Raw genomic sequence first — 110,238 nt, 5'->3', positions numbered from 1 at the left:
CCGATTCTCGTTTTCAACAAATGTATAGCGACATTGTTGGTCCTTTACCTCCATCCAATGGTTGTATCTCTTTGTTAACAATGATCGATAGATTCTCAAGATGGCCTGAAGCTATTCCAATTGCAGACATGCAAACCAAAACCATTTGTCGAGCCATTTTTTATACTTGAATATCTCGATTCAGATGTCCGTCAATAATAACTACACATCAAGTCTCGAAGATGCGGTCATCTTTATATCGCGAGTTTTCAGAAATGGTAGGCACTAATCGAATCCACACGACAGCATACCATCCGATCGCAAATGGCATTGTGGAGAGTTTCCATCGTCATTTAAAATCATCAATAAAAGCCCATGAAAGCGCTCAATGGACTGAAATTCTACGTATAGTTCTTTTGGGAATCTGCACTGCTGTCAAAGAAGACATTAAAGCTTCTGTGCTGAACTGGTATACGGAACAACTCTACAACGTTCCAGTGATATGATAGAAACATCTATCATTCCACCTTGTGACGACATCTTTGTCGATCGCCTTCGAAATACGATGTGTGAATTGAATCCTGTAGCGAGATCTACACATGGTAAAACAAAGTTTTATGTAAATCCATATTTAAAAACTTGCACGCATGTATTTTTAAGAATTGACTGCTTGTGACTTTGTGCCAGCCCTACACAGGTCCTCACAAAGTATTAAAATGGACTCAGAAAAATTTTACCATCGAATTGAATGGTAGGACATCAACCGTCTCTATAGATCGTGTCAAGCCGGCACGTTTGATTCCTACTTGAGAAGAGAAAAACCCCAATTCTTCATGCAGAAAAGACTGTCTCTCGAGCAAATTTTCGGTCGGACAAACAACAGTCTGACGATCCAACTGCACCAGATAAAACTGTGACAACTAGATCGGGCAGACGCGTTCATTTCTCATCGAAAGCTATCAACATATATCACTTATTAGTATTATCAAACCTATAGTTCTTTTAGGAATCTGCACTGCTGTCAAAGAAGACATTAGTATTATCACCTATCAAATTAGTATCACCTATTAGTATTATCAAATACCTTGATTATATATGCATTTATAAAAAAAATATAGCAATTTATATCTTGTTTTCAATAACTGTGATTTTCATCATTTAATTATTTGCAATGTAAGTCATCAACTTTTATTTGTAATATTTTCTTATTTTTCATACATGCTCATGTAATTGTAATGTATATATTGTATCGTTCCATCGTATTATCCTCTGTCACTGGAGGGATATTCTGTAGCATCTGGCAACCCCAGTGTGAGAGAGCAATCATTTTTATGTGAGTTTCATCTGGCAACAGATGAAACGAAGGCGAACAAAGTGAGCGGTGAATAAAACGTTATGGGGTTTACCTTCTGATTATGGAATTACTTACTTAAATAATTACTCAAAACACTTCAAGATCATTAGCCAATTTAACTACAAACAAGAAATGACTTGAAATGAATTTTACAGTATTTTAAAAATTAGTCACTAAAAGAAGGAAGTCTACAGAAAATTAGTCACTAGAAGAAAGAACATGATATCTATATAGAATACTATGAATTATAGTACAAACTCTTAATTTGAGCTGATAAAAAAATTAATTTTATTAATATAGATAGATATAGGAAATAATAAAAGAAACAAAAGGAAAGCGCAAAGTTTACTTCTATTCTGATTTAATACTGGAAGCAGTATTCTACACAAATCATAACTATTGTGATATTATTTTCAAATATATATATATACATGTAGTAATTTCCTTTTATGGATAGTATGTGATTTCTTTTTTGATAATTGTTCAAATGATTATTTAGCAAGATAACTTATAAAAGCATTATTTTTAATACAACTGACATATTTCAGTAACTTTCATAATCTATACTTATATAAAGCTCAATGTGTGTGTGTGTGGGTTGGCGCTCTACAGGCCAGACCGTTTGATCTATAGCTACCAAATGTAGTATCTTAGAGGTAGGAAATGTGCACCTGGGGTCCTTTTTTTTTTTGAATTTATAATTAGAATTTCAATTATTAATTAAAAACTAACTTTCCCGGCAAAAAAATCTACATTTTCCCCACCGCCAAATGAGTAAGGCTTCAGTTTTCTTTTTTCCCCACTCTAATGAGGCTAGGGTTAACATTTTTCGGCCGATTATTTCAAACGATTCTGTTTATTTAATTAATATTTGATGCATTTAAAATTAAACATTGTTAATTAATCGATCTTTCAGATTCATTCATTTTGAATTAAAATAAAACAGAATAAAGGAAATTAAAAATTTCTAATCCTTATAGCGCTACCCCAACTGGCGTAGAAAAATGCGTGCATTTGTTTTACCGTAACTGGCTTTGAAAATTCACGCATGCGCATTGTGTTCTGATTGTTGACAACGGACGAGGACTTGATTTAAATTATTTTTAGGTTAATTGTATGCTTTTGTAATTGTATTTATGTTAGTTATATATTTTTTATATATGCTTATAGATTTAAGTACATCGTTTTTTAAGTAGCTTTTTTAAACCTGTTTTCAACCGATTATTTTAAACGATTCGTTTTATTTTCTTAGTGTTTGATGCATTTAAAATCAAACATTGTTAATGAATCGATCTGCTCAAGATGAATCTGAGAAAATTTTGTTGACAAATTCTTGAGATATTACATAAATTAATAAACATATTCTGTAGTGTCCATAAAGTTTGAACGCTCAGTGACTCTGTTTTCAGTAATCATATTATAAAAAAATGCTTTGTTTCAATAAAAAATATTATTATATTAATTGCAGATTAGTCCTTTCCACTTTAATTTAAAGCATAAATTCTACGGGAGTTAACAGAAAATTAGAGAGATACATATTACGTTAAGACTGAAGGCCTTTAAAATATTATGAGTGAATTATATGACAACCAAAATTTGAAGCTTTAAAATATTTTGATGGAGAAGCTATTAAAATAGGATTTGCATAAAATATTTAATTATTAAAATTTTACCGAACATTAAAATTGGCGAGCCGGCTGGTAGCCAAAGGTGGCTAGTAATAAAATATTATTATATAAAAATATTAAAAATAAATATAATATTCAGAAATAATTTCTTCTATCAGAAAATCATTGTTAAGAAAATTTTCAAAATACTGAGGAAAAAAATAAACACTCAATATATGAATGCACTGTCAACTGAATATTATGAAAAAAGGTCCTTTTAAAAAAAATTCAATTTAGTTATAATTATATCCTACAGTGCACACACTAACTTCATTATGAAGAATTGAAGAGTAATAAATCCGTTAAACAGTGCAGGATGTTTATGTAAATTTTAGTTAATTCTTTTAATGATTGGTATGAAACAGGAACTACTATTTCTATTTTCTACTGACCAATATTTATTTTAGTTAGAATAGTTAGAAGTTACAGCAATTATTTCCTCTTTTTGTTCACTGATTTTTTTTCTGTTTTAATAATTTTAAAATTAAAAATCCTTTAAAAATTATTAAAAACAAAAATTCAATATTTCTTTTTGTTAGCATTAATTAAAATTATTGATTGATTGTAAATTAAACTATTATTAATGAATATCTAAATTCAACACTAAAAGTAGATGAACATTAATTGAAATAAAATATTAAATTCATAAAAGCATGATTGTTGTTCAAAAGGAAGTTAAGATAATTAGTATGAATTATTCGTAAAAAAAAATCTATTAATTAAATAACTTTTTAAAACAGGCATAAATTTAATGGGAATTTTTTTAAATTACTGCACAGTATTAATTATTACTTAATAAATAATTGTAATTGTTTTCTTAAAACCTTTTTGAAAGCTAGGAATACTGTAACATTCATAACTTATTCTGAACTCTTTGTTGTTTATATTCACTAAAAGATTTCTAAAATTGTTATAGAGAATATGAAAATAATTTAAAAAAAAATGCCTGTTACGGCATTACAGGCTCGAAAGTATGAGGGAAAAAATATTTTCTTGTCCCATCTCAAACTTATATAGGTAAACAGTAATTTGATAATACAAATTCCCCTCTTTATTTTGCATCTCTAATATAAATAATGTAATGTAACACGCAATTCTCTAACCAATCACAATCCACAAAACAGACGGAGAAAAATAGCCTATGATTGGACTCAAAAAGGTAGACATACAAAGAGTCTATTTCTAGATTGTGTTTCGTTAAAATAAAGAGGGGAATTTGTATAATCAAATTACTGTTTACCTATATAAGTTTGAGATGAGAAATGAAAATGTTTTTTCCCTCATACTTTCGAACCTTTAATGCCATAACAGGCATTTTTTAAAATTATTTTCATATTCTCTATAACAATTTTAGAAATCTTTTAGTGAATATAAACAACAAAGAGTTCAGAATAAGTTATGAATGCTACAGTATTCCTAGCTTTCAAAAAGGTTTTAAGAAAACAATTACAATTATTTATTAAGTAATAATTAATTCCCCTTTTTATTTATTAAGTAGTAATTAAAAAAATTCCCTTTAAATTTATGCCTGTTTAAAAAAGTTACTTAATGTATGGACTTTTTTTACGAATAATTCACTCTAATTATCTTAACTTCCTTTTGACCAACACTCATGCTTTTATATATTTTATTGCAATTAATGTTCATCTAATTTTAGTTTGAATTTACAATCAATAAATAATTTTAATTAACTCTAACAAAAAGAAATATTAAAATTTTGTTTTTAATAATTTTTTTAAAATTATTAGAATAGAAAAAAATTTAGTGAACAAAAAGAGAAAACAATTGATGTAACTTCTAAATATTCAAAATGCTCATGAAATAAATATTGGCCTGTAGAAAATAGAAATAATAGTTCCTCTTTCTTACCAATCATTAAAAGAATTAACTAAAATTTACATAAACATCCTGCACTGTTTAACAGATTTATTACTCTTCAATTTTGCTTCATAATGAAGTTAGTGTGTGCACTACCGGAGATAATTATAATTAAACTGAATTTTTTTTTTAAAGATTTTTTTTATAAAATTCTGTTGACAGTGCATTCATATATTTAGTGTTTATTTTTTTCCTCGGTATATTGAGAATTTTCTTAGCAATGATTTTCTGATAGAAGAAATTATTTCTGAATATTATATTTATTTTTAATATTTTTATATAATAATTTTTTATTATTAGGAAAATTACTGAAATATGTCAGTTGTATTAAAAATAATGCTTTTATGAGTTATCTTGCTAAATAATTATTTGAACAATTATCAAAAAAGAAATTGCATATTATCCATAAAAGAAAATTACTACTTGTATATATATTTGAAAATAACATCACAATAATTATGATTTGTGTAGAATACTGCTTGTAGTTTTAAATCAGAATAGAAATAAACTTTGCACTTTCTTTTTGTTTCTTTTATTATTTCCTATATGTAGATTAATAAAATTAATTTTTTTATCAGCTCAAATGAAGAGTTTGTACTATAATAATTCATAGTATTCTATGTAGATAGCTTGTTCTTTCTTCCAGTGACTAATTTTCTGTAGAATTCTTTCTTTTAGTGACTAATTTTTAAAAAACTGTAAGTTTCCTTTCAAGTCATTTCTTGTTTGTAGTTAAATTGGCTGATGATCTAAGTTGTCTTGAAACAAATATTCTATATTGATATAAATTTTCTATATTTATGTTCAGTTTATAAATAATCAATATATATATATGTGCAAAAAGATTTGTATTATAAATTTCATTAATGAACTAACCTGGCCTTTTCAAATATCCAGATAATGCTCTGAGCAAATTTTAAACAAATAATATTTTGAAGTGAATTTCTTGTAGAAAGCCTTAACCATTCTATATTGGTATAGTTTTAAACAGAATCATTGGTCCTCTTAAATGAGATAAAGCTCTTCCTTGAGGTTACAGCTTATGCATTAAAATCCTTTTTAATAAAATTATAAATATATAATTTTTTCTTATATAAAAGATACTATCTGAGGGATATACTATTGTTCGTAGGTGATCAATCAGGGTGCTGGGTTATTGCAGTGGGATGACTTTACTTTTGGTGTAACTTAGCCGATCAGAGCGTTGAGGATTATCAACTTTTTCTCTTCTTTGTTATCTGTTTTCTTTGATAGCTTGGCTGCTTCTATTAATTTAGGGAATTCTTTAAATACTTCTCTTAGTTCTTTTAGGATTTCCAGGGTTTCTAGGATGGAGGAGAATTCTTCATTAGCAGTCAAGGTAGATTCCGTATTCTGTTTTCGAAGTGGGGGGACGGGTTGAGGATCTTGATTTCTTTGATGTTTTCTTGTTATCTCTGCATAGGAGGGTCTTCCATTTATTGTTGTTAGCTTGGGGAATTTAATGCAACCTTTCAATGCTGCTGTATAACCTGTTTCTTTGCAGTTTACACAAACTGGATCTTGAATTTTTTCTGCAGCTCCTGGTTGGAGCTGCAGAAAGCTTTTTGGGTGTGTACCACCGCATTTAATACACTTGGGTGCTAATCTACAGTTCCTGGCTGAATGATGAAATCTTGCGCAGTTGTAGCAGATTGTTGCAGTTGCTTTTCTTCTGTAGCTTTCTATTGGGATTTTTAGATGGAGGAGGGTTTTTTCTTTATATATGTTGAGTGCGCTTCTATACTTCTTGATCTCGAGTAGGAAAATTGGGTACAGGGTTTTCAGCTTGTAGTTTCTAAGTTGGGATATTCTTATTATTCTGTAGTTTCTTTCTTCTAGTTCTTTAGCGATTTCTTCCTTTTCTGTGTCTATGGGAAGTCCTTTCAATATTACTTTTATTGGCCCGTCTTCATAATTTTTGGATAGTACGAATTCTTCTTTTTTCTCTGTTAATAGTTCGATGATCTTAGTTCTCTCTTCTTCATTAGCTGGTTGGACTGCAATCATATTTCTAATCAGTTTATTTTCCGTCTGGGAGGGGGGGGGATTTCCTGTGGATTTCTTGAAGTCTGATGCTGTAGTTACTTGTTAATTTTAGGTTGATAGTAGCAGGTCTATTGTTGGTTATTTCTTGACTTTCTTGGTTTTGGCTCAGGATTTCATACCAATTTGAAGTGTCCATGATTTCAGGTTTTTCTTCAGTTTTCCTAATTTTAGCAGCTTTTTTCGGATTTACTGGTTGGAAGTTTTCAGTGTTGGTAGCATTTTTCTTGTGATTTACTTGAGATGGGTTGTCAATATCCATTTCTTTGATTTCAGGTTCAGCTAGGTCTATTTCAAAGTTGGGGGACTGTCGCTGGTATTATTACTAAAGCTGTGTTTTTTCATCCATGTTTCTACTTCCTTTGCATATTTGGTTGAAATGATTTTAGTGGAATTCTGTTGGGTGTTTTCTTTGTGGTTAGAATAGCTACTTGCCCTGGGAGATACAACATTCCTTGGCTTGCTGCTCGTTCCCGATGGCATTGTGTGGCTTGTAGTGATCGTAGCGCCATCTTTAATCATGTCATTCTAAAGCGCTACCTATCTACTTTCCCTAATACAATCTATGTATATACTTCTCCCGGGGAATCCCCGTTCTGTGTATACGTGCGCTAAGCAGCGATGTTCCGATAGTTGTTAGTGTAATAAAGAGTTTATTTTTCTAATAGCGATGAAATGCTTTACACTACACTCTACATGAACATCACCACAAATGGTGACCCGGATAAGAAATCACGCATCTCTTTTGATTTAATTGGATTAATATTATCTTACTAAGTTTCGTTTTGAAACGAAAGCGCACTTCATGATGGAGGAAATCTCAGCGGTGAAGATGCCTAACTTCATTCCGTCCGACCCTTCCCTCTGGTTTACGATGGTGGAGTCAACATTTGAATTGGCTATTCCAAAGCCAATTACAGCTTCTCGCACTAAATTCAACTACTGCGTGAGCACCTTGCCTCCAGAAATCGCGATAACTGTGCGCGATATCATTCTTTCGCCAGATGCAACTGACCCTTACAGCCAACTTAAATCTGAGATAATTTCCCGATGCGGAGAATCAAAATCTCAGGAAATTCGTAAGTTATTGGCTGGAGAGCAGTTGCATGATAGAAAGCCGTCCGAGCTGTTAAGAATTATGCAAAGACGTGCCGAAAGTCACAATATTGCTGATTCTCTTTTACTGGAATTATTTCTTCAGCAACTACCATCTAATGTGCAATCGATTCTTGCCTCAATACAACCTTTGACACCTCAAAAAGCCTCTGAAATAGCCGACAAAATACTGGATATAACACCAAACCAGGTAAGTGCTGTTTCAAATGCAACTGCTACAGCTGATTCTGAACTGTTATCAGAAATTAAAATGTTGCGTAAAGAAATTGCACAGATGCGTCGCCATTCCAGAAGTCATTCACGGAATCGCCAACCTCGTTTTCGACGGAAAAGCCCTGCCAGTAATGATGATATCTGTTGGTATCATCGGAAGTACGACTCCAAAGCACAAAAATGCATTCCGCCTTGCAATTATCAGCCAAATCACAACGGCAAGGAGTAGCGGCGACATACGCCTCGCCCAGTAGTTCTCGTCGCCTTTTTGTTCGCGATAGAAAATCAAATGTAAATTTTCTTGTTGACACTGGCAGTGATTGTAGTTTGATTCCTGCGACTAGAAATGATAAACTGTGTACTCCGATTCAAAAATTCTTTGCAGCAAATGGTTCCATCATAAATGTTTATAAACAAAAGTTATTATCTTTAGATTTAGGTTTAAGAAAACAATTTGTTTATCCTTTTTATGTTTGTGATATTAAAACTGCAATTATTGGTGCAGATTTTTTACATCATTTTAATTTGCAACCTAATTTAAGAAATCGTTGTTTAAATGATATGTATACACATATAAATGCTCATGCTATTCTTAATAATACTGATGTTCATTCTGTAAAATCTGTATTTTGTAATGATGATTTTTCAAAGTTATTGAATGATTTTCCTAATATTGTTAAAGCTCCATGTGCAAACCAAACTGTAAAACATTCTGTTATGCATCATATTGAAACTTTTGGTTCTCCTGTTTATGCAAAACCTCGTAGGCTAGCACCCGATCGCTTAAAAATCGCTAAAATGGAATTTCAGCATATGTTGGATTTAGGCCATATGCGGCCATCCAACAGCAATTATGCCTCTCCTCTACATATGGTTCCGAAAAAGGGAAGTGACGATTGGCGTCCTGTTGGTGATTTTAGAGCTCTTAATGCTCAGACCAAAAAGGACAAATATCCGATTCCCAGTGTTTTGGATTTTACTAGCGAACTACATGGAACCACAATTTTTTCTCATATTGATTTAGTAAAAGCTTTTCATCAAATTCCGATTGCTCCCGAGGACGTTCATAAAACAGCTATTTGTACTCCGTTCGGACTCTTCGAGAGCACTCGGATGCAATTTGGTTTGTGCAATGCATCAAGTACCTTTCAGAGATTTATTGATGAAGTTACTAGAGATTTAGATGGTGTGTATGCTTTTATTGACGATTTATTAATTGCTTCAAAATCAATCGAAGAGCATAGACAACATCTCAGAGCTCTCTTTTCAAAATTAGACCATTATGGACTTACAATTAAATCTTCTAAGTGTACATTTGGTGTTCCTACCCTAGATTTTTTAGGATTTAAAGTTTCCAAAGAAGGTATTTCTCCAATTCCTGATCGAGTTAGTGCAATTCAAGAATTCCCACGACCCACTACCCTTACTCAACTTCGTAGATTTTTGGGTATGTTTAATTTTTACCGCAGATTTCTTCCCAAGGCAGCTCACATATTATCACCTTTGATTAAGTTTCTTGAAGGCCATACTAACAAAAAGAAATCACCACGGCCAGCAAAAAAATCTGAAACTACTCTGCAATGGTCTGAGGAAGCTGATAAGGCATTTTCTAATGCTAAGAAAGCTCTTGCCGAAGCTACCCTACTCAAACATCCGATTCCTGGAGCTCCTTTAAGTCTGTGGACTGATGCATCTTTATTTGCTATCGGAAGCTCTTTAAATCAACTTTCAAATGGAATTTGGGAACCTATTGCATTCTTCTCAATGAAACTTTCTAAAAGTCAAACTAATTGGTCAACATACGACAGAGAACTTCTTGCTATTTATGCTTCCATAAAAAAATTTCGACACATGCTTGAAGGTAGGGAATTTTCAATCTATACTGATCAAAGACCCCTTACTGAAGCCTTTAAGCAAAAGCCGGATAAATGCTCACCTCGTCAACTGAGACATTTAGACTTCATATCCCAGTTTTCTACCGACATTCGTTATGTCAAGGGTACAGAAAACATTGTTGCAGATGCATTGTCTCGCATTGAAATCAATTCAATTTCAAAGAAAAATTTAAATTTTAATGACATTTCACTTGCACAGTTAAATGATTCTGAACTTAAAGAATATCTGAAGTCTTCAAATTGCAAAATAGAAAAGCAATATTTTCCCTTAGAGGATGTAACCTTGTATTGTGACTTATCTACTAATTCACCTCGTCCGTACATTCCAAATTCTTTTCGTTCAATAGTTTTTGAAAATATTCACAATCTTTCTCATCCTGGCATTCGAGTAACAAGAAAGCTGATTACTAAACGTTATTTTTGGCCAAACATGAATTCATTTATTAAAAATTCTGTTCAATCTTGTCATAATTGCCAACGTTCTAAAATTCAAAAACATACAAAATCTCCTATAGGCACTTTCGCTTTGCCAGATGCTCGATTTGCCCATATAAACATTGATTTCATAGGACCACTCCCACTATCTGATGGTTATAAATATTGTATGACAATAGTTGACCGATTTACCAGATGGCCGGAAGCTATTCCTACTTCAGATATAACTGCTGAAACAACATGTAAAGCCCTAATTCATAATTGGATATCTCGTTTCGGTTGTCCAGTAACTATAACTACAGATCAAGGTAAAAATTTTGATTCACATCTATTTAGACATTTGAATAATATTTTGGGCACAAATCGAATCCGCACAACGTCCTACCATCCCCAATCCAATGGACTTGTAGAACGTTTCCACAGGGATCTTAAGAGTTCTATTATAGCCCATTGTCAACCAAACTGGACTGAAACTATTCCCATAGTTTTACTCGGAATTCGATCTGCAATTAAACCGGACATTAATGCCACATGTGCTGAATTAGTCTTTGGTACAACCCTCAGATTGCCTTCTGACATTTTAACCTCAAAAGTAGATCTATCAGTACCAACAGATACTTATGTATCAAAATTCAAAGCACTAATGCAATCTATAAATCCTATCTCTACGTCTAGACACTCGGTTAAACCTATTTATATTCATCCATCCTTAAGTACTTGCTCTCATGTATTTTTGAGAGTGGACAGTGTTAAACCTCCTCTTTCACCTCCTTACACTGGTCCACACCTTGTAATCAGCAGGAAAGATAAAACTTTTGTATTAAAAGTTAATAATAAAAATGTCACAGTTTCCATAGACCGTGTCAAACCTGCATATGTGTTGACAGGATCTAATGACTCGTTACCTTCTATACCTGCAACTATTCATAAAACTCAAGGTGAACTTTCTTCTAAAAATGAGCAATTACCGACAAAACCAACTACCACTCGTAGTGGACGTCATGTCCATTTTCCAACGAGATTAATTACTGAGATATAAACTGTTATGCATATATATATATTGTAACTGTAATTTTATGTATTTCATATATTATTGCATCTATTTACTTCAATTTCTATTTACCATTGAAACCATTATCCTATATTATACTTATTGTATTATGTGATGTTTTATTTTTATGCGCGTATAATTATCTTGTATTATTACATTTGTCGTTCTCCTTGTTCACTAGGGGGATACTCATGTAGTGATCGTAGCGCCATCTTTAATCATGTCATTCTAAAGCGCTACCTATCTACTTTCCCTAATACAATCTATGTATATACTTCTCCCGGGGAATCCCCGTTCTGTGTATACGTGCGCTAAGCAGCGATGTTCCGATAGTTGTTAGTGTAATAAAGAGTTTATTTTTCTAATAGCGATGAAATGCTTTACACTACACTCTACATGAACATCACCACAGGCTGTATGAGAAGTTAGATCCCCTTGGGGAATAATCAACATCATCTTTAAATCCTACACATTTGATTGACGGTCGAGCACCTTTACTGCTCATAAAAAAATTACTTGAGCATTTGCTCTCGCTACGCCAGTCCCCTTCCATGACTGGAGACGGGAAAATCAAAATGCCCCAAAATGAAAATGAAAGTGTCAGTTTCTTTATTTTCCATCTCTAATGTAAATAACACGTAATTCTCTAACCAATCACAACCCACGAAACAGACGGAAAAAAATAGCCTATGATTGGACTCAAAAAGGTTGACATACAAAGAGTCGATTTCTAGTGTTTCATCCTCTTTTACAGGTGTGTGAATCTGAAAACTGGGCGTGGCAACATTGTTTACTCTCCTGTCATGCATAAAAAATTCTTCAGTAACTTAATGAAAAATAAATCTATAGCTCTAAAATTTTGCAGGCACATTTAGAAAGACTCAATTTATCATATGAGCCGATAAAAAAATTCGATAATGTGACGATTTTTCAAGTAGTATGTCGCCTTAAAGAGGGAAACTATTAATAACACTGGAAAACAATCGGTCGAACACCAAAGATTGAAGGCAAAAGGAACGGAAGTGTAGGAACAGGTTGTGAGTAACGCAACTCATCATCGCAAGTTATTGTGGTTCACACGTAACTAAATATTATAAATAATTATTAATGTTTTGTATTTGTTTAATTGCTATAATTGTTCATGTTTGTTTTTGAAGTAATTGCATCAAAAATATTTTATATATTATTTTTGTGTTAAATGAAACTATTTTTCTGCTGTTGCATCTGGCAACGAGATTTATATTGTAAAAATAAATAGAACGAGTGAGATGCTCGCCGTTACTTGGATTTGACGTAGTTTGTGTTTTTATTTTAATTTCTTTAAAATACTTTAAATCGTTGGTCGTAATATCCTAAAATAAGAAATGTTTATTTTATGTATCGAGCGTTTACAATCTGCACATTAAAACGCAGAGTCATACACCGATAAAGTGGTGACCCGGAAACAGAACTGCAATGGCGACCAGCGAAAAACACGAACCGAAACTAAGTGCAACGGAAACTGCAGCTAATGGTGAAGTAGCCAAGGTTAGTATAAAAATACCTCCATTTTGGACAGAAAAGCCAGAAATTTGGTTTTACCAAGTGGAGGCGCAATTTTCCATTAGTGGTATTAAATCGGAGGAAACAAAATTTCATTATTTAATTGCGCAGATGGAACCAAGATTTGTTGAAAATTTATGGGATATAGTCACTGATGCTAATGAAAATAAATATACCGCTGCGAAGGAGAGATTGCTGAATACCTTTAAAGAAAGCGAAAATAGACGTATTCAGCGTCTCGTGTCAGAAATGGAGTTAGGCGATTTACGGCCAACTCAACTACTTCAAAAAATGCGTAGTTTGGCGACAGATGGGATTTCGGATAATGTGTTGAAAACTCTATTTCTTCAAAAAATGCCGGATTCCATCCGAAATATCCTAATCGTCAGCAATGAAGATATCCAGAAACTTGCCGAAATGGCTGACCGTATTGTAGAAATGCATCCGAATCGGGAAATATATGCTACATCTAGAGGTGATATACAGCAGGATAGTGAAATAAATAGTTTACGTTCACAAATTGTTTCTTTAGAGCGTAAAATCAACCGCTTACAACTTGAACGCAGTCGTTCAAGGAGCAGAGCTGCTAATCAAAACAATCGGGGGCGCAGCGCGTCTCGTAAACGATTTAATCCTGCTGGTAAGTACTGTTTTTATCATTATAAATTTGGAGCAAAGTGTCATCCCGATAAATGCAAGAAACCTTGCGAGTGGAAAAATGCAAATTCGGAAAACTAGCATCAGCAGCAGACTTAACGGCGAGTTCTGCTGCGGAAGTAAATCAAGATTGCCGTAAATACCGTCTATTTGTCTTTGACAAAACAACGGGTTTGCGTTTTCTTGTGGACAGTGGAGCTGATGTTAGCATTTTTCCCAATACCGCAAAACAAATTTCAACTAGTGATTATAAATTATATGCTGCAAATGGAACTGAAATTGAAACATATGGAACGAAAGTTTTAACCCTTGATTTGGGATTACGTCGTGAATTCCAATGGCCTTTTGTCATAGCAAATATCAAACAGCCAATTTTAGGAGCAGATTTCCTAAATCGTTTCCATTTGTTAGTTGACGTTAAGAATAAAACATTAATTGATGGAATAACTAACCTCTCTACTGAAGGTAAAGTTGCACCTGCCTTAAACGTCAGTGTAAATACAATGTACAGTGCCTGTAAATATTCAGATTTATTGTATTTGTACCCATCTATTACAAAACCTAATTTTTTTATTTCTGATGTAAAGCATACTATAAAACACCACATAGAAACTAGGGGACCACCAGTGTACTCTAAGGCAAGACGATTAGATCCGAAGAAATTAGAAACTGCCAAACAGGAATTTAAGTTTATGCTGGACAATAATATTATTCGTCCATCTAAATCAGAGTGGGCCAGTCCACTGCATATGGTCTCGAAGAAAGATGGATCTTTCCGACCATGCGGGGATTACAGAAGGTTGAATGACCAAACACTCCCAGATAGATATCCAATTCCTAGACTCGAAGATTTTCAGCACATTTTGCCAAACAAAGTCATATTTTCTAAAATTGATCTTTTTAAGGCCTATTTTCATATTCCTGTTGCAGAGGAGGACAAGAAAAAAACAGCTATTATTACTCCGTTTGGACTTTACGAATTTAACAGAATGAGTTTTGGTTTGCGGAATGCTCCGGCAACATTCCAAAGATTTATTCACGAAGTATTTCGAAATTTAGACTTTGTGTTTCCTTATTTAGATGATGTATTGATTGCCTCTTCTAGTCCAGAAGAACATCTTTCACATCTCAAAATAGTTTTTCAACGCTTAAATGATTACGGGCTTCGCATAAATGTCAGCAAATCAGTTTTCGGAGTTGATTCACTAGAATTTTTGGGCTATAAAATTTCGGCTAAAGGATCAAGGCCTCTGCCTGAAAAAGTAAAGGCCATATTAGAGTATCCATTGCCAAACACCCTTCAAAAATTGCGTACATTTTTAGGTATGCTAAACTTCTATCGTCCATACATAAAAAATGCTGCGGCAACTCAAGCCCCTCTTCATGAATTTTTAAAAGGTGCCAAAAAGAAAGATCAGAGAAAAGTGCCTTGGAGTGAGGCAACTGTAAAATTATTTGAAAAATGCAAAATGGATATAGCAGAAGTTGCAATGTTGACATATCCAAATTCCGATTATCCTCTGTCTCTTCACACAGACGCATCGGATTTGGCTATAGGAGCAGTTTTGCAACAACACGAACCTGATGGGTTGAAACCTATCGCATTTTTTTCAAAAAAGTTAAATGAGGCACAAACCAATTATTCGACTTACGATCGTGAACTTTTGGCTATTTATTTGTCCGTAAAACATTTTAAGCATTATTTGGAAGGTAGAGATTTCCAAATCTTCACTGATCATAAACCTTTAGTTTTTGCTTTTAAGCAAAAGAACGACAAAGCGTCGCCAAGACAGTTGAGACATTTACAGTATATTTCTCAATTTACCACAAATATATGTCATGTAAAGGGTCAGGAAAATATTGTCGCAGATACATTATCGAGAATTGCTAATGTTAACCTGCCAACTATAGACTATGATCAAATTGCTGAAGCCCAAACTGATGATGACGAACTGAAACAACTGCGACTTTACAGTAAATCCTTGAAATTTAAGCAGTGTCAACTTCCATCCGGAAAATCTTTATGGTGCGACACATCTACATCAAAGGTTAGACCTTTTATTCCAAAGCCTTTCCGTATGCGGATGTTTCAACAAATCCATTGTTTATCTCACCCTGGAATTCGTACAACAGTTAAAGAAATGTCATCACGATTCATTTGGTCTTCACTGAAACAGGAAGTTCGTAACTGGACACGAGCATGTCTCCATTGCCAAAAAAATAAAATTTCGCGGCATACAAAATCCGAATTTGGAACTTTTAAACCGCCAGATGATCGTTTTAGTGTAATTCATATTGATTTGATTGGGCCGTATTCTCCATCGGATGGATACATCTATTGTTTGACATGCATCGATAGACACACATCTTGGATGGAAGTGGTTCCTTTACGACAGATCACTGCTGAAGTTGTTGCACAAGCTTTTTACGAATGCTGGATAACACGATTTGGAGTACCTTCTCTCGTGGTTACGGATCGAGGAACTCAGTTTACTTCAGAATTATTCAGAAAATTAGCAATCATTTGTGGTGTAAAATTACGGCATACGACGTCTTATCATCCCCAAAGCAATGGAAAGATAGAACGCCTACATCGCACGCTAAAAGCAGCCATTAGATGCCACAACTGTATTCGATGGACTGAGTCGTTGCCTACGGTTCTCATGGGTTTACGAGCTTCTCTTCGAGACGATTGTAGTTTTACAATAGCCGAAATGGTATTTGGTAAATCTATCAAATTACCTGGTGAGTTTTTTGAAGATTCGAAAACTGTGTCCATTACAGATTCTTTTGTTGATAATCTGCGAAAACAGATGCAGTTAGTAAAACCAAGAATACCCAAGCAAAAATGCAAACAACACATTTTTGTCCCACAAGATTTAAATACAGCTACTCACGTATTTCTTAGGATTGATCGCGTAAAAAAACCCTTAGAACCGCCATATGAAGGACCATTTTTAGTATTACAACGAACGCAAAAATTTTTCACGTTATTAATCAAAGGTGAACATGTAAATATTTCTATTGATCGAATTAAACCAGCCTATAAGTTAACACATTTTGACACTTCTGATGCTCCATTGCCATCAACTGTTAACAGTCCTGCATCTTGTGAACCCAAAAGAAGTGGCTCAACTGAAAGGATGCAACATAAGAATGCATTAAGTGATTCAATAAAGGACGAGAAACTGCCTGCTTTAACCACACAAACACGTTGTGGAAGAAAAATAAAACGACCTGTGCGTTTTACAGACGATGCATAAAATGTTGTTCTAGTGCATTCTATTCATATTAAATTGAAATGTCATTTTCAATTTTTTTTCTAATTAACGTAACTTAGTTACTGGCAAGGGAGTGATGTAGGAACAGGTTGTGAGTAACGCAACTCATCATCGCAAGTTATTGTGGTTCACACGTAACTAAATATTATAAATAATTATTAATGTTTTGTATTTGTTTAATTGCTATAATTGTTCATGTTTGTTTTTGAAGTAATTGCATCAAAAATATTTTATATATTATTTTTGTGTTAAATGAAACTATTTTTCTGCTGTTGCATCTGGCAACGAGATTTATATTGTAAAAATAAATAGAACGAGTGAGATGCTCGCCGTTACTTGGATTTGACGTAGTTTGTGTTTTTATTTTAATTTCTTTAAAATACTTTAAATCGTTGGTCGTAATATCCTAAAATAAGAAATGTTTATTTTATGTATCGAGCGTTTACAATCTGCACATTAAAACGCAGAGTCATACACCGATAGAAGAAACACAAATTCATTGAAACATTCGCAAATTCAAATTTTCCTTCCATTTAACAATTAACAATTGAAAAAAAAAATACTTGATATTAAGCAGCGGCATAGTGAATAAAGCCCCTCAACACAACTCTAGCTGATTTGGCGATAAAAAATAAAAACAAACTGGTAATATGTGGACATTCTTGTAGATCGCCTAAGGTGAATTTTTATGTTCTCAAAATCAGTTGTTTACATATTTTTTCAACGGAAAATCCGATGAATGTAGGAATTTTTTTAAATGCAGTCAGGAGTTATTTTTTATTTGTATGGAATATATACAATGCTATATTTCTCCCGAAAGTTTACACTGGCTCTTAAATGCCAATTGTACTAGATTTATATAAAGTTAAAAAAAATGGAAGTATCAAGCAGATGTTTCTAATCATTCCCTAAAAACATAGTTATGACTTTCATAGATTTGTAACATCTATATATTAGTGCTTTTTATTAACTATTCTCTATTTATAATTACTTGAAATCTAATTTACTAATCCTCTACACTTCGTCAAATCCAAAAATCAAAATTGTTGACAATGTAAACACTACCATGTTAAAGGTTTGTTGTTTCTTTGAATTTCGATATTGGTAACAAATGTAAGGAGCATATTAAAGCAGATATCAATCGAAGTTTTAATTGTAAGCAATTTTATCTTTTTCTAATTTGTAAAGCTGTTAGCATACTTGGCACATTACCAAATGCTATCACGGGGAAGCTCATGTTTTGCCGGGCCGAAATGGAAGTTTGCCACTGAAATAGATGCAGGGAAGGGCATTTTCAGGCACGTTAGAAAATGCTTGCCGAAATATTAACTCCAATTACATGAACCAGCAATTTTTGTCCTAGTTGACATGATTTCTGCTGCTAAAAATTAAAAAGTCACCCTCTTTTTAAATTCTGATCTGTAATGGATCCCAAATTATAAATATATTATATGGACTCACAAATACCCTATTTTATTTATATTTAAAAAAAAATCGAAACAAATCTTTAGGTAATAAAATTTACTTAAATTTTATTTGATATGTGCCTTTGTGATAAAATTTTTAATATTCATGTATGTTAATTCATATCGTCATTAACTTATTAAATTTTAATAATTTTTTGTACAAATAATTTTTTGTTTTTTTTGTGAAAATTTATTTGCTTGAATTCTTCAATTTTGCAACTGAAAACAATTTTAAATATGCAAAAAAAGAAAAAAACACACACACTAACAAAAAGAAAAACATAATATAAAATTATTCCAGGATTTTTTATATATTTTCTCAAACTACACAGAAGTATTTGAAGATAAAAATTATATATATTTCTAATGACAAATAAACATTTAAAATTCTCAAAATGTAATTCAATTATTCATCAAAGAAGGGGGAAGTATTCTTTTTGAACATTATTTGAGCAAAAACTGACAAATTAAATCTAAATGCTAAATCACTGCATGTTTGAAAATCATTTTTTTAAAAAACTGAAGTAAGAACAATATGGGAATCCCACAGTGAGAGCCAAATTAAACTTTCTATATACATTAAGGCAATGCAAGACTTGAGTACTTTTTTGCATAATTTAGAAAACTAAAGTTTTTCATAGGAAATTTTCACATACTAAAGTAACAAAACTTTTAATTATGAGCTATTTTCTAGGCATTTGATTTAAATATTTTGGGTATGAAACAATCAAAAATATAATTTTTTATACAAAATTTTGAGTGATAACATTTTAAATTCAGTCTAAATTATAAGGTAATATTTTAAGTGTAATAAAATATATAAAATAGCAATTGATTAAAAATATTGTTAGAATGCCCTTCTGAAATTTAAGCAATACTTTATTTTAATTTGAATAAATTTGAGTATTCTGCCCCTGTAATTTAAATTAAAGCGAATTACTTTGGAAATACTACAAAAAAAAAAAAAAAATAATAATAATAAAGAAACTATGAGACCTTTAGATGGTTGTCTACTTAATTTATTTAATAAAACAGCCCAGCACACAGTGGTTTAAAAACAAATGGTGACATAGCATGAAATGTAATTTTAAGAGATGGAATTAAAATATGTTGTAAAAAAAAAAAGTCTTTTCAGAAACAAAAATTTATTCTCTTGGTTGTTTTATAATAATCAGTTTTCTTTAAATCGTGCATTAACTGCAAATAAAACATCAGTATTTCTTTATGTAAGAATTTATCATATTCTTTTTCATCGTATAGTATGTAAAACTTATTGACAACATGAAATCTTCAAGTTTTCATAATATTTTTCATCTAAACAAGAAAATTTGCTGATTACATTATAGCTTTTTTTCTATAAAATGAAAATATAATTCAATTCAAAATTCTTAAGGTTATACAAATACCTACACTTTAAAAATTACTTATCAATAGAAGACCTTATTTGAAATGCAACAGAAAAATATGCAAACTCACTTCAAAACTGAAAATAAAAAAATCTGTGAAAGTGCACGTTGACGATTGGTATCTCTACCTCTTGCACTTAAGGTCCTATTGTATGAAAAATTGCTTACTCTGGATCTTCTTCAGTAAATTCCCTAGTGTGCTAATAGCTTAACTTTATTCAATATTTCTGACATACAGCAATCTTGCAGATTTTATCACTAAGCAACTGAGATATCTCAAGTTCAATGCATTAAGTATAATGGAATTTCACGTAATCTGAAAATCACCAAGTAAACTTTAGATTCACTATAAGATGCTAATACCCATTATTCATTACTGAATATTCTATGTGATGTTCAATCAATTAAGTACTTCAAAGGGTGGTGCTCATATTTAAATTCCAATAAATTTAGATGTGATGAAATTAGAAAGTTTAATCTTATATCATTATCTTAATAGGTACTGGGAAGTAGATAATCTTATGTGGTGTTACAATGATTTCATCGTTGTATTTTTTTTTTTTTGAAACTATACAATTTTTTTTTATCCATAATCTTTACAATGTTTTTTAATCAAGAAGAATAAATTAAGAATTATTGTCTTTGGGTTTTTAAATGTACAAATTTATGATTAGAAATTCTTAACCATGGTTTTTTAAAAAATAATTATCTTAAAATAGCCAAATGGGAAACTAAATGAAAGATTGTACCATTTGAATGCATAATGAATAAATAGTAATATAATGTGTGAATTTGATATCCAGAATATTCATTAATGCATATTGCATGCAAGTTCACAAAATTGTTTGTAAAATAGTAGTTGCAATTCCCTCTTTTATTTTGACAGACCCAATTTTTGCTGAATGGAATCTGTTGCACAGATTACCCTTGTGGATAAAGCTGCTATTGTTGTAGCTGCTTCAGTTTGGTATCATGAAGATGTTATAGAAAGAATCAGAAAGTCTAGTTCAGGTAGGGGTAGGTTTGATCAACATAAGCGGGTGAAAATGGAGATCAAAGTAAATAAAAATATACTTACTCTGCCTTTAACTGTCTCTACTCAACAAAGAGTTGAAAATTTCAGTGTGTTTGTTGGCAAGGGTATTGAACAATGGATTCAAGATCATTGTTTTCTGACTATCAATAGTTCAGTATTATCTAGTCTACTTTGTTGGAATCCAAAAGGTGTTATTGATTGCATTGCTACTGCTAAAAATATTATCTGTCATGAAAAAAATTTGATAAATTGTTTCAGAATAGCATGTATGTACTGTCTTGAAAATTATATATTTCAATTATGGGATTTGATAGAACGCCAAAATCTTCTATACGATATTCATGTCATGGAATGTTTTGAATTGAAATTTTGGATATCATATATAAAACATAACATGAATGTTTTAATGGATGAGATCCAGTACATTGGTAACAGAGATACTTTATGCTTTGCTTTCAATATATCTGTGACAAATAACAATGCAGTTTGGACTGAACATTTTTTGAAGAAAATGACTGAAGATCAAATATGTACAATTGCTTACCGAAAACTTAAATATATTCTTGAAATGCCCCTGGCATTCAATTATAAAATGATTCCTCTCCTTTCTCGCTATGTGAATAGTGAAATGTTCAATGAATTAATTCTTAACTATCCAGGAATTATTCTGCTGAATTTTTTGCAGTTTCCTATAATAGAAGATTTTCTAAAAATTGCCAATAAAACCAGGGATGTTCTTACAAATGAGGATTTCTACTTAATTATAGAAAGAATGGCTCATTTCTTACAAGAATATGGTAGAAATCAAACCTTCGAAAATATTTCTCAACAATTCTGGAAAAATAGCACTGATCATTGTAAAATTTATGTCATACAAAAATGTATAAATGGAAGCTTTTTAAATCGATTAGCTTTATTGAAACATAGTAGTCCAATTGTTCAATTAATTATTCAAAGTTCAACAACTCATCAAAAGAAAGAGATGATATTTTCTTATAATGGAATAATTTTTTTCGACTCTTTAATACGAAAGAATAGATGGGGCTGTTTTTCTATGTCAATTCAAGAATTTGTTGGTTCAGAAGATAGAGAGAATTGGATAAATGAACTGATACAGACATACCAGCATATTTTTAAAATCAGCCGCTTTCCTTCATTTACATCTGAAGATTATAAAAAACTTATTAATATTTTAAAACAAACAAAAGAATTAAAATACATATCTGAATAAAAACATTTTTATGCCAAAAGCTTTTTATATTGGGTCAATAAGCATCTAATTTCATTTGAACTGATTTAAAAAGATTAAATATCAAAGTTCTATTGGTAGAGTTGCAGTTTTTAAATCATTTAAAATGTTTTTTATTGCATGGTTTTTCGTTAATAGAAAACTTTATTGTATATCATTGTACAGAACTCTATATATTATTTCATTATAATGTTTTGAGTTTGGTGTCTAGAATTTTATTTATCTTACATCAGAATAGTTTTTACATATTTTAATATTAAAGAAAATATACTGCTTTGTTTTTTAATACCTTGAAGCTTTTATGTTGAAATTTTCATACAGTATAAAAGTATAATATTATATATGTAACATTGTTATATAAGTTTCCCTTCTAGTATTAATTGTATTATTTCAAACAATGTTATTCATTTGGCTTTATACTGAGTATTAGAAGAAATTTCCTGAAAAGATTTTTTTTCAATTGAGAAGCTCCTAACCTTTTCACTACTAACCCGGTCATGCAAGTTATTTATGAACGGGCCATTTGGGACTGCTTTCTTTTCTAAATGAGGAATTTAAGATTTAAAATGAGGGCTAAGATGTATGATTAGCTTTCAAGATTAAGTCAGTAGAAGGCTAAAGTTGTACTTTAAAAAATCCCCAACTGTTATTTAATTTATTGCTGAAATGTAGGAATGAATGTGAAGTTTAGAAAAATGACATTTCAGACAGATTTGGTAGAATGACATTAAATAAAAGGGACAACATAAAGCGGATGCGTTTGTGAAAAATACATTGCAGGTAGGGATTGCAATACTGGACCAAAATTTCAATACCGGTATTCGGTATTTTTTAAATCTTAATACCGGGATACCGGTTTTAATACCGGTATTAGAAATTTTAGAAAACACAGGTGTTTCTTTGTTTTATTTGCCAATTTTGTTAGAGAGTAAATATCACAAAAAATAATTTCTAACTTACAAATTATAACAGTATATAATCACAAAAAAAGTAAAGGAACATCTTATTTATTTAAATCACAAAAAACTGTAAATATCATTAATCAGTCTGTGGTACTATTACAAATTTTTGAAATGTGATCTTAAAAAACATAATGCATCCATTGTACTGTCATTAAGCCTGAAAAGTAATTTTGTGTAAAAATTGCCAGCTGTCGAAAACGCTCTTTCGGCATCTACGCTAGTTGGTGGTACTTTTAGCAATGCACGATGTACTTTTTCCAAGTATTTACCTCTAAATCCCTCATCTTTAAATAAATCGATTTCCCGTCGGATGGTTTTGGGTATAACTGATTTCTGTATTGTATTTTTGGTTCGTTGAAATTTTATTTATCGCTAATTCTACTTTTTGTTCAAGAGACAATTCCTTTTTCACTATCGACAGTAGTGACATCATAATCTTCGATCATTGAACCGAATTCTTCTGAATGTGGATAGGTTTGTGGGTAAAAATTTTTAGAAAATTTACTCTAAACTTAATCAGATTTGAATTGGTTATTTTCTTTTCTTCTTTTTCATTTTTAAAATAATTATAATTATGTAAATACCATAAGACATTTTCTATTTCGGAATGCCTTTCTTCTGTGCGATTTTTCAATATAATATATAATTCTTCAGATAGTGATGTGTGCTGTTCTTTCAGTGACTGCAACATGAAATTTATTGTTGCATTAGCTGTTAATAAATTAGAGTCTCTCAGACATAATGCCTCAATAGTCAGTTTTATTGGAAGGAGAGCTGATATAGTTCTGGATATTAAGTCGAATTCACTATCTGAAAAAATAATTTACACGTTTAAGTCGATTATTGCTTTTTGGATTGAATTTCTCAGTTTCAAAAATCGTTCCATCATTAGAAGTAAACTGTTCCAACGTGTTTTAGAATCTAATATTAACATATATTCTGTTTTATTTTCAGGTTAATATTTTATCCTCATTAGCAATATCTTCTTCAACAATTACATTGTCATTATCTTTATTGTCAATATCACTCTCAGACTTATTCTCTTCTAAGTTGGAATCCGAAGTTTCTATATCCACAGTATTTGGATTCTTCTGTTCTTTATTTTTTTGGTATAATACATCTATTGCTCCTAATTGAATTCCATGTGCATAGCACAACTGCCGATTTGCACCAATCAACTTTCCAACTTTTTTTCATAACTGTTGCTCCATCAGTCGTTATGGATACAATATTTTCTTTCAGGGATAATCCATGTTTCGCTAATTTAAATTTAAGCAATTAATTAAGCCATTCATTAGCTAATTAATTTCGCCCGTTAGGAAGACAGAAAAACAAAAACGTATACTATTTTGCTATGTTCGCGATCCCTGATCATACAGTGGAGACAATGTTTAGTAAATACCGAAAAACCGGTATTTAAACTTGTGAATACCGGTATTACAAAATTGTACAAATGGCTCAAAATACCGGTATTCGGTATTGCAATCCCTAATTGCAGGAATGGTTTGTCAAAATGTGAGAAAAGGACAGATGTGCAACTGTATCATTGCTCCATTGAGAAGCCAAAGCCTTTTAAGACCATTCCAATGGCAAGCAGAATCTTTTGATGAGTTTTATTAAATGAATGGTTTATCTAACAAATGCTTGATAAACCATACATATATATTAGTCTCAACATTTAAAGAAAAAAAAAAGTTAAATATGTATGATTTTTTTCCTTTCTGTTCATAGTGTCGATTTTTCAAATTAAAACAAATGAATAATACAAATTATGTTCTGTGTCCTACCCTCCCTCCCCTTCCCTGCATCCTTATATTCCTACAAAACTATGTTATTTTTAAGGCATTTTGATTGCACTCAGATGCAATGATCACAAATATTTAACAGTAATAATAGCCGATGACAAAAATATTAAAATTTAGCTTAATTTTTTAATTAAATAATTTTAAAATTTCAAAACAATATAGCCTACATTGCATTATTTCACTTTCAAAATTTGTTATTATAGGTCTAATGGCTGTTCTGTAGAGTATCAACATGCATATTTTATCTTTTTTATAAACATATATAAGAAAAAATACCCTCAAAAATTTTATCTATAAATTCTTTTACGGGAATAGATTTAAAATTTTTTTATACTTAATTTACACAATTGTAAATTCGTTTACGAAAATTATAACAGATTTCTATACTACCAAAATATCCAGTATTCATTAACTTTTGCTGTTTCTCAGTATTTTATTTAGTATTTGAACCAAAATTCATGTTTCATGGAAAAAAAACTACTCCAAATTTTAGTATCTTAACTAATTTAAATAAAATACTTTTTTAGAAGAAAATAGATTATTTATATTTTCAAGTAGATGATTTATAGGTTCAAACCTATTTTTATATAGGTTTAAAAAGATATTTACAGATATAAATGATGAATTTGAATTTTATGGAATGTTTAATTTTTGTTGTGATTTATATGCATTGTGAAATGCTGTTTAAGGAGCAATTATTTTTATAATTTCTACTTATGTATTTTATGCACTCAAAAATCCATACTTGAATTTTGTTACAATGTAGAGTAAAAAAATAAAGAAATTAATGCTCATACTTTTTCTTTTTGTCTCCTCTATCTGTCACTTTTCAGTACAAATTAATTTCTGAGATTTTAAAATATATTTCTAATAATAAGCTAAATGAAATACTTATCATTTTGCATATATCTTAAAAATGATAAATATTCACATCAACAGCTTTACCTGAATTTACTAAACATTCTATTTAATTGTATGGATCCATATTTGTAAGATTATAGGATTTTTAATATTGATTATTCCAAATTATTAACAACTCATTACAGGCAGTTTTTAAATGTGGCCAGTGATTTACAGATAATATACCTAAGACAGTAAATTTAAGCAAATAAATGACATTTAAAACAACAATTTATAAAATTTTGTAACAATGCATATTAGTTTCTTACAAAGAATATATACTCAGTCAGATTGAGCTCATTATTTATGAAATGTAACAAATAAGTATAGTAAAAAAACTTTTGATTCATCATTTTGAATGTTATATAATGAATTTGTTACTTTTTATTGATTAACTCTTCACTTGTTTAAATATATATTAAAGATTATATCTCTAAAGTAGAAGCTATATTCATCTAAATCAGATCCAATTACCACGAATTATCTACGGAAGTTGTAATTAAAAATCTCAAGCACATTAGCCAAGTGCTTAGAAAATAAAAACAAATATTTGAGAAAATAATGAATTAACATAAATATAAAATAATAAAAATTGCAGACCTTTGCTACAATCCAGCATAAAAAAATACTAATAAAATGTAAAATATACAATTCCATAGTTAATTTTTATTCATGATTAGCCTTATTTGATCATAAAGAAATCAGTCAAATTAAATATTAAAAAAAGAAACCGGACGCCTAAACAGAAGTTGAAATTTGCACATCTGATAATAATCAAAATTTGCTGTTAATTTCATCCTCAAATAATGAAAATAAACTTTTTTTTTTTTAATTTCATGGACGTTTTTCTTTTTTTTAGCAGATAGATGGTACAGCCAGTTACTAAATGAAATAATACAGTGATGCCTCTTCAGATGTTCACTTTTGCAAAGTGGCTGTCTTAACAGCTAAATTTTTTTGGTCCATAGACTTACTATTAAAATAACCCGTAACGATGACTACCCAACCCCTCTGGACAGCTGTAGCAGATTCATCCATTCTACTTTTCATGAAATCTGCTTATTTCTTGTTTCTATTATAGCAACTATCTTGCGGCCATATTTTATGAATACAGCAGCCAACCTTTTTTTGGAATAGAGGGTTGTTCACTCATAGAGATTTCAGTGTACTTCATTTTATAGCTATAGACTGCATGCAATGCACAGCTGTCAATTTAAATTAATAAAAATTGAGAAAATGTACAAAATTATATAAACATCTTTAATCAAAAATTACAATTTAACTGTACAAATAATGTTTCGAAAAAAAAAAAAAGTATTACAAGCACACTTTTTCAATTCATATAAAATCAAATATAAATGATTCAGTTAAACAGTTAGATTGTACTTTGGTTCATGGAGGTATGGATATGAAGCTGTAATATGTGCACGAATGTGGCCATGAATTGCCTGCAACAGAAAAAATATGCATTAATATTAATTATTGATAAGAATACATGGTTTTCATTTCACTGGTGTAAACAATAAAGTCAAAAAAATGATACAAGCGAGGCTCAATCGAATATCTCAGCTAGTAACATTTTTTTTATATATAAATTTTGTTCTATTGCCAATAAAATCTGCTAGGTAAGATTTATTCTAGTGGAATAGAAAAGTAAACATGATTTGAGCAAAAAGGGGCTAATCTAAAATTGGTTAAAATCAATAATGTTTGGCTTAGAGGAAATTGTAAAATATTGTGAAAACATGTAAACTATTCAGCCAAATTGGCTTATGTATTATTCTGCCATTTAAAATTAGTTTATGCATACACATACACGAAAAAAAAAACCAAAAAAAAAACACACTTTCTAACATGATGTTATTCTTGCAACTGGCTGAGCTAAAAGAATTTCAGAAATTACAATTTACATTGCAAATTTTATTTTGGCATTGTTGATACATTAATTCAAAGAGTTGACCTCTCAATTTTAAATAATGTATTTTTTAGATTGCATGCTATGGCAGAATATGCAATCTTAATGTTCATAAGACATTTAATGTTTACCAAATAGATACCATCTTGTAGAAAGCCGAAAAATGAAGTCTCACTTGAGAAATATCAAATTTTCATTTTGTACTGTTGCAACTGAAATTCTGTGGATTGGCACATTTGACCAGTTATCTCTTGAAAGAAAATTTTTTATCAACCATATTGTGTATTTTCATTAATTAACATGTGTTTTAAACTTAAAGTGGACATAATATGGACTTAAAATATTTTTAACTTGTTTCAAATTTTTGTTTCTATGTTGTGGTTTTTATATAAGAACCATAATGATTGGATTATAATTTATAAGTACTGAAATGATTTAATTTATACATACATGATTAAGATATCAGCTGTCTTTTTGAGAGAGCAATAAAAATTATTATATAAAATGCATAGTAAAAAACAATGCCTTTTACTTTATCCATTGGAATTTCTTTACAAACGAGAACTAACAATTAAAACATTCTTAAAATAGTTTTCAATATATGCAAAGGATAATTTTTAAATTCTTAAAAATAAATTTTATTAAACTATACTAACTTTTTGTGTTTGTTTAAAGCTTGTTTCATGCAAAATTGAAATATAACCTAATATTTTCATAATTTATATTACAATAACAAGAGACCAAAATTAAAATGAAAATGATTACTCCATTTGACTTTTGCTTAAAAAACAACGAAATTCAATTAGTTTCAAGCAACAAAGTACCTTAATAATTTAGTACATTATGCATGAAACAAAGGGTTAGCCAATAATATATTATTTACCAGGTTAAGCAAATAACTCATCAGATGGTTTTAAGGATAAATTGGGCATGGAAAAACAATTACAGAAAATTGTTTGTAGAATAAATTGTAGAATTTCTTTTAAAATTATATTAAAGTACCATGGAGAATGAGTTCAGCTCGGCAGTGATTATTTAATTTATTTTTTTATTTTGTAAAATCGCGTTTTTTTAAGGGAAAATAATTATATACAAATATTTTATTTTTCAATCTATCTACATATAAATTGGTCATTTAAATAATTAAAAAAAAAAAAAACCATGAACACAGTTTAACATCTATTCGATACAATCTACTATATTACAGTATTCATTTTACAGTTTATCTATCATTATTTATATTTCTGAACTTATACTCAGTTTTACCATTGTGAAATCGAATTCGAGATGACATTGACAGCAGAGGGAGAAAAGGGCTCTGATAGTTAGTTATGAAAAAATGTTAGAGCCGTTTCCAAGATATTTGAAATAAATAAATTTAATATATGTATACAAGAATTGTTTACTTAATTAATTGCTCCGGTGGTGCCATCTCTTGATCTCTAATAGTTAGTTATAAAAATATTTTGTGCGTGTGCGTGAAATCGCGTTTTTTCAGGAAAGACACCTATATAGATAAACTTAAAATGCAAAATCTTATTTAAATATAAAATTTTATCCTAATTGTTAGAGCCGTCTCTGAGATACAGGATATATATATATATATATATATATATATATACACACACACACACACACAAGAATTGCTTGCTTAAAGATGTAAGATTTCTTACTTCTTGATCCCAGCTTTTCTTTATAGTAGCCTTGCACTTCTGCCAAAGGCATGTCTTCATTGATATTAAATTATGATCTTTCCCTTGAAGTACATGGTACATCAGATCATCTATTCGAGCAAACACCATCTGGCATGTCCCAAACTAAAGAGGACAGACACAATTTTTATAACAATTATTTTATGCAACAATGAAATCATTATTATAGTCACATTAGAAAAGTAGACTTTTCTTTGCTCCTTGTCTGAGCAAATATAGTAAAAATCTGGTCTTTAAAATAATATACTTTTACATTATAAAACACAAAAGCAATTTAAGATAGAAATTCACAGAGTCTAACTATGGTATTGAAATTAAATTCATAATGATCAAAATAACTTGTGAAGAGAACTTATCATCAACTTTTCTTAAAAAAAGCAGATATTTTTTTGTGATTAAGACATTTTTAGTAATATTTTGAGCATCAGTAATGTAAAAATAAAATCTTTTATTTTTGCTTCAATTTTTATTTTATCTTAAGCTTATCATTAGTAGCAAATTTGCTCATCTCTTTTGGTATGATTAACCAATGGCTAGTCAAGCATAAATGTTAACTGGATCAAAAGGCTTTATCAACAAATTTTAAGGAGTTTCAAAATGAAATGAATTAATTAGTTTTCAATGAAAATCTAATGCAACAACAACTATGTTAAAAGAAAGGACATTAAAGTTAAATAATTTTCTAATATTCCTTCGATGTCCTGTGAAAGTTTTATCCATTTAAATAGATGATGCCATACCATTTTAAAGTATTTTGGTAATAATAATAAAATTTTAAAGTAAAATGTCCATAATTAAAAAATTAAATTCTTATGAAAATTTTGAAAAATTGAGCATTTTAATTAGTCTTTTGAATTGGTTTTAATGCAACATGTTTGAATTCAGAAGATTGACTATAGCATTTGAGATTTTTATCAATTTGACAACCACTGAAATTTACCCAATTTGTCATTGTTTTATTTTATTATTAAGGAGCTCTTTTGCTAAACACAATTCAATCTTGAAGTATTTTTATAATTACTTCTTTTGCATTTCTACTTGTATTGCACCCATGATATTCTAGTTACAATTTTGACTTATTCAGTAAATCATTCTCATGCATTCATCATTAGACTTTTCATAATCACCAGTCTCTATGCTAGTAAAGTTTATAAATAAACGTTTTAATGCAACTGTGCAAACAGTTCATTATAAAAAGTTCAATCTGGATAAAACTTAAATAATTTAGCTCAATATACACTGGTGTTCAAAATTAAAAGAATTTGCTTATTTTGTCCAATTTCATGAAAAGAATGGTGCAAAATGTAAAACGACTGCTTACAACATACCACTTGTACGTCAAATACGTTAGCGTACCCATGTATGGGAGCGGAGCTGCTTTATAAGCCTGCATGCAAAAGTCCTTAATTTGTTCGCTAGCAGATCTCTTTTAAATTCATTAAAATCTGTCCAGTAATTTTGAAGATAATTGACTAAATTAGAAAATTCTCTTAATTTTGAACACCAGAGTAAATATAAGAGAAGATTCCAATCATAATTTTTTAAGAGAAAAAACAGTGGAGGGCGGTATGGAGAAAACAGAAATCAAGATGTTTTATACTTTAAAAAAGATTTTAACTGCAATAGTGTAACATTGATTTTTAAAGGTTGAATACGAAAGTACAAATTTAAAACTAATTGGAAAATAAAAATAAATTAGTTTATTACCACAATATTTTCAATCAAAATTTAAAAAACATTTTTAATAACTTCTATTCCAGCCATTCAAATATCTATACTTAAATTTTAAAATACCAATTTTTTTTAAACATTTAGATCTTTTTAGTGGAGAAGGAAAAATACTATTAAATTGAAACCACAAAACATAGAAAGAAGTATGTTAATATGATTTAAATGATAAATACCTGACAAGGTAAAGAAGTCTCTGGATCAAATTTAAAAACAGATACCTCACCAGTCCTGTTTCCTGTAAATATCTTGGAAATATTTGCAATATTTTAGATTTGTAGAGAAAACATACTATAATTTATTTAGCAATTCCATGCAGCATTTATATGTAGCTAAGGTTGGACAAATGAAATGAATAAAAAAGTCCAAGGGAAAGAAAATATTTTGATATTTTAAAAAAGCATTTAATTTTAATACAAATACGCATATGTTAATCTGTGCCTGAGGTATAGTAATACTGTTCCAATACAGAAATAATATTCTAATCATTTCACATTTCATTTACTAATTGATAGTACAAGTTTTACAAATTTTTTTAATTATTATTTTAAATTAATTATTTATTTAATAATTCAGTTACTTATAAATATTTCAATTCAATTCTTGTTTAATAACATATGGTATTAATCTACTTATATAAAGCTGAATGTGTGTGTGTGTTGGTACACTACAAGCCAGGCCGTTTGACCTATAGCTACCAAATTTGGTACATATATACCTTGGAGGTCGGAAATGTGCACCTGGGTTCCCCTTTTTTTGAATTTTTAAATTAGAATTTTAATTATTAATTAAAAACTAACTTTCCCGCCAAAAAAATTCTTCGTTTTCCCCACCGCCAAATCAGTAAGGCTTCAGTTTTTTCCCCCCACGCTAATGAGGCTAGGCTTAACATTTTTTGGCCGATTATTTCAAACGACTCTGTTTATTTTCTTAGTCTTTGATGCGTTTAAAATTAAAAATTGTTAATTAATCGATCTCTTCATGATGAATCTGAGAAAATTTTGTTGACAAATTCTTGAGATATTACATAAATTAAGACAGATATTCTTTAGTGCCCATAAAGTTTAATTGCTCAGTGACTGTTTTCAGAAATCATATTATATAAAAAAAATGGTTTATTTCAGCAAAAAATATTATATTAATTGCAGATTAATCATTTCCACTTTAAAGCATAAATTCTAATGGAGCAAACAGAAAATTAGAGAGATACATATTATATTATGACTGAAGGTCTTAATAATATTATGAGTGAATTATACGACTATCAAAATTTGAAGTTTAAAAATATTTTGATGAAGAAGTTTATTTAATTATTAAAATTTAACGAATATTAAGATTGGCGAACTAGCTGGTCGCCAAAGGCGGCTAGTACAATATAAATAAAAAGGTTTATTGAGTATAAAAGATCATTATATATTTAGAGTGTAAAATGAATGTTTTTGAGTGTAAAATGAATGTTATAATGGATGATATTTTCATTAATAGTGTTACAATAAATGTGATTTAAAAAGCAGAATTCCTTCTGCACATTTTTGATGTTATACAAATTTCAACAAAAATATGAAGAAATTTAAAAATATAAAATAATTCCAAAACTGTCAAAAACAATACATCTGGGCTTATAATATAATAGTCCTGATAAGTGTTATATACATATAATTTTCACTTTCTTGGACATAAAATATATAATGGGAACATATTATAATCATAAAAAAAAAGGGGGGGGGGGAGTGTTGATTGAAACAAGATTTTGTTGAGTCTCCAAGTTTTAGAACTTCCTAAGATAGAAAGACATATTTTTGGAATTATATCTCTCTGTCATTCTGTCTATGAGCATAATAATTCAAAACTCTCAATTTCAAAAAGACAGGTAAAATTTGGAATGTGGTCTCTACATAAAATTTGCAGATTTCTATCAAATTTTGAGAGAAATCCATAAAAAGGAAATTTGTCAGCCTGTCCAAGTATAAGTAAAAGCGATAACCCAAAATTTAAATAAATAGAATGACGATATTGATCTACTGATTTAGTGTTCATGCCATGTCCCATTTGATAAGGGATTGATCATCCATTGATCTGTACTTTCGAATGCATATAAATGCGATAATTATAAAAAACAAAGATTTAGGAAAATTAAAATTGGTAAATTGTTTTAGCACATAAGTATAGGTTATTATTAAATTTTGAATCAAATCTGTCAAAAAGTTGATTGATTGTTGAACTGCATATTCTCATAAATGTAAGCAAAATGATCAAACATATGAGAAGATAGATAAATGAAATTTGGAATACAGTTTTAACATCTAAACAGTAGATTGTTGATGAATTTGAATTAAACCTATTGAAAGCTTGAACATTTGTCTATATATTCTCAGGAATGTTAACTTGATCGATTATATACCAGACTCTAATAATAAGAATTTTAATACTTGTGGTATTCCCAATTTTGTGGAAGGTTCAAAATTTTTATGTGGTAACGATGAAAGGGATATTTTTATCAGAGAGTGTGTGAGAAAGTTTCAGAGAGGCCACTCCCTCTGATTTAAAAATGTATTAAACTCTATCATGTTTTTATTTCCTCACTGTATACATACTTTCATCATATTGATTGATGTGAATGGTTAACAATTCACATGAATCAATTTGGAGAGAGTATTTATGTTAACTTTTTTACATTTGATATTACATCTAATGTAAAGTAACAACTAACTTTTTTTACTGCAAATTCAATGAATTCATTTAATTGCTACAAAATTTCTATAAAGGATGTCTTTCTGATTACAAACCTATCAAAATGTAGCAAACTAGAAGAATGTTCTTAAATCTGAGATTTTAGCAAAAATTGTCAATTAAAATCTTATATCTTCATTATAATCAGAAAAAAATTCTTAAAAAAAAGTGAAGAGAATGTAGACAAAGAAATACTCACCCAACCATCATGTGCATATATACAAGTCAAAGCCATTTTTCCAGCACCATAATAGGCTTTTACATCTTGAATCTATTTTTAAAAAATTATGAGAAATATTAACCAAAAAATTATTTAAATGGTTTAAAAATTGTGAAATTTTATAAATTCAGAAAAAGAAATATAAAATGAACATACTTGATATTACTTGATAATAATAATAATAATAATTAAAAAAAAACACCTGTCATTGATATTATCTGATTTCAGCATTTTACAGTTTTATAATAAAATATGAATTGATTTTTAAAAAAACACAACAAAATCATTAAAAAGATTCTCTGTCAAGTTAAATACATAGTGAATTCATTTAAAAAATAAAATATTCAAAACAAAGAATTCTTTCTTATTGTAGGATCTGCACAAACAACATTGTGAATTTGAGCAAAGAATATGCAGCATTTACTACAGATAAGATTAATTATTTTTAACACTAAATAAAAAATAACTGAATAATAAAACTAACTAACACTAAATAATAAAAAATCCTAATAATAACTAAGTTTCGTAATTCATTCCACTCAAACTCACTATTTCTTCAACATATTTATATTATCTTAATATAGCTACTCCTATATTTTATATTGTTTACATTTGAAAAGTAATAAGTTATATGAAAATGAATGTGGTTAGAATATAAAATCACAAAATTATTTATTTAAGACTTTCAGATGTAACTTTAAGACTTTCCACACAATTTAAAATCACTTCATATAATTTTATTTTTAAGTAAAAATAAATAAATAAATATTTCATTTTTATTTCAGCTGAAACCACAAATAAAATATAAAACTGTTCTGAAAGCCTGATTTTCACATAATTTTATCTCCAGATCAGAGAAGCTTTTCAATACAATCATTAATTAAAATTGCCTATTAGCAAGATTATCATCTGAATATTAATGAAGAAAAGTCATTGAGCTTTACATTCTAAAAATGAATTCAATCCAGACAACAACAACAAATAAATAAATAAAATCCTTGTTACTTTGGTACATTTACAATAATGTATCAAACAGTAATAAATACTGATTTGTTTAATGTAATTTTAGGATGAATGATTTGAGAAACCATCACATCCTCAGGTTAACTAAAAAAGAATGAATTTTCTTTCAAAAATGTATTCTTAAAACTTTTAAAACCTTGACCTGGAGCAGTACGAATTTGTCACTCGAGTAAAATGCACTTATATTGGTATGATACCAAATTTGGTGAGAGTTCCCATTTTAGTTTAGTTACCTAACATTTTGTTTCAAATTATTATAAGGGCTACTTTAGGACACAACCCAATATTTTAAACTCCTGTCAGATGAGGAGAACAGCCTGGCAGTATATCACTCATGAAACTTTCAAACTATACCAATGAGAAGAAGTTTGACTCCACATTTTGTATGCATTAGGTCTTCTTACATTTTTGCTGAAAATGGATCTTCCCTTAACCCTTATCAAGGCAAGATTTTTTTTTTTTTAATTTTTATAAAGTTGTATGTATGGTATACTATACAAAATGAACATAAGAATTAAGATAGCTATTCTGTAAATAAAGTTCCAAATTCACTATGGCCCCAGACTGAAGAGGAGTATGAAAGCTCTTCAAATGTTATGAATATCTGATCATAGTTCAGACTTACAAGATCCATTACCCTGTGGTGATTTGAGATGAGCGAGGATAGAACCTGGGACCTTGTGGTTTGCAGCTCAGTAACATGACCACAATACAAAAGCAATTGCTCAGGTAGCGTAGCTGTTAACTGGCTTATAAGCTTTCACCACAGACTCCCCCTCCAGTGAGTCGGAGGTGAGACGAATGATTTGGCGGTTGAGTGGTGATGTATTAGCTATTGGTTCTAATGCGCCTGTACCCATTTGAGTACAACCAAGCATTATGGCGAGCATGTGTGGGTAAGTGGTTGCTGTTGATGCATCAAGTGAGTCTGATGACTCTGGGTTGCTGCGGCCTTTTTGTGTTGCTGCGTCAAGTGAATCTGATGACTTTGGTTTGCTGGGGGTAGACGGCACCACAACAGCTGTACGAAGGTTGAAGGTTCATCACCCGAGGTCACCATTGTAGCGAATTGGGATGTACGAGGATAGAACCTGGGACCTTGTGGTTTGCAGCCCAGTAACATGACCACAATACAAAAGCAATTGCTTGGGTAGCATAGCTGGTTTATAAGCTTTCACCACAACTCTAACAAATCTCAAAGCTTCAGAATGACATATCCATATTCAAATATTACAGGCAAATGATTTTTTTTAAAACAGCGTATACTTCATAGTTGGATTAGTAATTTGAATATATGACAAATTGAAAAACTTAAGCATTTAGACAAAATTTATCATATATCATCATATTAACACTATTTATGAATTCTTTTATTGTACAATCCATCAAAAATGTACATGGGCACTGCTCTTTATTCTGAAAGTAATTATTGTACTGTAAAACTGTAAATGCTTGTCACAGTAGAAATATGTTCTCTATAAGTATATGAAAATTTTCTTCAGAAAAAAGATAGTTTACATATTTAGATATTGATAACTTCATTTTCTTTTAATGGCACAAACATGTAATATTTTGTAATTTTAAGTAAATGGTTATGAGTTATAAACAATTAAAAGTTTGATTTCTTAATATTAAGCGACGGTGCCCATTTTTTCCCACAATATATTCCAAGCTATATCAAATCTTTGATAACAATTCTTATTATGCATTAAAGTATTCAATAAACCAGAAAAAATATTTAATTTTGAAAATCTAAGAAGTCAGAAATTTTTGAATACAGAAGTCAAAAATTTTGAAGTCAATCGAAAAAGCAAGACCTAAAACATAATTATTTTAAATTTTATCCATTTCCACCATACAGTTTTTTTTAGATATATGGTAATCACCAAAAATTTTCATAATAGGAATTTTGCATTTTTTTATAGGGAGGAGGCATCACAATCTTGCAAAAACATTGTGAGGGATAAAAAAATCATTAAAATGGAAAGGAAAACATAGCATGTCTTTCAAAATTTCTCTATATTAAGATAACTTTTTTTTCTTTATAAAATGAACGCTAGAGTGGACAGGAAAATCTATATATCTTAGAGATTTTATTTCAATTATATTTCAAACAACATTTTATTTGAGATAAATGGCAGCCAATTATATCTGTAAAAGTGAGTTGTGGGATCTTTAATTAATTAAAAAGTACAGAAACAAAATTCTGTACTAAGTTCAAAATTCATAAATAAATAAAACATCTGAATAAAATACAAAAATAACTCTTTTAGCATGGACAATAATACAATGCCACTAGATTTTCAAAAATACCACTAGTTTTAATGAAATAAAAGTTTCTATACTTTTTAATAGTTATTATTTTATTTATTTCTGGTAAAAAGAAATTAAGTATAACAAAAATTCTTAAAAAAAAAGTTTATAAATATTATTTGATAAAAACTTGACAGCAAATCAGTTGGATAATGTTATTTATGTTTCTAGAAAATAAGCATCTGACTTATTCTTCAGCTGCTCCAAAACTTCTGATTTAAGCTTGTTTTATTGATATTAATTGCTAAACTTATTCAAAGTTTTTGATTATGTTAAACAACATATCTCAGAAATACAATTTTAGGTATCAATTATTTCTAATTAAATATATAAATAAATCATGGATTTTGAATTCTTACTGAGCCTTCATTGCTAATAATGGCTAACATAAAAGAGTATTAATTGTTCTTAGAACAAATTTACAATATAAATGATAAAATGAAAATTTGAATAATAAGAGTGATTTATTCGCTATGTTTATATACACTGAAACAAACTCTAGTTGTGTGTGTGTATATATATCTGTGGTTATTTTAAGGCAATAAAATCCAAAGTTTTATACATTAGGATTTCTCATTATATATATATGCAATTGAAAAATGTGAAAATCTGTAAATGGCTCCTTTAGCAAATGAAATTTACATATTTTTGAAGAGGATAGTCTTCTGAATTGAATGATATTTTTTCTTAGAAATTAATGTTCATCATAAGCAATAAAAAGCATCGAAATACTCTTTTGAAAGACAGTGCTTTTTGATAAACAATGTTATATATGCTAAAAAAGAATCCTAGTGAAGAGAAAAGATTATAAATATAATCTTTTGCAGTTTACAAGTATAAGCACAACATAAAAAAGATCCAAGAGCATGTTAAATTAAATTTATTTTAATGCTCGTTGTTACACATGTAAGACAATCTTTTAAAATAATTATCAATAATAAACTGCTTTAACAATTTTTTTAATACTCACATCATTCTTTGAGTAACATCTTACAAAGCCAGAAAAAGATGTAGTGAAAATGTGGTCTTTGTACACAGTTAAACTTGTATATGCAGCTGGAAGCTCATATTTTTTCACAAACGTACCAGACTAAAAGAAGAAAGAGGTAATAATTGTCTTAACACTAAAGGAAGAAACACAAATATACAAATATAAAAAAAAATAATTAAAATCTAGATATAGCAAATTTTTTAAGTGAGATATTTTGTATAGATAAATACTATTTTAAATTTAAAACATAATTATTGCAGTTGAAAATAATTTAACTTTTGCATATTCTTCAGTAAGTATATGGCTGACAATTTTTTATAAAGTTATCTACATCAACACACTTCAAATTATTAATCATGAAATAAAGGTTATTTTTTTCTACCCTACTTCAAAAGTTCTTGAAAATAATGCTTCATGACCAAAACTTAGCATCTCATCATATATATATATCTCAACAAATTCCTTTTGGGGTGAAAAAAAAAATTGGCATTTTTTTAAAATAAATTATTGGAAAATAAACAAGGAAAAAAAATTATTTATGATAAATAAAATGAAATATATTAAGGAAATATCAAGACATTTTTTTAAAAAATAAGATGATTTATGAAATTGTTTTTACTTTTAAATACTAAATAATCAGCAACAAGAGAGTCATAAATCAAGTTTCCCAGACCCCAGCATTTTTCAGTTCAATTCCACTCACAATCAATGTAAGAAATTATAAATTATAAGAGTTTTTCTTCTTTACTATTAGTTTTTTTAGAAGCATGTCACATAAATGAATAATTACATGAATATAGTAAATTTAAGAGAATTTTTTTAAAAACCATTAATGCTAAACTTAATTTAAGGCAAAGCCTTCATTAAATTTCTCCAACTTAAATTAAAAATTCCAAGAATAAGATAATTATAATTAAATTCTGAATTTATCAATTTTATAAACAGAAAAAATTGATAAATTCAGTTAAATTAAACATTAAAATGAACATGCGTTATTTCATTATATTTTTTATAAATAAGTCATACAATATTTCTCGGTAAAGAAGAACTCTAAATCACATTTTTATTCTTTTTCTGATGATTAAATTTTAGGATTGTTTCTATTCTTTTTTAGTTTGTCTTCTGTTCAGTCTGAATAGAAAGTAGAAAACAAGAAAGAGAGAAGGAAAAAAAAAAAAAAAAAAAAAGATTGTGCGAAAGAATTTTGAGCTAACACAATTTCAGAAAAGAAATCAGTTGAAACAGTATTTTGGGGTCAGCACATACTTATATTTCATTTAGCTTGAGAAAATAGTGTCCATACAATTCAGACATTAAAATGAAGTCTGAATTCGAAAGGTTATTAAATAATCATTGTTTGCATGTAAATAAATTAAAAATATTACATATATATATATAACGATTTTCTTTTAAATAAGTAAAAACTTCCAAGGGAGGAAAAATTCCAATTGACAACATTTTGGTTTAAAAATGTGTCTAATGTGTGATATATAACAGTTTAAAGTTGTTCAGGAATAAGAGTTGACTTTTTAAATAAGGAAAAAAGAAACAAATAAATGTATTTGGTTTAGATAAAGAAATGAAATATAATTGTCTTATAAATAGGATGCCAGGCATCAACAGATTAATATCATTAATTCTTTTAGACAAATTTCATTATTTTCTTTTACTTTTTCCTTGGCTGAATTATATTTTAGTGAATACTAAAGCAAATTACAGTAAAAATTTACTAAGTTACAGCCTATTACAACACTTTTAAAAGTGTAAATTAACTTAGATATAAATGCAAGGATAACTACAACAGTAAGAATGTAATTAGAAAGATTACAACAGGGTTGTACTTCATTAAATCAAATTCTTACATAAGAGAAACAAACTTGAAAAATTTAAGTCCTTCAACAATATAAATCAACCCATTAGTTGATTTGAACATACTTAAGTACATCCAAATTTTTTTATTTAAATCATGTAAAATAAAGTCTTTCACAGATGTTAAAATTTGATTTAAAAAATTATGTGAAATCTACATGCATCTCAAGTATCCCCAACTGAAACAAAATGACTTTTCATAAAAGGAAGAGTTTTTAGAAAATAAAATAAATATTTACAAAGAATATAAAATCTTGCATTTTAAAAACATTTTATTAGTGGAAATATATTACTAATAAGGCAAAGTCATAGGATGGAAAAGTGACTTTGAGACTAGATTTAGTATAATAAAAATATGCATTTAGGATGCTCATTCATTAAAATATTAAAGAACGTTAGCAAGCCAATTTCGAGAAAATGGCCTTCAAACTTTCATTATAGCTTACATACTAAGAATGTGTCGTTGACGAACGTCCGGATAGCACAGTTGGTAAGAGATTGGCTTAGCAATCATGGGACCAGAGTTAGGTCCTGCGCAAGTGTTTTTTAAATTTTCTATTTGTTTTCTTTTAAAACTTTTTCAAATTAATTTAAACATTTACAAATAATTTTAAGTAATATCTTTTTATTCTTCTAATTCTAAAATTATAATCAACTTCTTAGAAGAAAAATAGCTATAAATTGTCATGCATTTTTTTAAATATGCAAAATTACATAAATTAAATTAATAATTTAAAGATTGTTTCAATTAATATAATACTAATTTTTGTACGGAAAAATAAATGCATTTTCTCTTAAAATGTAAGTTATAACTTATTTTTTAAAAGGTAAATAATTATGTCCTTTCACACAATTCTTGAATTATAATTTAATTTTTAAGTGTAAAAATAATTATAACTATTGCGATAAAAAATAATTTCAATCATTTTTTATCCTTTTTTAAGAAAACATATTCATATCTTTAATTATTTTTCTTCTAAAAACTAAATTATAATTCAAAAATTAAAAAAGCAGATTTATTTTTGCATAAAAAATTAAACATATTGATTAATTAATAATTATTTTAAAATTGCTAAATTAATTTGAAATAATTTTGATTGAAAACAAATAATAACAATAAACAATAGCCCATGACTGAACTCAGGTCTCATGACCTGAGTGCTTGTTCGGACGCTAGGCAGCGGTGACACATGATTAGTATATAAGTGATATTGATAGTTTGAGTGCCATTTTCTTGAAAGTGGATGACTATTGCATTTCCATATTTTATTGAATGAGTATGCATTTTAATGGCATACTATCATTATACTAAATCACATTCTGAACTCAATTTTCCAACCCATGCCCTCTTTTTGTAATATTTGGGGACCAAAATTAGTATTTCCATTCTATTACCATTCTAAATTAGTAATAATTATACATGGCTTATAAGTTTTGGCAACTATATACATTGACGGAAAAAAAAATCCCAACACCAAGAAAAAATATTGCAGAGTAATGAAATTTGGACAATGTATTTGTCTAATTCACATGTTTAATTGATTAAATTTTCAATATCACAGGTTAATTTAAGCTCAAGAAAATGCATTTCATATGTAAAATGTTGTTACATTAATAACCGGCATATCCTCCAGAATTTTGAATGCAAGCCTGCAAAAGTTCATGCATTGTGTCATACAGGTGCCGAATGTCACTTTATGGTATGGAATTCTATGCCTATTATATTTGTTCTGTTAATACTGGGACATTCAGTGCTGGCTGTGGATGATGCTGAAGTTGTCGTCCCATACGTCCCATGATATCCCATACGTGCTCAATTGGAGACATATCTGGTGATCTTGCAGATCAAGGTAACATGTACACACTATGTAGAGCACGTTACATTACAACAGTAGTATGAGGGTGAGCGTTATCCTGTTGGAAAACTCCCTCTTAAATGCTGTTTATTAATGGCAGCTCAACAGGTTGAATTACCAGACTGACATATAAATTTGCAGTCAGTGTGTTTGGGATAACCATGTGAGTGCTCCTCTGTCATAGGAAATTGCTTCCCAGACCATGACTCCAGGTGTAGGTCCGATGTGTCTAGGCTGCAGATTGTTTGATTTCAGTGTTCAGTGTTTGATTTCAACAGCTATACTAAAAAATCTGGAAATACACACACACACACACACATGCATGCGCACACACACATACACACGCGCACACAGGTTGGCCAGAAGAATGGATAAAATATGAGGTTAAATAAATAAAAAAAATATGAAATAAAATAAAATAATAAAAATAAAATAAAATAAAATATGAGGTTAACAATCCCATAATTGCACATAATAAAACCCCGTCTGAATCAATAGAATGCCAAAATAAAATTTGGGTAGACACAAAACAATTTTATTACACATACCGAGTTATTATATATACAGATGAAACTAAGTCTTTTCCTTTAAAATTTGATATTTAGACAAACAAATCATATATATTAATTTGTATTAAGAAACTTATCAAATATATTTTTTTCTAACAACAAAGATACAATGACATTGTGAGGGAAAAAAAATGTTTAGAGTTAGTGCTTGTTATCAGAGATTTTAATGAAACAGATGAATTAATTCATATGCATTTCATAAAAGCCATTTTAGAGCATAAATTAAGAATTATCTGAAATTAGAAAAGTGCAAGACAGAAATTTGTATTTTATTAGAAGTCAAGTGAAAAACTATCCAGCAAAATGCATATTACATGTTATACAAATATTGATACCCTTTCACATTTCAATCAAAATATGTAAAGACACTTACTGATAAATCTAGAACTGACAAGTATCCAGCACTACTGAGATATACCCAATCATTATAGATAGACATAAACAACGGAACATGAGTAAGGGCTTTGATATATTTAATAAGCAGCCCATTTCTGTCGCCGTCACGAATAGAAACATGTCCTTTAGTAGACAGTGCAACTAAAATATTAACACCACCTTGATGAGTTGTGGCTATACTTCTTATAGGTTCTTCAATGTTCACCAGCTCCTTATAATCCTGTTAAAGAATTTAAAGTATAACAAGGACAGAATAAATAAATTTTTTATATTCCTAAATTCTTGCATTAGAAAAAAAATTTAAATACATTTTTAAGATTCTTATTAAAGAAATATGTGATTAATCAAATTGGAATTTAAATATTAAATAAATAGAATAACATAAATTTTAAGTAATGCAGCCACTTCAAGGAGAAATAACAAAAACTTTAAAAAAATGCTATAAAATTACAACACTCTCAGGTTTAGTATATAAATCTCAAACAATCTATAATTCAATTCAACAGGTTTCCACTCAAACATGGAAAAAAAATTATTCTTGTTTTCCCTGTATGTATACGCAATATAAGAGGAATAAGAGTTCTAGTTACAATGGAATAACAATACTCCACATGTTAATGATTTGAAAAACCAAGTAAAGCAAGCAACAATATAGCATTACTCGAAATAACAATATATTAAAATAACTTTTATATCTACATATAGAAAAAATTATTTAGAGCCTAGAATTTAGTATGACAAAATTTACATATTAAAGAGGGGGGGGGGAGATATTGATCAAGTCAAATAAAATTAAGAATGCGGATGAAATAACTATCTATCTAATTAAAAATTTTACTATCATGATACAACCCGATTAATAATTACTTAACAACAACAAAAACAAAAAGAAGATTACTGTTTTATTTTTATTTATTTATTTTTGCCAATTCATAAATTTGGGCATCAATTTTTGCAACTTCTGCAGATTTTCCAATCATCAGTTTAATTTTTTTTTTTATTTTGAAACAATTTTATTTGCAATGCTGCTTTGCATTTGATGAACTTTGATGAATTGATGGAAAAAATTTGATGAATGTTAGAATTTTAAACTTAGAAATCATGTCAGGTTTAAAAGGATTAAAGGCACTGTAACTCTATAGTTTCCATTTAACTTTTTTTTTTTAATACATGATATTTTTAAACTGACATAATATTTGTAAATTTCATGGTTAATTCATGTAAAAAGTATCAGAAAAATGATTTACAAGACAAATTGTTAAAAATAAAACTAGCAAATTTGGAACTATAGTGAGCCATTAGGTGTTCACAACAAAAGGAATTTTCAAAAATTTTAATTAAAAATTAAATGATATTTCCCTCAACAATTTTAAGAGTTTATTATTATAAAATATTCAGTTCTATTCTCTTGAAGAAAATAGCATTTAAAATATGACAACTTTATTTCTATATAACTTTATCCTTTAATTTTATAAATTATTTTATATTTTTCATTATTCTAGTAACTGCATTCATATATACATACATTACTATCGTATTAAATATTTTTGTGTGCATGTTATTTTGGATGCAATAAATTTTTGAAAATAACACAGAGACAAATGCACAATATCGTTATGTTACAGATTACATGTTCAAGTCTCCTTCAATTTAAAAAAAAAAAAAAAAAACTTTGGATAATTGAAAAATTAACTCTACATTATGCACAAATTTGTAGCATTTGCAATAATTTCGTTAGAAAAGTTGCCCTAAGAAGATACAAGTTTGCAACAAAAAGATAAAAAATAATTACAGTACACTCCCGATTATCCGAGGAATTGGGTGGCGCGGCCGCAGCGGATAACAAAAATCGCGGATAATCCGAAAAAAGCTAAAAACGGGTATAGCAAAAGAGAAAACAATCATTCCAACTTTGAAAAATCGTTTTATGTACAATAAAACGTAAAATAAACAGCAGGAAATGTTTAACTAACGTTTAATATTTTAGTATATCAATCGAAACTAACCTAAAATGCATTTTGTTAATGAAAACAGAAATGTGCTTTGTATTTACGAGAGGCGTCAAGGATACACAGAAAAATTAATACATATGTACTGTTTTAATACTGTAATGCATTATGTAATTACAAAAGCATAACTGTAAAACTACACCTTTTTGAAGAAATCAGTCATTTGTGTTTGCTTTAGAAGCATTTTCTCTTTAAATGGAAGCAAAAAAAAAAAAAAAAGTGCGGCAGGCGCGGATAACCCACCTGCGGATAATCGGGAGTCTACTATAATTACAATCCTGTTCAAAATTAAAGCTTGCTTTGAAATTAGTGAATATTGGCATCTGTCTGCACAAAGTAAAAGTAATTCACTCATCCAATGCAAATAAATAAATAAAATTTAAAAAAATATTATTATGTATAATTCTTATTTTTTATTATTAAAATTTATAATTCTAAAGGGATTGAAGCATTTTTCAAAATTCTATTTCTTTAATTCAATATTCATTTTTTCCTCTTTTGCTTTTGATGAACTCTGTCATTATTATAATCTTGAAATATTACTCGAGATAATAGGATAAAATTATTTAATTAGTTAAAAGTAACACATGTGGGTGAAAAACATTTGTATTGGATTCATAATATTATGTGCCTTCTTCATGCTTTATATTCATTATTCAAATATTGTGATGAAAAACTATCACAAAAAATTCAGTTGCTAATATTGATCGTAATATTCATAAATTAAATTCATAATTTACAAAAATGCTTAATTTTGCAATAAAAATATTCTTTCCTGTTTTTTTAATGTATTTTATGGATAAATTTTATTGAAAAAAGAATAATAAATGTATTAGGGGACAAAATTAAGAACACAAACTATACTGAAAAATTTCAATCCTGAAAAATGTTTATGAATGTTCTACCAGAGAAATAATAGTAAAATATTTTCATTCTTTTGTCACATACCAAATTCTTACCATCCAATTTACAAAGTAATATAGAGAAAATATTGAAATTGCCAAAAAATTCAAACTTGAGATTTAGACGAATCTTTACCTTTCAGATTCTCTTAAGGGAAGGGAAAAGAAATGCATTTTACCATGCTAAGATTGTTTCAAAACACGATGATTGAAAATATTCTTTGAGCTAGATGATCAAAATTTGGCATACGGAATTATGACCAAATTTGTAAATTTCTATCAAATTTTGAAGGAAATCCATTCATTCAAAGTCTTCCTGTCTGGCTGTTAAAGTAATGTGAAAATAATGACAAAATGCAAAGAACTAAGAAGAGAAACCTTAATACACAGTTTAGTATCCAAAATATACATGTCAAATTTTCAGCCAACCATCAAACAATTGACCAACTATCAGAATGTGCTTTTGCATGCATGTAAATGCAATGATTTAATAAATGAAATTCAGTATGTTATCTTGTGACTCAGATTCAGATGACTATCTTTCATCAATGTCATGCAAGAAATTTGAGGCTTTACCTAAAGATAAAAATTTTGTTGTGAGTAGGGGTAAGACCTTTATTGGAGAGTATGTGGGAAAGTTTTTTTGAAGACTACTCTCAGTTATGTTTTGAATTCATTCTGGGTACTTTACTCAAACATATCAACTTTCTGTGAATAGATTTCCTTTATCATAAAAAGAAAAATATATATAGGTGTAGAAATAAACACATTTGGTGCAAGCACCACTAACAAATTTCCTTTAAAAAATCTGAAAGCCTTTTTGAATTACTGTATTCACATACATTCAGACTATATAATTTCAAAAATGCCTTTTTCAGTCTTGGAAAGGTCTAAATACATTCCTCAAAATTTTTGAAAATTTATCTTTTAGCTTGTACGCTATGAGATAAATGAGAAAGTATGATAGCATTTCTCAGCAGCAATGAAAATTCCCAAAGTCTTGGTTTTCATGAGAAGAATTCCAATTTATACAATGATATTTTACTTTGTCTCCAAATTCAACTTACAAAACTATTTCTGTTTGTACATTCCCCATAAGATAAAGCAAATCACTCACATTTTGTCTTTGACTTGCTTAGTACTGCTCTTAATATTTTTACTTTTTTTGTATATGAAGTTTAAATAGTCATTAAAAAAATTCGAAGTATAGAAAATCCCTATTGTAATCATTAAAAATTTTTAACTTGAGACCAAAATCTAAAAATTTCAGACCTCTCTGATTCCAGAAAGCACATTTTTGGTCTATGAACACGGCAACTCGAAAATGACTTCTGCTAGATGAATGAAATTTGTTTTGTTTATTACCAAATTTATTGAGCTCCATCAAATTTTGGCACACAGACTCAGCATCTAAAATATAGATTCTTATAAAATTTCAAATTTGTCAAAGTTTGACCATCTGTCAATCTCTGCTTTTGCCCCATGAAAATGCAATGAATTAAATCAAAGAAATTCGGTACTTGATTGTAGATTACGACTGTAGTTCTATGTGAAATTGATGTTACAATCATCAGAAAAAATGGCGTCCAAAATATATATTCATGATAAATTCAGTAAAAAAGTTAAACTCGTTCCAAAAATCTATATTCAGTAACTAATGTTCACTAATACCATGCAAGGAATTTGTTGCATTAGCAAGTATTTCCAATTTTATGTGGGAGATGAGGGAGACAATAATTTATAAGAGAGTATATGAGAAGGTTTTGGGGAGATTATTCATGTTGGTTTCAAATGAAAAAATTCTTGTTTAAACTGAACATAAGAGTAATTAACAAAGAAATTTTCCTTCCAAATCAGGAAAAGATAATATATAAGCCAGCAAATTACTACATAAAATGATAAATACCTTCCAATTGCAAGTGGCAATAACTCCATTTCTGAAACCAACATATATTTTATATCTGCCTTTGCACATACTTGCAATAGTAGGTCGAAATTGGTGAACTTTCACTTTTAGAGCACTCTGAAATCAACACCAAAGTATCACTAAATTGTTAAAAAATATTCTATAATATGTAAAGCTTTATTTTAAAGAATGATATCAACAAAACAGCATTTTTAAAAATTTATTAAAGAGTTCAGTAGGGAAATAATTTTTTACCATTATTACCAAACAATACTGGTTTTACAAGAATTAACGATAAAGTGAAATTTTATCAAATACAGAAAAATAAATCCCTTTAAAAAATGAATTACATCGTGGTAAAAGGCTTCTTATAAAAAAACTGAATGATTAGTAAAATGATACTTCAATATAATTACAAAATTTTAAGCATTGCAATTTGTTATCTTAAATGAGCATTAAGTAAAATGTTGAATAGAAGGACTCCAATAAACTGAAATGCAGTTTTGATCTTAATAAATATATAAATTAATAGCCAAATTTCAAATCAATATTAAAATTTTCATACCTCAGCATCAAATACTGTAATAAAATTAGAGTTTAAACCACATGTAAAAACATATGTCTTTCCTTGCATTTTTTCTATGAAAAGATGATAGATATTCTTTTCATCATGTTTGTAAGTAATAACCTGAGTTGGATCCTAAATAAATAAATAAAAAACATAAAGAAAAGAACCTTTAGAAATACAATTCAAATCAAAAATGTGTATCATATATACATTTAAAGACATTTATATTAAAAATTATATTCCATATTAATTGAACCAATGATAATGCTACACAAACAAAACTGATTATTTTCTTAGTGAAATATAGGACACTGGAAAACATCATTGTGAAGGCAGATAAAAGGGAAGAGAAACCAATTAATTACTTACAAGGTGCATAGTGACAAATAGCAGCAAAAATTAGGTACTTTAGTGGGGGGGGAGGCCTTTAAAAATTAGCAGATTTATGTGAATGCATATATAAACCTGCATATTTTTTAAGCCTCTTATAAAAATGCTTAGTTTTTATTAAAACATTTAAAAGTGCATTTTTTTTTTAATTTATCACTTATTTCTGTATTTACACAATGTCTTATATGGTAAAACAAATTATGCCTTTCTGATTTTGACAAAAATATAAAAATGTTCACAATGAATAAAAAATTATCATTACCAAAATACTGTCAACTTTTATAAGATTAATAACACAAATCTGTTATCTTTTTCAACATTTTTTAAAATTAACCAAATACATCATTTCTGAAAATGTCGTCATTGTCTCAAACTTTAACAACATGCATCAAACAAAGAATTGTATTCAATGAACTGCTTTAAAGTTTAATTAAAGCAAATACTTTTTTGTAAAATTATGACTTGACAGTGGTAAAATCACATGACTCAACAATTCAATGAAGCAATGATATTTTTTTTATTAATATTTTATAAAAATAATAAACATTGTTACAAATTGTGTCTATAAGTTTTCAAATGTTACTAAAACTAAAGACAATTTATTTATTAAAACAAAATACAATTAAAAATTTACTTATTATTGTAAAAATAACATTTTGCACAGTAATATGCTTTGATGTTATAGCAAAAACAGATTAAAATTCTATTTTTATTTTTCAATTAAACTGTTTAAAAAATTATAAAAAAATCCATTCTCAGTTTTTTTCCTAGAAAAAACTGACAAAATTTTGCATACCATGTGTTATTCTGTCAATCAGGACAAACTTTTAAATAAACCTGCATAAAAAGATTTCATTGGGAAAAAATTCCATAAGAATTAAGAAGAAGAAGAAGAGAAAGAAAGAAAAAAAAAAAACATTAGAAAATAATAGAATCTGAACACTGAGAATGAAAGTTTTGAAAAACTTTTGCATATTTCTTTAAAAATTTTAAATACCAGATAGAGTAAGAATTTTTAAAAAATAAAATTTAATGAGATTAGTCTAACAAATAATTTTCAAATGAATCAAGACATTAAAAAAAAATCAGTTTGAAAGAAATTATGATCTTTAAAAACTTATGGCTTCAAATTGAAATTTTATCACATTGAATTTTATGCAAATGAATTTTAATACCACAATAAGTTACAGCTTAATATAGTATAGTAAAATCACAATATTAATAAAAACCATGATCAAATGATTAACACAAGAAAGAAGTTTCACTTTAAGTATTTTCCTGTATTCAATACATCAATACAATATTAGTTGTTGCAGAAAATATTAGTAATTAAATGATTTTATTAATAGAATTATCAAAAATGATGAAAATATTTAAAATTTGTTTGCTTACTTTTAAATGAAATCTTTTTGCAGTTTTATCACTGGCACAAGTGTATAAATAATCACCGAAAACCTAAACATTAAAAATAAAAAATTACAATTTTACAAAAAACAAATTGCAGCAGTCTTAATAATTTTTCATGATAATTTCCAATTAAAAGAAATAAATAATAGCAATAATGCCATTTAATATGTCAAATACATCTAAGTAATAGGAGGCATCTACAGAATTAGGTCATAACATTCAACATTCTGTTGAAAGCCTAAAAGAGATTAATATACAATTTTTGAAGACAAAAGTTCAACTTTTTTTATAAACTTTATGCTTTCTATATTCTTAATCAGAACTATAATTATTTCTTAAAAATATCAGATTATCATTCATTAGCACCAACTTCAAAGAAAGTGAGTGTTATGATGGCCACTAATCACATATTTTTTGGAATTTAAATACATAAATTATTTTTTTAAAAAAGATTGGCAATAAAAATAATGAGAAACCATCAACATTCAATAAAACATTTAATTTCATTTCCATTTATTTCATATGTCTTATTATGAATATTATGTCTCATAATATTCATACTTTGTTTTTCTTTGCAATCTAAAATATAGCATTTGTTTCCACAATCCTTCTCCTCTTTAAGGAATATAAATCATAACTTGGTAAAAACTAATTGTTTCAACATATATAGATTCCATTATGATATTAACTACACAAACCTATATTGATATTAGTTCCCATGTAACATTTTGCTTGCAGAATATAGCAATTAATATGAAAATCATTATGCAGTAGAAAATACGATTATAAATCTGTTTTACAAGAAATACAAAATTTTAATAATACGAAAGATACAATATTTTGACTATCTTATACTTCTTTATATTTCATTAATTGTTTGCAAAAATTAAATTTCATGATGAAGTCTATTTTATTTATTCTAAATTTATTTCGAGACAATTTTAAAGAATTTTATTTTATTCCTTAAGGTTTCTTTTATTCAATAATTTTGTACACATACGTAACACAAAAACTTTTACTGAACCTCATTTTTATTACTTTTTTTTTTTTTTTTTATATTCAGTTTCACTTCTAACATTTCCAGTGTTTGCTTAAACATAGTATTAAAAAGTAATGAAAATAATATCACATAAAGCTTTTAGATTAGTACAATTAATAATTTCTCATTGCTAGAAGTGACTATAATTACACTGAAAAACTGAAGAGCTGACAGAAACCACATACTCCATTAATTTTTTCTATTCAGAAAATATTAAGCTTTTCTGAAAATAGGTCCTAATATTAAACATAATTTTTCATGGTGTTCACAATATACCTTATTTTTGAAATATGGTCTAGTTAAAATCATCAACTAGATAGATGCCATAGTTATTCCTAAATGTCTAATTCAAGTGCAAATGAACACTTGTATACATTTGTTAAATAATAAATGTGGCAGCAAATAATTAAACATTTAGTAATTAATAGAATGAAGAGAATTAAAATTTTGATTCTCAGACATGATGAGTACAAAATGGAATCAATCTTTCTTTCAAGTATCAGAAAAGGACTATGGAAGATTTCCAAAATAAGGAATCTTGTATCCTTCTGCAAAGAGAAGAAGGATTTTTGAATGATTCCAAAATTGCGATGAGAGTAGAAGAACTACAGTCAATAAGATGGATGACGAAAAGGCTAAGAAAAAAAATGTCATTTAGATAAGAATAATTTTTTCCTGAGTTAGGAAACATGCAGCAAAATGTTTGATTATTTATAAAGTTGATATTTAAATATTTATCCTTGCAATGGCACCAAAAATATACACATTGGCATAAGGAATAAGTGTCATTCAATTACATGAATAATACAAATCATGCATGAAAAAATAATACATCCCCTGAAAATAAGCTTTAATGTATCATTTGGACTAAAAATCAATCATTAGATAGTTTTATCTTTTTTTGAAAAAAATAGTAGGTAAATCTTTTCTCTCTTCAAATTCAATGTACTCAATGCAATAAGATAGAATTTTAGAAAATTTATGTCTTTTGAACTACAATAATAATCATGGTATAGTATTCCAAATATAAATAAAATTAGATAAGATGATAAGTGTGGGTGATGTGAAAAAAATTATGAAAATTGCTTCAATAATAATTAAATCACTTCATTATTAACCTCCATAATTTTTAAAACCAATCTTTTGCATTCATCATGTTGTTTTAGATATAATACTGATTTTAAAATTTTTTGACTACACTTTAGTCAGTGAACACATTTAAAAGGACAGGAATAAAAATTCACAAAAATATCATTATTATTCAATGAGTAATCAGCTAAATATAAATCAATGGAAGATTTTTACCTGTATGGAATTAATATGAGCATTATGAGCTACCAGATCTCTGATTTTGAGACAATTTGCTAAAAAACATAGAACATATTTTAGACAAAGCTTTAAAAAAAAAAAAAAAAAAAAAAAAAGCTAAAACTTAATAGAATGATATATCAGTATTAAATTACTCAAAACAGAGTTGAATTTGTGGATTCCAATTAGCTAAAAAAATTACCGATCTTTCAATATTCTTGTAGTTTAATACGTTGTAAGACAAGCTCTCATTAATCTTTCAGTAATATGAGTTCGTATAAGAATTTTTATGATAAATGATAAAATGGAATAAAAAATCAGCAATCACACCTTTATTGAAAATTTCTGTAATAAATCATTTATTTTTGAACAAGTAATAATATTAATCATGAAATTTCATAAAAAGCTGGTTGGATACACAAAAAGAAGAATAAATTCCCCTTTAGCAAATTATGGATAAAACTAGATGTAGTGATTGCAAAATAACCAGAAAATTTAATTCAACAGATCACAATTTTTTGTAATAACTATTATAGAAACCACATTTGTATTTGAATAGCTTCTGTATAGTTATCTACAGAAAAAAAATTGTATATTACATAAATTTGGTTTATTACACTTAATATAATTGGTCAATAGTATATAAAACAAATTAAACAAATAATAAAATATTGATAATCTAAAGGAACTAATGCAGGTCATAAACAAAGTTCAGTGTTAGTCTTTAGGCACTGACACTATCTATATTAGGCTAAAAGTGACGCTAGTGAAAATTCATTTTATTTTATACATTACTACTCTGTATTCCTATTAAGTCTTCTATAATATAATGTTTATTAGCACAGAATGTAATAATTAATGATTACTAAATACTCCAATACCACAGAGAATAAAGTGTTGAAAAGATTAATTGTTCAGCCAGTAAATAAAGACTAAATGTATAATGTAAACACATACATGCATATGCACTAAAATTAATTTTAAGGGAGTACTGAAATAAAGCCTACTGTTTAAGGTGATCCCAAAGAAGATTGCATCAGAAAATGTACTAAATTTTGTATCTACTTACAATACAAAAATAAAGTACACAACAAATAAAATAAAATTTCTGAACACACAGAGCACTAGCATTTTTTACAGAAGAAATTGGCATGCAAAATAACAAGATTATAATTATACTAACAAAAGAACTAAAATATAAAATATTACAAAAATAATCTACTAACCTGAAATACAGTCAGTACTTGGATCTGTTATACTAAAACAGGAAAAAGACAAAACAGAACAAATAAAACATCACCAAAAAATTTGTGACATAACACAATGTTATTAACAATAATAAGAAGAAAAGTATTTATCACAGATTTTATAGCTTTCCTTTTAAACTGTAAATTTATACAATATGAAAACACAATTATATGCATTAAGTAAACACAAATAATAAAAATAATTATTTCAACTTTTAAAATTTAATATTACTTAAACAATTAATTTTAAATTTTTAAAATTAATGTCATTTAAAAAACATGTATTCTGTATTGTAATTTCAATTTCTTCACCTTTACTTATAATAATGATGAATGTATATGTGTGTATTGGTGCTCTACAGGCCAAAGAGTCTGAACTAGAGACACCAAACTTGGTACTTATATATTTTGGAAAGTGAAAATGCGTACCTCTGAACGATTTTCTAAAATTTTTTAATAAATTTAAAATTACGCAAAATTTTGAGATTTTTTTATATAACTTATAAAAATATAATAGCACAAAAATATTCTTTATATCATCCTAAAATTCAAAAAATTGCCTTTTTAATGATACTAAACTGATATTTGTGCTAATTTTTTTTTTGAATTACAATAATTTTTTTAAAAAAAATATTTTTTTAATTTCCAACAGTAAATTACATTAATGCTCTGAAATTCAAACTGTTTTGATTTGTTCATCAAATATTGAGTTGTGGGATTTTCTTCTACAGTTGAAATCTAAAGAAGAAGCATTCTGTTTAACATCTATGTAGTTTACAAGAGAAATAAAAAAGTAAAGTTACAATATCAGGAAATTTAAAAGATAGATGAAATATTTACATTTTTAACAACAGCATGATATTATGGGATAGTTTCTAATAGAAAGGTTCATGCACATAATAATTAAAACTTAAGTAAGACAATTAAAATAGATGATGTTAATGTTAATAATTAAGTGGAATCATGAACATCAAATTATATGTAAGCAAATTATCTGAAATCAAATATAACTAATATTCCTTCTGAATCAACTGATCACTTGAGTCGATTATTTTTAAATAATTTTAAAGATGATTTTATGATTTAACATTCAGTCTCTACAGTGGTGACCAAAATTAAGGACACTTTTGAAAATCATTATGTTTTCTAACTTTGTATGCTTATAGAGAATGTTACATTTCACAAAATGCAAACTCTTACATATCATTTTAAAGAGAATTCGTTGCTGATTTCAATGCAAAAAGCAAAATATAAGTATTTGGAATACAAAAAAAAAAAGAAGTTATTCTTATTTTAATCTGAATAATAAACACAATGATGAAGGGTATTGTAATTTCAAACTTTCCTGACAAATCACTGCTCTTGTTCCAGGAACCAATTAAATGTTAATAACTTCTAGCAGAAGCTGACATCATGTTAAAAGTTGGAACAAATCATTATTGTGCTTTTTTCTGTAGAAGGAAGACAGTTTTTTGGGTAATCAAATTGCAAGTTAGAAATTTTGTTAAACTTTTTAATATATAGTTGGAATTTTTATAAATATCTCTAATATTTAGTCAAGAAACAATGACACCAAACGAAAGAAGAATAGACTGGTCATCTAGAAAGAGAACTAAGATTACTGTTACATGAATATAGTATTTTCTATACTGAAATTGCAAAACAGGTGGGTGGTTCTTTGACTACATCTGGAGTCTAAAATTTTTGTTTACAATATCAGGAGACAAATTCAGTATAAAACAAAGCATGAAATGGATAAAAAAAAAAGGTGCATCACATCTGTTGATGACAGAAAATTAAAAAGACTATGTCTCAAAGATAGAAGAATGTCATCAGTGGTCATCAGAAGTCAAATGAATGATGTTGGCATTTATGTCAGTTCAAAAACAATCAGGAGAAGATTATTAGATGTTGGACTAAGAGGTAGAATTCAATGAAAAATTCTTATCTGAATTTACAGAAGCATATAAAAAAGATTACAGTGGGCAAGGGAATGCATTAATTGGACAGGTGATCAGTGGTCACAAATTATATAGAGTGATGAAACAAAGATATTGTCATTCAGTAGTGATGATGTAATATGTAAGACATAGAAAGGCAAAAAACTACATCCTGATAGGCAATTATGAAGAAAGTTAGTGTTATGTTAGTTTGGTCCTTCATGTCAGCAGACAGTATTAGTCTCCTTCCATCATGTTATCGATGGGACATTAAATGCTAGAAAATACATTGACACTATTCTAGAACCAAAACTTACACCTTCCATTAGTGATCTCTTTCCCAGCAGTGCATGATTTATTGTTCAGCAGGATTTAGCTCCTTGCCACACATCAAAAATATCAAATGAGTAGTTTAGGAGAAAAAGCATTGAATTTTTATCAGGTTAGGAAACAGACCTGACCTCAAAATTATCGAGAATTTATGGCATCGTTTCTTGTACATATGAAGCTTTTATCAAATAAAAGGGAATTAATTCAGACTATAATTGTTTCCGAGCATTATGCAATAATGAAAGAAGAGTTTAAAACTCTCATCAGCTTAATGAAACATCAATGTGAAGCTGTAATAAAAAATAAAGGCTACACTACTAAGTACTGATAACTCACTGCAGTCATCAGCATCTAATGTATCTCAAAAATTATTGCCACTCAACTTTTATTGTATTACAAATATTTACATTTGATATGCAAGAGTTTGCATTTTGTGAAACGTAACATTTTCTATAAGCACACAAAGTTAGAAAACATGTATTTCTCTTCAACTCCTCAGAAGAAACAATGGTGGAGAATAATCATTTTACCAAAGTAGTACTTTAAACTTTCCTTTTTATTATTCAATTTGGACTCATTATTTTTTAAAAATAAAAGGATAGAAAATCTTAGTATTTTATTAGTCTGGTGCTGTATGGTAAAAAAAAAATGGGCCTACTTCCTAAAAAACAAATAAAAACTTCTTTTAAGTATAAAGAACTACATTAAAATAATGGAGAAAGGGGAAAATCTTTTTAAGAGGTCTATAATTTTTAGAAACTGAATTTCAAAAACAACAAAGTACTAAAAATTTAAATTTTAATGACTAATTAATGATTTAAATCTCTTTTAGTTTATTATTATGATAATATGAATTACCTAAAGTCATCAGTATCATTATTTTTTTCAGGTGAGGCAATAAGATCAATGTCAATCACAGGAATTCTATTTTCAGGTAATGGAAGAATAACTACTTCATCACTTTCCAAGGGAATAACATCATGATCAATTTTCATAGAATTTTCTGTGGTTGTTTCTTGTTGAATTGAAGTAAAAGAATCTTTTTCTGTATCATTAATTTTTATAGCATCAATTTCATTATTGATAGAGCCAAGAGTATTGTTTATCACATTTCTATTTTGTGGGGAATTAGAAGATGGCCTCTCTTCTGGTCTTGGAGATTCAACTGTGGATCTGCATTCTGCACTTTGCTGCATTACTAAATCTAAGGTGAAGATAAAAAGCAATGTTTAGAAATCTAACTGCAATTAAAATATACAACAGAATTCAAATTAAATCATAAAAGAATTAGAAAAAATCTGCAGAAAATTAAAGTACAAATATTTTCTACTCTCAAATAAAGATAAATGTTTTTGAATAGTTAAATATAGGATGCAAAATAACACAATTAAAGAAATAGTTTTTCTTTATAAATAATAGAAACAGCACACAGATGACTAGCTTTGTGAATTCATATATATATATATATATATATATAACAAGCAAATTTGAAAATAAATGTTTTTTGTAACAAGCAAACTTGAAAATAAATGTTATTTTCAAAACTGATATACAAAAAATTGATTATATTCTAACTAAGGTTGAAATATAATTAATAAAAATAATGATCTAATGTAGATTAATATATGTTTAAAATATAGCAAAAAAGTTATAAATTCACATGTTACTGTTCATTTTCAGATTCAAAAATCCTCCGCACTTTCATGCATGCATCAGGATGCACTTATCAGTCAAAATAGGAGTGAGAAGAAAGATGAAAGGAGGAGATGTTTGCAATTAAAAATAAACTGAACTCGGCTCATTCCTATATTTAGAAACTGTGGATAACTAGTATTATAGGAAAAAGATACTTTTTCACAGCAAAAAGATTTAGAACAATTTATAGTAACTTTAAGGGGCCTAAATATTAAATTATGACAAGCAAATGGAAGATTTCTGTTCTTAAAATTTGTTAATCTCCTTTTTAACAAAATAATAATTTTTTAAAAATCTTAAAATACTTTTTATTTTAAAAATTGTTATTAAGCATTTTTGTAATATTTTGTGAATAATAATGGCAGATAATCTCTGTCACATTTAATTAAAATACATAGAAAATTCTTTGTGCACACCTGAAATATTTTTTTTTTTGTTGTTGTTATTTGAATTGACTATCTAAGCAATTAATATGCAATTTTGAGTTACAATAGTATGGTCAGAAATGGCAAGACACTCCTATACATGTGGGGGGTGGGCAAAAATGAGCAGGAAAGTATAAAATGGGGGGGAGGATCAAGGTCATAGAACGAGAAAGAATTCCAGAAATGCAATCATCCTTTCACATCTCACCCTTTAACGAGGTAGAATTGTTCAAAAGTGGTAGTCTTGGGATACTGAAATGAACAACACAAAATATTAAAACTTAAACAATAAAAAAAATAAAATATTCATTTTAACAAACCATTCATAGTTCTAACAAGAGTGTTCCGTTTGTTCCTCAGAATTTCTTCTTCACTTTGAAACTAAACAGAAAATGAGTATTTAGTAAGCTAGCAGTGAGAAATAAAATTATTTTAATATATTTTTGCAAAAAATCTACTTATTTACAATAAATAAAGAAAAAAAAGTTAAAAATATTAATTAAATAATAAATTTTTTAATCTAGAGAAGTTTTGGAAAGATCGTGTTTACAGTCTTACACAATTTATGACCAAATTATCTATCTTTGCACTTCAAATTTTCATTTTATTTTAAAAATAAGAACCTTAATATATTATAGCAACAACACTTATAATCAAATTCAAACCTAAACAAGGGGAAGGCCTGAGGTAGAAAATTGATATCAGGATGAGATCAGGATAATAGCAGGCCTTTAGGGTGTTTATTCAATAAAATATTAAAGCACAATGGTCACCCACTTTCGAGAAAATGGCCTGCAAACTTTAATTACAGCTTATAAGCTATAATGTGTCATTGACGAACATCCGAATAGTGCAGACGGTAAGATGTTGGCTTAGCGTTCATGGAACCAGAGTTAGATACTGGCTTCTGTTTTTTAATTTTCTATTTGTTTTCATTTAAAATTATTTCAAATTAATTTATACATTTACATATAGTTTTCATTAATATCTTTTTATTCTTCTAATTCTTCAACTATTAGAAGAAAAATAATTATAAATTGAGATGCATTTTTTTTTAATATGCAAAATTACAAAAATTAAATCAGCAATTTAGACATTCAATTAATACGATATTCATTTTTGTATGGAAAAATAAAAGTATTTTCTCTTAATACTTAAGTTATAACTTTTTTTTAAAATAATTATATTCAAACAGCTCTTGAATTATAATTTAATTTTTAGGAGTTAAAATAATTATGAATATAATTTTAACTATAAAAATAATTTAAACAACTATTTTCATCTTAAAATCATTAAATGTTTTAAAATTTTGGATTTCAATAATGGCAAATTATTTGTTATAACTTGACAAAGCTATATTTATAATTGTGATTAAAGAGAACAACTCAAATTAATAAAATTAAACCAGCAAATATTCTCAATATTAATAATTGAAGAGAAAAGTAGAAAGCAGGTGTTAAGTTAAGGAATGCATAGGCAAATAGTTCAAAATTTTTAGTAACAGTACACAGTATGCGTTGTATGCTGCCCAATTTTCTGAAGAAAAATATTTTTTGAAGATAAACGAAATTTGTTTATCTAATTGATTATTTTAAGGTTTGTCTTGTAGGTAATCATTATTTATCAATTGTGCAAGATGCCAAAATATATCTATCTTGTTCCAAATGTTTTCAGAATAATAACCATTTTGGTTCTTGCATGTAATATAAAATTAAGGTAATATTTTTATGAAGTCAGTATTGTTTATGTTTGTAATTATTTTCCCAGCTTAAAGATAAAATTCTGATTTAAGTATTACATGAATGAATATATATTTATTTTTGTGAGATATTTAAGAACATTTATTTTTGATTGATAAAAGTTATATATTAATTAAAACTGTTACATATTAACTTTAAAAAAACACATTCACATCTTTAATTTTTTAAATATATATTATAATTCAGGTATTATGAGAAAATACATTTATTTTTCCATACAAAAATGATTAACATATTAATTGAAACCATCTTTAAATTGTTAATTTAAGTTAGGTAATTTTGAATATTTAAAAAAACTCTTTCACATTTATGATTATATTTGTTCCAAAAGTTAAATTGTAATCCACGAATTAGGAGAATAAATATTTATTTTTGCGTAAAAAAAAAATGAAAAGAATAATAATTAAAACTGTTTGTAAATTGATTGATAAATTAATTTGAAATAATTTAAAGGGAAAGAAATAAAGAAAGCAAAAAATACTAGCTCAGGACCGAATATGTCTTGTGAATACTAAGCCTTATCCACTATACTGTCATGCTCGTCAATGGTGTTATATTGTTAGTAATAAGCTATGCTGAAAGTCTGAAGGCTATTTTCTTGGAAACGATTGGCTATTGTGCTTTAATATTTTCATGAATGAACATTCTAAAGACATACTAACATTATATACTAACGTTCATCTCGCATTCACTTACTGTTAAAAGAAATAAAATTTATTAAGGAAAACAATTAAACATGAAGCAAATGTAGTATTTCAAAGTGAAGTTTAAAGAATTAACACAATTCAATTTATAATTCTTCAGAGTATATTAGAGAGTTTGTAAGAGTAACACAAAATGAATATATCCATACACAAGCACTTATATCAAGATCATATTGTAGCAAAAAGCATATATTTCATTATTTATATGTGTGCATGCCAGAGTTTAAAATAGGAAGCCATTAATTATTTAAAAAAAATAAATATATCAAAGAGTAAAACTTCCACTCCTGCAGAAAGTGTCCACCCATGCATACAGATCAAACCTTACCCTTATAAGGGTCACTTTTTTTTGGTGCAGTCACCCTCTTGGAAGGAGGTGCACTTTTTTTATGCACCTCCTCCCAAGAGGGTGACTGTGTTAAAGCAACTCCTCGGAACAATCACTCAAACCTCTACAAATGGCAAGAGCCACTGTACTTCATTGAAATTCATTCCTTTTATCTCTTTGATTTCAGGCCTTACATTAAGAGAAAGAGGGAGAAAAGTACACACACTCCAAAACAACATTGGAAATTAAATGCAAACTGTCTCTCCCACAGTGTGGAGAAAGAAGTAAACTTTGCCTTCTATGGGCGATATTTCAATAGCCATGGCTACTAAACATAAAATAATATTTTTGCCACAGACACAGTCTTTTGAGCTCTAAAGCAAGCTTCTCTGAAACTGGACCAACTTAATGATGTGTTGTATCACAATGTGATAATAAGAAATCAGATAGGATAACAGGAAGGAAGTCATATTGTTCAGTTACAGGATAATACAAATAAACAAAATCATTAACTCAGCGAACTTCACAAAAAACTGATGACATTTCACATTTCTCTCCATCATGATCCACATTTTTCTCCATTATCAACAAGGTTACCACTCAGATTTGGAAAAAAAAATATTTAGTGTGTTTTCCCTACATGTTTATGCAATATAAGATGAAATATATGAACAGCACATATGAGCTAGTTACAATCCATAGTTTTAATGTGTGGAGCTAGCAACAATTTGATATTACTTGAAGTAATAGTATATTAAAGGCATATTAATATTTACATATAAAAAAACAATTTATCTTCATTTATTCCTTAGAATTTAGCAGGACAAATTTTTCATATTAAAGGGAGAGGAGGATATTGATAACTTCTCATGCTCTTTAATTGCAAGTCTAACAAAATTAAGGATTCAGATGAAATAAAACACACACACACACACAAATCATTTTTACTATCATGATACAAACCAATTAATGATTACTTAACAAAAAACAACATAAAGCAAGATTATTGGTTTATTTTTAGTTATTTATTTTTGCCAATTCATATATTTGGGTGTCGGTTTTTACAACTTCTACAGATTTCCCAGTCATCAATTTAATTTTTTTTTCTTCCCACAACACAAAAACTATTTTTTGAGTTCCCCCTCCCACCAAAAAAGAAAGAAAAACAAGGAAATTCTTTGAACTTCAAAATATTAGAATAGAAATAATCTAAATGAATTTTTTCATTTAATGAATAGAGCTGTTCTTTGTATACACTTTTTAGTTTTTTCAGGAAAATCTCAAATTGAATCTTTGCACACTTTGGAAATTTGTACTTTGAACAAAGAAGATAAAACTAATCAGCCATTAATTTTTTTACTTAACAATGCAATGTTCTTCAGTAAATGTAAATTCAAACAAAATATAAATTTTAAAGCAGCAAAATTTTTGAACATGCGTTCAAATATATTTTTTTATAATATCCTTCATAAACATTCTATTAAAAAGCCTCTTTTTTCAGTTTCAATGACAGCACTAGTAATGAAGTAACTTGTAATCACTATTCCAATATTGGTATTTTTTTCTCTCAGAGTTTTAACCTCACCAAGCTCTATCAAAAAGTTCTGTCTAATGTTTTTGTTTCTTTGATTATACTTCTTGGAATAACATTTTGTTATTAACTGTTTAATAAGCATGACAAGATTTTCATCGAAGAAATGCACTATTGGTTTAGATATTTGAACCAAGATGCATAGTGATAAACTACTGCACTATTGCATAGTGCTAAACCATTTTACAGTGATAAACTACTGCAAAAATTAAGTACTTTTTAGCACCTTAGCTCCAAAAATTAAGCACTTTTGTGGCATTGGCGTACGTTATGGAATATTAACACTGGGGGTGAATTAAATATTTTTACTTATTCTATCGTGTGATCGTTGACAAGTGTTTTAGGATTCATCTCTGGCAGACGATTGAAAGTATCCGATGAAGCAAATTTGGATTTTAGAAGTCTTCTTCCCAATTGATTAAAACAAAAAGTCAAAAGTAGTCCGAGTCAAAAGTAGTAGTCACAAAATTACATCTCAACGCGATAACTCAAAAATGTAGTGACTTAAATATATCAAAGTCACTACATTTTTGAGTTATCACGTTTACATGCTTCTGAAACCAACAGAAATATGTAACAACATGCGGCGAACAACTTGTTGGATTTGGCAGATGTTTATGTAATAGATATTAAATTTGTGTACCAAATGTTAATTATCTAGCTGTCTTCGGTTCGTAATTACCATGATAACATACTCGAACAGCCCGACAGATGTCCTCTGAACGAATGTTGCTGCAAATTTGATCAAATCTACTAGTTTGGTGTGAAGACCCTATACTAAATTTCATCCATCTAGCTCAAAGAGTTTTTGTGTTATCTTTGTCACAGACAGACATTTTCTGAAAATGTGTTTTCGAATTCAAGGAAGTATGAAACATGGAGATTTTTTTATAATCTTGGGTTTGAATTTTTTGATGATTGCAATATTTTCTCAAAGTTTCTAAATTGTGAACACGAGGAAGTAAAAATGCCGATTGAAGCATTTTTTAAAAAAAAGTCTTTCTTGAAGCCATCGCGAGACAAAATATCGCATAGCTTCAAAATTTAACAAAACTTATCAAATGTAGAATTTTATTCAATGAACATAGTTTAAAAATTTTTAAGTTAAATAAAAGCAAGGAACAACTATTTTCTTTTACTATAATTTTAACCACTGCAAAATAATATGATTCAACGATTCGAAGAAGCACTATCATTTTGAATTTCATTATAATAAAAATCTTTGTTATAAACTGTGTCCAAAACTAATTTCTCAGAAATTATTTTTAAAAAATTACATTCAACCAAATAAAATTTTTATTATTCAAAAGCTATTCTTTTTTAGCCTTTAAAACGACATTAAAATAATTTTTATGCGATAATACGCTTTGATGTTATGATGAAAATACATTAAAATTCTACTTTTTAAAATTAAACTTCAAATTAAAAGTTTAAAAATTCCGTTCTTAATGTGCCTCAAATACCCAAAAAATAACTTCACAAATTTCATGCTTGAAGTATGGTATAATACGCATTTCGCACTGCCCCTTCAGATAACTATTCCAGTATTTTATTAAATGGCATTGCACATTATTGAAGAAAATGGGAGAAAAGAAATCGAAAGAAAGAGGGCAAAAAAAAAAAAAAAAAAAAAAGGAAGGGGGGGGGGGAAACTCCAATTATCAAGCATTATCTTAATATTAGCTGGAACCCCTGGAATACTTCTTAGAATTCTTCCCTTTTGTTGGTTTTCTTTTCTGACACATTCTGTAAACAAGCCATAACAACCATGATTTCGAATTATGATATTCAATTTGTGGAGAAACAAAACAAAATGTAAAGCTTTCTTCGTCTTCATGAGAAAACTAAGCACTTTTTAAAACTGGTTTCAAATTTAAGCACTTTTCAATAAAGAGAAGCTAACTATAGCCAGAATCAATTTATCCTAATAAGACTTTATGATATGATAAATCTAGGCATTTTTTTAAAATTGAAAACTATGTTTTCTTTATGTTGTCAGAAACTTTTAGATTACTTTCATAAAGGCTGATTTTTTCTTCTCAATGGAAATTACAAAATTTCAATGAAAATTCAGAAGAAACTAATAATTTGCAAGAAATCAGAACATCTAGCTGGACTATCTTTGAATACTTTATACACAGAGTAACATGTACTTCCCATCGAGCAGATGTCCGTACTGAAACTCTGCATGAATTATGTGTAGGCCAAAAGCATATAGATCTAAAATTTTATTGTCATTTGTGTCTGTAAGTTCTTTGACATGATAAAAAATTTTTTAATTTACATTTGGTCCATTCATACTAATTTGTAAAATTAACTATATATCCAAACCTTATGTAACTTCTTTAAAATCCTCAAACAATTTTTGTTGCAGTGATATGACTAAAAAATATATAAGTCCAATTTCAGAAGACTCTATTGGTTAATTCACACCAAGATCTTACAATGAGATCCATTTGGATTTTTGTGAAATGTGGTTCACCACTTTGTCAAAGCATGTTAATTTTTTTTATTGTTTAAAGATTCTTTAAGAGATTATTCTAAAAATAGAATTAATTCATAAAAAAAAAAAAAATGTATGACATTTTTGTAAGACCTTACGTACACTTTATGGTAATTCCATTATCAATGAACATATAGTAAGTATACTTATTGGGTATTCGGCCTAATGTGGCAGACCGGATAACAAAAAAACCCGGATAGACCAGACTTCTATTAACTCATTTCTTTGTTCAACAATACCAGAAGAAAAAGTTTTTAAACCCCAAATTTACTGTTACTATACACATTTTCTCACTTCTTATTGAGTACTAAGCCTTCCATTTATCTCAATGTGAATGCAGCCGCTGCCTGGTGAATCATAGAAGCAGTTGCCAGATATGTGTCGAGTTAAAATAGAAGGCGCAGTACAGGTAGTTTACATATAATTATATATTTCACAGCATGTTTCAAGAATTTCTTTGAGAAAAAGTACATTAAAGGATATAAACTGTTCACATTTGAACATAAATTCTGTAATGCTTGACTTATAAGCAGGAAATATAAACAAAATTTTGACTTAAATCGTAGGCCTAATTCTTAAGAAAATGGACTCAAACTGATTTTATTTTTCACTGATAACTGATTACACAGATATGAGTCAAAACTTAAGGTTTATAATTTGTAAAAAGTCTTTAATAGATGACTGCTTCTGCATTCTTTTTTTGCCTTTCCTTTCTCATTTAACTACGATAAAAGGAAACTAAGTCAGATAGTACGGAAGCTAGATAGTCGCAAACTAGATATTTGGGAGTGTACTGTACATGAAAATATTTCAGATATATTATTGAATGCATTAAAAGATGCCATAAGTTATAATGACCATAAAAGTTTAAATGAATATTCTTGAACAAAAAAAGTTTGAAATTGAAATTTTCAGATACTAAATTGGAAGCTTTCAAACTTAACATGTCATCTTCTCCTGTATTCCTTTCAGATTCAAAAGTCCACTATCCATTAAGGTTTTTGAACTGGCATGAAATTTTGTATATTTTCCTCTCAGTCAAGGATTAATGTTTTTTTCTATCCAATCCATGTTAAATATGGATTTTGAGCAACATGTTGCTTAGGAAAAATTTTAATCTACTCTGAATAAGCTCATAGTTTCTCAAATAATAAATTTGTTTTTATGGAAATTTTCAAAGTTCCCTGCATTTTCTCTGTTTTTTTAAATTTTCTGCATTTTTCCAGTGTCATGGCAAATCTGATCAGTGAATAAATAAATGATTTATTTTTCCAATTAGGAAACCATTTGGGTAGGGAAATAATTTCAAAAACTGTATATTTTTTTCAAATAAATAAATAAATAAGAAGAAATTCTTGAATAAAAAGTGTTTGATCATTAGATAAGTTTAAAATTCACAGTGTCAAAATTAATTAACACTTGAAATTTATTTAATAGGTTGCATTAAAACACAAATAACCATATTACCTTTATTTTCTTTGTCTTCCATTCATCTAAAAGTGACTGATAATACTGTATTTGTTGATCAGCGTTTAGTAGGTTGCTTTTCACATTTTCTTCTTCATCTGATATAATCTGGAGTTCATTTAATATATTTTTTAAAGATAATGTTAGAGAATTATCAGGAATTGTTGGAGAGGGGGCAACTGCTGGCTCAATAACTTTTTCTATAATCTCTTGATTAGGACCATTTTTATCTGATATTAGTTGATCTTCACATACTTTATTTAGAAGAACAGGATCTATGGATCTAATAGCATCAATGAGAGGATCATCAAATTCCTTTTTTATGGTGATATTTCCAGTGGCAAATAAGTTGATGAGCGATTCCACAGGTGTCATACTGGCGTCATCTTGACAGTTAGCAATTACATCTGTTTGTTTTTGTATAAGTTCATTTAAACTTAAAGATGTCATTTGAGTAGTATCTGAAATAAGATATTAGTTGTTAATGAAGATAATTTGTCCAACTAATTATTACTATTTGTCTAAAAAAAAACTTTTCACAACATCTAGGAACTAGAATCAAATTGTCTCAAGTAACTAGTCTTTTTTTATAGTTTTCATCAGTTTTGTAAAAATGCAATAATTAATAAAAGGTTATAAAGGTGTCCCCTTTTGTTGTTGTTGTTGATAATTATGCAAACAAATTTATTTAAATGAATTTAAATCACAAGTAATAAAAACCTGTTTTTATATTTAATCAAACTTATGCACTTATTGAGTGTTACAAATTTTCAGAAGCTATTTCATTTACTTCATGCCATTTAAGCTAAAACTGAACAAAAACAACTCTTTAGTCACAGAGTATTTAACAAATTCCAATTTAATAAAACAATATAAACATAAACAGCTCAGATATTTACCCATTTCATCAACAATTTCTTTCTTAATATACACTGCCTCTTTTTGTGAAGAACATTCCTATTAAAAGAAAATATCATATAGGATCCGAACCTCACATATGGAATGATCTCATGAATATGTGAAACATTTGCTGATCTTTCACTGTAAGACGATAGTACTGTTTCTGTTAGTTTAAATAATATCAAATATAGCATCTTTAAACTTAAAATATGTACATTTTTATCATTGAGTTGGTAACGTAAAGCTAAAGTACATTGGCTTGAACTTTGTCAATTTTTAACATTAATTGATATTGGGACATAAAAATAATTCAATGATTACACAAGATTTTAAATTTATTACCTATCTTGTAATAAAGCATAATCACATTTAATATTTTAAAACATATTAATGTTTTTAGAAAGTTTTATGGATAAAAAAAATAGTAAGAAAAATTTAAATGCACAGAATCAATTGCTAATCAATTTGATTTACAATAAAATATGAACAAGTTATTTCGTAGAAACATGTTTTAAAAGTATTAATATATAAAAATTATTATTATTATTATTATTATTGAGAAGAATCTAGAGATTACAACAAAAATGTAAAAGTATGAAATCCTGACAAAAGTACACTAAATTTTAATTTTACTCACATTCTTATAATATTTGAATTTTTAATGAATGTTCTGGAAATTTCTAGGAAATTCATTGTAGCTTAATTTCTTTGCCACATAAATTTCAGCAACAAATACAGTTACAATTTTGTTTCAACTCCCAAGATTTCAATTTAAAAAAAACTAAGTATCCAATTTTTACTGCACTTAGAAAGCATTAATTTTTTCATTATTTCCTATTATTCAGTTTAATATTTAGAATTTATTATAATAAATATGAAATCTTGCAATCATTTTTTTCCCTCAAATTACTTGCAGAATTGAAATTAACTAAAATGAATCAAATTCGAAATTAAATAATTAAATTCTAAAAATTAAAATAATTTATTACCATTAGGAACAAATAACTGCAAAATTTTTCAGAATTCTAGCAGATCAAGAAGTAGGCAGAAATCAATTACAAAATTCTATAAACATGAAACAAAGCAAGTGATGTAAAAACAAGTAATAACCCTTACTTAATCTAGAAACTTACTTTGGAAGCTTCATTCATAGTTAATGGAGTACTTTCAATAGATTCCAGCCTTTCAGAATTTATTAAAGTATCTGTATTTGCAATAGCACTTTCTATACATTTTTCAAGACATTCTGCAGATGAGCACCTATGTTTTTTTGAATTACTACCTTGATCTACAGAATCCTTTCTTTTCCTGCTAAAAGGAGATTCACATGGCTTGTTGGCTTTTCTTTTAGCACCAATGCCTTGTAATATTTTAGTATTTTCATTTAAAGTAAGAGATTCAGAACGAGTTCTAGCTGCAGGTAAAGGTATATTTGGCAAGGTCGTATTTGAAGCAATATCCGTCAAAGAGCTTGAATGCCGCCTTTTTTTATTTTCTGTAGAAATAAATGTCAATGAGTTAGATGAAACATCAGTGACAGTTTCAAAGGAAAGTTGAGATGAATTCATACTTTCAGGTAATTCAGGTGTTATTGGTAAACTGCTCACATTATTTGGTTCTTCAGTAACACTCTGATTACTATCACTATTGACAGGCACTTTATCTGTATGCAGTTTCAGCTTAATAAGATTCTCTTTTTTTTTAGACTTAGAAAATTCAGTTACTAATCGTCTAATTTCTGCTTGATCTTTCTGATTGGATGGATTAATCCAATGAGCAAGCCTTTTCCCTGCAATATTTTCAGATAACACAACACCCTTTTCTTGGTGTTTTTCACTTTCAAGCTGATTCTGAATATCTTCAATGACTACAGAAGTTTTAGTAATGACTTTAATTGGAATTCTAGGACTTCTTTTAGCTTTCTTATCTGATTTCTTAACTGGAGATTTATGATCATCAGTGGAAGTATTTATTATTTCATCAAAATTGTTATTAGTGGAATGTGTTTCACCTTCAACAGGTTGGATATTTTCAGACTGAATATTTTCAGAAAAAAATTCATTACTTTCTGGATTAGGTATGCCTGCCCAATTATTGCTGTGTATAGGTGAATGTTCTTTTTCCATATGAGGAGACTGGTTACAATGATAATTTTGATCGTATCTATTATAATGATTGTATGATTGAAACCTCTTATCCGGACCATTTCTAAAAGGTTGATTTGGTGGCCATCTATTCCAATGATAATTTCTATAGTCACAATTTCGCCTGTTATTATAAGATTCTCTGCGTTTAGTGGAATAAGGTTCTCTATAATTAGGAGGATAAGGCGTTTTATGATTCGGAGAATAATAATTGTTGGATGAGTTTGAATAACTGTCTTTATAGTCATGAGAATGACTTTTTTTTCCATTAGATACATTGAAATTGGTTTCAGAAGGATTGGAACACTGGAAATCAGTAGGAACACTTGAAGAATGATCATCATTTATGTCCCTTTTTTCTGTTGAAGAATTCATATTTTTCTTCTGTTCTTTTCCCTTTTTCTTACTAAACATGAAAAATAAGATTATAAATCAATTTTCCAAATGCACATTAAATTTATTTTAATATTTAATTTAACTCTGCAGGACATAATTAACTAAAACAAAATATGCTTTACACAAAATGAAATCAATAAACATATGCATGCACATATACCTTAACAGAATAATTTTCTATGCTATTTATTGCTTCATATACTAATGTCCACTGCTAAAGAATATCATAATTGAACTCGAGCAAGGGTTTGCTTAGGATATGTCCATATTTCAAAAGAGAAAAGTTACCATAAGAATGGCAATAAAGATGTATGATACAAAATCAAGTGGTCTTGAGGCACAAATTTCAAATAAGATTTCAACAATAATGGAAAGATTTGAAAAGATAATCATGATGCTATCAAAAAAGCTTAAATAATAATAAAAAAATGATTAATAAAAAATGTATAATTTTAGTCAGAGTCCTGTTTAGTGTACTATATAAAGTATTTCAAGCCTAAATTTTCAACAGATAAAATACATTGCCCCCTTACAACTAACAACATTACTATTTAATACAAAAAGTATTCAGGTTATTATAAAATCATATTTTTGGTATTACATTTTGAATTCCTATTTTAACTTTAAATGCTCTGCACATTAAACATTGCATGCTTAATTTAATATGCTTTTTTTTTTTTTTTTCCCCTTTCAAACTTCATTTCATGCAGATTTAAATAATGCATACAAGGACTGGTTTTTGTGTATTTGACCTATTGTCCATTTGCTGTCCAGTTAGTTCCAAGAACATATGCCAGATGGTGGTAAGCATTATTTTTCCAGTACAGAAGTGTTCTTCAATGCGTAAACTAGATTCAGGGTTACTTTAGGAGCTCTTGCAATACAGAGTACATCAAAATTAGCCCGATATTTGCAGTTGCTTTTTTGATATTTATTGTTATGAAGTAAACCTACAACATACTATGTTACAGATTGCAGCATTTGTATTCTTGATTAGAAATAAAATGAGTCCAAATAAAAGAAGTAGAGCAAATAATCCTGATGTGTTTGACAACATATGCAGATAATACACATTAAAAGAAAATAGAAAAATTGTTGATGAACTCTATAAAGAGAGGTTGTCTTGGATACTTTGATGGTAATCAGGATAAGACCTGGACACTGCTTCAAGCCTATAAAACTTGTAGAGAGCATTTACAACAGTAGACTACTGGGAACAGAAAAAGTTTGAAATTCGGGGTGCTGATGATTTGGAGAGAGCCAAATTTCACTTCATAATAAATATTACTATTAGAAAGTCAATTAAATATTACTGCTTTAAATTATCATGGACACTTATGCTGATTTAGTCTCTGCAAGATGCCATGTCATTATGCCGAGGAAGTGCCAATCACAATGTTTTACCAGATATTGGAGCTCTGTGAATACAAGCATTGTCCTTCTGATTCTAATGGAAGTGATATTATCAGAAAATATCATCAATTCCTCAATGTTTCAATCAGAATAAGTAAAAGGATTTCAATCTATCAAAAGAAGCTTCTGAATTATTTTCTAAACTCAATAGTAAAAGTTTACTGGAATAAGGAACCAAAATCAATTTTTACTGTACAAGAGAAAACTTCCCATCTGTTACCCTTCTTTTTTCAAGCAAAACAGGCCTTGTATTTTGTCAGGTAATTAGAGGACTTTTAGAAAAACAGTTTTATCAATAGCTAAAAGTGAAATTTAATATGTATCCTACAAGTGGAAACAAATAAGGTTCGATACTAATTGCTCACTCAATGAAAATGAAAGAAGTAGATAATACCACAACTTTCATCTTGGAAATGATAAAAGCATTACAAACATTACTGGATGATTTATGTGGATTTAAAAGCAGTAAACTTTCTCCAAGGTTAGCAAAGTGTTCACATCAAATATCCTTGCTCCTTATGCCTCTAGAATAGCAGAGAAAAAAGACACATCACTGGATTAGAGAAAGGATTAGAAGAAAACATAGATGTTGAAGAAAAGAATGACAATAATGATTCCCCAGCTGCATAAAAGAAAATCCTCTTTCAATGCATATCAAGCTGAGCCTTATGAAGCAGTTTGTAAAGTTCTTGAGATAAGAATAGATCCTGTTTTCCACATATGGGGGGGGGCAATGCTTTAGTTCAATAGGGAAAAAATTAAAGCAGGAATATTTATCAACCACAAATAAGAGCAAATTAAGAATCCTGCTTTTGTAAATTCAATGAATGAAATTAAACAAAAAGTATGAATTTTGCTCGTTTTAAGTAGTCCGAAATTTTCTGAACAAACGACAATTTGAAAATTATGTTGAACTTTTAAACAGGGTACTTTTCAAATCCCTTGGGTGTAATATGAGCATTAAGATACACTATTTACACAAACACTAGGAATTTTTTTTCTTCTAAAATTTAAGGGATAATAATGAGGAAAAGGTAAAAAAATTTCACCAAGATATTAAAACTATGGAAAATTACTACCAAGAAAGATGGGATAAACAAATAATGGCAAATTATTGGAGTTTACAAAGTGACTGTTCCAAAACACATTAAAAAAATGTTACAGAAAAGAAGCTGCTGGGTTCTTCAGTGACTAATTAATTTCATATCTCTTTCACGACTTTTCCCTATATCTTTGCATATAGTAATTTTTGTTTAGTATAGTTATAAAAAATCTATCCTAATTTTTTTATCTATAAATTTTATTTAAACTAGTGTAACACATATTTCACTAAATGTTACAAATTAGAGCTCCTAAGTAAAAAGTAATTAAATCTTACAATTCAGAACATCAAATTCATATGAAATCAGCTCCAAGTACCCCAGCACTAAAACAACTGTTGGTCTGCACAGTGTAACATGAAAAAGTGAACTTTAATTCAATTCATTCTGTATATAAATAAAAACTATGGACTTTAGTTTGGAGAAGGAACTGTCTTTACTGAGAGTTCCTTCCTCTCTATCGTTTCAAGCCAATGATGAAAAAAAATTATTCCACAGTTTAATATATTTAAAATATTTAATATTCAATAAATATTTATTTCTAAATAAGAATTGGATGAAAATGGTCCTCCATATTTCAGATAATTTTCTAATCAAATTTCTATTAGGAGCAAGCTGCATGTTCAAAGCAGAAACAAATTATCTGAAATACACGTTTCACAATTGTAAATTCCTAACCCTTTTTTTAGCATAAAAAAACATGAATGCCAAATTTAAATGTTTTAATTAAATTTACAATGGTAATTGATGCATAAAGTTGGTCATATTAAATATGTTGAAAAAGGCCCCTTGATTCAATTTAATGCAATAAAATATCTACACAGATAATGATAAGAAAAATATAGTTCTTACTTCAATGCATTCTGATGTTTTCTCCCTTTTTCATGTACTTTAAGGTTTTTTTTAGAGCTCAAAGTAACTTTACAAATATCGCAAATCAAGTAATTTCTGCAATATGAAATAGAAAGTTAAAACAAAATAAAAATAACATTATAATAGTAAAACACATAATAATTATTATTCAAAATCATGCAAATTGTCAAAATAATAAAGTCAATGTGTCAAAGTAAACTGTTCTTTTAAATAGTATGCACATTATTTTCCATTTACTTTTGGAATGGTAATATTAGCCATATAAGCCTTTTTTGAAAATATGGTATTAAATTGACTTGTACTCAACGTTCATTTTGAAGTGTTTTATTATAAATTTCCATTTATTAGAAAGCAAACATTCCATTTATTAGAAAACATATGTTAAAAGAATGAGGTTTAGCTATAAGGAAAAAAAAGGTATAATAAAAATGGAGAAGTCATATTTAAAAACAAAAGTAAATATTAAATTAGTATAATTAAATATTATATTGTTATTCTCCAAATGTTATAAATTCAAAAACAGATCTTCTGTTATAGGAGGTAAAGAGAACCTTAAAAAATTTACAGAAAATAAGAATGGATAAAGAGGTAAAACCTAATATGGCATAATGTGGAATCACTAATATATTATCATATATTTAAAACAACAAAATTCGAGAATTAGATATTAGATCCTAAAATTTATCAGGAAAAAGACTGCTGTATTTTATGAAATAATAAAATCAAATTATTAAGTATTTTTTAAAAAATATCAAAAGAATATAAATTATAGAAATGTCCATCAAAAGGTTATCTATTAAAAATTCATGATAAATATCAATTTGCAAAAGAAAAAAAAATCATCAAGATTCAATTTTTTTTCTATCAATCTTTAACTTTTATTCTATTTGATCATAAGATAATTTTGTTGGTTGTTCGTCATATTTTCGTACTTTTTATATATATATATATATATATATATATATATATAATTTTTTAACAAATTCTGAGAGAAAGAAACAAACTTTTAATAATATATAATACACCCTTTCAATAATAAAATATAATCAGCATAGATAATATTTAATTTAAGAGAAATGATATCAAAGATTGAATAGATGTAGAATGATCACAAGGAGTTGACTCATCTTTCACAATGCTAGATGGAAATAGTGAGTCAGACTATCTACTTTCCATATTCTCAATAGAAAATGACTCCTTCAAACGAGGAGTTACTCTGCTATATACAATTTTGAAACTAAAATGTGAATTTCAAACAGCAGATAGTTCATACAAGATATTTGGTTCCCAGTTACCTGAAAGATTGTAGAAAGCATAGATGGAACAAAAGAACTCCCATTCTTCCAAATGCAACAGAATATTAATTTGAAATGACATTATATTATTATTATAGAATTAATTGGCAGAATTATATAGGAAGATGATAAGAATATGATAGTGTAATATCTTGACCCTGACCAATCAAATAAGACAGTAGCGTAACAAAGCATTTTTTATTTTATTTACAACCTGATATATGTACACAAAAACAACTTGCTCTCATCGAGGTTAATATAATTTACAAAATTCACATAACAGTTGAAAGTTTAACCATGAAATGGTTCCTCGATCAAATCGAGGAAGAGAAACCAAAAAGACACAGGCTGTTAGCTCAAAATGACTACTACAGGGGCCACTCCAAAAATCCACCGATCTTTATCGGGTGGATCCTAACACAGAAACTCGAATCACACGAAGCTTCTCATATAATCAGGAATATCTTCTTCGAACAAAGACGTCTCTCCGATTTCTCCTTCGATACTTCTCACTGCTCACCTCTCTTCCCTCCCTTCAAATAAATAAAAAATACCGCATTTTATTTCCGTCAGATATCCGCCTCTGATTTTCTCATTGGTGAACTTGAGTTCCTAATCACCCAATAGTTGATCAACAATGCTTCCTCAATGGTCTCCAGTGGATCTTGGGAATGTCTGTCAATGATCCATCTTTGTAGCTGACCTCTTCCGGACGTATGTTAATTATAATAAATCCACAGCTAACACCGGCTGACGTCCACCTGCGTTCAACTCGACACTTAATGACAACGGTTGCTAGTGATTGATCGTTTCTTGAAGATTTGAAGAGTCTCTTCATAAGGAAAAAAAAAAAAAAAAAATTGCATCGATATATTTTGACATTCTTCTCCCTTGAAGACATGATGGATCTATTTGAAATGACGAGACATTCATGGGTGGGCCTTTATCTGGATACAACAAATGACTCTGCTATTAAAAGGTTTTATATATGGCGGTCAGTAGATACTTAACCATGTGTGGGAAAACGGGTGACGTTACATCTGGTCGGAATGCCAATTAATATAGCATAAACAAGACACATTTGTTTCAGATTATTTTCTCTTTTATATGATAGTCTTTTTTTTAATACTAGTTTAAAGCTCTTATTCCATTCCTATTTCTAATTAAATATTATAACTATGCAAAATCAAATTTAAGTATAATCAAGAAATATAATCAGTAATCATTGAACAAGATAAATCATTGAATGTTTACAAATGAAGTGAGATTCATTCTTAACCATTCAAGTATCAAAACATTTTTCTGTTGATTTATTCATATTCAGCCCCAAAGCAGTTAATTAATATATATTGATAGATTTCTCTCCTTCCTTCTTTCAATACAAAAAGATTTATTCGCATCCCTTGGGTTAGGAATTCGAACCCGCCAACCGAAGATTCTCCGTGTTTGGTGGTAGCTGGCGCACGTATAAATCTGTCGTAGTCACAAAGTTCTCCTTGTCGAAAGTAATACCACTGGGGGTACTGGATAAGAGATGATCGTTCTCTGGTTCAGGTCTAAATTACGATCTATGGTTGAATGAATGAAAATGCATGAATGAAGTCCGCCCCATAAAAAGCGTTGTGACGCGTGAGTAGCTAAGTCAAACTCTCGACCCTAGATGGCGCTACTGAAAAACAGGAGACGCAAAAATTTCGGCTTAAACTACTTAACTTGTCAGCGGGCTTGTCTATGACAAGTGCCATCAGAAACAACAATAAAAAAAAAGAATTTCACTCTTTTATAATTTTGTATTTCAATATAATCATGTGGTTTTCCCATTATAATTTTCAAATGTTGTCTTTTCTTTATGCAATAAAATTTAACTTAATTACAATTTAAAAAGTTGATTTTTTTTTCTACTGCATAATTCTTAATAGAAAATCATGAAAATCAAAATGAGTTGCCTCATTCTTAAAGACATCGATCGACGAAATATATTTCTGTTCAACTGAAAAACTATATTTTAGAACATACAATACATGTCAAGAAAATTTTATTTTACTTGAAAAATATAGACAGTAATATAAATCATAAGTAATGAAAAATTATAATATTAATTAAATGTAATTATTTTGGCTAATCAAAATAGATGCTCGATATCATATCCAAGAAGCATAGATTAATTTTATTTTAAAAAATAAGCACTTTATAAGTACTTTTTAAGCACCTTTACGAAAAAAATAAGAACTAGTTTTAGCGTAATATTTTTTATCATAAAAATATGAGTTACATGAAATAAATTAAATTGGGTTTTAATTAAATGTCTAATTTTATAAAAATACTAGCTGTACTCGGCCACGTTGCTCTGGCTCAGTCTCATTTAATGGAAAAGAAAGTGCATGTTTGGAAATGAAAGTGCATGTTTCAAATATGATTAATTTTACAATGCTTGTGGATATGCAATATTTTTTTGTTTTTTCTTTGTCTGTGCACAAATAGATATTATCTGCTTTACCGATTCCAGAGCACTTACTGGAGATATAACTGTTCCTGTGAGAAGAATTCATGTCTAGAACTAAACCGCATAATTCAAAAGATTAGTCCAGAGCTTTGTTGATGGTGGTGAAAAATTCCATTCAAATTGGGAATTGCAATCTCTTAAAATAAAATGGTATATATGTTTGAATCACAGGAATGCGAAGGATAAGGGAGGGCATCTTCACCACTGAAAGGTTCTTTCAAGATTGTTACTCCTACAAAGTTGTCCATTATTTTTTTTTCTTGCAAACCACAGCTGTTGCAAAGCCCAGGTTGATAATAGTCACGCCGATTTTCAACTGTAGTACGTGCGATGGCATTCCTGGCAGATTGAGAGAATACAAAAATTTTGTTGAATAATTAATCGCTTCATCTGCTTCTACAACAGTGTCGATGGATTTCTATGTGACTCCTCGATTTGAATGTTAAACTAAATGATATTATTAAGCTCATAAATTCTTTTTTTTTTTTTTTTTTTTTCCTGTCTGCAAGAATAGCTGGTTCACTCAGCAAATCGTGATTCTTGTAATTGGTTTGAATATTGGGAAATACTTTTTCACCCGATTCTTATTTTGATGTCAGTAAAACGTAGAAGTTATGAGACAATGAAATTCGTCTTGAGGTCAGATCAACCTACAACATTCCGTTCCCGATGTCTGGCAATTAATGCAAGAATATCTCGACTAAGCAATTCTTTTGCAGCTGAATGCGCATATTTGTAGTTAATTACTACGCCTTTACTCGTCGCCACACCGTAGAGTATTTCTGGCAAGCAATTATATCATCCGTTGGTATCAATCAAGAAATTAAACAATATTAGCCTGAAATCTTTTGCAATCAATATTAATGCGTTCCCAAAGGATCTGGTGTTTCTACGCAAATCTTGCAATGATTGATGAAGAGCCTTCAGTGAATTTTTAGGCGTCATTGTGCATTATCTCAAACAATAATTTTTAATTTCTGCGATATTTTTCCCATTCTGGATTCTTTGTAAATGCTGCAAGTGGGAGTTTTAATGAATTGCATGTTCAATGGCAATTTAAAAGCGGAATGAGTAGTTCTTTCAACTAGCAATCCTTCCGACATATTGGTAGCAATGTCGCAGATATTCCGGACGCAAAAGCTAAAGCTATATCATTTTGGAATGAAACTGCTGCCAGAATGAATCTAATTACGAATCTTTTACCAGTTCCTCCTGACGTATATAAAAAGATTTCTCCAGTATATTGATAATTTGTTATTTGATCGTAAATGCATTTCTTTTCAAGCTTAAAAATAACTGATTGTGCAAACAACAAAATATCACTCATGTTGTATTTGTTCACGACGTATATTTATATTGAACGAAACAGAAGCAGATCGATTAGGTAAAAGAATATGCATTTGATTGAGAACTTTGCTCGAGATTTCTAAGCGCAAATCACCACTTCATTGTAGATTTCTGCTGTGAAATCAATGCTCATATTTGAATTTTTCTTGATTATTCTAAGGAAAATATCCTTAGTTACGTGTTATTTATGTTTTCCCCATAATTCTGAAGGAAGCGAAGGAGAACAGCCGGTCAATATGATAGCAAACAGTGCACGAATTTGATTTGGATGTGACGTGTTGTGCATGTTATTAATGTACTCAGTTTTTGGTCGTTCAGAACTAGATATGCACTGCAGAAACAGACATTGCAATACTGCTGACAATTCCCAATCACTGGAAAGATTTTGGACAGAGCGCATTTATTAACAGCATGCGAGAGAAGAAACATTAATCTTGATGGCGATGCCTATCGTAGTTTTTATGAATATGCTAGATTGTCCACCGACTTGTTTGCGTCGTAGTAAAGACAAATATGGAACAACCTAGCGGTATCTTTTGAATTCCTTATCAAAAACAGTAAAAAAAAAAGTTTTCCTGTTACAGGTGTGACATTTATGTAATAAATATATAAAAAACCCACCTATATTCGAATGCAATGTTGTTTCAAAGTTATCGGGGGAGAATTTTACCGATTTTGAACAAACGCACATTTACATTTATACTTATATAGATAAACATAAAATACTACCAGGAGATCCTAATGCAAATTTCGTTTGACAATCTTATTAAAAAACTTTCATCGAATATCTTAAATCATTTAATTACTCTTCAGTTACTATTATTAAGAAGAAAAAAATAGTTATACCACTACTTCATTAACATTCCGATTCCTCGAGAAAAGATTAAGAAAATAAGTCAATAGATCTAGAATATAAAAATCAGGCTAATTTCATTAAATATGTACATAAAAGGCTGACTTTTAATCGAACAAGTGCATTAATTTTATACTCGATTTCGGCAATTTCCTTTTCTAAGAGGAATTTCTTTTTCCATTAAGAAATCAAGTTTTCTTTGTGGAACTGATAACGATTTCTTTCGTCATCTGTTTCTTCAAAAATAGAAGATATTATTTTGAGTGGTTTGATGTTGCTAACATTTTCAATAGTAATATTTACTGAATGGGTTCTGAAAGACTGCCTTATGTAGTTATAGACTACATGTTGTGAAACATGATATTTTTCATTCTAATTTCCCACTTTCACTTCCTTTTCGTTCTACCTTAATTAATGTCAAATCCTCTTTCAAAAATATTTGTTCAAAAAAAGAATGAAAATTTTCAGAACTCAATGCAGTTTTTTAAATTTATGATCTTTAAATATAGTATTTTGAAAAAAATTATCCAGTTTCATTTTCATGACAGGAAAATTATCAAAATCAAGTAAAGGTGATTTGACTATGAAAGCTATTAAATCCATGAGAACATCATCTTCATAACATCTTTTTATTCTTCCTCATGAAAGTAAAACACAGAACATGTCCCCCCCCCACACACACATTTACATAAAGGTGTTTTCATTCCTCCCTTAGGCATAAAAATTGGAACAGTGAATGCTATGAGTACACAGATTTTAACTTTCAGAGTCCTAGAATAGTAAGAAAAAAAACCGAGTATGCTACAAAGATTTATGGTTGGCCAATTGAATCCAAAATTGCTATTTTAAAAACAAGATAACTTCGAAATTTCATTTTTTTCTTCGTTTTTTTTGTTCTTACAATATTGACATGCATGTGAATATACCGACCGCTGTCAGTTTATTCGTGGATTTGGTTTAAAATTTGATATAAATCAATACTTTCGATGTTAAAACTGTGTGCTAAATTTTACTAATGGAATGCTTTCTATTTTAAAGCTGTGCAGTTCACTTGCATTTGGACAGACCACAGACATAGATTTTGTTCGAAATTTAACAGAAATCTGCAAATTTGGTGTTAAGAAACTCAACTCAACAAATTTTTAGTTGTCACATTCACAAGTAGACATAATTCCAAAAATGTGTAATTAGGTGGTTTAAATCATGGAGATTCGGCGAAATTTTGAGTTCGAATTTTTTGATGATTACAGTTCTTTCTCTTTGAATAATTTGAATACAAATAATAATAATAAATAATTGACATCTATAACAAATGACTTACAAATAATTTTGGAGTATCACAAGCATTTTGCTTTACCTATATTTTTTGAATTATTCAGTGTATTCCCAACAAATGAAATACACATTCTCTAGTATATTTTTAAAATGTTCTAATTGACATAAAAATACTTAAATAATTCACTAATGGCAAGTCACTAAGTAATGTTGAAATGTAACTAACAAACAATCTACAAATAAGTAATCATGTCTAGAAAAGTAATGATGAGCCGATAGTATTGTTAGAAACTAACACTCATAGTTTGGCTTTAATACATAAAATTAGCTCTAAAGGAAAGGATTCTTCCCTTATTTATTTCCCTAAGAAGGAGGAGAAAGAATATTTAGGTAAATGAAAGGGATATATTTTTCTATATTTAAAGAAAATAAGAGAAAATTCAAGTAAAAAAAAAGCTGATAATCAGGCAGTTTTAGCATGTGAAATGATCCCTCCCCCACCAGCGCCATAAGAAAAAAAAAGCACTTTTAAGGTCCTTATGCAGAGAACATAAAAAATAAACAGTTTTTAAGAACTTTTACTGATGTTGTGCACCCTGATATAGCTTGATAAAAAAAAAGTTATCATAAATATCAAATATATATATATACACACACACACTAGTTGTCCCAAAAAAGTGGAACAAGTATTTATTTTAATAAAATAAAATAAATACTTGTAATAAAATTTTATAAATTAATAATAGGTTACAATTAATTAATTAAATTTCCAAATTCAAGTTTCATTAAATAATGCAAGCAACTAAGAATGAAAACACTTCTGACTTCTGCAGAGGTTGATAATAACTAATTAAAAAAATTAAATTGACATACTGCTTCTGTAATGTATGTAAATTTAGTAGTGTATGATGCATATAGGAAAATTTTTCTCTAGTATTCATCCATGCACACATAAAGTTTCACACTTCTGTCCATAAAATTTGCAGAGATATGCATACTTTAAAAATTAGTAAGGTTTAAAATAAATTTATATGGAAGCATTTATTATTTTCAAATTTTGATATAAACATTCATTACAATAAAATTTTAAAAACTGATAATTTGAAATATCTCAGAGAGAAGTAATTCAGCACTAAAAGAAAATTCTTTATTTCAACTGTGTTTGAAATATTAAACTTTTCAAGAGAATGACATATTTCAGTAACAAGGAATAGTTTGAAATAATGATGATTTATAGAATAATAATATTAACCTAACTGCAGAAGAAAACATTATCTCCCCCCCCCCGCCAAGTTTCAGCCTCTTCCTAAAGTATTTGCACTAATGTTTTAGTGAGTACAGATTACAAGATTCTTATTTCTCCATGGAGTAAAAAGGCATTATACAAGTAACATATTAGCTAATTTATTTTTCAGATTATCCTCATGCTAGTGTATGAGTAGTAAGTTCAGAACTCATGATTCCCCAAACCACAGAATATACTTCAATGCAATTATTGACATCCATATATGGTCTGCAACAATTAGATCATGACTAGAGTTTTACAACTGGGTTCCAATTGAGAGTGAATAAAAACTTTCTTTCATCCTAAATGTCATTTAAAAAGAAGAACATAGCTTTAACTGAAATATAAGCATCGACAAATGCAAGAATTAAAAAAAAAAAAAAAAAAAAAAAAAAAACTTTTTTTGCACAAGAAGCTAATTACTAATAGTAATTTTTTTTATAAAAAAATAAATAAATACAAGTGAGGCATGGCAATTCTTTAAACTCTTTGAATGCTTCTATTTTATACAATAGTGTGATGAATGATGGCCAATATATTCAGTTAATTTTGAATAGCATTGTCTGAATTCTTCTGCCTTTGATGCATAAACATTGTATATCAAAAGTCATACAGATGTAGTCAGAATGAGACGATGCTCTTCCTTGCCATATGTCAGCTATAAGTTGTTGAATTACTTGATAGATGGAATGGCTTACAAGGATCTGTTGAATTTCCTTCTATATCAGTTGATGTGATGTTTATTGACTTTTATTCATGAAATTATTTACATCCTTAAGTGTACAGTGCTACATTTTCTGTTAATGCAGATGTTTATAATGTTCATTTTGTAAGTTTTTTTTATGCTCTTCAATTAATGCATTATTTGATATTTTTTCAAACTTCAATGAAAGTTAATAATTGCATCATTATGCAAATGCATTATGATTTTACCTTTTTAAGAATAATATACCTTTTGTATTGTGTATATTATTCTTAAAAAGGACAATGAAAGATTAGCTCGAACATCAGTCTGAGATATGGAAAAATGGTTCAGGTTAATAATTTTGCTTTTAAATATTCAGCAAATTTTGTAAATAGAAAAAATGAAGCTTTGTGTGCTTATATATGAATGTTAAAAAAAAAAAAATTACTCACTGACAATTTTTTTCTATGAAGCTATGCAAAGATTTAATTTTCGCAACCTTTTATTATCAACTTTTACAGAAATCAAAGCATTTTCATACATTTGGGGACTATATTTCATGACACTTTGCAATTGGAAGTACATGTCCAATTGCAATAGTTAACCACTTGCAGTAGAAAGATGTACTATGCATGTTGAGATGCTTTTGTCACAGAATCTGCAATGACATGCTACACACATCAGCAAGCAATTATCACAGAATAAAAATGATGTTTGCAACCCATTAACTGATATTATTTGGCAGAACACAATTCGCAGCACAATTTTAGGTTGAAAATTAATCCATTTAGAAGATATAAAACCTTTTCTGCTATCTATACGATATTGGATATTTTGTGTGTTTGTGTCACTTCAATGAAAATTACAGGGATTGTTTTGGCATGTGAACCCTGTGAATTTCTTGCCACCGCAAACAATTAAGGAAATAAATGTCTGTTTCAATGGAACAATTCCTCACAAAAGCCAAAATGTTTTTATGCAATTTTCCACCTTTGTAGTTAGAAGTATATGATTATTTAGGGAAATAAAAGATAGTTCCACATTTTTGGGATACTCTGTATATAGTGTTATCTCAAAATTATATGGACAAATGATTTTTTTAAATGACAGTTAAAAAAAAATGATGTAATAATCATGAAAAACTAATAATAATAAGAAATTTGAACACAAATGTACTAAAACAAAGAAATACAGTATAAGTATTATAGAATTCTTGTAAAAAATAAAAACAATGGGTTATTCCAAAAATTTGGAAACTTTTCCAAGAATTTGTAATTATATTCAAATTTGGATCCATTCCTTTGAATTATCTTGAAAAATCTTATCAGACATGCTTTGAACTAGTGTTGGACAGCGCATGTCTATAATGAGAGCAAACTCTGCTCTATTTGTTGCTTTAATTCCTGAATAGTTGAAAACTGACAGCTATAGGCATACATCTCTCATGCCAAGTAATGTCCAAAGGTTTTCAACTGGATTCAGATCAGGGCTGATAAATAACAGTCTACAATAATCACTTGTTTCAACATAAACCATGTTCTTATTGAGTAGGAGGAGTAAACTGATACACTGCCTTATTAGAATTTCTGGTTTCCCCCTCTTGAAATGCTTCCACTAGGAAACAGATGGCTTTTAAGGACATTTTGATAATCCTCATAGCAGTATTGACCATTAAAAAAATCAATATCAATTGTTCCATTGATACTGAATGCACTCCATACTGTGAGGGAACCCTCCCTTTGTTAACTGAAGAAATCATGCAGTTCTCTTTGTGACTAAGCCAATAGTATGCTCAGCATCTGAGCTATCAAAATTTAATTTTTGTTCCATCACTGAAGAAAATATTTAATGATTCAGACATCCAATGCATGTTTCTGACCCAAAAAACAATATAGCGCAGTTTCAGCATAGATCACATTATGAAATATTTATGAAATCCGCTTGTTAATATGCAAAAGTGAACAGCAAATCTTAAAATAGAAAACTCTATAACACTCGCAATTTCACAAATCAACTTTTCTTGGATTGAAACTTATTATAAAATTTCTCACTGTGATATATTTCTTGATCGACCTAAACACTTTTTTTGCAATCACATTGTCACCTTTTGATAGAATCACATAAATTTTGATCTGCTATGTTTCATTTGTTTAGCAATATCAGAATATCAATCTTCCAACAATAGCCTTTTACAATATCAACCTCTTAACATCAAACTTTAGCTATATTAGCTGCAGAAAATTATCATGAGGCATTTTCCAGCTATTCGTAAACTGAAGAGTGAGTAATTATTTTATATTTTGAAGTAGTTATGCTTCCTGCACAGGGAGTAGAATATGGAATTCTTTTTGATAAGATAATTATAAAAGCACATCTTTTTACTGCCCCTATATTTTTGGAATGACTTATTTTGAATTATATTTTTTTTACAAAAAATTTGTGACACATGGTGACATGTTTCTATGGTATTAAATTTGTTACGATATTATAAGCTAATTTTTTTTTCATAATTATGTCATTATTTCAAAAAAAAAAAAAAAACTACCTGTCCATAAATTTTGTGATGCATTGTGTGTTTATATGTATATATATATATATATATATATATATATATATATATATATATATATATATATATATATATATATATATATATATATATATATATATATAATGCGGAAGCATAATATTTGCTTTATACTACCAGGTAAATAAAAGCTTCATCCCCCTTTTAAAGAAAATTTTTTATTTTTGAATAAATTATAAAACTCTTTTCCATTTATATATCATCAAATTTATATAAATAGAAAAATAGAAATACTTACTTTTGTGAAGCTGGTTCTTTATTCTCTGCAGTCTTAGAGCCTTCCTAAATTAAAGGAATGTAAAAATAAGAGATACATAAAGAAGGATATAATTGAAAAATACTGTTTTAAAAATAAAATAAAAAATAATTAACTTATAAAAATGCTGTTTTAAAACTAATTTTTTAAAAAAACAGTTCAAAACAAAAATTGCAAGCTTTAATGATTTGTATTAAGATATGAGTAAATTCAAATTATTTACCAACATTAATATTAGAAGATTTTTCATCAAAATTTTAAAATTCATCTAGTAAGGATATTACATAATAAAGTAAATAAGATGATTTTTTAAAACAAAAATTATGACTCATTTATTTACAAAAGATGAATAGGTAATAAGAATTTCACTATTAATGAAACTGCTGATTATTATCTTTTTGTTACGATCTCTTCATGTTTTAAATTTGTCTTAAATTAGCTAAAAGCAAGTGAAAAGTTTTATCAAAAAAGTATACTGTTTTATATTGTAAACAATTTTCATCATGAATGCACTGTGATTTTGCAGTTATAGTCTACTATTTTAACATGTGAAGTCAAAAATTAATAGCATCAAATAATCTAATAGTTATTTAAAAAGAGACTGCAAATAGCATTATGTGTAATTAATAAACTATTTATTCATATCTTTAATGCTGATAAAAACTTTATCTTAATAATTAAGTTTTAATAATAATAATTTAATAATATAAGTCTTCTAAAAGCATCTTTTTCTTTGATTATTAAGAATTCAATATCTGCCTCCGATTACCAGGTTGTTCTTGGCTCTCTTTTGGATTTGGTACCATTTTCCTCAAATACTTTTAGCTTTGGTCAAAGCTGGATTAAACATAATCTTATCTTTAGTTGATTATCTTCAAATTAAAAAGACTATGAAATTTTATAACTAAAAATTATTGATAAAATAGGATTCCAATAAATAAAAATCCTAGCATTCTTTATGCTGAGGAAGGGGAGAAGAGGGGCTTATTGCATTAGCTTGATTAATTCATTCATTCTTTTGTTATACACACACAACTTGATTAATTTCGTTTCATTTCAGGGATGTTACAGACGGAGATTTTGAAATTAGCAATGATTTAATGCCTTTATCAAGAATATTTTGATTCAAGGTTAGAAAAATATAAAGTGCAATAAGAAAGAAAAGAAAGTAAAAGTAAATTTGAAAATAAGATAACTTAAAATATATCAAACTGTATAAAAACACAATTAAATCTTTTCTGTTAAAGAGAAAAGTAACTTAGATATAAAAACAATGAGCATTTCTCACTTCTTCAACTTTATAATAAGGATTGGTCACATGTCAATGTTATTTTTACAGCCAGCAATTACGCATAAAGTCTTCACAGATTCTTATTTGAAAATGATTTCCACTTTTTATAACACATTTTATTTAAGCATGGTTTTAAATCCTTAAAGAAAACACAATTTTAGATGCTTTTTATACAAAAAGTGATGAAAATTTTAACAAAAACCACATTCTAGACTGCAGTAACTCTGAAGGAAACAGTAAAAATTATAAGCTTGGCACAATTCTTTTGAAGTTGTTTTTCATTCCAAAGGAGTAAATATGACAAAACTAGTTTTTATCTGATAAATAATGCAGTCAAATTTTTCATACTTATAAGTACAACTTGTAAGACTATAAATAACCAAGTCCTATTATAATTCTAAAAATACAGAATTAATGGCTAAATAATCTTTTTGTACTTCACATATTTGTATTTAATATTAAATAAGATGGCAGACAACAATAAAACATTATTAGTAATATAAACATTTAAGAATTCATTTCTTATTCAACCATTACAAATTTGCCCAAAACAGATTTAATTCATAAAAGGCTGACATACACAGTAGAGTTTCAGAGGACTCATATCTAACTTTATGACTTCTGATCTTAAATTCAAGTTTAATTTATCTTCGTTATATAAACCTCATATTTTAAAGTTAGATAAAGACTATTTTAAGGCAGACCTTAGAATTTTTTAGACCTTTTGTCTGCTCAAATGGTGAGGACGATACATGAGCCATCATCCCTTACCCAAATTACCCAGCACATTTGTAAGAGAATATCAGACTCTCAACAGAATTAAAGCATATTAAGACCATAGGGATGTCAGATTTTTCCACAGAATCAGGTTTCAAACCGTCAGGGTACAAAGCTGAGATTCTGCCATTAGATCACCATGGCTCATAAACTCTGCATGATTCATATAACATAAAACTCAGGAAACCAGAAATTAAATCTTTTATAAATTCAATTATGTGATCACTAAAATAAAATTTGCTGATCAGAATGTAGATAAATACACTTAGCTCAGATCAGTTTAAACTACATTAAATGAAAGGCACTAAAATTTTTTTAAAAATGTAATAATCATTTTTTTTTTTTTTCAGACTGAGTAAAAACTTTCATTATAGATGAGCTGATCAAAATTTTCTATGACAAAATTGAAGACTTCGATTTAATTTCAGGTTTTTAATTTTATTGCATAAACAAAACAATTATACAAAAAGACAGAAATAAATAAACAAAAATCATCAGGTTACTTAAAAAGTTCTGCTGTTCTGTTTAAAATTTTGTTAAATCACATCAATTTTTGTCTGATTAACTATGAAGAGATAGCCTTTAATGGAATAAATACAGCAAAACCTTCCAATCAGTTTGTTGTGCCCTTGCTATATGACTGAAATGTTATATCTTTTCAAGTGCTTTACTTGCTAACAAATTCCTCAAAAAAAAAAAAAAAAAAAAAAATGACAAAACAATTTTTATTCTGAAAATCTAATAATAAGTTATTAGTTTATTGCACATTAATTTTCTACATATGACTTATTAAAAGAGAAATAGAGAAGAGGAATGATAGAACATACATCAGAAATATTTTAAAAATTTAATTATAGTCATAATGGTAAAAATAATTTTACTAAACACTACAAGGGATATTACAGTAACAAAAAAATATTCCAATGCTTTCAAATTAAAGAGAAAAATCAAAAAGACTAAGATCAGAAATCAGAGTATATTAGTGCAGCAGTAGTAAAATATAATTCACAGCGGCCATTATTAAAACAAATCTACTCGATCTACACTTCAATGTTGTAATCCGGATGTCACTAAGGATAACCAATCCTTAAATTCTTTGTAAAGGTTATATCACACAAGCATTCTTAGATAAACTGTTTTAATTAGCAAAATCAGAACACAACTTAAATAAAAAATTTCTCATTAATGCCAATTAATACAGATGATTGTCAAAAATGGAACCAGTGTGATCTTCCAATCCAGCAATTAATTTCAAAATGAATAATCAGATTTCATTTTATTGTTTTTATGCAATCAAACAAAACTTTTAAAAAGACTGTATTTCTTTATTTTTCATTTCTATTTTTTCAAAAAAATATAACAAATAATTTCTATTAATTATTTGCATAGTATATGGATCCAATGTCAGAGTTTATTATTAAAAAAAAAAAAAAAAAAAAAAAAAAAAACTGGAGGAGAAATGAATTAGATTTTATGCACTTTTTGTGAAGCATATGCTCAAAGACTCCAGGCTTAACAAAGGTCCCCTACGAACTTAAAGGAAATAATTTTTCAAGAGATATAATTTTCTAGAGAGAGATTTTCAAGAGATTCAATTTTCTAGAGATTTGTTTTTCAAGATATATATATATATATATCTTTTTCTATGACAATAAATATTTTTGATGCAGAAAATGATCCATATTCAGCAAGTTGGTTCAAATAATTATATCAAAAAGAATGCAAAATTAATATTAACCTCCATTTAACAGTTTTTCTATAAATCTTTAATTGAAAGTTATGTGATATTTTCCTATCAATTTTTTATAGACAAAAATAACTCAAATTGCTTAGTTGTTGAAGATTTAACAAGCAAATCACCAGATTTAAGGGTTTTATACCATATACTTTTTATATAATTTCAAAAATCCCTTATCTTTAAAGATTTTTTTTTTTTAAATATACAACATTTGTGGCAATCTAGAGTACTTGATACTCTAGTATGACACAGGCTTCGAACAAAAAAAAAAAATAAATAAAAAAGCTGAACTTCATAAAACAATGATTTGTGTCAAACATAAATGCCATGAAATAAAATAAGAAAGATTAATCAAACTATAATATGAATAAATTTATACAGAAAGCATCTGTGATAGTAAAAATATTGCAGATTTATTACAAAAAATATAATTAATCTCAAAAAAATAATAAAATTCAATTTTGAAAAGAAAAACAAACAAACAAACAAAAAAAAAAAAACTGAAAGGAAGGCAGCAAGTTTCCACATCAATGTGAGTTAAAAGAATGCATAAACTCTCGAAATGACAGAAATTGCTTATTTGATAATACAGTTTATCTAAATCTGCTAATGTGATAGGGGTAGAATAACAAGTATTAATGCAACAACAACAAAAAATCTTAGATACAAATTATCAAACAAGCAAATTAGTGACTAGGAAATTTTTCTATGCTCTTTTGACACTATCCAAATTCCCATTGACTTATAACATTTTTCAACTAATTATTAAAAAACTGAAGAAAAATTAATCTTTTAAAAGATTTCTATTCTAAAAATACAACAGAACTTTTCAATTAATCCTGAAATTTTACAGAATCCCAACCAAAGAATAAAAATAAAAGCCTCATACTGCATTCTCTTCAAATTTCTTTGCACTATTGACATTTTTCTTTGCTCTTAATTTTCGTTTCCTAAGTTTCTTGCCACTTTTATTATTCTCTTGAACTTTTGTCTCCATCTCCATTTTCTCAGTAGATAATGGGACCTTAGCAGAAATTTTGTAGAATTTTATTCCAGACTTTTTATTAGTTCGACTTCTAACTATCTTTTTAGCGAGGGCTATGTTCAAACATCTTTCAATTTCAATGGCATCAATATTACTGGATTTGTGACTTCTTATGTATTGAAGAATAGCTTCTGATGAAGAACCTCCAGTCTTCTTTAAACTTTTAATTGCATCAATAACCAGATCTGAAACCTTTTTAAATGGAAAGAAATCCTATAAATTTTTCAGCCACTTACAAAACAGAACAATTCAAGTTTTAACTCCTGATATAGAGCAAAAATTATATATAAAATTGTTTTTTTTTTATGAAATTATGAGAAAAATATGCTCTAAGAACTCAAATAATTTTATTCTTTCTATTCAGTAAATATAAAACAACTATGACTGAACCTTGCATTAATCTTAAGCTCTTGTGAGTTCTTCACATTCAATTGAAATATTTTCAACATTTCAAAGACAAGGGATTTTAACTAATGAATTATGTTTGTTTGTTTTTCCATAGCAAAGGCCATGTGAGATATTCTATAATTAATATCTGCATAAATTACTGACAATAAAAGGTATTGATATATTTAAGAAAGTCCTACAAGAGAATGTTTCCAATTACTTCCTTAAACTCTCATTAAGAAAAATCAGTCTTCCTTCCTTATAAATACTTATATAATTTTTAAAAATGCTATCATAAAACTTAACCGAGGAGCCTTAAGCTACTGAGTGAGAAAGAAAATAATTTATTCACTGGGAAAAGATTTACTAATTGAATAAATTGATCTAAAAAATGATTTTAAAAAACCCAAATAATCTATGATAGAAAGACACACAGTCAAAAAAAAAAAAAAGTAAATACACCAATCATTCTGATAAAACTGCTGAAACTTACTGAAGATTATAAAGCTCACATTTGTCTAAATTTGATAGAAAACTAAATTAATATATATATATAAAAATATTAAATATGAGCTTGAGTTTCATTTTTTTTTTTTTTAAATTTCTGGTCAAAGATTGCTAAATGATTACTACTATAATACATTCATTGGCAGATTACTACTATAATACATTCATTGGCACTTCTGCATATTTCTTAAAATTACTCCAGTAATTCATTATATAGACTGTGTCTAAAGTATAACTATTTGTATTACAACTCTCACACGTGTTAATAAAAAATATAGTAATATCATTATGATAAACCATCTTGTGATTAAATTTCTTTAATAGTATTAAGAAAATTAATGAAACCAATAATATTCTTATATTATCTTCCTTTTAATTATTACCAATATTTATTTAATATTTTTGAAAATTTATTGCAAGTACCTTATTAATTTCATTTAATGCACATCTTAATAACACAATAGTTTTTCAAATTGTCATCAATATTAATATTATAACAATAAAAGAACTCCTGGTCTGTCAATAGATTACAAGTTCTATTTAGTGGCAGCATGCTCATTAGGGCTGAAATGCTGCAGTAAAGTCCAAAATTATTTTTTTAAGTTGCATTTTTTTTTTTTTTAAATCTAATATGCTAATTTTCCTTCTCTGAGAGTTTGGTATGATAATCAATGAAAAATGGAAAAACAAAAAATTAAAAACATGAAGGAAAGATGGAAAATAAATCAACAAGCAAGAAAAAAGATAATTAGAGCTAATAATCTGACAGGGCATGAATGCTACTATGCATTCTATTGATTGACTGACCTGAAATCCAAAAATAATGTTTCCTTCCTTTGAATTTAAAAATATCAAATTTCAATTCCACCAGATCTGCCTCAAAATATGGACAATTTCTTTCTTTATTATTCCCCCCCCCCCAATTCGGTATTTTCGGAATATTCAATTTGCTAGGCATTTTTCTTCCTTTTTTTTCAGCTTATAGTCTTTAGCGGTTTATGAATTTCAATTTTATTTCTTGTTGCCTCAACAGAAACATATTTGGTTAACTGAACATTCATTTTTATTAATTAGAGATTACTCTTCGAAAAAGAGGTACCTAAATATTTTTCTAAAATGTTATTCAGATGAAAATTTTTATAAGGAAGGCATAATGGTTATTAATTATTATATTTACAAAAGAATGAACATTGCACATCTTCAAAAAATAGGATTTTTGAATTTGTTTACTAGGTGAAAATTGAATAAAAACATGTCACTCTTTTCCAGATTTAAATACGTTCGTACGTTAATTTCAATAGCAATGAAAATTCCACAGCTAAATTTATCCTAAATATTTTTAGGTAGCTGTAATATTAAAAAAACTGCATTATTTTGTTTCTTATGTTTATTTTACAGTGGGCATAATTCATGGAATGTTGATGGCTTAACTAATCTATATCTTTCTCCAGAAGAAATAAAGCACAAAAATTCTGAAAACCATTAAAAAAATTTAATAGTCTTAAAAATACTTAACAAAAACCTATTTCACATCAGGAATTGAAATTTAAAAATTTAGAATATTAATGGGTTAAGTAGCATCTTTAAAAATTGTTACTTCCTGATAAACCATTCTTGCAGTATAGTTAATTTTTCAGATGATGAGCCACCACTGGTTCTATTATAAGATTTCAATGCATGCATGCCTCAAAAGAAATAAAATCCAATACAAATATATATACAATATAATTCATGTTATTAATAAGCTCCTAAAGAACTGATAACCTATTTATTTATATGGTAATTCCTTCATATTTCAGATAGATCCTCAGTATGATCAACTATATAATGGTTATTAAGAATATTCAACTTTCTATAAAATATTTTATGGGTTTGAAAATCCTAAATGCTGCAGAAATATATAAATGTAAGCATTATTTTATGTGAAGCAGGATACAGTTGTGACCAGCAGTGAAGAGACTTTTTACATTTTAAAATTAATTTTAATATCCTGGAAAAGCATAATTATTTACAAGCAGAGATGCAGACAAGACGTCCGCCACAGCGCAGCACAAAAGCCGAAGTGGGGAAGAAGGGAGAAAATAAATTATCCCTCGCCTTATATAACCTTAGATTTTGATAGGGAAAATATTTCTTCATAGTGCTAATATATAATGAGATTTTGGGAGGGATTTTCGTTACATGCATTGAAGAGGTAGGGGAAACACAGGGAAGATTTTAAAAAAGAATTTGTGTTGTCAGCGGTATTTTGTCTCTTCACGCGGAGTGTGGGAAAGTTAGACTTTTAGATGATTCAGCAATTTAACAAAGCTTCTCTTGAATTAATTAAGTAGAGACAGTGGAATTTGATCACAAAATAAGAGAATATTTTTAGAATGAAGTTACTATGGGCTAAATTAAGATAAAATTTTGGAAATTAATTAAGTTGAAATTAAAGTTTAAAATATCATTATATATATATATATATATATAGCCATGTGTGTGTATAACACGTACCACTTTAAATTGAATCTTATTACAAGTTTCATGCCTCATATTCTTACAAAAAGGTGCAAACATTCTCAATAACTTGATTTTTTAAAAAACCATCTCATCTATAATTTATAACAGAAAAAGCATAACTATTTAACATTTATATGAGGAAATAAATCAAAGTAATATGAAAAGTGAGAAAAGGTTAGCAAATGAATTAATTCGACATAAAAATTTAAGTAAAATATTTAAATTTGAAAATTACCAGAAAAACTTTTTAATATCCAGCACTTATTGATAAATGGAAAAGGGATTCTAATAAGAATCACTACAGTTTAATTTGTTTAGGTTTTAAAAGCTAAACACACCACTATTATTATAAATAGAATTTTTGCTCCATAAATGACTCTAGTATGCTATCAGCATGGACATTTTGAATTATTGTAAAAGTAAAGGATAAATGAATAGAGAGCCCTTATTAACATGCTGACCTGGCAAATGAATTTATACCCATGAATTTTTAAATAAAAAAATATATATCCAATAAATAAAATTACACAAAAGTGCAAGAGTACCATGCAACTAAAATACAGAAATAACCTTCTTCTTGTGTTGCAGCCATACACATTGATTTTAGATAATTTTACTTGTAAGCTCACTCAATTAATATTCACAACATTTTAAATCACTAGCAAGTACTTGTATTTCAAGTGAAAAGGCACATTTAATATAAAATGACTGGATGAAAAAAAATGCAAGCAAATATTTATATTGTTTGTATATAGTAATAAATATTTGAATTTTGAAGTTATAAATTTCATTCAAAAATTTCTAAGAAAAAAAATATTTTTTAAAAATAGCTGCATAAAAATTTCAGTATTTGTGAATAAACTATATGTTACTGGCAAACATTAGTTACAAAATGCCTATTAGCATGTAATCTTTGGTAATTAATAGCTACTATACAATTAATACTCAAGTACCAAGACTTTTCATATGCCAAAGAACTAAATATATAATATGATTTAACATTTCTTATTTTATAATAGATTGCTACTTAGATGCTTAAAAATGTTTATTAAAAATGTTAAAATTCAGAACTTCAAACAACACATGTAAATAGAAACAAAAAAAAAATTAAAAGACTGATAATTAATTTTTATTTTCATTAACTTTATTCCACTACACACACACACACAAAAAAAAAAAGAGCATATAAGGAATCCCAATTTGAAAATGATAAAAATGAGAATTCAATAGCAAAATAGCAAGCCTGGGGAAAAAATTATCATAGTTGTAAAAATTTTTGTTAAGATAACTTTATAAAGAATGCATTTTCATAAACTTGTAAAATTGTCAATAAATAATTACAATAAGGCAGATTTAAAAATAAATATAATGCCAAAAATTAATAAACTATATTCTTCAGGTGATGTTTTGCCTGATCAGAAACGAGCAGCATTGCAAAAATATTTCACAAGTGAATATATTTAAAATACAACTTTTAAATAACACCACTGCTTCAAAATTTCCAACATTTTTTAAAGTAATATTTTAGAAAATTATAAATATATATATATACACACACACACACATATATATATATATATATATATTGAAAAATTAGCTCTTTTAACATTATCAAAATGAAAGAGAGTAATGAGCGATCTCTAAAGTGAGAATTTCTGTTAGGATAGCATGAAAGCCAAAATACAATGAATAAAGAGAAAAAAAATTACCTAACTAACATATAAAACACCACACACAGGCCTTATGGGGGAAGGAGAAAAAAAAGGGAAACGAAAGTATCACATAATTGGCTGTATGCCAAATCTGGATTGCAATTAAACTACAGCCAAACTTAATGGAAGAAATCTTTGATTTTCACCTTCCACTATTGCACAGTAGTCAAATTTTAATACAATTAAAGACAATTTGGTGGTCAGCAACAACGAATCTCTTATTTATTCCATTCATTTTCTATCTGCTTTACTTGTTTTTATTATCTCTTCCATTTTTTAAAAATTAAATTCCTAATATTGCAAAATAACCAAACAAAAGCAAAAATATAAAAGAAATCTAATTTCAAAAAATGTTACAGATTTGTTACCCTAATCCAAATAGATTAGACATAATGCAGAGTCACAGATTCCTGATAACACAATTGCTTAAGGTCAGTAAGCTAAGAGGGAGTCACAAGTAGATTAATTAAGACACATTATTTTCCTAATTGCCAAAGAAAAAATTTATAATATAAATAAATTCATTTATAAAATATTAAAGTATTAATATTTTATATTAATAACCAGTTATATTTTAACCAGTCAGTCACCAGTTATATTTTATCAAATATAACACCAGTTATATTTTATCAAATATAACTGGTTAGATTCCTATATGATTAATTACATTCATTTTATTAGAATATTTATAAACATCAAATATATGCTTCTATAATATTGTGTGTCATTTTAATTGAAGAAAAAAGGATAATCTAAAATAAAACATTAAAATGTATTGAATCCAGTTTATTGAAAGACAGCCTCAAAATGTGCCATTTCAAGGTTTGTAAAGTACCTATATACACCACAGATAATGTGAGCAAGGAACTATTAATTTTCCACCATTTGAAAATCTCCACATATGTCCAATAAATTCATTCATGAATACTATTTATACTTATATATAAGCAATTAAAAACTGATCATTTGGCATGTGTGGTTTTCCTTGATTCTAGCATGGAATCATGCAGTGCAAACTTTAGATATCAAAGAATTGCCGAAATATGATCAGGATAAGGTTAGTATAAATTAAGTAAAACAAGATAATCGAAGTTAGGCTATTGCTAAGGCGAAAAATATTCTAACCAAACCTATCAAAATTCACCACCCAAGTATTGATTCCTCTGTGTAGAAGAACGGACTGCGTCATTCAGTCCGCTAAACTTTAAGAAAATACAATTAAAGAATCCAAATGTTATAGAAAAAAAAAATGATTAGAAACAGCAAAATCTATATTAAAAAATGCAGCGAATTTTGGATAAATATAATTTAAATACAATCTTCTTTTTTATTTGATATACTTTGAAAAAGTTGTATCAACCTCATTTTATTTTTAAAAAAAATACGATAATACCTCTTCATTAGACTGTGATTTGGATAATTTCTGATCAGAAGACATTATTATATTTCAGATTCTTTTATTTAATATATAAAAAGAGAAAAAACTGCATCAATTGAAAATAAGTTTTTCATAGCTTATTTTCAATGATAAAACTGATTTTTACTTTTAAAAAAATAATTCTTTTATGTATTGTTTACTATTAAAACAACGTGAGACAACCATTTCGGTGTGTTGAGCTGTTTTCAAACTGTTTGAATTTCTTGAATTTTGAATACTGCAACAACAAATCCAAAGCTCTCTAAATTTCATGTTGGCGTGCGCAAGTTTTTCTGATACCGTTAGAAATGCATAATCCCTGATTTCTGGAATAACAAATAATTTTTCTATTATTATTTTTAAATATCTGCTATTTCAATCATAATAAAATATCGTGCACGTATAATAAATCGCTTGCAGGATCACGCAACTTAAACAGTGACGTCGTTTTGATGAAAGCAGGTCCACCACAGTACTCCCCCCTCTGGAATGCAGCAGGCACTGGATTAGAGATAACGAGGATTAAAGCGTACTCGACAGCCAAATCTGGTTACACAAGGTGGTGGAGCTGTATTCGAAGGTAACTCAGGAGTCGACAAAGAAGGTTCAAGTACTGACTGCTTTGAAGATGGAACTGCGGCTGATGATGGTGATATGATTGGTGCAGGTGACTGATGTAATTTTCGAAGAACGCAGGCTTCACACGATTAATGCTGATCGTGGATTCTTTACCGTTCTTCTCAATTGTAAAAGTTTTATCAGTACGTCTGAGTACACAGTAAGGGCCATCATATGGTGTTTGCAAGGGTTTCTTAATTGCATCATGGCGCACGAACACATGACTGCAAGACTCTAAAGCCGGATCTATAAATACTTTTTTATTATCGTGAGATGCAGCTGGTGCAGGTTTCAGTTGCTCCATCACAGTTCGTAAATTTCTTAAAAAATCGTGAGGTTCGACGTTAAGTGAAGGGGTCTCAAAAAATTCCGTAGGTAGTCTCAGGGTTGAGCTATAAACCAATTCTGCTGATGTGCACCGCATATCCTCCTTTAATGCCGTTCGGAGTCCAAGTAAAACAAGTGGAATGGATTCAGTCCATTTCGTGGGTGCGTGAGATCTGAGACTTTGCTTTAAAGAACGATGAAATCGCTCAACAATTCCATTGCTAGATGGGTGATAAGGAGTTGTTCTGATCTTTTGGACACCCAGAAGTTTGATCAGCAAGGAAAACAAATTGCTTTCGAATTGTCGTCCCTGATCCGTCTTGATGACTGAAGGTAAACCGAAGCGTGAGATCCACTGACCAATGAATGCGCGCGCAATGGTTTCGGCAGAAATGTCAGAGATGGGAACTGCTTCAGGCCATCGTGTGAAACGGTCTATACAGGTTAGTAAGTATTCACAGTTATTTGAAGGTGGAAGAGGTCCTACGATATCACGATGAACATGACTAAATCTCGCAGAAGGCAGATGGAAAGATTTCAGGGGACTATTGGTGTGTCGAATTACCTTGCATTTTTGACAATTTTGACATGATCGAGTCCAATTTGAAATGTCTTTTTGCATAGATGGCCATACGAATCTCTCCGAAATAAGACGTTTAGTTGCATGGATACTTGGATGAGACAGATTGTGCAAAGATTGGAAAATTATCTTTCTGAAACTCTCTGGTACATAAGGTCTGACTATGTCTTTCCTGACGTCACAGTAGCGTTTCAATGAAGTAGGATCAGTCGAGAGAGGTTTTAAAACAAGTGACATTTCATTCTTTGATAAAATTGTTTGGAGTTCTGCATCAGAAGCTTGTGCAATTACCAAAAAATCAACTTTTGGTAATTGCACGCCACTAATTCTGGACAATGTGATGGCAACTATATTTTTTGAACCCGATATGTGCCTAATATCAGTGCTGAACTGAGATATGAAATCGAGATATTTTAGCTGTCTTGGAGAAGAAGAATCTGATTTTTTAGTAAAAGCAAATGTTAGAAGTCGTGATCAGTAAATGTTATGAAATTTTGACCTTCCAATAAGTATCAGAGAGGTTTAAGGGTTGCATATATCGCCAAAAGCTCCCTATCATGCGTACTATATTTACGTTCTGAAGGTGAAAGTTTTCGCGAATAAAATGCAAGTGGTTTTTGACCATCGGATGTAGCAGTATGAAGGACGGCTCCAATAGCTAAGTCGACCATGATGGATAGTTGCTTATTAGGTTCATGGAAAGTAAGAGTAGCTGCGTTAGCAATATCAGCTTTGCATTTCTCAAAAGTTTCCAAAGAGATGTCTGTCCAAGGAACAGATCGCTTATCGTTCTTTGTCGAATTTTTAAAAAGTTCATGTAAACTAGCTTGTGTTTGCGCGGCATTAGGCAAAAAACGACGATAAAAATTAAGCATTGCCAAAAAACGCTTAAGCTCAGTAATAGTTTGAGGTTTGGGAAATTGAGAAATAGCCTTAACCTTCTCTAGTAGAGGTTTGACACCTTCGGATGTGATCAGACATCCCAAAAACTTTATTGACGGTTGTCCAAGAACACATTTCAAAGGGTTGAGTTTTAAGCCATGCTGAGAAAATCGCTCAAATACTTGCTTTAAATGGTGTTTATGTTCTTCTACGTTATTCGATGCAATTAGTGCATCATCAAAATACGGCACACAGAAATCAAAGTTAGACAAAACTTGATGGATATAGCGTTGAAAAGTTTGGCCTGCGTTTCGTAAGCCAAAGGGCATAAAAACATATTCGAAAAGACCAAATGGAGTTGTAATAGCTGTTTTTGGTATGTCAGCCGGATTAACCGGAATTTGGTGATAAGCCCTCATCAAATCTAGGGTGGAAAAAATGGTCTTATTTGATAAATGGGATAAAATTTGAGTGCAATCTTGGATATGAGGTACCTGATACCTATCAGGAATGGTAATTGCATTCAAACGACGGTAGTCACCACAGGGTCTCCATTAGTCGTTAGATTTTTTTACAATGTGTAGAGGACTTGTCCAAGAGCTGCTAGAAGGGCGCACAATCCCTTGAGACATTAAAAATTCAAATTCCTGACGTACTATTTTAAGCAACTCGGGAGATAAGCGACGAGGTCTTGAAAATACTGGTTGGCCAGTTGATTCAATAAAATGATGGATTTTAGTGGGCTTATTGTTTTTCGTTGGCTGAGAGGGATTGGTGAGTTCCGGAAATTGAGATAAAATTCCGTAAAACTCTGAATCACCAAGCAATATTGATATACCAGACGTTAGTGATTTAGTGCTTGTGTATTTGCCTTGCGTAATTAATTTAGTTATGCCATCAATCAAACAGCCATTTTTAACATCCACCAAAAGATTGTAGTGTTTCAAGAAGTCAATACCGATTATTGGTTGATTAACATTTGCAATTATAAAAGGCCAAGTAAAAGTTCGACGCAAATTCAAATCTAGAGTCAGGTGCCTTCGACCAAAAGTCGGTATTTTTGTACCATTAGCGGCTATAAGAAGTAATTCATTTGAGGGAGCGGCTTTTGGAGCATAATGTTTCGGCAAAACTGACACATCTGCCCCAGTATCCACTAAAAAATTCAATGCACTATTTTTATCGGCCAAAATGATTCGATTTATGAAGCGATCGTTTCCAAGGTCAGTGGGCGATCGCTCATTTAGTTTTCCTTAGAATTGTAAGAGCAAGGTAAATTACATTTTTTTGCATTTTTGTCAAAATTAGTATAATAAAAGCAGATGCCATTTGAAGGTTCTTTATATTTCCGGAACCGGTCTCGAGAGCGGCTGCGTCCGTAGCTAAACTGTCTATTCCTACTTGGCGAACGTGTTTGGCGTATTGTTGAAGTGAGCTCGCCAACCAATGTAGTTAGCTGAGCGACTTGCTGCTCAAGTTGAGTAACTCGGGTGTCAGAAGTTGTAGGTGTAGCCTTAACTGTATTAATATTTGAATGGCATGTCAAATCACTAATTTTATCTGCGATGGATGCCAGACCACCCAAATCTTCTCCCAAAGCAGCTAAGATCGTTTGAGTGCCGTTTGGAAGTCTACCTAGCCAAAGAGATTTCAATAGTGGTTCGCCAACAGTCTCACCAGCCAAGGCCTTCATGCGTGTAAACAATTGAGATGGTCTCTGGTCGCCAAGCTCCAATCCTTGCAAGAGTGTACGAATTTTTGAAGCTTCACTTTCGGAATGTAATTCAATCAAACGTTTTTTTAAAATAGTATATTTATCATTATTGGCGGTTTCAAGATTATGTCACTAACAGAATTTAAAATATCAGAATCAACTGCAGAAATAACATAATTAAATTTGGTATCATCAGCAGTAATTCTGGCCAAGACAAATTGTGCCTCGAGCTGTACAAACCATAATGCAGGATTAGCCTTCCAAAAAGGCGGTAATTTGATGAAAGCAGGTCCACCACAAGTGCATTGTGAAATGTGAATATCGGAAAGTCAAGATCACCCTTATGAATTGATATGCAATACAATGATACGATAATTCTATGAATAACCGGTGCGTTCACTTTTTTCCGTTCAAGGGACTTTCCCTATGCATGATTGAACTCCTGTTCGAGAGCTTCCATTGGACAGATCGTATCGATTGTTACTTTCTATCGTGATCCAAGACCTGAAATCGAAATATCACCAGTAAGATCGTATCAAGGATTTGAATCATGCCCCTCTTTGAAAAGTATTGATCACTGGTATTTGTGACGTTTTGATATTTGTTACGTAATAACTGCTCGTAAAATATTCGTCATCCCTAGATACCGTTTCTAATTTTAGTAAATTATCCAGAGTATTTCGTTTCTTTCGAAAGCAGATCTGGAATGCAGATTACCAGTTTTTCTTTTCTAAGAAGTATTCTGCTTTATCACTAATCTTACGCTCCAATAGCTCACTAGGCAACTTGTTAAGGGTGCCGTATACACGCCACCTACGATTTTCAAACGTAATGTTATCATAAGAAGAAAATATTTCGAACTTTTTTCGTTTGCTATTGCTGTTTCTTATTTATGAAATCAGCTGCCATCGGTCGAAGAAATAAAAACACAGATTTCTACCAAAGGATTTTTTTTGTGACTTCTCATAATATTTTTAAATATTTATTAAAAGTCGCAAAATTCAACTTCACACATTTAAACAACTTTAGAAAAAATACTATCATAAATAAAATAAAATAACAAAACAGAAACATCCATTTTAATAATTACTTTCCGACGCATATTTTCATTTAAAAAATGTATAAAAGCAGAATTTTAGACATAATATTTAAAAAATATTCTGCGCTTTTCTCCACAATCCTTTAATCCAGCCCTTTTTGCGGAGGAAAAAGTAAACCCACCCTCTTACCACTGATTGATGGTGGAGTGGAAGTTAGCAGTCTGGTTTTCAGTACATTTTAAAATCTTCCCCACAGCAACTAAATTCTTTTTTTTTTGTCTGCTATCCCAATTGTGGACATCTGGACCCTCCCAATGCACATATATATCTACGAGTGCTACCGCATCAAGCTAATAAACTTGTTCTATTCCGATTTTATTTACTTACTTTTATATATAATTGTATTTAAATTATTTTTCTTACTCACCTTTTTAAAATATCGAGAGAAATAATTTATTAAATATTTTAATATAATGAAAATTTTAAACAACGTTGTCCCGCATCGTAGGTAAATAAATAAATGTATCATCTTATTGTTGATTTCAGTATTGCAAAATTCCTTTTTCGTATGGGAAGAAGGGCAAAAATTATTTGATTGTGCATACTTGTGTAGTTTTAACTTAATTCCAGGGCATCGCAATAAAAGAAATTTCCCTAAATATGCTTGTTGGGGAGGGGAAAAAGGGCTCTTTATTGCAATTAATTATTTTACATCGATCGCAGAAGAACTTTGAAAGAAATTATATCATCAGAACAGGAGTTTCATAAAAGGCATCAGTAACTCATAATTTCGAATTTAGTTGTTCGATGTAGAAGCTGCGGCGTTTGAAAAGGCAATCACTAAACAAAAAAAGCAGTTTCTTGTGGAGAGAGAAATATAACGGTTACCGGAATTCCACAAGACATAAAGATTCAAAATGCATCACCACTTTTAATTTTGAATTTACCTTTTCATTTAAACAAGAGTTAAATCGGAAAACAAAATCGGAAGTTTTAAAGTTAATTAAAGTACGCGATGTTTGCTCAACTAAATATTAACCTCTGGAGAAGTTTTGACTGCCGAAATGCAAGAATTTCAAAGAAATTGCATAGATGTAAATTAATGAACTGGAGTGAACATTTTCAGAATTGGTCTAATTTTAGGATTATAGAGTTCTCAACAAAGCGCGAAATGAATCAATATAGCAGTTCATAAGTTATCTATACGTGCGCAAGTTCAAGTCTTAACTCGGTTCAGATTTGCATCGATTGTGCTCAGATTTCGGAGGCTTTTTGACCGCTGGAAAATTCTCTAATACTTGATTATATATGGTTCTTGGTCTCTTGCTAAAACCTGGAATGTATGGACAATATGGTAGTAATTGTAACAAAACATTGCGAATGTAGGATAAATTTTTAAAAAATGGATGGACTTTTTTTATATGATATTAAAAACAAATTTAATTTTGAGATCAATATGTTTGATTTTGCGATATGCATAAAAAAGGAGTGTCAATGATTTTCATAAATTTTCTATCTTAAAAGACCCCAAATATCACACATATATATTTTAATTTCAGTAATTGATGCATTTTTTTGTGAATACTTCGTTTATATAATATTCTGTTTATGTGATCTGATAAATAGGTTTATCTAACTATAGAATTTCTATATCTTCCAAATAACGATTATCATTACTTTCTTGTATATGAAGTATAGATGAAATATAGTAATCATCAAAAAATTCGGACACGAGATTTCGACGAGTCTCCACACAGTAATACCGATCCCGAGTTAAGTTGTTCCCCTCTCCTGCGATTTCCCCTTTTGCCTTCTCCCATTCAACATTCTTTCGAAGTCCTTAATTACATCATAATTTTAATTAAACTGATTAATCTAATGAACAATTTTTTCAATCGAAATGTATGAGGCGTGATTCGAACATGCACACCATTGTCCAGCTCGCTGACCACTAGACCGGGTAGGTATTCGGTGAGATGCGGAAATATAATCTATTTAAATTTACCAACACTCGTACTGCCATCTATCGATTGAATCTGCAACAAATTTTAAAACTGAGGCGATGGTATTGTTACGTAAGCATGTTACTCCGCCTCTCACTTGTAACGCCCTCTAGCGGTATATGTAAAAACCATCAGTCTTTGTAACATCAGTGATGTAGCAGCAACGCCGAAAGGCAAAGCTCAAAGAAACTCCCGAAAGCGGAGAAACAATAAAATCTTTAAAAAACTAAAAAAAGGTCCGTCATTATTGTTGAACCTGTCCATTCTGGTCCTAGTGACCCGGAGACGGATTAGCGAAAATATGGAAAAAAATAAAACTCAAAAAGCCAAAGAGTTAAATAGAATCCGTGGAAGGATAAAAGCGAAACTAACAAGTATTAAAAAGTTTGTTGAAAGTAGTTTAACGGTTGAAGAAGAAAATAAATTTATATTCAGCTGTCAACAAAAGCTGGCAATTGTGGAAGAAATAAAAAAAAAATGAATTAGAAATTTTATTCAATGATTATTTAGAAATCGACGAAGATGAAACGCTAAGCCAGAAGTGCGATCAAGAAATTTTGGATATCGAAGAAGAAAGAAACGAAATAGAGGTAAATTTGAAATGCTTACTCTCTAATTATAATATTAAGTAAAATGTAATTCAAAATAAAAATGATCAAAATTCTAATTTAAAAGTTATATCAATCATATTGAATTAAAAACGAAACTACCGGAAATTCCCTTACCGCTGTTTTACGAAAAAATAGAAGAATTCGGTACTTTCAAAAATCAATTTATGTGTCTAATAAACGATAATACCGAATTCATGAATGATCAAAAGTTATTTTATTTAAAAGCTGCCCTCCGTGCTGAAGTTGAATTTATAGAAACGAGTGACAATACATTTGAGTCACTGTTTTCTGCTCTCGAAGAACGCTTTGAAAATAAGCGAGCAGTTGTTGATATTCACATTCGAAATATGCTAAAACTAGAAAAATTAAATTTTGAGTCTGCAACAGGTTTACGAAATATCAAAGACACAATAAATAAAAGTCTGAGAGGTTTAAAAAGTTTGAATTTAGAATGCAATGACTTAACAAATGCTATATTATATTATGCTTTCTAATATTATATTATTAGTAAATATAATATTAGAAAGACTTGACAAAGAGAGTAGAAAGGCATATGAAATGTCCATACAATCAAAACAAATACCTTCATTGAAGGAGCTCTTACAATTTTTAGAATCAAGAGCGATGGTACTCGATCAGTTAGGGAAATACCCTACAAGTAACAAATTCCACAAGGAATTTCAAGGCGCAATAAATAAGCCAAAAAACTTTCTTCTTAATTCGAATAAACTAGATAATGTAAAGACATGTATTTTATGTAAATTTGAACATCCTTTACAAAGATGCTCTGAATTTTTAAAATTGAGTGTTTCTAAAAGAATCGAGCTTTTAGAAAAATATACTATTTGTAAGAACTGTTTGAAATTGCATAAGCCACCCTGCAAATCCACATTCCTCTGCCGAAGCTGTCAAAAATCAGGCCATAATTCTTTGATACATCTGGATCCTAAACGCTTAAGTACGCGCCTTACAGAGGTTACGCTTCCAGGCGGCGAGGAGCAACTTAAGGTAAACAATGAAACATCTGGCTCGTCAAGGTTGCCACAAAAACAAACCACTGATGCTGAGTCAGCGCTTACAAGTAACTCGAAACTATCTTCAAACATTCTATGCACCTCGCAGTTATTTATTGAAAATGCATTTGGTCAAAATATAAAAATAAAAGCCCTGTTGGATTCTGGGAGTTCGGTAAACATAATAACTGCAGATTTGGCCAATTCTTTAGATTTGAAGCGGGAAAAAGTTAATCCATCCATCTCTGGTATTAACGGAGGAGAATTCTTCGTTAAAAATAAACTAACTACTACCATTTTTAATGAAGACAATGATTTTTCCAGAACTGTATCATTTTTATTATGCCTAAAATAACGCTTTTAACTCCTTCTAATGAAATTGATATCCCAAAAGTTAACTTCCCAAGTGAGATAAAACTTGCGGATGAGACTTTTCATATTCCTAGTAAAATTAATGCATTACTCGGATGTGAGTTGTTCTTTGATTTATTGAAAGCAGAAAAATTTAGATCATATGATAATTCACTCTTGTTACAAAATAGTGTGTTCGGATATTTAGTAACGGGAACAATCAACGGCAGAAATTCTCATTTCTTTTCTGGATTAATTTTTGAAAATGATAATCTGGAGAATTCTGTTAAAAATTTCTTTTACTTAGAATCTTTTCCTGTTGATAATACAGATGATTCAGTCGAATCAAAAACATATGAACAAACTTACTGTGAGGAACATTTTCTTTCCACTCATAAGAGGGATAGTACCAGAAGGTAAGTTGTTAAATTACCAATAATTGAAGAAAAACGTTCTACACTAGGTGATTCAAAAGAAATGGCGGAAAGACGTTTAAATTTACTTTGGAAAAGATTAGATAAAAATAAAGCAATGACAATACAATACAAGGCTTTCATGGATGAATATTTCCAGTTAAATCATATGGAAAGAATTTTAGATTCTCCTGAAATTGCCAATAGTGAATATTATATTCCTCATCATGCCGTGTTTCGCCCAGAAAGCACATCAACACCCTTGCGTGTGGTTTTTGATGCATCTGCAAATTCTAGAAATGGAGTTTCACTTAATTCCATTTTATTGAACGGCGGAACATACAACAGGAACTATTTTGCATCATCTTGAGATTCCGAACATATCAGTTTGCATTTAGTGCAGACATACAGAAAATGTATCGCCAAATTTTGGTCGCAGAAGCAGATAGAGACCTGCAAAAAATTCTGTGGAAACCTAATAGATTTTCTCCGGTGGAAACATACAGACTACGGATTGTGACAAATGGAACAAAATGTGCTCCATTTTTAGCCACCAGAACACTCAAGGCATTACCTGAGGAAAGAAAAAGTGAATTTCCCCAAGTATCTGCAACACTTCTTACTGATGTTTATGTTGACGACATGGTTCAAATAACTTACCAGAAACCAAGGCTTTACAACAGCAGTTAATAGAAATTTTAAGTAAAGGAGGCATGCAACTCCACAAATGGGTTTCAAACCATCCTGAATTATTAGGGAGTAATCAAAACTTAGATTTTGAATTTCCAGACTTAACAACAATTAAAACGCTCGGAATGTAATGGCGTCCCACATCAGACATTTTCACGTTTGAAGTGACTGTTAGTTTGAATAACAACTACTCAAAGCGGGTAGTCCTTTCAGTCATAGCAAGACTGTTTGATCCTTTGGGTCTTATCAGCCCAATTATAACTAGCGCTAAGATGTTTCTTCAGAGACTTTGGCAACAAAAGCTAAATTGGAATGACACAATTCCACAAAATAATTTGAATGACTGGTTAAAATTCTTAAAAGACTTACCGGCAGTGAACCAGTTAAAAATTCAAAGATGTGTTATCATCAAGAATCCCACCACCATAGATCTACATTGCTTCTGTGATGCCTCAAATAAGGCCTACTGTGCAGTCATCTATTGTGTGCTTAAAAAATAAATCTGGTGAAGTGAAAACAAGTCTCTTGTGTAGCAAATCGCGAGTGTGTCCAATCAAGGAATCAACAACACCTCGTCTGGAGCTGCCAGCAGCACTACTTTTGGCAAGGCTTGCATCAAAAGTGATTTCCATTTTACCAGTGACATTAAGTCACGTCTATATGTGGTCAGATTCCACAATTACCTTAGCTTGGATAAAAACTCCCCCAGAAAAATTGAAGACATTTGTTTCTAATCGAGTTAAAAAAAATTAACAGTTTGTGTCCCAATTATGACTGGAGACATATTAAATCTATAGACAATCCAGCAGACTTAATCTCCAGGGGAACTTCAGCAACAAATTTGATAAACAGTCAAATTGGGTTCAATGGACCACAATTTCTACAGTCAGAAACTCCCCATAAAAAGGATGCTGCAAATTGTAATATAAATAATGACTTTCTGAAAGAAATTAAAACTCCTTGTGAATTGATTTTACTAACTAATATTTCTAATGATTTTATTTGTGATATTTTAAATTTAAGTAACAACTATACTAAAATTTGTCGAATTGTAAGTTATCTTTTCAGTGTTCTTCTGAAAGTAAAAAAGGTAAGGTAACAATAAAGGAAATTCAAGCAGCATCCAACTTCATGGTAAGCAAGGTGCAATCTTCTGAATTTTCAGAAGAAATTAAAGATTTGTCAAAAAGTATTCATATTAAACAAAGTAAGATTAAAAATTTAGCACCATTTCTAGATGAGGATAATATTCTTCGGGTAGGTGGTCGTTTGCAAAAGTCTATATTAACTCAAAATGAAAAGAACCCTAAGCTTCTTTCTGCTCATCATAGACTTACAAAAATAATTATGGAATCTTTTCACAAACGGTATTTACATGTAGGTCCCCAAACCTTACTCCATCTTGTCAGACAGGAATTTTGGCCAGTTGGAGGAAGAAATTTGGCTAGAAAAATAGTTAATGAATGCATTGTTTGCTTCAAAAATAAACCAATAAGTTGTAATCAATTATTAGGAAATCTGCCAGTGGAAAGAATAACGCCTAGCCCACCATTTTTAAACTGTGGTATCGATTTTTGTGGACCATTCTTAATTAAATATAAAGGCCAACGCAAAGGTATTTTTCAAAAGATTTATATTGCAGTCTTCATTTGTTTTTCAACTAAAGCCATACATTTGGAATTAGTTACCGATCTAACGTCTAATGCTTTAATTGCAGCTTTAAAACGCTTCTTTGCCCGACGAGGTAAATGTGCATGTATATTTTCGGATAACGCAGGGAATTTTGTTGAAACAAATTCAGAATTAAAAAGATTGAAAAAATTAATGAGTAATCCTGATGATACTTTAAATAATTATCTAACTACAGAAAGTATTGATTGAAAATTTATTCCCCCAAGGTCTCCTAATTTTGGAGGCTTGTGGGAATCAGGTGTCAAATCTTTTAAATTTCATTTAAAGAGAGCAGTAGGTTCTATAAAACTCACATTTGAAGAATTTTTAACATTAACTGCAGAAATCGAAGGTATTCTAAATAGTAGACCTATATTGTACCTTTATCTACGGATCCTAATGATTATACAGCTTTGACTCCGGGACATTTCTTAATTGGCCGTCCAATAACTTCAATTACTGAACCACAATTAATTGAAAAATCAGATAATTATTCGTCAAAATGGCAAAAATTAGCTAAATTAGTACAACAAGTTTGGGAAAATTGGAAACGTGATTATTTAAATAATTTAGATCTTAGAAACAAATGGCAGTTTTCTAAGAATAATGTAAATCTTAATGATATGGTTGTAATCAAAGATCCAGATTTGTCTCCATATAAATGGAGAATGGGTAGAATTCAAGAATTAATAAAAGGTTCAGATGGTTTAGTCAGAGTTGTGTAATAAGAATTTTGAATGGTGTTATTAAAAGAGGTATTAGTCAAATATGTTTACTCCCAAAAAATTAAGTGAATTTATATGTGTATATGATTGTAAATAATATATAGAGACTTTAACTCATTTGTATAAATTTGTCTATAAGAATTATTTCAGTATTTTTTAATTGTTTTTATATTTATTCATTTTTTGTAATAATTCTGTCGAATTCATTGTGATGTGTGAAATTCATATAGTGTCTGAATGTTGAAATTGTGCAATTTCAACTTGTAACGCCCTCTAGCGGTATATGTAAAAAAACCATCAGTCTTTGTAACATCATCGATGTAGCAGCAACGCCGAAAGGCAAAGCTCAAAGAAACTCCCGAAAGCGGAGAAACAATAAAATCTTTAAAAAACTAAAAAAAGGTCCGTCATTATTGTTGAACCTCTCCAGGTATCACGTGTTAGAACTTTAGCGTATGTGAGTGACAACAGGTTTATGCATATCTGAACATGGTAGTACTTGCATGGGAACCAGT

At 29.0% G+C, this 110,238-nt stretch overlaps 2 protein-coding genes across 5 annotated transcripts; one reads left to right on the top strand and one right to left on the bottom strand.

Moving 5' to 3' along the window:
• Positions 1–17,758: 17,758 nt before the first annotated feature.
• LOC129984350 (uncharacterized) lies at positions 17,759–22,391 on the top strand. 2 transcript variants are annotated; one of them, XM_056094217.1, is made up of 2 exons: positions 17,759–17,810; positions 20,891–22,391. In XM_056094217.1, exon 2 carries the CDS (start codon positions 20,907–20,909, stop codon positions 22,269–22,271), a length of 1,365 nt encoding a protein of 454 aa, XP_055950192.1. In that variant the 5' UTR covers positions 17,759–17,810; positions 20,891–20,906; the 3' UTR covers positions 22,272–22,391. The 2 variants fall into 2 exon arrangements, with proteins under 2 accessions (XP_055950192.1, XP_055950193.1); XM_056094218.1 differs by lacking the exon at positions 17,759–17,810 and adding an exon at positions 17,818–18,207.
• A 4,808-nt stretch (positions 22,392–27,199) lies between these two features.
• On the bottom strand, positions 27,200–97,279 carry LOC129983999 (uncharacterized). 3 transcript variants are annotated; one of them, XR_008785466.1, is made up of 20 exons: positions 97,062–97,279; positions 90,405–90,752; positions 85,692–85,735; positions 73,603–73,698; positions 68,831–70,247; positions 67,697–67,754; positions 66,798–67,258; positions 58,765–58,825; positions 57,183–57,528; positions 54,034–54,065; positions 52,805–52,863; positions 50,446–50,508; positions 48,661–48,795; positions 48,096–48,212; positions 43,256–43,498; positions 38,568–38,687; positions 34,241–34,312; positions 31,488–31,549; positions 29,545–29,688; positions 27,200–27,404 (listed from the first exon to the last, which is right to left on the bottom strand). XR_008785466.1 is itself a non-coding variant. In XM_056093745.1 (20 exons), the coding sequence occupies exons 1-20, from the start codon at positions 97,104–97,106 to the stop codon at positions 27,324–27,326; spliced, it is 4,014 nt and encodes a 1,337-aa protein (XP_055949720.1). In that variant the 5' UTR covers positions 97,107–97,279; the 3' UTR covers positions 27,200–27,323. The 3 variants fall into 3 exon arrangements, 2 of the variants coding, with proteins under 2 accessions (XP_055949720.1, XP_055949721.1); XM_056093745.1 differs by having other exon boundaries at positions 31,488–31,559; XM_056093746.1 differs by lacking the exon at positions 90,405–90,752 and having other exon boundaries at positions 31,488–31,559.
• Positions 97,280–110,238: the final 12,959 nt, after the last annotated feature.

Source organism: Argiope bruennichi, chromosome 9 (assembly GCF_947563725.1).
Source record: "Argiope bruennichi chromosome 9, qqArgBrue1.1, whole genome shotgun sequence".
NCBI lineage: Eukaryota > Metazoa > Arthropoda > Arachnida > Araneae > Araneidae > Argiope > Argiope bruennichi.
The sequence above is the reverse complement of the archived record's forward strand: the minus strand, read 5'-3'. Positions and strand labels throughout refer to the sequence as shown.

Coding starts and splice junctions, on each gene's coding strand:
- LOC129983999 (XM_056093745.1), bottom strand. CDS start 97,106: ATGTCTTCTGATCAGAAATTATCCAAATCACAGTCTAATGAAGAG. Junction 85,736..90,404: donor AGAAATTTGAAGAGAATGCA/GTATGAGGCTTT, acceptor CCTTTAATTTAG/GAAGGCTCTAAGACTGCAGA. Junction 43,499..48,095: donor TTGCCACTTGCAATTGGAAG/GTATTTATCATT, acceptor ATTCTTTAACAG/GATTATAAGGAGCTGGTGAA.
- LOC129984350 (XM_056094217.1), top strand. CDS start 20,907: ATGGAATCTGTTGCACAGATTACCCTTGTGGATAAAGCTGCTATTGTT.